This window comes from Peromyscus eremicus, unplaced genomic scaffold (assembly GCF_949786415.1).
Source record: "Peromyscus eremicus unplaced genomic scaffold, PerEre_H2_v1 PerEre#2#chrX_unloc_1, whole genome shotgun sequence".
NCBI lineage: Eukaryota > Metazoa > Chordata > Mammalia > Rodentia > Cricetidae > Peromyscus > Peromyscus eremicus.
Window position 1 is genome coordinate 3,228,543 of NW_026734288.1, and position 110,100 is coordinate 3,338,642.

General features: G+C 39.8%; 1 protein-coding gene and 1 non-coding gene across 2 annotated transcripts; both read right to left on the reverse strand.

Moving 5' to 3' along the window:
• Window positions 1-37,814: 37,814 nt before the first annotated feature.
• On the reverse strand, window positions 37,815-101,817 carry LOC131900915 (zinc finger protein 431-like; the record flags this gene model as incomplete). Its single annotated transcript, XM_059252234.1, has 5 exons — window positions 101,674-101,817; window positions 40,183-40,309; window positions 39,921-39,981; window positions 38,675-38,772; window positions 37,815-38,590 (listed from the first exon to the last, which is right to left on the reverse strand). Coding segments are annotated over exons 1-5 (1,206 nt in total), but the record flags the coding sequence as incomplete, so codon positions are not given.
• Window positions 93,655-93,729, reverse strand: Trnaa-agc (transfer RNA alanine (anticodon AGC)). The gene has a single exon. It is a non-coding gene; the product is annotated as a tRNA-Ala (tRNA).
• Window positions 101,818-110,100: the final 8,283 nt, after the last annotated feature.

Sequence of the window (110,100 nt, forward strand, 5' to 3'; positions counted from 1 at the left end):
TGTTCTATGTGTAAATTATTATTTCCTAAGCATTGGTAAATCCTTTATAACACCAATTATAATCTTCAAAGTTGGAGCTATTAAGTGGAGTGCTACCTAGTACATAAGATGTCATTTACAACTTCCTTAAATTAACTCCAAATGAATGTTACACCTACATGTCAAATGCAAAATGCAGAACTTTGAATGTACTTGAAATTAGGCCTTTCCAAGTTTGGCAACCTGCATAAGCTTTGAGAGGTTTCTCTAAGAACCTGATGTATAAAGCAAAAACATCTCCACCTCCAATACTAGGAATAGGCTTTGGAGACCTGGTAAAAGAAAGGTTTTCTTCAGATCCTCAGAACCCCACACTTTTCACACAAGAGGCTGTGGTTATCAGTCCCAACACCACTGTGGACTTTCTTTATAATGTTCTTGAGTTATGCTCTGTTCTTCATTTGCAACATTGTCTGATTAGCCTCCTTTTGACTTGATACACTTCATTTTAAATCTGAACCCATTAATTTTCATTAGCAAGAGACTGGCTGTTGAATTTGGCACAAATCTCAGGCAGCTGGGAAATGTCTGTCCTTAGATTGCAATGCTGGTCAGGGAACCACTGTGTTGTGTTCCTTCTGCTTACCTGGTCCTGTCACTCAGTCTTCACTAGCCAATCAGAGCCTCCAGTGGATCCATCAGTCACATGGGTGTGTTCTTTCTGGAGCCAGGCATCTGGTTCAGCTATTTTCCTTTGGAAATTGGAAGTAGTCACATGTGCTGTGTCTTGGGCTCCATCTTGGAGAGAGTGAGTCAGCTCAACAGCAGCACCATGGTGAGTGAGGAGTTGCTCTCCATGGATGTGGAGGAGCATTGGACCAATATGAGTGAGGGGCCACTGTCCCGAGGTGGGAAAGAGTGGCAAGCAAAGGTGAGTAAGAGGATGCTGTCCCCATGCAGGCAGGTGGATCAACCCACTGAGGCTCTGGAGCTGGTTTGGAGGGTCCTCCTCTGGCTGGGTGGGAGAAAGCTTCCAGAAATAGAGTTCAGCATGTTGTTGTCTGCGTCTGCCTGGTCCACCATGGCCCTATGTTGTCCTTGTAAGTCCCTGGGTGGGGCTGGCTGCTTCTGAATAACTTCACTCCCTGGGCTGTATCTGCACAGAGCATTGATAGCAGATCTCTGCTGAGAACTGTCCCTGTTGTTAATGCCACTGTTAAATTCTGGTGCCTGTAGTGCTTATATTGTCAAATGTGGAGAAATTTAACCAGATTTGCCAAACTTAGAGGATGCCATGCCTGGGAAGAGTAATAGGAAGTACTCTGGGAGATTGGTAGATTTTACTAAACTACCAAATCCCCAGATTAGGGTCCTGTCTGACCATAGTATGGAAGGACACACCTGAGGTTTTTGCTCTCTACATCATTTGATCTCTGCTCACCCAGTAGGGTAAATACTAATGTCCCGAAATACAACTGGGTAGTCCTAGCTAATGAGGGACTCAGGAAGATTCAGCAATCAGTAGCACCAGTAGGAGGTAGCTTACAGGTTCTTTCATTCTTTCCAGGATTCTCCTCTTGTTTTGTTGTAGGGACCTTTAAGGAAGCCCACAAGCCATGCTATGGTGTGTGTGAGGGTCACTGTCCCTAGACCAGCAAGAGCAGGTTGTTTGAGCTATCAGAGCAGCTTGGAATGGGATGGAACATGAGCCAGACTGAGGTCTGTTGCTCCTGTGATGACCTGAGTAGTGGTTTTTGTCCTCTGAGCTTTGTGGAGTGTGGATTCCCTGAGGATGGGAGGCTCTGCCATCCTGGCATGGGAGAACATGAGCTTGTATTACCACTGCATCCTGCTATGTAATTGAGAATTGCTTTGAACACCTAATCCTGCCTTTGCTGCCCAGTGCTAGGTACACAGTCCTGCAAATCCTATCAGTCTGGATAATAGAATGTGCACATAAATGACCCTGTGTTTTGGATGAGGAATATGGAGTGCTCTAGGAGAGTGGAAAATGTCTTCTAAAATACAAACTTTCTTGACTAGGCACTGTCTTCTGGACTGAAATGGCAAAGCTGGAAGCAGTGTGCTTTCTGAATTGTTTAATCTCGGAACACCCAGTAGGGGAGCTGTTAATATTCTGAGGCCCAGGAGGATAGCCTTAGCCAATGAGGGACTCTAGGAAGGCTTAGCAATGTGGAGTCCTGGTGTCAGGTAGCTTGTAGTTTAATTCCAGGATTCTCCTCTGCTTCTGCTGTAGGGAGGGGAGTTGTAAGGAAGACCAAAAGCTAAGCCATGGTGGGTATAGAGTGTTCAGAGCAGGTCTGTTGATCGGTCATTTGTGCTGGAATTCACATAGACCATGAAGCAGACTGTGCTTCTGTTGGTCCATATGGTGGCCTCGGCAGTTTTCTTTGTTCTCAGAACTTCCCTGTGGATGGATTTCCTTGGGAGGGGAGACTCTGTAGGCTTGGCATGAGAGGATATAATGCTTGTAGTATCACTGTTCAGTGTGCACACATGGACATACTTTTGGTGTGAAGTGAGAAGGCAGATTGGAAAACTGAAAGTCTGGTTTCTAGAAGTTCTGAACATTGCACTTCTCTTTCATGATTGTCTTATAAATGCTACAAATAATTTTGAAACTGATAGAAAAGTGGGGATGTGGACCATCTTTCAGTAATATGTGATTAGAACCTTCTAACTTTCTGCTACCACCAGGTACAAAAGTGTTTTTCAGTGAAATTTCATTCTAGGAAAAAAAATTTCTGAGCTGCAGAGGTTTATCAGGTGTGCATGGTGTTGGGTGGGTGGATAGGGCAGAATCAACTCTTGGGCCATAATTCATGTGACAGAAAGTATTCATAACTTATAGGAAGCCTTTGTTTCATAATTTGGGAGCTGATTGGTGGTTCAAAAGAAAGTCTGCTACATGCCCTCAATTACTGTCTCAAACTGGTTGCTTCATTTTTCTTATTTATATGTCTATGCACAGAAATAAATATGAGCTGCTGAGTCCATTTGGTATTTTTTCTATTTATATGATTTCAGTGCAGGCCACTTTGTTTTGTATAACCAACTAGGAGGCTCATCCCTGGGAAAAAGAATTCTCCCTCTTAATAGTCATTAGTTTCCTGTAGTACATTGTCTAGGAAGAGAGTCTCATTAGACTCTTCCCCTGAAAATTCTACATTAGTATGTGTACTGGCCATATTTTCTCCTTTACCTAAGATTTCTTGCAGGGCTCAGGATCTGTGTACCTTGCCAGCTGTGATTCTGGGTTCCCAGCTCCTGTATGATTCCAGTTCTGGAGGTCCAGGACTTTATCAGGGCCCTGTGGGTACACTGCATGGACTGTCCTGCTGTCTCCACTCACCTTGATCTTAGAGCAGCTTTTCAATTTACATGACAAGCACTCCTCATCGTGTATCTATCCTCAAAACTGAGGTTATCACAGGATCCTTAGGTCCTCTGAATAAGGCTAAAAGTATTTACCAGCAGGGTATTTCCAGGGAGGGGAAAATGACTGTGAAGCGTGTTTTGTGGGTTTGTCTCTGAGGGTCTTTCTTGCCTGGGGGTGCATCTGGAGATTGCTGTTCTTGTGAGGAGAGGACTGATATAATTTCTGTTGAGTTTGCCTCAGGGAGAAGTTAGGTTTAGTAGGTGATCTGCAGGTATGGCCCTGAGTGGAAGGAATGCAGGGCTGCAGAAGCTCACAGGCCCTGTGCATCAACCGAGTATTTGTCTTGCTTATCTCAAATGTCTGTGGAACTGAAGGGGGTGTTCATAGAGTGGCCCCAGCCCTGATCATTTGCAGTCCTGGAACTATTCCATGCAAAACTCTAGAACCTGAATCGAGCTGGAAAAGTTGTTAACAAGGCAGGTGATGAAATCCTGGGAGGTGGAGGTCTTAGTGCTGCTGCTGTGGATGTTTGGAGTGGCAGGATGCAGGAAATAACCCAGGAACAGCTAGCCATGTTCATATGGGTGAGAACCTGATGAATGCAAATTGAAGTAGATGTCCACCTACCATTTTAAAGGACCTTCCTACTACCAGGTTACCTTCTGATTCTTTAGCCTCTAATCCACTCTCCAGACCCTTCTTTGTATCCAAATTCTTTCCAAATACTTCCTGTTGCCCAGCTGCTTTACAGAGCTTTCCATGGGTCCCCAGTTTCTCTCAGATTTCAGGTATTGATATGTAACATAATGTTCCTTGGACTGCATGGGTGATCCTCATAGGTTAGGTAAAACTGGAAATGTTATAAAGTAATAAGCTCATAACTATTGCTTTGAGACATTTGCTATTTTGTATTTAAAACACTCATTACATTGTCTATTATGAGAATTATGGAGCTTGATATTATAAATTATTACTGTTTCTTTAGATTGTGGTTTTGGTCTGTTGGAAAGAGTTGTGGTAATTGCATTAAGAATGGTAAAGACCTGCCAAACAACTGACAACAAATGTTGAAGAAGAAGTAGGGTAAAAAAGTAATGTCATGAGCAAGAAAGATATATGTAGTTAGTGTGACAAAAGTTATATTTTATGATGCTGATGGTCACCACACCAAGTTCACACTCGCGATTACTAAGTTCCTAAAATTCCTTCCTCAAGGCTGCTCACCTGTTCTAAGTAGGTTTGCTGAAGGTCAGGTCCAGTCTCTAACATACATCTGTTTTGAGGATTAGGATCCTGGGAGTGCAGGCAGATGAGCCACAGAAGACCCAGCACCATGTACTCATGAGCCCTGACTACAAAACGTAGTGGTGGAACAGAAAAAGGCATCCTGGGAAAGGGAGTCAAACACATACTGATATTGAACTGTTGTACAGAAAGGCATGCTGGGAAATGACCTGAGGGGCATGATGGGAAATGTAGTTTGTAATACACTAATACTGAGAAAGGCATCCTGGGAAATGAATTGCAACACCTAGTGATGCTCTAATGTGAACTGGAGGTTTCCTCCCAACTCCAGAGCCAAGATGGGATATGCAGTTTATAGAACAATGACGATGTAGAGAGAAAAGCATGATGGGAGATGAAGTCCAGAACTGAGAGACACCTAACCCTTACCCTAACTTTGACCCTGCCCTTACCTCCTGATCCTGACTCTGACCCTAACACTAACCCTAACCCTAACACAAAACTTAACGTAACCCTAAGCATAACCTTAACCGTTAAACCTAACCCTGACACTGACCCCCCCCCCCCCCCCGACCCTAACCCAACCACCTTGATCCCATGACACTGATCCACACCCTCACACTCCTGAGGGCAAAACAAACCTGCAGAAAGTCATGTCCACGTGCTGAGGCCCAGGACACATGCTGAACAAAAGAGGAAACTCCTGAGGACACAGGACACCTGGGAAATGGAGTCCAAATGGCAGAGTGCTGTGGAGAAAGACATCCTGGGAAATGAAGTCCAAAGCATAGTGATAGTATAAAGAAGGAACACGAAGTTTCCTTCTGACCCAAGAGGCATTTTGGGAAATGTAGTTTCTAGAACCATTCTAATGTACTGAAAAGGAATCTAGGGAAATGAAGTCCAATCCATACTGATGGTGTCTTCGAAGGCATCCTGGAAGATGACCCGAGAGGCATGATGGGAAATGCAGTTTGGAACACACTGCTGATAGAAGGGAACCTGCAGAGGGACGATGAAATTGGGAAGGGCACAGGACAACAGCAGAGGGTCAGATACACCTCCTGAGAGTAAAGGACACGCCCATAAATGTAACCACAAACCATAACCACTAACCATAACACTAAATCTAAACTAACACTAACTCGAACCCAAACCCTAATCCTAATCCTAAATCTAACCACTAAATGTAACCACAAACTCCCCCTACCCTAACTCTAAAAACCCCTAACCCTAACCAGAAAACACTGTCCATAACCCTTGACACTAACCCTAACCCTAACCTGTAACACTAACCTAAACCTAACCTAACCCCCTGAATCTAATACAAAAATCCCATAACTCTTAACACTAATGCTAACCCCCTGAGCATAAACCCTGACCCTAACCCTAAAACCCCTAATCCTAACACTAACCATTAATATGAACCCTAACCCTAAACCTAATATAACTATAACCTTAACCCTAAGGCTAAACCCCTGACCCTGAACCACTGACCCTAACCCTAAAACCCCTAAACCTAACACTAACCATTCATATGAACCCTAACTCTAAACCTAACCTAACTATAACCTTAACCCTAAGGCTAACCCCCTGACCCTGTACCACTGACTCTGACCCCCACCCTCACACTGCTGAGGCACCACAACCCTGCAGAAGGTCACATTAAACTGTTGAGGGCACTGGACACCTGCTGAAGAAAAGGGGAATCTCCTGAGGATACAGGACACCTGGAAAATGGGGTCCAAAATGACATGGTGCTGTGGAGAAAGCAATCCTGGGAAATGGAGTCCAATATGTACTGATGCACTGGATTAAGCACCCAGCACTGAGCCCCCAAGACTCAACACCCAGAAATTGGGAATGAGTATCTGTGATTGAGCACCCATAAATTAAGACTGAGCATCTGGGAGTGAGCACTGAGCACCCAGAAAATGGGACTGAGCACCAAACACCCAAACTGAGCACCCAAAATTTGAATTTGAAAACCTGGGACTGAGCACCCAGAAACTTACCAGTTTCTGAGCCCCAGTACCCAGCCCTGGAAAGTGCAGGCAGATGAACCACAGAAGACCGAGTACTATGGACTCATGAGCCCTGATTCCAAAGAGTAGTGGTGGAACAGAGAAAGGCATCCTGGGAAATGGAGTTGAACACATATTAATGCTGTAAGGCAGGCATCCTAGAAAATAATCTGAGAGGCATGATGGGAAATGTAGTTTATAATGGACAGACAATACAGAGAAAGACATCCTGGGAAATGGAGTCCAAACCACACTGATGGTATAAAGAGGGAACAGAAAGTTTCCTTCTGACCAGAGAACAGAGGACACAGGGCACCTGCAGAGGGTGAGAGACACCTGCTGAGGGCTAAGGACATGCCTTAGTCAAAGCAGTAACACTAACACTAACAACTAACTATAACCATAACACTAACAATAACCATATTCCAAACCCTAAACACAAACTCCACTTACCCTAACCCTAAACTTGACCCTAACCCCAAAAACCTGTAACCCTTAATGCTAACCATTAACCCTAATCATAAAACAAACCTAAGCCTAACCCTGACTAACACTAAACTAACCCTGACCATAACCCTAACTCTGAGCCCCTGACCATGAACCATTGACCCTGACTCCATGACCCTGAGCACCATCCTCACACTGCGGAGGCACAACAACCCTACAGAAGGTCAAGTCACCTGCTGAGGCCCTACACCTGCTGAGGGCCCTGGAAATCTGCTGAAGAAAAGAGGAAACTCCTGAGGATACAGGACACCTGGGAAATGGAGTCCAAAATGTCAAGGTACTGTGTAAAAAGGCATACTGGGAAATGAAGTCTGTAATGTAATGGTGCTATGGAGAAGGGCATCCTGGAAAATAAAGTCCAACTGTAGTGATGCTATAGAGAAAGGCATCCTGGGAAAAATAGTCTAATATGTAGTGATGTTATGGAGAAAGACATCCTGGGAAATGTAGCCCCACATGTAGTGATGCTGTAGAGAACAGCATCCTAGGAAAAGAAGTCCAAATGTCCTGATGGTGTAGAGAAAGGCTTCCAGGGAAATGAAGTTTGAGGGAAATGAAGTTCGGAGCATAGAGACACCTAAAACTAACACTAACCCTAACCCAAACCCTAAACCTCAAACCTAACCATAACTTAAGGTTAACTCTAAACTAACCCTAACCTAACACAGAGCCTAACACAAAACCTAACTCTAACCATAAACTAACACTAACTCTAACCCTAAACCTACCCTAACCCTAACCTAACCCTAACTCTAAACATAACTCAAACCATAACGCTAACCATAACCTACAACCCTAAACTTAGCCCCCTGACCCCCGGACTCCCTGACATTGAACCCACCCTCACATGGCAGAGGCACAACAAACCTGCAGAAGGTCAGGGTCACCTGCTGATGCCCTAAAGCTGCTGAGGGCCCTGGACTCCTGCTGAAGAAAAGGGGAAACTTGTGAGTACACAGGACACCTGGGAAATGGAGTCCAAAATGTCATGGTTCTGTGGAGAAAGGCATCCCGGGGAAGAAATTAAGAAAACGAAGAAAAGAAGTCCAAATGTACTGATGGTATATAAAAAGGGAACAGGAAGTTTCCTTCTGAACCAAGAGACATGAATGGAAATGAAGTTTATAGCACAATTCTAATATACTGAAAAGAAATCCTGGGAAATGGAGTCCAATCTCTGCTGATGGTGTCATCAAAGGCATCCTGGCAAACGACCAGGTGCAAGATGGGAAATGCACTTTGAGCGCATTAGCAATGTAGAGAAAAGAATGCTGGGAAATGAAGTACAACACATAATGATGGTCTAGAGAGGAGACAGGAAGTTTTGAAGCAACTAAAGATCTATGACATGAATTGTACTTTGCAGTGCACAGTTAATGTTGAGAACAATGAATCCTGGGAGATGGATACAAAGTGAAGACAGACCTAACCCCAACCCTAACATAAACATAACCTAAACCTATCATTAGCCTTAACCCTAACACTAACCCTAAGCCTAACCTAACACTAACACTAACCTAACATTAAGCATAACATAACCTTAAGCCTAACACTAACACTAATCTAAACCTAACCCTAATCTAACCCTAACCCTAACCTAACACTAAGGAAACACTAATTATAACCTAAGCCTAACCTAACCCTGTCCCTAATGCTAACCCTAACCTGACCCTAACCCAAACCCTAACCTAACAATAACACTAACCTAACTCTAAATATAAGCTAACCCTAACCCTAACCCTAACCTGAACACTAAACCTGGAAAATGAGGTCCATTGTAAAGATGCTATAGAGAAAGACATCCTGGAAAAGGATTTTCAGAATCTACTGATGCTGCAGAGAAAGGCATCCTGGGAAATGAAGTTCAAAACGTGCTGATGCCATAGAGAAAGGCATCCAGGAAATCGAGTCCAAAACCTAGTGAAGCAGTAAAGAATGGCATTCTAGGAAATGTCCCGAGAGCCATGATGTGAAAGTACTTTGGAGCACACTAACAAGACACAGAAAGGCATCCTGGGAAGTGGAGTCCAAAGTATATTGACCCTATAAAGAGGAAACAGGAAGTTTCCTTCTGTCCCAAGAGGCATGATGGGAAACGTCGTTTGGAATAAATGGACAATACAGGGAAAGGCATCCTGGGAAATCAAGTCCAACACATATTCATTGTATAAAGAGGGAACAGGAAGTTTCTTTCTGACCCAAAAGCAGAGGACACAGGACACCAGATAAGGGTCAGAGACACATGCTGAGGTCAAAGGGCAACCAAAAATATAACCACTAACCCTACCACTAACCATAACTCTAACCATAAAGAAACACTAACCCTAAAGCTAAACAACCCTAACCACAAACTCCCCATACCCTCACTTAAAACCCTGTAACCAGAACCCAATGAGAGTAACCCCTGACCCTAATACAATTCCTTAACCCTACCCCCTTGACCCTAACAGTAACCCTAACTCTTAATGCTAACCCTAACAATCTAACCCTGACACCCTGACCCTGAGCCTCACCCTCACACTGCTAAGGCACCACAAAACTGCAAAAGGTAAGGATCACCTGCTGAGGCCCTACACTTGCAGAGGGCCCTGGACAATTGCTGAAGAAGAGGGAAAACTCCTGGAGACACAGGATACCTGGGAAATGGAGTCCAACATGTCATGGTGCTGTGGAGAAAGGCATCCAGGGAAATGAAGTCCAAATGTAGTGATGCTGAGAAGAAAGGCATGCTGGGAAATGAAGTCCATCTTTAATGAAAATATAGAGAAAGGCATCCTGGAAAAGGAATTCCAGAATGTGCTGATGTTACAGAGAAAGGCATTCTGGGAAATGATGTCCGTAATGTACTGATGCTGTAGAGAAAGGCATCCTAGGAAATGAAGTCCAGAATGGACAGATGCTATAGAGAACGACATCCTGGGAAATGAAGTTTCATATGTACTGATGTTCTACAGAAAGGCATTCTGGGAAATGCAGTTTAATATGTACTGATGCTGTAGAGAAAGGCATCGTGGGAAATGAGGTCCAGAATGCAGTGATAGTATAGAGAAAGTCATCCTGGGAAATGCAGTCCCACACGAAGTGATGCGGTACAGAAAGGCTTCATGGGAAATGAAGACACAAATGTATTGATGCTATACAGAAACGAATGCTAGGAATTGCAGTCCAACATGTAGTGACGCTCCATAAAAAGTCATCCTGGGAAATGTTGTTCATAATGTAGTGATACTGTAAAGAATGACATCCTGGGAAATGAAGTCGATATAAAGTGATACTATAGAGAAAGGCACCTGGGAAATGAAGTCCATGTGTAGTGGTGTTGTAAAGAAAGGCATCCTGGGAAATGAAATCCCACATTCAGTGATGCTAAAGAGAAAGATATTCTGGGAAATGATGTCCAAACCTAGGTAGAAGAGATGGAAATGCACTCGAAGAAAGGACCTGAAAGGCATGATCAGGAAAGTAGTATTTAATAGAGGACCATGATAGAAAAAGGCATCCTGGGAAATGGAGTCTGAAACATGAATGCTATAAAAGGGGAAAAGGAAGTTTCTTTCTGACCCAAGAGACATGAATGGAAATGAAGTTTATAACACAATTCTAATATACTGAAGAGGAATCCGGGGAAATGGAGTCCAATCTATGCTGATGTTGTCATCAAAGGCATCATGGCAAACAACCAGAGTTGCATGATGGGAAATGCACTTTGTAGCGCATTAGCAATGTAGAGAAAGGAATGCTGGGAAATGAAGTACAACACATAATGATGGTCTAAGGAGGAGACAGGAAGTTTTGAAGCAACTAAAGAGCTATGACAGGAATTGTACTTTGCAGTGCACAGTCAATGTTGAGAACAATGAATCCTGGGAGATGGGTACAGAGTGAAGAAAGACCTAAACATAACCCTAACATAAACATAACCTAAACCTTTCGTTAGCCCTAACACTAACCCTAACACTAAACCTAACCTAACACTAACACTAACCTAACACTAACCATAACATAACCTTAACACTAACACCAAACTAAACCTAACCCTAAACTAACAATAACCATAACCTAACACTAACGAAGCTCTATCTATAACCTAACCCTAACCTAACTCTAACGCTGTCCCTAACCCTAACCCTAACCTAACCCTAACCCTAACCCTAACACTAACCTAACACTAACACTAACCTAACACTAACCATAACTTAACCTTAACCCTAACCCTAACCCTAACCCTAACACTAACCTAACACTAACCATAACATAACCTTAAACCTAACACTAACCCTACACTAAATCTAACCCTAATCTAACACTAACCATAACCTAACACTAATAAAACTCTAATTATAACCTAACACTAACCTAACCCTGTCCCTAATGCTAACCCTAACATGACCCTAACCCAAACCCTAACCTAACACTAACACTAACCTAACTCTAAATATAAGCTAACCTTAACCCTAACCCTAACCTTAACCCTAAACATGGGAAATGAGGTCCATCTGTAAAGATGCTATAGAGAAAGGCATCCTGGAAAAGGATTTCCAGAATCTACTGATGCTGCAGAGAAAGGCATCCTGGGATATGAAGTTCAAAACATGCTTATGCCATAGAGAAAGGCATCCAGGAAATCGAGTCCAACACCTAGTGAAGCAGTAAAGAATGGGATTCTAGGAAATGTCCCAAGAGCCATGATGGGAAAGTACTTTGGAGCACACTAACATAATACAGAAAGGCATCCTGGGAAGTGGAGTCCAAAGTATACTGATCCTATAAAGAGGAAACAGGAAGTTTCCTTGTGTCCCAAGAGGTCTGATGCGAAAATGTAGATTGGAATAAATGGACAATACAGGGAAAAGCCTCCTAGGAAATAGATTCCAACACTTAGTGATGCCTTAAGGAAAGGCATCCTAGGATATGACCAGAGAGCCATGATGGGAAATGTAGTTTGGAATGGATGACCAACACAGGGAAATGCATCCTGGGAAATGAAGTTCAAAACCTGCTGATGCTGTATAGGAAGGCATCCTGGAAATTGAGTCCAACACCTAGTGAAGCAGTAAAGAATGGCATTCTAGGAAATGTCCAGAGAGCCATGATGGGAAAGTACTTTGGAGCACACTAACGAGACACAGAAAGGCATCCTGGGAAGTTGAGTCCAAAGTATATTGATCCTATAAGGAGGAAACAGGAAGTTTCCTTCTGTCCCAAGAGGCATGATGGGAAATGTAGTTTGGAATAAATGGACAATACAGGGAAAGGCATCCTGGGAAATCAAGTCCAACACATATTCATTGTATAAAGAGGGAACAGGAAGTTTCTTTCTGACCCAAAAGCAGAGGACACAGGACACCAGATAAGGGTCAGAGACACATCCTGAGGTCAAAGGGCAACCCAAAATATAACCACTAACCCTACCACTAACCATAACTCTAACCATAAAGAAACACTAAACCTAAAGCTAAACAACCCTAACCACAAACTCCCCATACCCTCACTTAAAACCCTGTAACCAGAACCCAATGAGAGTAACCCCTGACCCTAATACAAATCCTTAACCCTAACCCCCTGACCCTAACAGTAACCCTAACTCTTAATGCTAACCCTAACAATCTAACCCTGACACCCTGACCCTGAGCCTCACCCTCACACTGCTAAGGCACCACAAAACTGCAAAAGGTAAGGGTCACCTGCTGAGGCCCTACACTTGCAGAGGGCCCTGGACACTTGCTGAAGAAGAGGAAAAACTCCTGGAGACACAGGATACCTGGGAAATGGAGTCCAACATGTCATGGTGCTGTGGAGAAAGGCATCCAGGGAAATGAAGTCCAAATGTAGTGATGCTGAGAAGAAAGGCATGCTGGGAAATGAAGTCCATCTTTAATGAAAATATAGAGAAAGGCATCCTGGAAAAGGAAATCCAGACTGTACTGATGTTACAGGGAAAGGCATTCTGGGAAATGATGTCCATAATATACTGATGCTGTAGAGAAAGGCATCCTGGGAAATGAAGTCCAGAATGGACAGATGATATAGAGAACGACATCCTGGGAAGTGAAGTTTCATATGTACTGATGTTCCAGAGAAAGGCATTCTGGGAAATACAGTTTAATATGTACTGATGCTGTAGAGAAAGGCATCATGGGAAATGAGGTCCAGAATGCAGTGATAGTATAGAGGAAGTCATCCTGGTAAATGAAGCTCAAATGATGCGTTAGAGAAAGTCATCCTGGGAAATGCAGTCCCACATGAAGTGAGGCGGTACAGAAAGGCTTCATGGGAAATGAAGACAAAAATGTACTGATGCTACACAGAAACGAATGCTAGGAAGTGTAGTCCAACATGTAGTGATGCTCCATATAAAGACATCCTGGGAAATGTTGTTCATAATGTAGTGATACTGTAAAGAATGGCCTCCTGGGAAATGAAGTCGCTATAAAGTGATACTATAGAGAAAGACACCTGAGAAATGAAGTCCATGTGTAGTGGTGTTGTAAAGAAAGGCATCCTGGGAAACGAAATCCCACATTCAGTGACGCTAAAGAGAAAGACATTCAGGGAAATGACGTCCAACACCTAGGTATAAGAGTTGGAAATGCACCCGAGGAAAGGACCTGAAAGGCGTGATCAGGAAAGTAGTATTTAATAGAGGACCATGATAGAAAAAGGCATCCGGGGAAATGGAGTCTGAAACATGAATGCTATAAAAAGGGAACAGGAAGTTTCCTAAAGACCAAAGAGACATGAATGGAAATGAAGTTTAAAGCACATTTCTAATATAGTGAAAAGAAATCCTGGGAAATGGAGTCTAATCTATGCTGATGGTGTCATCAAAGGCATCGGGGCAAACGACCCACCCGAGATGCATGAAGGGAAATGCACATTGTAGCACACTACCAATGTACAGAAAGAAATGCTGGGATATAAAGTACAACACATAATGATGGTCTAGAGAGGAGACAGGAAGTTTTGAAGCAACTAAAGAGCTATGACAGGAATTGTACTTAGCAGTGCACAGTCAATGTTGAGAACAATGAATCCTGGGAGATGGATACAGAGTGAAGACAGACCTAACCCAAACCCTAACATAAAAATAACCTAAACTTATCATTAGCACTAACACTAACCCTAACACTAAACCTAACCTAACACTAACACTAACCTAACAGTAACCATAACATAACCTTAACCCTAACACTAACCCTAAACTAAACCTAAACCTAATCTAACACTAACCCTAACCTAACACTAACGAAACTCTAATTATAACCTTGCCCTAAACCTAACCCTAACCCTAACCCTAACCTAACCCTAACCCTAACCTAACCCTAACCCTAACCCTAACCTAACACTAACACTAACCTAACTCTAAATATAAGCTAAGCCTAACCCTAACCCTAACATTAACCTTAAACCTGGGAAATGAGGTCCATATGTAAAGACGCTATAGAAAAAGGATTCCTGGAAAAGGATTTCCAGAATCTACTTGTTATGCCCAGATTGGGACCCCAAAGATAACCACAACAGACCTTAGGTACAGAATGCAACAGCATGGTTTATTTCTGTTTGTTTACAAGCCACGGGCAGGGAAGCTCAATCCAAAGCACTCACTCATAGTCATTAGGCCAGGAGGAACTTGCTTTGTCTTTGTGTGGCTAGCTTTTTAAAGGCAAAATCCACAAGCCCTTCAGGGGAGTTGGGGGAGTTTTGCACGGGTGCAACTTGGATTGGTTTATTTTTATCTCTGTTCTCTTTTAATTGGGTGAGGGTATGTAACCTTTGAATTTACTGGTTGGTGGTTACAATTTATTACTTTGGGGGCAGTCCAGCACAAGTCCCAGGTTTTGTCCTTGAGCCACCATGGGGGCTGGCTGGCCAAGCATGTACTGCACATAACTCTAAGTTGGTGAGGGGCCCCAGAGAGAAAACATCTGGCTGAACTTTGAGCAGTCAGAGTGCGAGCAGAAAGGGAGCTACTGCAAGGACTATGTCTTTTGTTCAAGGCCCTCCCAGAAACTGCATGCTCAAGTCTCAGGAAACTGAAATTGAGGCCTTATCTCTGAGAGAAGACTGAGCAGCCTGTTATGGTATCTGCTTGGTCCTTTCATACTGATGCTGCAGAGAAAGGCATCCTGGAAAATGGAGTTCAAAACGTGCTGATGCCATAGAGAAAGGCATCCAGGAAATCAAGTCCAACACCTAGTGAAGCAGTAAAGAATGGGATTCTAGGAAATGTCCCGAGAGCCATGATGGGAAAATACTTGGAGTACACTAACAAGACACAGAAAGGCATCCTGGGAAGTGGAGTCCAAAGTATACTGATCCTATAAAGAGGAAACAGGAAGTTTCCTTCTGTCCCAAGAGGTGTAATGGGGAATTGTAGTTTGGAATAAATGGACAATACAGGGAAAAGCCTCCTGGGAATGGAGTCTAACACTTAGTGATGCTGAAAGGAAAGGCATCCTAGGATATGAGCAGAGAGGCATGATGGGAAATGTAGTTTGAATGGATGACCAACACAGGAAAAGGCATCTTGGGAAATGGAGTCTAACACATACTCATTCTATAAAGAGGGAATAGGAAGTTTCTTTCTGACCCAAAAGCAGAGGACACAGGACTTCTGACAAGGGTCAGAGACACATGCTGAGGTCAAAGGGCAACCAAAAATCTAAGCACTAACCCTAACCACTAACCATAACTCTAATCATAAGGAAACATTAACCCTAAAGCTAACCTTAACCCTAACCACAAACTCACCATACCTTCACTTAAAACCCTGTAACCAGAAGCCAATGAGAGTAACCCCTGACCCTAATACAAATCCTTAACCCTACCCCCTTGACCTTAACACTAACCCTAACTCTTAACACTAACCCTAACAATCTAACCCTGACACCCTGACCCTGAGCCTCACCTTCACACTGCTAAGACACCACAAAACTGCAAAAGGTAAGGGTCACCTGCTGAGGCCCTACACCTGCAGAGGGCCCTGGACACCTGCTGAAGAAGAGGGAAAACTCCTGGGGACACAGGATACCTGGGAAATGGAGTCCAACATGTCATGGTGCTGTGGAGAAAGGCATCCAGGGAAATGAAGTCCAAATGTAGTGATGCTGAGAAGAAAGGCATGCTGGGAAATGAAGTCCATCTTTAATGAAAATATAGAGAAAGGCATCCTGGAAAAGGAATTCCAGAATGTACTGATGTTACAGGGAAAGGAAATCTGGGAAATGATGTCCGTAATGTACTGATGCTGTAGAGAAAGGCATCCTGGGAAATGAAGTCCAGAATGGACAGATGCTATAGAGAACGACATCCTGGGAAATGAAGTTTCATATGTACTGATGTTCTACAGAAAGAAATTCTGGGAAATGTAGTTTAATATGTAATGATGCTGTAGAGAAAGGCATCATGGGAAATGAGGTCCAGAATGCAGTGATAGTATAGAGGAAGTGATCCAGGGAAATGAAGATCAAATGATGCTTTAGAGAAAGTCATCCTGGGAAATGCAGTCCCACATGAAGTGAGGCGGTACAGAAAGGCTTCATGGGAAATGAAGACGATAATGTATTGATGCTATACAGAAACGAATGCTAGGAATTGCAGTCCAACATGTAGTGATGTTCCATAAAAAGAAATCCTGGTAAATGTTGTTCATAATGTAGTGATACAGTAAAGAATGGCATCCTGGGAAATGAAGTCGATATGAAGTGATATTATAGAGAAAGGCACCTGGGAAATGAAGTCCATGAGTAGTGGTGTTGTAAAGAAAGGCATCCTGGGAAACGAAATCCCACATTCAGTGATGCTAAAGAGAAAGACATTCTAGGAAATGACATCCAACACCTAGGTAGAAGACATGGAAATGAACCCAAAGAAAGGACCTGAAATGCACGATCAGGAAAGTAGTATTTAATAGAGGACCATGGTAGAAAAAGGCATCCTGGGAAATGGAGTCTGAAACATGAATGCTATAAAAAGGGAACAGGAAGTTTCCTTCTGACCCAAGAGACATGAATGGAAATGAAGTTTATAGCACAATTCTAATATACTGAAGAGGAATCCTGGGAAATGGAGTCCAATCTATGCTGATGGTGTCATCAAAGACATCCTGACAAATGACCCACCCGAGATGCATGATAGGAAATGCACTTTGTAGCACACTACCAATGTAGAGAAAGGAATGCTGGGAAATGAAGTACAACACATAATGATGGTCTAGAGAGGAGAGAGGAAGTTTGGAAGCAACTAAAGAGCTATGACAGGAATTGTACTTGGCGGTGCACAGTCAGTGTTGAGAACAATGAATCCTGGGAGATGGGTACAGAGTGAAGACAGACCTAACCCTAACCCTAAAATAAACATAACCTAAACCTATGGAGAGCTCTAACCCTAACGCTAACACTAAACCTAACCTAACACTAACGCTAACCTAACACTAACCATAACATAACCTTAACACTAACACCAAACTAAACCTAACACTAAACTAACAATAACCATAACCTAACACTAACGAAGCTCTATCTATAACCTAACACTAACCTAGCTCTAACGCTGTCCCTAACCCTAACCCTAACCCTTCTGACCCAAGAGACATGAGTGGAAATGAAGTTTATAGCACAATTCTAATATACTGAAAAGGAATCCTGGGAAATGGAGTCCAATCTATGCTGATGGTGTCATCAAAGGCATCCTGGCAAACGACCCGAGATGTATGATGGGAAATGCACTTTGTAGCGCATTAGCAATGTAGAGAAAGGAATGCTGGGAAATGAAGTAGAACACATAATGATGGTCTAGAGAGGAGAGAGGAAGTTTTGAAGCAATTAAAGAGCTATGACAGGAATTGTACTTTGCAGTGCACAGTCAAGGTTGAGAACAATGAATCCTGGGAGATGGGTACAGAGTGAAGACAGACCTAGCCCTAACCCTAACATAAACATAACTTAAACCTATCATTAGCCCTAACCATAACCCTAACCCTAAACCTAACCTAACCCTAACACTAACCTAACACTAACCATTACATAACCTTAAACCTAACACTAACCCCAAACTAAACCTAACCCTAATCTAACACTAACCATAACCTAAGACTAATGAAACACTATCTATAACCAAACCCTAACCTAACTCTAATGCTGTCTCTAACCCTAACCCTAACCTAACCCTAACCCAAACCCTAACCTAACACTAACACTAACCAAACTCTAAATATAAGCTAACCCTAACCCTAATCCTAACCTTAACCCTAAACCTGGGAAATGAGGTCCATCTGTAAAGATGCTATAGAGAAAGGCATCCTGGAAAAGGATTTCCAGAAACTACTGATGCTGCAGAGAAAGGCATCCTGGGAAATAAAGTTCAAAACGTGCTGATGCCATAGAGAAAGGCATCCAGGAAATCGAGTCCAACACCTAATGAAGCAATAAAGAATGGCATTCTAGGAAATGTCCCGAGAGCCATGATGGGAAAGTACTTTGGAGTACACTAACAAGACACAGAAAGGCATCCTGGGAAGTGGAGTCCAAAGTATACTGATCCTATAAAGAGGAAATAGGAACTTTCCTTGTGTCCCAAGAGGTATGATGGGGAAATGTAGTTTGGAATAAATGGACAATACAGGGAAAAGCCTTCTGGGAAATGGAGTCCAACACTTAGTGACTCCAAAAGGAAAGGCATCCTAGGATATGAGCAGACAGGTATGATGGGAAATGTAGTTTAAAATGGATGACCAACACAGGGAAAGGCATCCTGGGAAATGGAGACCAACACCTAGTAATGCCTTAAGGAAAGGCATCCTAGGATATGACCAGAAAGGCATGATGGAAAATGTAGTTTGGAATAAATGGACAATACAGGGAAAGGCATCTTAGGAAATGGAGTCCAAAGCATACTCATGGTATAAAGAGGGAACAGGAAGTTCCTTTCTGACCCAAAAGCAGAGGACACAGGAAACCGGATGAGGGTCAGAGACACATGATGTAGTCAAAGGGCAACCCAAATATCTAACCACTAACCCTAATCCTAACCAAGAAACATAACCTATCCCTATCCACTAACCCTAACCCTCACCCTACCCCTAATTACAAAGTTCACGTTCCATAACCTTAGAAACCTGTAATACTTAAGCCTAATCGAAACCCCTGACTCTGACCCTAAAAACCCATAACCCTTAAACCTAACCCTAAGACTAAGTCTAACCCTAACCCTAACCTTAAACCTAACCCTAACCCTAACCCTAACCCTAACCGTAAAATTCCATAACCCTTAAACCTAACCCTAAGACTAAGTCTAACCCTAACACTAACTCTAACCCTAACCCTAACCCTAACCCTAACCCCTAATGTAACCAATGACTCTAACGCTAAGCATTAACCATAACCACTAACCCTAATCCTAACCCTAACCCATACCCTAACCCTGACAAGTCCAAAAATTCGTGATGGAATAGAGAAAGGCAACCTGGGAAATGAAGTCTAAAACACAGTCACATAATACAGAAAGGCATGCTGGGAAATAAAGTCTAAAACACATATGCTATAATGAAAGGCATCCTGTGAAATGACCCGAGTAGCATGGTGGGAAATGGGAAATGTAGTTTTCATAGATGAGCAATGTGGAAAAAGACATGCTGGGAAATGAAGTCGCACCCAAACGGATGCTCTAAAGAGAGAACAGGAAGCTTTATCACATGTCGAGAGCTGTGATGGGAAATGTAGTTTCTATGACAATGCTGATGTAGAGAGAAAGGCATCCTGGGAGATAAAGTCCAGAATATAGAAACAATTAACCCACACTCTAACACTAACGGCAAAGCTAACCCTAAGCCTGACAACATTCAATCTAACCAGTAACCCTAACCAAATACTCCACCTACTGAAATGCTAACCCAACTGATAACCCTATACCTAACTAACCCAAACCCAAAACCTAACGCTAACATGAACCCTAACAATGTTAACCGAACCCTGACAAAACTAAACATAACCACACAAGCGAACAATAACGCTAACCGGGAAACCCCTAACTCTAATGAAATTCCCTAACACTTAAACCTAATCCTAAATATAACCACAAATGCTATCCTTAACCTGTAACCCTAACTCTGATACCCATAAATCTAACCGCTAAACCCAACCAAATCCAAAGCCTGACCCTACCCTATCCCTAATCGTAAACCTAACCTACCACTAGCCAAAACCCTAACCCTAACCCTAACCCTAACCCAAACCCTAACCCTAAACCAAACCTAACCCTGACCTTAACCCTAAAGTAACCCTAACCTAACCCTAACGGTAACAATAATCTTATGATAACCTAACCCTAACCCTAACCCTAACTGTAACCATACCTGACCACTACAGAGAAAGGCATCCTGGGACATGTAGTCCAAAGCATACTGATGGTATAGAGAAGAAACAGGAAGTTTCTTTGAACCAAGAGGCATGATGAGAAATGTAGTTTGGAATACATTAACAATAGAGAGCACGGCATACAGGTAAATGTAGGTCAACACACACACACAGATGCTGTAAGAAAATACATGGGGGGAAATGATGGAAAACGTAGTTAATAATAGATGGACAAGGCACAGAAAGGAATCCTGGGAAATGAAGTGCAAAGCATACTGATGCTATAAAGAGGAAACAGGAAGTTTCTTTCTGACCCAAAACCGGAGGACACAGAACACCTGATGAGGGCAAAGGACAGCCGTAAGTCTAACCACTAAAAATAACCACTAACTCTAATCCTAACACTAACCCTAAACATAACCACTATCCCTAACCATAACCACGAACCCTAACATAACCCTAACAAAAAACTCCCCACAACATAACCCTAAAAAATGCAAACTATAACCCTAACACCAAACCCTAACCATTAAAACTAACAAGAACACCCTGACATTAACACTAACGCTAAGACTCTGACATCCTGACCCTAACCCTAATCATGAACCCTAATCCTAACCTTAAACTCCCATTACCCTAACCCTAACTCTTAAAAATATGCTATCCTAAGCCCCTGACCCTGACCCCCTGACCATAACCCTAACCCTAAACTAACCTTAACCCTTAACTCCTTGACCTTAACCCTAACTCTAAACCTAAACTAACCCTAACCTAACCTAACCGCAACCTTAACCCTAACCCTAACCATGATTAACACTAAGGTTAACCTCCTGAGCCTGACCCACTGAGCCTGACCCCCTGACCCCAACCCTCACACTGCTGAGGGCACCACAACCCTGCAGAAGGTCAGGTCCACCTTCTGAGGCCCTACACCTGCTGAGGGCCCTGGACACGTGCTGAAGAAAAGGGGAAACTCCTGGGGACACAGAACACCTGGGAAATAGAGTCCAAAATGTCATGGTTTTGTGGAGAAAGGCATCCCGGGAAAAAAAGTCCAAATGTACTGATGGTGTATAAAAAGGGAACAGGAAGTTTCCTTCTGACCTAAGAGACATGAGTGGAAATGAAGTTTATAGCACAATTCTAATATACTGAAAAGGAATACTGGGAAATGAAGTCCAATCTATGCTGATGGTGTCATCAAAGGCATCCTGGCAAACGACCCGAGAGGCATTATGGGAAATGCACTTTGTAGTGCATTAGCAATGTAGAGAAAGGAATGCTGGAAAATGAAGTACAACACATAATGATGGTCTAGAGAGGAGACAGGAAGTTTTGAAGCAACAAAAGAGCTATGACAGGAAATGTACTTTGCAATGCACAGTCAATGTTGAGAACAATGAATCCTGGAAGATGGGTACAGAGTGAAGACAGACCTAACCCTAACCCTAACTATCGTTAGCCCTAACCATAACCCTAACACTAAACCTAATCTAACACTAACACTAACCTAACACTAACCATACCATAACGTTAACCCTAACACTAACCCCAAATTAAACCTAACCCTAATCTAACACTAACCATAACCTAACACTAACAAAACTCTAATTATAACCTAACCCTAATCTAACTCTGTCCCTAACGCGAACCCTAACCCAAACCCTAACCTAACACTAACACTAACCTAACTCTAAATATAAGCTAACCCTAACCCTAAACATACCCCTAACCCTAACCCTAACCCTAACGCTAACCCTAACCCTAACCCTTAACCCTAACACTAACCCCAAACTAAACCTAACCCTAATCTAACACTAACCGTAACCTAACACTAATGAAACTAACTGTAACCTAACCCTAACCTAACCCTGTCCCTAATGATAACCCTAACCTAACCCTGACCCACACCCTAACCTAACACTAACACGAACCTAACTCTAATATAAGGTAACCCTAACCTTAAACCTAACCCTAACTCTAACCTTAACTCTAAACCTGGGAAATGAGGTCCATCTGTAAAGATGCTACAGAGAAAGTCATCCTGGAAAAGGATTTTCAGAATCTACTGATGCTGCAGAGAAAGGCTTCCTGGGAAATGAAGTTCAAAACGTGCTGATGCCATAGAGAAAGGCATCCAGGAAATCAAGTCCAGCACCTAGTGAAGCAGTAAAGAATGGCATTCTAGGAAGTGTCCTGAGAGCCATGATGGGAAAGTACTTTGGAGTACACTAACAAGACACAGAAAGGCATCCTGGGAAGTGGAGTCCAAAGTATACTGATTCTATAAAGAGGAAACAGGAAGCTTCCTTCTGTCCCAAGAGGTATGATGGGGAAATGTAGTTTGGAATAAATGGTGAATAGAGGGAAAAGCCTCCTGGGAAATGGAGACCAACACTTAGTGATGATGTAAGGAAAGGCTTCCTAGAATATGACCAGAGAGGCATGATGGGAAATGTAGTTTGAACGGATGACCAACACAGGGAAAGGCATCTTGGAAAATGGAGTCCAAAGCATACTCATGGTATAAAGAGGGAACAGGAAGTTTCTTTCTGACCCAAAAGCAGAGGACACAAGACACTGGATGAGGGTGAGAGATACATTATGTGGTCAAAGGACAACCCAAATATCTAACCACTAACCCTAACCCTAACCAAGAAACATAACCTAACCCTATCCACTAACCCTAACCCTCACCCTACCCCTAATTACAAAGTTCACGTTCCATAAATCTAGAAACCTGTAATACTTAACCCTAATCGAAACCCCTGACTCTGACCCTAAAAACCCATAACCCTTAAACCTAACCCTAAGACTAAGTCTAACCCTAAACCCCAATGTAACCAATGACTCTAATGCTAAGCATTAACCATAACCACCAACCCTAATCCTAACCCTAACCCATACCCTAACCCTGACAAGTCCAAAAATTCGTCATGGAAGAGAGAAAGGCATCCTGGGAAATGAAGTCTAAAACATAGTCACATAATACAGAAAGGCAAGCTGGGAAATAAAGTCTAAAACACATATGCTATAATGAAAGGCATCCTGGGAAATGACCCGAGTAGCATGGTGGGAAATGGGAAATGTAGTTTTCATAGATGAGCAATGTGGAAAAAGACATGCTGGGAAATGAAGTCGCCCCCAAACGGATGCTCTAAAGAGAGAACAGGAAGTTTTATCACATGTCGAGAGCTGTGATGGGAAATGTAGTTTCTATGACAATGCCGATGTAGACAGAAACGCATCCTGGGAGATGAAGTCCAGAATATAGAAACAATTAACCCACACTCTAACACTAAGGGCAAAGCTAACCCTAAGCCTGACACCATTCAATCTAACCAGTAACCCTAACCAAAAATTCCACCTACTTAAATCCTAACGCAACTGATAAGCCTGTACCGAACTAATCCAAACCCAAAATCGAACCCTAACATGAACACTAACAACGTTAACCAAACCCTGACAAAACTAAACATAACCACACAACCGAACACTAACCCTAACCGCAAAATACCTAACTCTAAAAAAATTCCCTAACACTTAAACCTAATCCTAAATATAACCACAAACGCTATCCTTAACCTGTAACCCTAACTCTGATACCCATAAATCTAACCACTAAACCCAACCAAACCTGAAGCCTGACCCTACCCTATCCCTAATAGCAAACCTAAACTAACACTAACCAAAAACCTAACCCTAAACCAAACCTAACCCTGACCCTAACCGTAAAGTAACACTAACCTAACCCTAACCGTAACAATAAACTTGTGATAACCTAACCCTAACCGAAAACCTAACACTAACCCAAACCCTAACCCTAAACCAAACCTAACACTGACCTAAACCTAAAGTAACCCTAACCTAACCCTAATGGTAACAGTAACCTTATGATAACCTAACACTAACTGTAACCCTAACACTAACACAAACCCTAACCCTAAACCAAACCTAACACTGACCTAACCCTAAAGTAACCCTAACTAAACCCTAATGGTAACAATAACCTTATGATAACCTAACGCTAACCCTAACCCTAACCCTAAACCAAACCTAACTCTGACCCTAACCCTAAAGTAACCCTAACCTAACCTAACCCTAACGGTAACAATAACCTTATGATAACCAAACCCTCACCCTAACTGTAACCCTAACATGAGCACTACAGAGAAAGGCATCCTGGGACATGGAGTCCAAAGCATACTGATGGTATAGAGAAGAAACAGGAAGTTCCTTTGAACCAAGAGGCATGATGGGAAATGTAGTTTGGAATACATTAACAATAGAGAGAATGGCATACAGGGAAATGTAGGTCAACACACACAGTGATGCTGTAAGAAAATACATTGTGGAAAATGACCTGAGAGGAATAATGGAAAATGTATTTAACAATAGATGGACAAGACACAGAAAGGAATCCTGGGAAATGGAGTCCAAAGCATACTGATGCTACAAAGAGGAAACAGAAAGTTTCCTTCTGACCCAAAAACGGAGGACACAGGACACCTGATGAGACCTGATGAGGGCCAGAGACACATGATGAAGGCAAAGAACAGCCTTAAGACCAACCACTAGAAATAACCACTAACTCTAATCCTAACATTAATCCTAAACACAACCACTATCCCTAACCATAACCACTAATCCTAACATAACCCTAACAAAAAATTCCCCATACCATAACCCTAAAAAGTGAAAACTATAACCCTAACACCAAACCCTAACCATTAAACCTAACAAGAACACACTGACATTAACACTAACGCTCTGACTCTGACATCCTGACCCTAACCCTAATCATGAACCCTAATCCTAACCATAAACTCCCATTACCCTAACCCTAACTCTTAAAAATATGCTATCCTAAGCCCCTGACCCTGACCCCCTGACCCTAACCCTAAACCTAAACTAACCTTAACCCTTAACTCCTTGACCCTAACCCTAACTCTAAAACTAAACTAACCCTAACCTAAACCTAACCCCAACCTTAACCCTAACCCTAACCATGATTAACACTAAGGTTAACCTCCAGAGCCTGACCCACTGATCCTTACCCCCTGACCCCAACCCTCACACCACTGAGGGCACCACAACCCTGCAGAAGGTCAGGTCCACCTGCTGAGGCCCTACACATGCTGAGAGCCCTGGACACCTGCTGAAGAAAAGGGGAAACTCCTGAGTACACAGGACACCTGGGAAATGGAGTCCAAATGTCATGGTGCTGTGGAGAAAGGTATCCTGGGAAATGAAGTCCAAATGTACTGACACCTATAGGGAAAGGTATTCTGGGAAATGAAGTCTGGATTGTGGTGATGCTGTAGAGAAAGGATTCCTGGAAAAAAGATGTCTATATGTTATGATGCTATAGAGAAAGGCATCTTGGGAAATGAAATACAGAATGTAGTGATATTTTCAAAAAAGTATTTTGTTAAACGAAGTCCATAATATAGTGATGCTATGGAGAAAAGCATCCTGGGAAATGGAGTTGAAAGCATATTTATGTTATAAAGTTGAAACTGTAAGTTTCCTTCTGACACAAAAGGCATGATGGGAAATGAAGTTTGAAATAGAATAACAATACAGGGAAAAATACAAAGAAATGGAGACCAAGACAGTGATGCTATAAGGAAATCATCATACAAGAATGATGGGAAATGTAGTTTTTAGTAGACAATCAATACACAGAAAGACATCCTGGGAAATGACGTCCAAACTGCAGTGATGATCTGGAGAAAAGGATCTTGGGAAATGAAGTCCATAATAGAATGATGATACAGAAAAATTCATCCTGGAGAACTCTAAACCTAACCCTAATTAAGAGGGCAAAGTATACCTCAAAATCTAACCACTAATTGTAACACTAACCATAACTGCTTACCCTAAACCTACCCCCTAACGCTAACCCTAAACCTAAAACTAAGCCTAACACTGAGACACATCCTGAGGGCAAAGGAAGCCCCTAAATCAAACCACTAAATGTAACCCTAACCCTAACTCACAAACTCCCTGAAACCTAACCCTAAATCTAAACACTAACCGTAAATCTAATGACTAATCATAAATCTAAACACTAATCATAAATTTAACCACTAACCGTAACTCTAACTCCAACCCTAAATCTAAACCGAAATCTAACCACGAACCCTAACCCTAATCTTAACCCTAACCCTAACTCACTAATCCCAAATCTAACCACTAACCCAATATCTAATGACTAACCAAAATCTAACCACTAACCATAAATCTAACCACTAACCCTAACCCTAACCACTAATTCTAAATCTAACCCTAACCCTAACCACAAACTCCCCATACCCTAATCTCAAAAACCTGTAACCCTTAACCCTAACCAGTAACCACTGACCGTAACCCGACACTAACCCTAACCTTAACCCAAAACCCTAACCTAACAGCCTAATCCTAACCCCTTGACCCTAATCAAATAACCAATAACCTTTAACACTAACACTAACCCCTGGCCCTAACCACTGACCTAACTCTAACCCTTAACCCTAACTCCCAACCCTAAAACACATAACCTTAACACTAACCCTTAACATTAACCCTAATCCTAACCTGACTATAACCTTAAAACTAAGGCCAACCCCCTGACCTAGAAACACTGACCCTGACCCCCAGACCCTGACCCCCACCCTCACACTGCTGAGGCACCACAAAACTGCAGAAGGTCAGGTCCACCTGCTGAGGCCCTACACCTGCTGAGGGCCCTGGATCCCTGCTGAAGAAAAGGGGAAACTCTGGGGAATACAGGAAACCTGGGAAATGGAGTCCAATATGACATGGTGCTGTGGAGAAAGGCATCCTGGGAAATGAAGTCCATAATATAGTGATGCTGAAGAGAAAGGCATCCTGGGAAATGAAGACCGGAATGTAGGGATGCTCTAGAGAAAGGCATCCTGAGAAATGATGTCTGAAATGTAGTGATGCTCCAGAGAAAGGCATCCTGGGAAATGAAGTCCAGAATGCAATGATGTAGAATAGGCATCCTGGAAAGTGAAGTCCAGAATGTTCTCATGCTCTAGCGAAAGGGATCCTGCAAAATGGATTTCAAGATGTAAGGATGCTCTAACATAAGGCATCCTTGGAAATGAAATCCTTATGTAGTGATGTTGTTGAGAATGGCATCCTGGGAAATGAAGTACAATATGTAGTGATGTTGTAGAGAAAGGCATCCTGGGAAATGGAATCCAGAATGTACTCATGTGTAGAGAAAGGCATCCTGAAAAATGAAGTCTGGAATGTACTGATGCCATACACAAAGGCATCCTGGGAAATGGAGTCCACAATGTAATGATGCGCTCGAGAAGGCATCCTGGGAAGTGAAGTCTGAAACGTAGTGATGCTCTAGAGAAAAGAATCCTGAGAAGTGAAGTCAAATGTAGTGATCCTCTAGAGAAAGGCATCCTGGGAATTGAAGTCCAGAATGTAGTTATATGGTAAAGAAAGGCATCCTGGGAAATGATATCCACATGTAGTAATGCTATAGAGAAAGATATCATGGAAAATGGAGTCGATATGTTATGATGCTATAGAGAAAGGCATCCTGGGAAATGAAGTCCAGAATGTACAGATTCTGTAGAGAAAGGCATCTTGGGAAAAGAAGCCCAGAATGTCAAGTGGCTCTAGAGAAAGTTATGCTGGGAATTGAAGTCCAGAATGTAATGATGCTATAAAGAAAGGGATCCTGGGAAATGAAGTCCCTCACATAGTGATGCTGTAGAGAAAGGCATCCTAAGAAATAAAGTAAAAAAATGTACTGAAACTATAGAGAAAGGCATCCTGGGAAATAATGTCCAAATGTCCTGATACTCTAGATAAAGGCGTCTTGGGAAATGAAGTCCAGAATGGAGTGATGCTGTAGAGAAAGGCATCCTGGGAAATGGAGTCTAGAATGTGATGATGCTGTGAAGGAAGGCATCCTGGGGAATGGTATTCTTATGTAGTAATGCTGTAGACAACAGCATCCTGGGAAAGGGAGTCCAGAATGTAATGATGCTGTAGAGAAAGGCATCTTGGGAAATGACATCCAACATGTACTGATGTAATAAAGAAAAGCATCCTGGGAAATGGAGTCTAACACACAGTGATGCTATAAGGAAAAGAAACCTAGGAAATCATCCAAGTCACATGATGGGAAATGTAGTTTCTAATAGACAACCAGTGTACAGAAAGGCAACCTGGGAAATGAAGTCCAAAACCTAGAGACACCTATCCCTAAACTAACCAGCACCCTAACCATAACCTTCTGACCCTGACTCACTGATCATGACCCCCACCTTCACACTGCTGAGAGCACAACAAACCTGCAAAAGGTCAGGGCCACATGGAGAGGTCAGTGGACACCTGATAAATAAAGAGGGAAACACCTGAGGACACAGGATACATGGGTAATGGAGTCCAAAATGTCATGGTGCTGTGGAGAACGGCATTCTGGGAATTGAAGTCTTAAATGTCATGGTGGTATAGAGAAAAGCATCCTGGGAAACAAAGTCCAAACCTAGTGATGCTTTAGAGAAAGTCATCATGGGAAATGATGTACAGAATGTAGTGATGTGGTAAAAAAAAAAAAAAAAAAACATCCTGGGATTTGAAGTTCAGAATGTTGGGATGCTCTAGAGAAAGACATCCTGTGAAATAAAGTGCAAATGTACTGATGCTGAAAAAAGGCATCCTGGAAAATGAACTCTAGAATGTACTGATGATGTAGAGAAAGGCATCCTGGGAAATGAAGTCCACAATGTAGTGACACTGTAGAGAAAGGCATCCTAGGAAATGAAGTCCTTATGTAGTGATTTGCTGTGGGATGGTCTGTATGTCAAATTGCTCTGATTGGTCAATAAATAAAACACTGATTAGCCAGTGGCTAGGCAGGAAGTATAGGTGGGACTAACAGAGAGGAGAAAAGAAAGAACAGGAAAGTGGAGGGAGACACTGCCAGCCGTTGCCATGACAAGCAGCATGTGAAGATGCTGGTAAGCCACGAGCCAAGCGGCAAGGTATAGATTTATGGAAATGGATTAATTTAAGCTGTAAGAAGAGTTAGCAAGAAGCTTGCCATGGCCATACAGTTTGTAAGCAATACAAGTCTCTGTGTTTACTTGGTTGGGTCTGTGTGGCTGTGGGACTGGTGAGTGACAGAGATTTGTCCTGACTGTGGGCAAGGCATAAAAACTCTAGCTACAGTGATTTGTTCAGGAAGGCATCCTGGGAAATAGTGTCTGACATGTAGTGATGCTGTAGAGAAAGGCATCCTGGGATAGGGGGTCCAGAATGTACTGATGTTGTAGAGAAAGTCATCCTGGGAAATGAAGACCAGAATGTATTGTCACTATAGAGAGAGGTATCCAGGGAAATGGAGTCCAGAATGCAATGATGGTCTACAGAAAAGCATTCTGGAAATGAAGACCAGAATGCACAGATGTTCTAGAGAACAGCTTCCTGGGAAATGAAGTCCCACAAGTAGTGATGCTGTAGATAAAGGCATCCTGGGAAATAAAGTACAAGTGTATGGATGCTATAGAGAAAGGCATCTTAGGAAATGGAGACCAGAATGTACAGATGCCGTAGAGAAAGGCATCCTGGAAAATGAAGTCCAACATATATTGAGCTGTAGAAAACATCATCCTGGGAAATGGAGTCCAGAATGTAAGGATGCTATAGAGAAAGTGATCTTTTAAAATGAAGTTCAGGCCGGGCAGAGGTGGCACACGCCTTTAATCCCAGCACTCGGGAGGCAGAGCCAGGCAGATCTCTGTGAGTTCGAGGCCAGCCTGGTCTACCTAGTGAGTTCCAGGAAAGGCGTAAAGCTACGTGGAGAAACCCTGTCTCGAAAAACCAAAAAAAAAAAAAAAAAGTTTAAAATGAAGTTCAGACTGTATTGAAGCTATACAGAAAGGTATCCTAGGAAATGAAGTCTAGAATGCACAGATGCTGTAGAGAAAGCCATTTTGGGAAGTGAAATCCAGAATGTTGTGATGCTCTCAAGAATGGCATCTTGGGATATCAAGTTCAGAATGTGCTGATGCTATAGTGAAAGGTATCCTGGGAAATAAAGTCCAAATGGACTGATGCTAAAAAGAAGGCATCCTGGAAAGTGGAGTCCAGAATGAACTCATGCTGTAGAGAAAGTCATACTGGGAAATGAAGTCTCACATGTAGTGATGCTGTAGAGAAAGGCATCCTGGGAAATGGAGTCCTGAATGTAGTGATGCTGTAGAGATGCTGTAGAGAAAGGCATCCTGGGAAATAAATTTGTAATATACTGATGCTGTAGAGTAAGGCATCATGAAAAATGAAGTCCTGAATGTATTGATGCTGTAGCGAAAGTCATCCTGGGAAATGGAGTCCAGAATGTAATGATGCTCTAGAGAAAGTCATCCTTGGAAATGAAGTCTGAAATGTACTGTTTCTCTAGAGACAGGTCCAGCAGGAAGTAGTAAGAGAAGCTACGCCCAAATTCCCAAATGATATGTAATTTTACTTTGTTAAGGTTAAAACATTCCTTTTTGAAAAAAAAGGGGGGGAAGTGCTGTGGGATGTATGGCAAATGTGTTGCTGATTAATCAATAAAACACTGATTGGCCGTTGGCTAGGCAGGAAGTGTAGGTGGGGCAAGGAGGAGAAAAAAGCTGGGAAGTGGAAGGCTGAGTCAGAGAGACACTGCCAGCCGCCACCATGACAAGCTGCATGTGAAGATCCTGGTAAGCCACGAGCCATGTGGCAAAGGATAGATTTATGGAAATGGATTAATTTAAGATATAAGAACAGTGAGCAAGAAGCCTGCCATGGCCACACAGTTTGTAAGCAATATAAGTCTCTGTGTTTACTTGGTCGGGTCTGAGTGGCTGTGGGACTGGCAGGTGAGAGAGATTTGCCCTGACTGTGGGAAAGGCAGGAAAACTCAAGCTACAGACAGGCATCTTAGGAAATGAAGTCCACAATGTAATAATCCTGTAGAGAAAGGGATCCTGGGAAATGAAGTCCCACCAGTGGTGATGCTGTAGAGATAGTCATCCTAGGAAATGAAGTCCAAATGTACTGATGCTATAAAGAAGGCATCAAGGAAAATGAAGTCCAGAATGGACTCATCCTATAGAGAAAGGCATCCTAGGAAATGGAGTCCAGAATTTAGTGATGTTGTAGAGAAAAACATCCTGGGAAATGAAGTTCAGAATGCAGTGATGCTGTAGAAAAAGGCATCCTGGGAAATAATTCGCAATATAATGATGCTGTGGAGAAAGGCATCCTGGGAAATGATGTCCAACATGTAGTGATGCTGTAGAGAAAGGCATCCTGGGAAATGAAGTCCAGAATGTAGTGATGCTTTAGAGAAAGGCATCCTGGGAAATGAAGTCCAGAATTTAATGATGCTATAGAGAACACCATTCTGGGAAATGAAGTCCATATATAGTGATGCTCTAGGGAAAGTCATCCTGAAAAATGAAGATTGTACAGAAAGACATCCTGGGAAATGAAGTACAAAATGTCGTGGTGCTGTTGAGCAAGGCATCCTGGGATATGAAGTCCATATATAATGACACTATACAAAAAGGTATCCTGAAAATGAAGTACAGAATGTTGTGATGCTGTAGAGAAAGGCATCCTGGGAAATGAAGTGAATATCTATTCATCCTATGTGAGTTCCAGAGATGAAAGGCAGGAAATCACTGGGTTGCCAGTTACCTCAATGGCACTTATTTGGGTTTTGAAATTATTTATATATGTGCTGGCATGTGAGTTTATATATGCCACACCAGAAATGTAGAAATAAGAGAAAGATTTGAAGGAGTGATATGGGTTCCTGGAGTATGAACTCAGGACACCAGGCCTAGCAACAACCACCTTTACTCACAGAGACTCCTCTCTGAAATTCATTTGTTGTTTGGAGAAAGTGTTATGAAAAATATGTCTGGTCCTAAGAATAAACTAAATCATTCAACATGAAGAAAAGACAAAAAAAGATATCAGTATATAATTTTTGTTCACAAATAGTATTTATTAGTCATTGTCTCCTATTTTCCATTATCTTTAAAAGAAAATGTTTTCAATCAGAAAAAAACAATATTTTACTGTTTTAATATTTTAACTAATCTTATTTCAGCATCAGTGAGACAGCTCTGTTAGAAATGTCTGTGTTGTACAAGGCTGTTACTTCATCTTGATCACCATATGAAGATAGACAAAAGTAGACGCCACAAAGTTGTCTTCTATTCTTCACATTTCTGTCATGGCCGAAAAACCCATAGTCACATCTCACAGATACACACACACACACACACACACACACACACACACACACACACACACATATACACACACACACCAGATTTTTTTAAGTAAATGTCACTGCTATTACATTATCTGTCGCCTCTATAATTCTCTTTGAAGGCAATACTTCAAGATATTATACCAAATGGATAACTGTTGAAAACATGAAGATGCATTGAACCTTAAATAACATATACATATACACAGTACATCAAGTTCTATTGTAAAATATTCAGTTGATTACTCATTAACTTAAATTATTAAATCTCTTTCAGATAAATGAAAATGTTCCTTTGGATACACACATAAGTATTTAATGTTTTTATATACTCTATTAACTATTTTAACATTAACATTGTTAAAATATTTTGAGAAAATAACAATTATTGGAAGTAAATCATCTACCCTTTGACTTGTACTCAGGAGACTGACACATAAAGATCATGAATTCATATGTATTCATGACTAATAACTGACATTCAAGATATTCTCTCACATTCATTTGTTGATCTGAAAAACTCTTATTAACAAATGTTTGGTCCTCAAAATAAATTAAATAAGTTCACATGCAATAAAAGGAAAAAAAAGAGGTAGCAATATATCATTTTCATTTGCAAATAGGATTTATCATTCAATTTCTCCTCCTTTGAATTATCTTTCAAGGAAAATATGTTTACAATCTGAAAAGATGGTATTTTACTGATTTAATATTACAACTAATTTTATTTGAGCATCAAGGAGACAGCTGTGGTGGAAATGTCTTTCTTGTGCATGTCTGTAATGTTATGTTGATCACCATATGAAGTTTGACAAAAGTAGACCCCACAAAATAAATCTCACTGCTATTACATTATCTGATATCTCTGGATAATTCCCTTAGAAGACAATACTTTGGGATGAAGTGCCAAATGCATAACAGATGAAGACATGAAGATGCATGGGACTTTAAATAATGTATACATATTCATAGCACATTAATTTTATTGTGAAATATACAGTTGATTACTGACTCCCTTAAATTATTACATCTCTTCCAGATAGATGAAAATGTTTTTTTGGATACATACATGAAGTATTTAATGATTTATTCTCTCTTAATTATTTTAAAATTAACATCATTAAAATGCATTTGTAAGTAAATAGGTTGCAACAACTCTGAGTTTGGTCCCAGATTTTGGCACGAAAACGTGAGTTCTGCAAATCTGAGGAAAAAGGTTTCTTGACTACCTGAGAGTCAGAAAACACTTTGAGCTGCTTAGCACAGCTCTGACAGCTGAAGCTGCAAAAAGACAGATCAGTCATAGAGGGCAAGGTATCCCAGACACCTCAAGCTGCTTAAAACAACAACTCTGCACTGAAGGTGTCTTGGACACTTGGAGCTTTTTAGCCCAACCCTGGAGGGAAGATTTTCTGACTTCTCAGGAAAGTCAGGCCTGGAAGTGTTTCAGCAGCAAAGGGTATCCTGACTCTTCGGAAAAGTCAGGCTATACCTAGTGTGATGGGTGATGGTCTCCTTGCAGGATATAGCAATCCTGCTCCTCTCCTGGAGACCCACTACAGCGGAGCTTTGCTCAGCGACCTCTTAAGGGGGCTTCCTAGCAAAGCCCTGCTTCTCTGGCCAAAGAAATTACAAAAATGTAGCAATCTCCTCTGGCTCAGGACAAAAGTGTTACTTTTCAGCTCTTTTGCTCTGTCTACTCAGCAAGGATCTTCTGCTCAGCTCCTCCTTGCTCAATCCACTTGAAACATCTCAGCAAGGTACTTTTGTTCAGCTTCTCCTTGTTGAATCCACTATGGTATATCTCAGTAAGGTTCTTCTGTTCAGCTCCCTCTTGCTCAAAACAACTTGAGATATCCCAATAAGGTTCTTCTGTGCACCAGTGAATGAAGGTCTTCACACCCAGAACAGTTTTGAGATTTTTATTTGGGAAGGAGGACTCCAGGAAAGTAGCTGCTTCTACCAGGGTAGAGAGTACAACTCTCAATTGACCAGGCAGGGCAGTTTATATAGGATGTTTTGGGGATGGAGTCAACCAATTAGTTTTTTTTCTGCCCAGTGTTTTGCCAGTTTTGTGGGCTAGGACAAAGATGGTCCTGATTTCTTGGCTTTTTGACACTACCTTTAAGGGAAGGGCATATTTATTTCACTGACTCTGATTCTAGGGACCAAGAGTGTTATTTTGGCACCAGTTTCAGAGTCAGGACATGTTTCCTTAGTTCATTTCTCTGGCTCAGGTCCAAAACATAAGTTGTGTTTCTTTCCCTGGTTCTGGGCCCTAGGGACAGGATTCTACTATCCTGTTCTCTGATTGGTTAGTTTCACAAGTTAGTTGGTCAGGGGCTGAGATGGCACTGATTTGAGCCAAACTGTGTTTTTTTTTTTTTAAACTGGCTTTCTCTGTGTCATCTTTCCCTAATTCTGGGCTCCAGGGTCATTGTGGGTTTCTTTACCCAGCCCCCTTTCCCTACACTTTTTACAAAACAACAATCATTGAAAGTACATCATCTACCCTTAGACTTGTTCTTAGGAGACTGACACACAAGAATCATGAATTCTAATGTATTCATGACTAATTATTGACATTCATACCAAGCAGATAACACACAACATTTCAAGGGAATTTATGAAAAAAATATTAAAAATAAAACCATGAACAAAAATCCACCACCCTTTCACAAACACCCTTACTTGAAAAGTGTGATCACATACTGCCTGAGAGTTAAATAAAAATGAACCACTTAGATGATAGCCATCCCATTCTATACAAGGCAGCAGATAAATACCTCTGAATAAGTGAAAGTGCCAAAGAAGGTGAACAAAAGCCACAGAATAAATATCAGGACCACAAAATAAACTTTACTAATTGAATTTGCCTTATATCCCACACATCAGTATCTTACTCAAATGTTACCAAATAGACGCTGCAATTGGATCTTCATATCAGTCTTCAGTGAACTTGGTTAATAATTTACTTACTTCAAATCTACAACAAAAAAGACTTAAACAAGGTTTTTTCCTTGAAACTGAAAACAACTGTGTTATTTAAAATCTTAACCAAACTGTTTACATAAATAGTTTTCTTTTATATGAGTACCAATCTATTTTCTTATATCAGGAGAATATAAAAAGCTTTAAAATATTGACAGGTATAGAGACATGACCAAGCCTTTAACACAATTTCATTACCTGGACCAAGATCAGGTTTTGGATGACTTCCAGTAATTCTTGCAAGAAGCTTCAAGGGTCTAACCTTCTTGGGAACCAGAATGCACATTCATATACCCAGAGGAAGACAAACAGACAGACAGACAGACACACACACACACACAAACACACACACACAAACATACACACACACACACACAGCATAATTAAAATAAAAACAAATCTTTAAACTAATTTTTAATCATGAATGTTTTTCTATTATAATTTTGGTAACATGGGTTTTGAGGCATCTAAATGATTACAGAGTTTTTCTCCATCATGAATTAGTCAATGTAACAGAAAGCAAGCATGTAGGCTTGAAGTCAGAGTACTCTATCATTTTCAGTCTGTGAAAATATTTGAGAAGATTTAGAAAATGGTACCCTGCTGGAAGAAATCAGTTTTGAGGGTTGGCCTGAGTATTTACATGTGCACACCAATTCCAATTTACACTTTCTGCTGCAGGACAAGAATGTGAATTCTTAGCTGCCTGCTTTGGCTGCCATGTCTGACACTTGTTTCCATGACACTTTTACAGGGTTCATGTATTGCTCTGGAACCAAGGGCCAAATTTAACCCTTTTCTCAGTTCACTTAGATATGATCCATTACAAAAGCAACAGAAAAGCAATGATACACATCTATGAAATTTTACACCAGAATCTATTATTTCATGTATTTGAAGAGAAGTGTTTTCTGGAAGTGTGTAGGTCAGTTAGCCTTCAAAAGCAGAAACTCAAAAAGATGGAAAGTGGTGGGCACGGTAGTGCACGCCTTTAATGCCAGTACTCAGGAGTCAGAGTCAAGTGAATCTCTTTCAGTTTGAGGCCAGCACAGCCTGCTCTACAAAGTGAGTTCCAGGACAGCCAGGGATGTGTAAAGACCCTGTCTCAGTTACCTTATCATTTAAATTTATAGGCCTTTTGTTCAAATTAGTTGACATGTGTAAACAAAATAAGAAGAGACATAACAATGCTTGAACAGATTGTTGACACAGTTTAGACTTTTTTTCCAAAATAATTAATTTTGTGTAATTGAATGTAAGTATGTGGCCTGAAATCATAACAATTCATATACATTCAGATTGCCTTTGGTATGAGTTTTTTTCAGATCCTCGAAGTGTAATGTTATATTCAAAGACTTTAAGAGACCAATTACACACTAAAAGTTTTACAGTTATAGGGTTGCTCTGTGTTGTGAGTTGGCATTACCACATTGATTACATTCTTAGGGTTTTTCTCCAGTATGTGTTATTTAATATACTTGAAGATGACTGGGCTGTGCTAAGGCTTTACCACACTGTTTACATTCATATGGTTTCTCTCAATTATGTGTTCTTTCATTAAATTGAAGAGCACTATGATGAACAAAGACTTTACCACAGTGATCACAATTGTATGCTTCACTCCAGTATGCGTTATATTATAATTTTTAGATGAGAGTGATGACCAAAGGATTGTAGAACACTGATTACGTTCATAGGGTTTCTTTCCAATAGGTGTAATTTCATGCCTTTGAAGATGACAGTGTTGTGCAAAGGCTTTTTCCCACTGATTACATTCATAAGGTTTCTCTCCAATACGTGTTTTTGTATGCCTTTGAAGTTCACTATTACATACAAGGGCTTTAACACATTGTTTACATTCATAGGGTTTTTCTCCCATGTGTACTTTCATGCAATTAAAGAGCATTGTGACAAACAAAGGCTTTACCACACTGATTACATTCATAGGGTTACTCTCCAGTAAGTGTTCTTTTATGTACATGAGTATAACTAGGCTGTGCAAAGGTTTTACTACATTGTTTACATTCATAGTATTTGTCTCCAGTATGTATTCTTTCATGGCTTTGAAGATGAGAGTGACAAGCAAAGGCTTTACCACACTGATTACATTTATAGGGTTTCTCTCCTGTATGTGTTCTTTTGTGTACTTGAAGATTATATGACTGTGTAAAGGCTTTACCACATTGATTACATTCATAGGGTTTCTCTCCAGTATGTGTTCTTTTATGCCTTTGAAGATCACTCTGTCGAGCAAAGGCTTTACCACACTGATTACATTTATAGGGTTTCTCTCCAGTATGTGTTCTTTCATGCTGTTGAAGAGCACTGTGTTGAGCAAAGGCTTTACCACACTGATAGCATTTATAGGGTTTCTCTCCTGTATGTGTTCTTTTGTGTACTTGAAGATTACATGGCTGTGTAAAGGCTTTACCACACTGATTACATTCATAGGGTTTCTCTCCCGTATGTGTTCTTTTATGTACTTGAAGATGACTGGAATGTACAAAAGCTTTACCACATTGTTTACATTCAAAGGATTTCTCTCCAGTATGTGTTCTTTTATGTACTTGAAGATGACTAGAATATACAAAAGCTTTACCACATTGTTTACATTTATAGGGTTTCTCTCTAGTATGTGTTCCTGCATGCAAATAAAGAGCACTGTGTTGAGCAAAGGCTTTACCACACTGATTACATTTATAGGGTTTCTCTCCTGTATGTATTCTTTTGTGTACTTGAAGAATATATGGCTGTGTAAAGGCTTTACCACATTGATTACATTCATAGGGGTTCTCTCCAGTATGTGTTCTTTTATGTACTTGAAGATGAGTGGAGTGTGCAAAGGCTTTACAATAATGATTATATTCATAGGGTTTCTCTCCAGTATGTGTTTTTTCATGCCTTTGAGGATGACTATGATATTCAAAGGATTTACCACACTCAATATATTCATATGATTTCTCTGTAGTATGACTTCTTTCATGCCTGCAAGAATAATTGAAACATTTAAAAGCTTTACTTCATTCATTACATTGTTGAATATTTATATCTTCATGAATTAATTTTACAATTTGGTCTAAGTATAAAGAGAACTGAGATCTTAAGGTTTTAACATGTTGTTTAGAGTCATGTTGTTCCCCTGCATTAAGGATGACTTTGCATATTTGAATATGCCTTGATGGTAAGAGCCTTTATTACCTGGCTAATATTTGTGGCATCATTGTTCTCTGTGGTTTTTAACATGTTTGAAGAGAACTGGGAGAATTTGAACATTGATCTCAGTTATTCCGTTGATAAAGTTTCCTATACTGTGAAACGTGCTACATTTTCAAAATTAACCAGCACACACAGAAGCATTTACACGGTACTAGAACTCATAAAGCTTTTCTGTGTTGTGTTTGTTGATCTATTCTGAATGAACCTGGAAAACCAATTGTTTGTAAACTTGAAACACATTCAACAAGTTTACTCAACATAGGACTACTATGAATCTTCTAATTGTTCTGAGATTGAGAGATGTACATTGCTTCTTTTCGTATCCTTATGTTCATATGACTGATATCCAGAGTGACATATGATAACTATTAAAGAAAGAATAACGACAAGAATATTTCCACATTTCATTTATAGTTGGACTTTCTGTTCCTCAACAACATGTGGTATAGGGAATAATGTTTCTCTACAACTCCCCCCCCCCCTTAACTCTTGACTCTAACTACCCATCAAACTAAAATTAGCAAAGACAAAACACTATATGAGTAACTATACTATGGATTATTTGCTTATTACAAGGTTGTGTATATATTCTTGTCACGTATTCAATGAGTATATCTTTTGTTATATAAATACTTTGAAACTAAATTGACTGTCATTTGTACAGCATTGCTTTGATGAAGCTACTATTCAAATGGTGATTTCTGCTAAGTCATTGTTTTTTTTGTCTTCTTTCTTAAAAGGATCACTTGAAAACATGATTCATTTACCTGCCCTTGAGGTATTTGTGTTTATGAGCATTTAATGATCATCAATGCATTTAAGCTGTGATTATTTACACTCCTTCATTTCTTTAAAACTTTCAGATATATTAAATATATTGAGAGGCCCATTTGTGTCACCTTGTACAAGAAAATTACCTTCCATGTTTTAGAGAACTTTGACAATGTTCTTCAACTTCAAAATCTTCCCAATTGTAACCTAAAATACTGAATGAGGAAATGTATGAAATATTACAGGAAAATGAAAAATTTACATTACTGTCTTCACTGATTCTTCAAACCAAGCCTGTTTGATTCATCTCATTCTTCCTCATTTTCAATCAGAATTGCAGAAGAGCATCAAAAACCAAGAAACAGTTGTCCTTTTATTTAAAATGTGAAGGAAAATTTATAGTATTACCTATAGCTGTGAGGTTCATATAGGTCTCCACCATCACATCTTTGTAGAGATTCCTCTGTGAAGGATCCATCAATTCCCACTCTTTCTGAGTGATGTCAACATGTACATCATTATAGGTCACTGCATTCTAAAATATGCCATACATAAATATGCCATCCATATGTATAAAACAAAAAGCATGATACAACATTGTAAATGTGTGCTTCTTTGACAATATAGCCATATAATTCTGGTGAGTGCTACTCATATTCAATAACTCAGACATTGCAATGAAATCATCAAGTTACTTCACAAAGAAACTGAATAGAAGATTTACCTCTATTATTTCTGAATGCTCTAAACAGGATATCACCTTGCAAGAGAAATGTCTATTAACAGAGATAGAGAGACAAGCAAACACTTCAACAGTACTGAGCATTCATCAGAGAAATTGTGTGAACAATTATTAACTACAAAGAAGATTTGTAAGCTGAGTATATCGGCTCATGCCTTTAATCCCAGAACTGAGAAGGTAGAAGCAGGTATATGTGCTTCTGAGGTGAAAGTTAGCCCTGTCTATGCTAACTGCATCTGCACTGAATCTTCCATTCAAAGAAACAAAAAAGATAAGATGAACTCAAAGATTTCTTTACTGAAGTTCCTACAAAGAGTTCGGCATTCACTCCAGTTCTGTGTTCATCTTCCAAAAACCTGAATTGCTCCAGTTTAAACTACTTTAATAAATCTTACAAATAAGAACTGTGCATTTAAAGAGTTACAAATAGAAAAAAAGATAACATTAGCAATATCAATGGTGATCATAAATAATCAACGCAGGGAATGAGAGATGGTTCAGAAGTAAAAGAGTTCTTACTGGTCTTACATATAAATGGGCTCAATTGTCAGAACTTATATGGGGGAATCACACAACTGTTCATTATTCCAAGATTGTGGGTTCTAAGACTCTCTTTTGACTACTGTGAGGACAGGTGTACATGTGGTGAATATCCATGTATATAGACAAAAGAATCATATTCATTAAAAAACATCAAAACAAACACAAAAAGCAAGAAAAATGTCACACAATTATAATCTAATGACTCAGAAGGCCCAGACACTACATCTAAGAAGAGAATAGTATCTTCTGCTGAATTTCAAAATTGAAACTGGGGGGTAAAGCTCAGCAAAACAACAAATGCTTGACATTTACAAAAACATATACTCTAGGACAATCACCCAATAATATATATTTTAAAAACCTGGAATGTTGAACAACGTTTAATCTCATCATGTGGGAACAAGAGTTAGGTGAATCTTTGAGTTGGAGGCCAACTTGATTTACAGAGCTACTTTTAGGAGACTCAGGGCTACTCAGTCAAAGCTTTTCTTCAGAAACAAAAATAAGAAAAAACAAAATTTTTAAAAATTCAGGCTAGCAAAGTGGCTTAGCATTGAATACTAATTCCATCAATTGTATTTTATGTGATTTCATGATACTATCTATACTGGTGGTGAAGTCATGGCAGCACAAGAAGGAAGCTGGCTCATTCATTTCAACCACAACATAGTAGAAACATAGAAAAGGAAATGGGTTGAGGCCATAGAAGCATATATCACCAGCCCCAATGAGATATTTTATCCAAAAAGGTTCCACAAGTACCACAAAGAAAGTCATCAAGGAGAGACACATGTTCAAATACCTCATCCATCTGGGAGCTTTTTATTCAATTAACTAGATTCTCACCCAGATCACTATAGGCTCAAGTGTTATCCATGAAGAAAATGCATTTAGTCACTTCAATGAATCTCATAGTCTGCAACAACTCTTACACTGTTGAAATGTTCAAAGTCTCTTTTGACACTCAAGACAAATTCTTTACTGTGGCATATTATAAAATCAGAAAACAATTTATATATTTCCAATATGTGAGTGGCACAGAAAATCTATTTCCATCCCAAAGGAAAGGAACTAAGACACAGTGAGGAAAGATTGGACCGAGGGAAGACTAAAACCCAGCAGGGCAACCTTTGAATATGGTAGCTAGCTCTGTGTCAGAGACATGAGGCTTCATTTTCAAAGGGCTTAGATGGCTCTCTCTCTCCACAACTTCCCATACATCTCTCTCTATGGTTACCTCCATACCCTATATGTAGCTAGCTCTCTATGTAAGATATTTCATAGCTTAATTATCTCAACATCTTATGGTCTCAAAATACAACTCAGGCTTCATCCTTATAGTATCATGCAATGAACTCAGACAGTCTTCTCACTGGAGTGCTTACCATACCAAACACAGATTCCTACAACAGAGCTGAACTGAAAATGCAGACTAAAAATGTATAAGCTTAAATTTTACATCATTCTGGTCTCCAGAACAATTTCAACTTCAATGATTCTCTCTAATTTGGTTTCTAAGTTGTGATGGCCTCTGTCATGCTTGGACCAGAGTTGCAGCAGGCTTTGAATAAAGTTGCTTCCTGGGAATGACAATCACTTTGCATAATCCCTCCATTAACTGAGAGCATGTAAGGATGGATTCTTACTGTTGGGACACTTTGTTAGGCTTCCAATATAGAACAAGGGCCTTCTTTTTAATGGTGATAATCTTCCTGAACATTCCTGACTCTGTTCAGCATTTGACTACCTTCTGCAAATTCAGTGTTCTTTTTCTCTACAACCAATAGACTTTTCATTTATTTATGTCCACTTCTTGATTTTTGTAATGTTGTGCTGAATGAACCATAAGCAATAGCTATCCAAGAAAGTCAATATTCCATCTAAGAAATCAGCCCCATTATTTTTTTTAAAGATTTATTTTTTTATTATGTAAACAGTGTTCTTTTTGCAAGTTTTCCACATGCCAGAAAGGGGCATCAGATCTCATTATAGATGGTTGTGAGCAACCATGTGGTTGCTGGGAATTGAACTCAGGACCTCTGGAAAAGCAGGCAGTTCTCTTAACCTATGAGCCATCTCTCCAGCCCCCATTATTATTTTTTAATTCTTCCTTACTCAATCAATTTCTTGAGGGCATGGGAAAATAAGAAAAGTTAGGTTCCAAAATATCACACAAATGATCTCTATTTTAATTCCCACTGAAATCCTTTGACCTCTACCTCCATTGTTTGCAATACTTTTAACAGTATTTTAGTCAAAGTATTACAAGAATGACCAATTGAGCCCGTAACAAGTTTTCTATGTCTTTTGCCATCTAAATTTTGATATGTTCAACATTCCCCCCAAAAGTAACCATTCCTACCACCTTTGAACAACAGAATCACTTTGGGTTTACCACATTCTATTACAACTTGTTTTTTCTTGCTCTGATTCAATTCTCTACACGAAAGTACCTTAGTTAACAAATGTGCTTATTTGGCTCATTCTGCCATATCACAATCCATCATTGTCAGTGTTTAGGATAGCTATTCAATCAAGCAACTGAAGGCAAAAACCATGAGGAATCGCTGTTTCCAGGCTTTCTCTCTAACATAGTCATTGTCTTTTATGCCAAGCTTGCTGTCTTATCTAGTGCAGGCCAACTTTCTTAGGGATATTGCACACTCAGTGGAAGGGATATCACCCATCCATCATCAATCAACAAAATCTGTCAAAAACTTAGCAACTAACTACTCTGATTGGGCACATCCTCAACAGATGTTCCCAAAGGTGACTGTGAGCTTGGAAATGTTGACATCTGAAAGTAGCTAGAAAACAGAGACAATAATATATGAGACTTTACAAACCAAAACCCAATGATTCAACTACATCAATAAATTAAAGAGAAAAAAAATGATGATGATAACAAGTAGTAATACAGATACACCAAAAAATGAAGAAATACAAGTTTCTAAGATCAAGAAGAAAAAAACTAAAATTGTTCCTCCACAGAAAGTCTGCAAATCAAAAACCTAAAGAACTCCCAACATAATATAGCAATTTTCCATAAAATAAAAATAAGTCAAGTTCTGTCATTTGTCAGAGAAACAATATAACTATATCATAACTAATAAAAAAACTCACACCATACAGATGGTAACACTGATAAAAGGGGACAAAAAGACAGACCTACAAATATAACATTGTCCCTTGAAAAAGAATTATAAGTTTCTAATGAAATCAAAATCAAAGAAATCACTGACCACCACTCACCTAGTGCACTCCAGTTCTCTCCTTCACCAATAATATAAAATGGGTTGGATAAGGAGACTGCTCCAACAAAATTGGAATCATTCACTTGAAGCCTGATATTTCTACATTGTAGAAAATAGTTTTGGCTACTAATACTAACTCATTCTCCTTTGATAAAGAAAAAGATGTCAGTTAGAAAATTTAGAAGTAATTTTGTTTCCTATGATTGAAGATTAGATATAAACCTGTATCAGAGTGAGGAAATGAATTGTTTTTTAAATAAATGAAAGACAATAGTTTTTTAAAAGATATTTATGATTTTATTATAACTTAAAGCAACCTGATTTCTCTAACTGCTTTATAAGCCATAAAAGCTTTTGAAAACAAGTCTAGACTCATTGTATGTGTATATTTGTATGTATGAGAAAGAATATTTTCCATGTGTGTATTGGTGACAGAATGAAGAGCATGTCAGATCCCCTGGATCTGGAATAGCAGTTGATTATAAGCCTCCAAACTTCGGTGCTCATATCTGAACTCCCCCAAGAATACTTGCTAACTGACATTTGTAGCCCAAATACTACTCGTTTTTTCCAATAACCTAAACGTCTTTCACAGATTAGCCACAACAGAAGCCAAAATGAGAAAATAAGTAAATAAATGATCCCTGGGAACCTAGTGAATCAGTATTAAGATGTTGGGTATGGGACCAGGAAGACTATCCACAGACATTTCTCACTGTCAGGGATCCAATACTCAGGGTTGCCCTGAGGGCTGAAACAGAACTCCAGCTGCAGCTTCTCCTCTCCCTTTTCATGTCTCCTGTGGATTTCAAAGTCCATCCCCACCTACCTTTCCCTACTCACCTCATATCTGAGTCCCATCACCCAACTTGGGTGGATACTCTCTGGTCATTTACTCACCACATCTTCCAGAAGACCAGTTATGATATATGCAGGTCTACCACATTGTCTCTTACACCACACCTAATTTAAAAAGTTGCTCCTATCAGTGGAGTAGAACATAAGAGGCAGCTTACTCTCTTCCATCTCCATGCCTCCAGTGCATCTGAAGATCATCTCTCCTGCATTCCTCTTCTCCTAGTTCCTAACATCATCAAGCATTCTCCCTTGAACACAGCAGCCAAGAAGGCCAGGAAAAAGGCAACACTCGTTCAACACACACTCTGAAACTTCAGAGAGCAAACACAAACTCAGGAACAAAACTACCATCCAACAAAGATGATGTTATAAACCAGCACCTAGACCTATTATCACCCTTAACCCTGAAGCCTAGCAGAGGAACATAATTAATAAAAGTCAGGGCACTATGTCACCACCAGAACCCAAGCATGCAACCATAGCAGGCCCTAAATACTCAAAAATAATTGAAATACAAGGAAAAAAACTTAAAACCAAATATATAGAGATGACAGAGGTCCTTAAAAATGAATAAATACTTTATATAAATTCATGAAAGCAGAAACAAACAAACAATGGGAGGAAATCAATGAACTCTTCCATGAAAGCTAGGAAAATGCAAAAAAATTGGAATAAAACAATAAACCTCTTAAATAAAGCCAGATAAAACAAAAAAAAATGTTAAAGGATATAAATACTACTGTTTAAGACCTGACAATTGAAATAAAAACAATGAAGAAAACAGAACCTGAGGGGATTCCAGAAATTAAAAATTTAGGATTACAAAGAGGAATTACAGAAGCAAGCTTTACCATTAGAATAGAGAAATGTTAAAAGTTAAACTCAGAACAAAACTGCTTTCCCCTCTGAGCAGGCTGGCTTAGCAGAAGGTCACAGCTGCTTGCATGCAAGACCAGCAGGAGTTCATTTGAATGAGCCCTGGTTTGTTTTCATGCTCAGGGCTGTGACATCATTGTAAATAATTTCATTCTTTCCTTTTTATAACTTTAAAAAAATATTTATGTAGTGCTTTGCCTATATGTGTATGTGTGTTGTGCCCACCAAGGCCAGAAAAAAGCAAGAGATGCCTGGGACTAGAGTTACACCAAATTGTTAGCAACCATGTGGGTTCTGGGAATGGAACATGGGTCCTCTTAAAACACCCAGTGCTCTTAATAGCTGAGCTGTCAATCTAGCTCCTTTTTTATTTAAAATTTATTTTCATGATTTTTTAAGTAAACGATATTACATCACTTTCCCCTTTTATCTCTTCATTCCATCCCTTCCCAAATCCTTTACAAATTTTCCCTTTTTAAGTGTGGGTGAATAAGTATGCTGAAATGCATTAATACAATCTCCTGAATCCATAATTATTGGCTTTATATATATGAATAATGGGCTGACCATGTTGTATTGGCTAAATAATTAGGGGGCCTCATCTTTGTCTGAGGTTAATTTTCTCAGGAGAATTCTACTTTTTAATCAGCATCTGGTATCTGACCCTGACTAGGCTACCTTGGATAGGAAACATAATCAAGAATAGAAAACTTAGGTTGGAAAATATCCTACCAGTTAAGAGCACTGAAGATTCTTTCAGAGCATCCAGCTTCCATTCCCAGTACATACTGAGACTCACTAATTTCTCTAACTCCAGTATCAGGAGTCCTGACACCATCTCCTCACTTCCCTGTCCACCATAAGAAGAGGAGACTTTGACCACATAAACTATTTTTCAAGTTGTGATTGGTAGTGCATTCTTTTACTGCCAGCAAACTGGGCACAGAGGCAGAAGATCATTGTGAGTTTTAAAGCCTGTGCCACAGTCTACACACACACACACACACACACACACACACACACACACACACACACACGGAATGAGAGAGAGAGAGAGAGAAAGAGAGAAAAAGAGAAAGAAAGAGAGAACTGAATTACATACAAGAAAAGGAGCATTGGAGAATGAGAACAACACAATACCTCTTAAAGTCATTTGAAGTGTCTGTCACTGGTACCCATAGAATCATTTTCAAAAATACATATGGCCAAGCATGAGAGCACATTCCATTAATTCCAGTCACTGGGAGAAACTGAACATTTGATAGTGGGCCACCCCCTTACCATGTGACCTGAAATGCCCATTGTCAGCTGGAGGTTATCCAACCCACCAAGTCATAAAGTGTGACATGCACAGCTGCTGTGGTATTGTCTTTCTGCATTCTGTGAATATGTGTTGCTTCCATTGGTTCATAAATAAGCTGCTATGGCCTTTGACAAGGCAGAACAGAATGAAGTGGGTAATCCAAGAGAGATACAGCAAGAAGAAAGGTGGAGTCGGAGCAGATGCTTTGAACCATAACAGCTGTGATCATGGTGAACACTTGTAATTGTAGCACTTTTTGAAACATAGAAGGAACAGAATTTCAAGGATTCAAATGAGGTCAAGGTCACTATGGGCTACCTGAGAGCCTGTTGCAAAAAAACTCAACTAAATACACAATAGCAATAAAGTCTAACAGAGACAAGATCAAACAGATTTCCTATAATGGGGGCAAAAACTGAGGGGACATAGCAAAGGCTTAGTAAGTAACAGCAGTGATTACTTTTAATGGGCATCTAGGGTTGATTTCTAGCATTGACATGGATGCTCATAGTCATCTTTTATTCCAGTTGCAGGGAATCTGACATCCACTTCTGGCTTTGATAGGTACCAGAAATACAAGTGGTACACAGACATACATGTAGGCAAAGTATAAACACAGGAAACCTTAAATTAAAACTGCCATCTTTTGTAAGAAATGTGCTAAGAAAAAAAGTGGGTCAGGAGTGGCTACATATGGTGTGAGTTATAAACATAAAAAGGCAATAGTGTAAAATCAAGCACCAGGATTGCATACACAATTTTAGTAGGCTGAAGTACAGACAAATAGCACTCTTGGATTCTGGCTATGCATAATTTCTTGTTCACCTTCTTCTTATATTTTGGTTGTGAGCCTAGCCTTTAATGGCTGAGCCATCTCTCCAGCCCTTGTTCACCTTCTTCTTAACCCAGGGCCCCTACATTCACAGAAAACACCAAACTGGTCCTTAAAGCCACACTGGATAAACAGGTTTATCACTGTGACAAAGCAAGGCACTGAGTTCCCCTACAAGGAGCATAACCTGTTCTCAGTGGTCTAGAAGAACATACTCTGGGAGTGTAGGATAACTTTATTCCTTAATTTGTATTTGTCTGGACCATTCTGGGACATTGTTTCAGTTATCAAAAAGTAATAATAGTATCACTTAAATAAATATAATGTCTCCAAACTACCATAGGACTAAAAACATATCCTGAATTTAAGTAATCTGAACTCAAAATTCCTAACTTCCGACTGAAGAATAAAAAAGAAATCTAGCCTAATGGTTATCTATTTGTAAGCAAGAGCTACATTTGTTAGCAGATTTCACATTTGCTGCAATACACAATCATTTAATTAGACATTTATGAGGGGAGAAAATACCTGGAAAATAAATGATAGTTTATTGGACACACAACTGTAATCCCAGCTTTTGGAACATAGTAGGATTACCTGAAGGATGAGACTAGCATGATCTATATAGATGAATTCCAGGAAAGCTACCCAACAAAACTAGCTCAGATATATTGAATAATTCATTAATTATAATTTTAAAAACTGGGCAGATATAATTTAGCTACAACATTTATTAGGCTTTATGACAAAATGAAAGACAATTCCTTACACAGTCTCAATATTATCCACAAGAAAAACATGAGTCTTTGCTCAAAGACAAGCTGTATGAAACAAAAAGCCTTAAAAACCAAGAAATGAAGTCATCTAATAGCACAATTTTCTACTATAAGTAAAGTAGAGGAAGTAAAATCTCATACAAAAGATTTATTAAGCAAAGAGGTTGATCTATTTACTGAGATCATAAAAAAAAATATGTTCAGACATCACACAAGTATTTCTAAGGAAGAAAGCAGCTCAGTGGTAGAGCAATGCCTAGCATGAGCCCTGCCTGGGTTTCACTCCAAGATGAAATTGTCTAGAATAATAAATCCAAGATATGCAAAAAATTGTAATTCTAAGAGCAAATAAGCTTTTAAAAGAAAACATGAGTAATGATGATTAATTTAGAACTAATTTGTGAAGACATGGTCCACAAAGGTCAAAGAGCAAACAGAAGTCAAGCAGATGTGAATGAAAAACAAGATTACTCTTCAACTCTGAACTAAAACCTGTGCAGTACGAAAAAAGGAGCAACATTTTCACAGTTTACATGTTTAAATCATAAGCTGGGCCGTGACTTGGGCTAAGAGCTACAAGAAAAGGCCATCCTCTCATGAATATGGAATTAAAAGCTACCTCAGCCTCCTAAAAACCAGGTCACAAAATAAGTAAGTCTGGCCCAAAATTTTTACCCCTCTTGATTTATTCTCCTTTTTCAAAGTACAACCTATATTGACATTTATTGGTCATATAAAGACTATCTCAGCCAGATGTGGCAGCGTAGACTTTAATCCCAGGACTCTGGAGTTCAAGACAAGCTTATTTTTGAGCTTGAAGCCAGCCTGCTCTAGTCAGCAATGCCAGACCCATCAAGGATACATGATGATACTGATTCAAAGAACCTAAATGAAGGCCAAGCATGCTGGTGTAAGCTTTCATTCTCAGCACTTGTGAGTCAGAGGCAGTGTAAGTTCCAGGCCAGCCTGGTATATATGAAAATTTCAAAACAGTAAGGGCTACAGAAACAGATTGTGTCAAAAATCAAACCAAGTCCAAACAAGGTCTATTTTCATTAGATCAAAACACAAAATCCTTTATTACTTAAGCTTCAAAAGACTTTAAATGTTCAGTGTCTCCAAGAGTAACAGCCATTTTTTAGGACTGATTTATTTTCAACATTTAAGTGTTTTTCCATCATACATAGCAACCACAGTTCACTCTCCCTCCCCTCAACCTACTTACCCCACCTTCCCCCACCCTGTCTCCATCCACTCCTCAGAGAGGGCAAGGCCTCCAATGCAGTTTTGACAAAGTCTGGCATATCAAGCTGAGGCAGGACCAAGCACCCAACCCCTCTGCATCGTGGCTGAGCAAGGTATCCCTCCATAGGCAAAGTGCTCCAAAATGTCTGTTCATGCAGTAGGGATAAATCTTGGTCCCACCTTCAGAGGTGCCACACACTACAGAATACTCACAACTGTCAGCCACATTCTGAGGATCTAAAATTTGGTCTTATTGAGGTCCTCCAGCTGTCAGTCCAGAGTCCTTGAGCTCCCACTTGCTCAGGTTAGCTGTATCTGTGGGTTTCCCCATCATGATCTTCTCATGTAATCCCTCCTCCCTCTCTTTGACTGGACTCCAGGAGCTCAGCCCATTGCTTAGCTATGAATCTCTACATCTGCTTCCATCATTCACAGTCACAGCCTCATGTGGTACTGATAAAGATTCAAAATCATTCTTCTAAACCACTAATTTTAAATGCAAAAATATTTTATGTAACTTCTTCTCATAGTAGCCAAAGTATTCCAAGTACCACACTTGGCAAATATTTATGTTATGGGTACCAGGAATGACTACTTTTATAGGGTAAGTCCTTGTCAGAACATGCTGTTATGTCATACAAACAAAAAATAACAAACCAAAGAAAAACATCCAGTTCTGTGTAAATTTATTCAACACATGTCTGAAGAGTTCTTTAAATACAAACTGTTTTTAAAAGTTTCTTTGTGGGTGTATGTGTGTATATGTGTCTGTGCATATCTCTTCATGTGAAGTGTGTGTATTTGTGCATGTGTTTGTGTGCATGGGTTTGTGTGGTGTGTGTGGTTTATGTGATCTTTGTCTCTGTTTATATTTGTGTGTCCTTATGTTTTTGCACGTATTTGTGTCTGTGTGTGTGTGTTTGTGTTTGTATGTATAGTTTATGTTTGAGTGCAGTGTGTTTATTTATGTGTGGTGTGCATGTTTATATGTATATTGTACATGTATTTATGTATGTGTATAAAAGAGAGGGGTGTGTGTAATGTGGGTATCTGTTTGATGTGTAGTACACATACATGCTAGACCCCATATACAGTGGCCAGGAACAACTTTGAGGACTTGGTTCTCTCTATCATGAGTTCCCAGGAATGAGCTTATTGCACTTGTATAGCAATGTGCTTTGACTTGATGAGTCATCTCAAGATCTCACTAATACATGTAAATAAACTTTATAAAATAATTGCTGGCACCTAAAGTCAGTGCAAATATACTGTCTGGTGTGATTGCTTTTGAACAAACAAGAACTAACTCAGGTTTACTACTTAAACATCTTAGGTGAATTTCATGATTGGGGAGATTTTAGTGATTAATATTATTTTACCTGAAGCAACAGTGGCTACAATTACCCAAGTTCTCTATATCCACGGGTCTACAAAGCTGTTAACACCACTTTGAAACTTCTCTAGTGCTAAACATTATATAGATACCTTTGTCAAAGGACAAAGTTGGCATCTGTAGATATACAAATTATAATACCATCCATTAGTATAGGCAGGTGACGGGGAAGTCCTTAAACTTTAAAATATATAGAATACACATACTAGCAAATAATCACTCTAGTGTGAAGATTCCACATGATGCTAACTTGAGATTTCCTACTTCTCTGAAACTCTCTAGGGCTGCAAATTGCAAATACCAACATTAAATAATTCTTATTTAAAATTCCATTTTCTAGGATCCATCTCCTAACTGGTATGAGTCAGTGTAACTTAGATGGTGTTGAGTAAGCTGGAGTCAGCTCTTACTGCAATCTGACAAGCAGGAAAACTTGGTTATCATTATCCTGAACTTGTTGAATATTTGTTTTTAAATCCCCCATATCATTTCCTCAAAGCATGAATGGCACAATGGATGTGAACAAATGCCCTCAGTCTCTGTGGACTCTCTTATATAGCTCTACTGGCTGAACCACTTTCCTTTCTAACCCTACAAGAAACAATAAACTCAGGCCTTCTGATTTAACACTAACCATTTTTTATTAAGAGAATCACATGATATATAACCCCAGCATTCAGAAGCTGGGAGGCCATGAATCAATGGCCTCCCTGAGCTAGAAAACAAAACAACAAAATATTTCAATTCAAGATAGTGAGGAGAGTCCTAACAATTTCAAGTCCTTTGCAGTCAAAAATATCATATTTTAGGTACCTTTATTTTTTTTTTATTCCAAAATTCTTCTCTGTTGGTGGGATTACATTCTCTAACCAAAACAACTCAGATAATTAACAAGTATTTTGGGGGATTTTTTTTGTTGTTTGTTTATTTATTTATTTATTTTTTTTGGTTAATACCCCTAGGCCACAGTCCCTCCTTGTGGGAGCTTACGATAGTAATTTAAGCTAATATATGAAGAGAAAATATAAGGAAGAACTGCTTTCAGGCTTTCTCTTTTGCTTTGTCACTATTCCATGCTAAGGAAACTCTCTTATCCAGCCCAGGCCCATTTTCTTAGAGATATAACCAACTCAGTGGAAGAGCCTTCCTACATCAATCAAAATCAGCTCAATCTCTCTCAGACTTAACCAGATATTTTGGTCTAGGAACACTCTCAACTGAGGTACCACGAGATGACTCTAGGTTATGTCATGCTTACAGCTGAAGCTAATTAGAAAAAAAAATAGTAAATGAGGAGGTTTTTAAAAATCCAATGCCAATGTATTAGTTGTATCAATCACTTAAGCTGCAAAAACAGAAACATGAAAATAGCAACAACCAGAAATCACACATATGTGGGGAAATGTGAAGAGACAAGCATCTAAGATCAAGAAGAGAAAACTAAAACTTTATCTCCACAAAAAAAATTCACAAACCAACCAATAAACAACAAACTCGTAACAAGAAATTTTCAGAATACAAAATTGTTGAAGGTCCATCATTTTCCAGAGAAACAACAATATAATTAGATGATAATAAAACTAACAACATAGATGTCACTGCAGAAAAAAATGAGATGAAAAAAGATAACTACAAATATACCATGGTCCCTTAAACAAGAACAAAAGATTCTAATTAAAATCAATCTACAAGAAATCACTGACCAGCACACATCCTGTACAGTAATTCTCTCTTTTGCCAATAATAGAAAATGTGTTGTGTGAGGAGGATCTGCCACCAAAATAGGAGAAATTCACTTCAAGTTTTCTGATGTTTTAATTTTATAGAAAATAGTTTGACTTCTAAGAGGATCTCATTCTTTTATGATAAAGAAAAGGAAGCCTGTTAAGAACATTTAGACACCATTTTCCCCCGATGATTGATGATTGCTTATAAACATGAGGCAAAGTGAAGAAATGAAAACTTTTTAAAACAAAATAAGTTGTATCAGTTCCTTGGTGGAATCTTTAGGGTCGCTCAAGTATACTATCATGTCATCTGCAAATAGGAAAAGCTTGACTTCTTCCTTTCCAATTTGTATCCCCTTAATCTCCTTATGTGGTCTTATTGCTCTGGCTAGAACTTCAAGTACTATATTGAATAAGTATGGGGAGAGCAGACAGCCTTGCCTCGTTCCTGATTTTAGTGGAATTGCTTTGAGTTTCTCTCCATTTAATTTGATGTTGGCTGTTGGCTTGCTGTAAATTGCCTTTATTATGTTTAGGTATGTTCCCTATATTCCTGATCGCTCCAAGACCTTTATCATGAAGGGGTGTTGGACTTTGTCAAATGCCTTTTCAGCATCTAGTGAGATGATCATGTGGTTTTTTTCTTTGAGTTTGTTTATATGGTGTATCACACTGACAGACTTTTGTCTGTTGAACCATCCTTGCATCCCTGGAATGAATCCTACTTGATCATGGTGGATAATTGTTTTGATGTGTTCTTGGAGTCTGTTTGCCAGTTTTTTATTGAGTATTTTTGCATCAATGTTCATGAGGGAGATCGGTCTGTAGTTCTCTTTCTTTGTTGTATCCTTGTTTGGTTTGGGAATCAGGGTAATTGTAGCCTCATAGAAGGAGTTTGGTAATGTTCCTTCTGTTTCTATTGTATGGAACAATTTAGAGAGTATTGGTATTAACTCTTCTTTGAAGATCTGGTAGAATTCTGCACTGAAACCATCTGGTCCTGGGCTTTTTTTGGTTGGGAGACTTTTAATGACTGTTTCTATTTCGTTAGGGGTTATTGGACTATTTAAATACTCACAACACCAGGCAGGCTACCTGGAAAACAGGACCCCAAGAAAGACACAGGGATCGCCCAATGACAGAGAAATAGAATGAGATCTACATGAACAGCCTGGACATGAGTGGGGGTAGTGAAGGGCGAGGGTCGAGGGAAAGAGAGCTTGGGTGAGTGGGAGATCCCAGCTGGATCAACAACAGAGAGGGAGAACAAGGAATAGGAGACCATGGTAAATGAAGACCACATGAGAATAGGAAGAAACAAAGTGCTAGAGAGGCCCACAGAAATCCACAAAGATACCCCCACAACAGACTGCTGGCAATGGTCGAGAGACAGTCCGAACTGACCTACTCTGGTGATGGGATGGCCAAACACCCTAATTGTTGTGCTAGAAACCTCATCCAACTACTGAGGGATCTGGATGCAGAGATCCATGACTAGGCCCCAGGTGGATCTCTGGGAGTCCAATTAGCGAGAATGAGGAGGGTTTATATGAGAGAGAATTGTTGAGACCAAAGTCGGATAAAGCACAGAGACAAATAGCCAAACAAACGGAAACACATGAAATATGAACCAATGGCTGAGGGGTCACCAACTGGATCAGGCCCTCTGAGTGGGTGAGACAGTTGATTGGCCTGATCTGTTTGGGAGGCATCCAGGCAGTGGCACCGGGTCCCGTGCTCACTGCATGAGTCGGCTGTTTAAAACCTGGGGCCTATGCAGGGTCCCTTGGCTCGGCCTGGGAGGAGGGGACTGGACCTACCTGGACTGACTCCACCATGTTGATCTCAGTCTGTGGGGAGGCTTTGCCCTGGAGGAGATTGGAATGGGGGGCAGGCTAGGGGGAAGGTGAGGGGGGAGGGAGGGGGGAGAACAAGGGAATCTGTGGCTGATATGTAGAACTTAATTGTATTGCAAAATAAAAATTAAAAAAAAAACAAAAAAACAAACAAAAAAACAAAATAAAAAACAATAGATTTTGAAAGTATCAGTGTACACTTAAAACAACTTGTTTTGCTCTAATTGCTTTATAAATCATAAGCATTTTGAAAACAAGTTTTTTTTGCAATTTTTGCATATGTTTGTACATGAGAAAGAATGTTTTCCATACATACACAGGATCTGGAATAGTAGACAATTATGATCCTCTCAACTTGAATGTTGGTATCAGAACTCAGGTCATTCTCAAAAAGAATATGTGTTGAGTCACCTGCCAAAACCATAACATGTTTCATCCAATAAACCAAAAGTCGTTCACATATAAACTCAACCTAAGTAAATACAGAAGCAAATAAATGATCCTTGTGACCATGGATGTATCAAAATGAAGTTTTTGCTTATGGTAAATTTGCAGAATAAAATGAACACAGTCCAATAACAATGTCCAACAATTTACAACACGATAACTGATTACAAAGCTATTTTCACAGTGAGAACACTCAAAGTGATCACTGGGATTATAAAAAAAATTGTACACAGGTTGACATAATATGATTTTTATACTTACTACTAAGCTACAGTGATCAAGAATGAGTGTAATATATGTGAAAAAATGAAGAGGATAGAGAGAAAGACAAAAACCAAAGGCAGAAAAATATAGTCAACAATAAATCAGAGACGAAAGGTAACCAGGAAAAGTGTGATCTTGAACAATGTTACCCATCTACTTATGATTCTGTGTATAGAAAGCAATTAAGCACAGACTTCACAACTACCACAAAATTAACTCAAAGTGATCCTTGAACAATTGATTTTTACCCTCAAACTACTGATATATCTTGCAAAAGCAGAAGCCCCATGCTCTAGACCTCTCTTTGCAAAAAGAGGTGATCTCTTGCTATGACTCTCTAGCCCCTTATGCCTCCTTGTGGTTTCAGGTAAGACCAGCCCCATTGTTATCCAATCCTAAAGCAACAGAGAAGAATAAATTATAATCTGCTTTATGTCACATGGATTATGGCACTAAATGTGAATTTTATTATATCTATCTACCTAACAACATGCACACCTAAAAAACCTCTGTAGCTCATAAACTCCTTTGTCCCCTAGAACTAAAATTTGCTGAATCACACTATTGCAGCTGGTGGTATCAGAAAGTGAGAAGTGTTCTGATAATGTACTGCTGAAACACAACCCACATCACCATCTTTCTACCAGTTTCTAAAATATTGAAAACATTTATAAGAGAAACCTGAAAGTGGAATGCAATATTCAGACCTTTTAGAAACCAGACATTAAGTGTTCTAATGTGTCTTCCAGTTGCACACCAAAAGCTTGCCTGTGGGTACTCACTGGACAGTGATATAACAAGAATCATATCCTCCCATGCCAGGACTGTAGTCTCCCCCTACCAAAGAAATCCTTTCACAGTGAAGCTCAAAGTACAAGGACCACTGCCCAGGTCACTACATAAACCAACAGAACCACAGTCTGGCTCATCATCCATCCAAATATCAACAGACATAAAAGCTCAACAGACCTGCTCTGAATACCCTATCCTTACCATGGCATAGCTGCTGATCTTCTCTACAACTATTTACAGCAGAAGCAGAACATAATCCTGGAATGAATCTGCAAGCTACCTGCGACTCTTATTACTCATTTAAAAGTATTCCATAAGTCTTTCATTGGCTAGGGCCACCCAGCAGTGCCTCAAAATATCAGCAGTTCTCCTACTGGGTGATCAGAGATCCAAGAACACAGAAAGCACAGTCCTTCCAGCTCTGCCCTTCCAGCCCAGGAGACAGGGTCCTAGTCTAGAAAGTTCCCATTTTTTGTGGACATTCTTCTACTTTCTTAGAGCATATCCTCTTCCTCATCCAAAGCACAGGTTCCTGTGTGAGAACATTTAATTATATACTCAATATTCAGTGCAGCCAACCCATTGCCTCATCATAGCTGGAAATTGTGTAGCCCAAAAAGGTCACATTCACACAGTAACTGTTGTTACTGCATAACTGTTGTTAAAGAAAAACAGGCCATGAATTAGAAAACAATGAGTGATCATGGTATGGCTTGGAGACAGGAAAGAGGATGTGGATATGATGTAGTTAAAATCTCAAAAATATATTTTGAAAAGTTGAAACACGTATAATGGCCATGTGCTCCAGAGTCTAGGGATTTGTATTAGAACACATGAAAGATTTCTCAAACTTTTACCTCTGGATGTATATCTAAAATCTGCAAAATAATAGTCCCATTAGGCACAGCCACATTTTACATATATACACACACACATATATGCATTTACATATATATGTAATATATATATATAATATATATACATATATATTTCTTTTTTGATTGAACTACTGTAACTATAGCAATTTGGTTTCATGATAATGACAGTCCTTTATTCAGATTCTTTTTTTTTTTTTTTTTTTTTTTTTTTTTTTTTTTTTTTTTTTTTTTGGTTTTTCGAGACAGGGTTTCTCTGTGTAGCTTTGCGCCTTTCCTGGAACTCACTTGGTAGTCCAGGCTGGCCTTGAACTCACAGAGATCCGCCTGGCTCTGCCTCCCGAGTGCTGGGATTAAAGGCGTGCGCCACCACCGCCCGGCTCTTTATTCAGATTCTTGATTGCCCTTGTCTGGGGACTCCAAGAAATGGCCAGTCAGGACATTTATGGAACATCTAATACTGATTACCTAATTCCACAAAGCTATTCTCAAGTACTCTTGAAGTAGGAAATGTGTCAACCCTCCACCTGCCTCTTCGTTTCTGCACTGTGACTCCACCAGCTTCAAAGCTGATCAATGAACTCAATTGTTGCACAGGTCCCTGTTCATTTAGATCTCTCCACTAAAAGCAAGAAAGATTGGGGGTCACTCATTAACTGGTATATATTTTTTTTCTTACTGACCAGTCAAGGCCTACAATGGAAGGAAATGGATTCTTTTTTTCCCAGCACTGGGCAGCAGAGGCAGGATTAGCTGTTCAATGCTATTCTCAATTACATAGAATGAGGAAAGCTTAAACTAAAGGAGACATTGCTCTACAGAAAAATCAACATCACTTGAGAGAAAAGGAATAAAACTACTGATTACCTAGAGACATTGGATAACAGAAACAGATAGAAGTAAGAGCAGTAATCCACTAAAAATAATACTAATAAGTAATCTTTAAAATGATAAATAATGTAACTTTAAGATAAAACATTTAGCTATATTGATTTTGAAAAAGAATAGGCCCTTTCCTAGTGGAGGGGCTGTCATTAATATGAGATAGATTGATCTTGCCCATTTGCATATGTTGGCTGCTGAGATCTATAACTTGGCACACAGAGTTATAGTCATTGACCTGTTTCTCAGACCTCTGAGCTAACATAACTGTGTCAAGCAGGATTTGACATATCTGCATAGGAGAATTGCCTAATAGCAAATTCAATATTCATTGGCTCAAGATAATTTTCAGAAACTCTATACTCACACAATCTGGTATGTGATCATTCATATCACATAAATTAAAACATGATGAGAAATTATAAAAAAAACCTCCTCTTACCACAATCAGGTCTTTTTTTATAATAGTGACTCCAGCAGGTGATTGTCTACCCTGCTTCCCCCTGAAGTGTGCACAAAACTGTTTCTGCTATTTGGTCTGGACTCAGAAGCAATGCAAAACCTTTTCTGGTGACTGCATTGGATAGTCAACTACATGACTCAAATGGATAATTTTAAAACTCTGAGGTGCTACAGTCATTTAATTTAAGAATTTCGAAGGTGTAATATAGAGAACAGTGAGATTATTGGCCTGGAGAGCAAAAGAATGGAATCAAGGACACCAGAGTCAACATAAAAGAGCTTGTCTCCAAAACATTTTTCTAACAGGATGGAAAATCTACAGTCCTAGAATTAATATTGATTTCCTAGGGGGAAATCACACTTAGGATATGAATAAAGAAAAATACCTTTAATGATAGTACGCATCCATCTCTGGCAAATGCTTAAATGGGAGACAGCCTTGACACATTTTGCATTCACCACGTGCACTCATTCTTGTGTCTTTTAGCTTCATTCTCCAGGTTCCATTTTGAACAATGTAAATAGAGACAGGCAACTTGTAGGTCTAGCGTTTGGGCAGATGGGTGAGTTAGATAGCAAAAATATCCCCAGAATTATTTCTTAAACATACCAGACACTTGAGACAGCAGTTCACTCTTTAGTGACATTGTGCCTGGCTAAAGCTGACAGGGGATGAGAATGATGGGAAAAGTGGAAGGTAGTAAAGATAAGAGCTGGGTTGGGGAGGTCTTGCACAAGCTATATTGTATGCCATGTAAGCTTTCTAAGGAAAATAGCATCCAGTATATTACTTCTAGGGGGGAAATGGAAGGAAAGAATGACTTCCATGAAGTCAGCAGAAACCATCATACAATGGGACAGACTCAGGTGGAGGCTAATCAAACATTGCCATAAAGGGGAGCACAGGGCATCTCAAGAACTTTACTAAGACCACCAGTGGTCTTGGGACTAATAACCACAGCTACATGTGGGGTCTGAAGCCACCCGACCATAAAAGGTCTGGTTCCAGAACATTAGCAGTTCACCCAAACATATTCCTGATTTTAGGGAAGGAGCTCTGTTTTATTGTTAATACATCAGGCTCTTAGGGTAAACTCCCAAGGCCTAGGCCCCAAGCTCTCCCAAGAATGTTTCACCACCTTAACAGAGGGCCACAAAGAAAGCCTTGCTTGATCAGGCCAGTCTTTAAAACAACAGTATTTTTCTTTTCAAATAAATGTCACCTGGTGTCATATTGCCCATGTGGCAGAAGTATGCTTTTCTCTAAAAAACTGGAACTTTATGGCATGCCAGGCTTTAAGGTTGTCTGTGACCCTATAATGCCTCAATAAGCAGCTTGTTATAATTTAATTCTTTGATACATTTGGTCCTAGTGGCTTATTATATATCTGTAGTGGCACCTTTGTGATATTTTGGAGCCAAATGTCTGGACAATCTTGGTGAACATAAGTATATTTTACCCTTCTAATCTCTAACTGGCCTGGGTAGCATGTGCTTATTTTTGGGGTGTATTAGAGGCAGTCCTCCCTCCTCAGAATTCTATTTTGTGAGAATTCCTATCTCCTAAGCATTAGTATATCCTTTAAGTCACCAATTCTATTCATCTACATCACAACTTAGTGGGGAGTGCTACCTAATGCATAGGATGACTTTTACAACCCCCCACAAAATTAACTATAAATGGATATTACATGTAAAAAATAAATGCAAAACACTGAACCTCTATATGTTGATAGTAGGTATTCTATAAATTTGGCATCCTGCTTTCCACGGGTTCACAGAAAGCATGTTGAAGTTCAAAGATTTTTGTTGTTGTTGTTGTTTTTTTTTTGGTTTTTTGAGACAGGGTTTCTCTGTGTAGCTTTGTGCCTTTCCTGAAACTCACTTGGCAGCCCAGGCTGGCCTTGAACTCACAGAGATCCGACTGGCTCTGCCTCCAAAATCCTAGGATTAAAGGCGTGCACCACCACCACCCAGTTATTTTTGGTTTTTTGAAATGGGATTTCTCTGTGTAGTTTTGGTGCCTGTCCTGGATCTCACTGTGTAGACCAGGTTAGCACCAAACTCACAGAGATTCACATGGCTCTGCCTCCCAAGTGCTGGCATTAAAGGCTCGTGCCACCACCACAGCCCAGCTTCAAAGATGTTTTTAAGCACAGCTCCCATACTTCCAAGTCTGTGAGCAGATAGTGCCCATAGAGCAGTGATTCAGAGGCCTGCCCCTGGGTCTAGGGAATTTTTAGTACCACGTGGGACCTCAGAGGACAGAGATTCTACAGGCAGGTTTCCACCAGGTCCTTGGAGGACTGACCACAGTGAATTTTATAGCTCACCATCTGCTTCAACCTATCTGGAGACAGAAGCAATTCACTCACCTTGTCATGGTTTCCTAGGTCAGCCATGCTCTCTGTTCAACTCCCTGTAGCAGGGCTCACAGCACAGCACACAAAGCCAATAGCACCAGCTCCTCTTGAAAGCCAAGTCTGAAACCCATGGCAGGAGGAAGGACCCTGCTCCACTTTTGACTGGCAGGTCTCCTGGAGGAATTGATTGGCTAATGAGACTTGAGTGACAAGAGCACATCCCATAGGGTTACAATGTGCTTAAAAACACAGCACAATGGTTCCTGTCCCTCCCTTCCATCACAGACAAAGACATTTTCTAGATCAGCAGAAATATGCTTTTCAATAGCTCTTGCCCCAGGCTGTAAAGCAGACCTGCTCTCTTCCTACTTTCAATAGGCATTTCCTCTTCCTCCTCCTGGACACAATGTGGCTAGTTAGCTTGTCCAGACCACTATACTATGTGGGGTGGAGTGATTCCCTGCTACACAGGTAGAAGGGTGCCCAAAATATTAAGAACTAAAGAGATATTTAAAGACACACAAGGAAAGTGTTTGTTGTGTGACTTAACACTGACATCAGGTGACCGAAGGTACTTTTTACCTGGTTGTCACAGGGACTGCAGACAAACAGCAAAGAAAAGCAGAAACTAGATCACAAGATAAAAGGTCTTTCTCCCATCAGAAAGCTGGGGGATGGCTCCATCCTCCTTAAGGAGTTTTATTCCTGAAATTCAGGGCAAAGTTTTGGCTCTGGGTTGGGGAGGTCTTGCACAAGCTATGTTGCATGCCGTGTAAGATTGTTAAGGAAAATAGCATCTTGTATACTACTTTTAGGGAGTGAAATGGAAGGGAACAGACGACTTCTATGAAGTCAGCAGAAACCATCATACAATGGGACAGACTCAGGAGGAGACTAATCAAACATTGCCATAAAGGGGAACACAGGGCACTCAAGAACATTACTGAGTAAGCCCACCAGTGATGCTGGTAATGTAAACCATAGCTCCATGTGGGATCTGAAGCCACCCCACCATAAAAGGTCTGGTTCCAGAGCATTAGCAGTTCACCCATATTCCTGATCTTAGGGAAGGAGCTCTGTTTTATTTTCAATACATCAGGCCCCTAGGGTAAGCTCCCATGGCCTAGGCCCCATGTTATTATTAGCTCTCCCAAGAATGTTCCTCCTCCTTGACTGAAGGCCTAAAAGAAAGCTTTGTGTGATCAGGCCAGTCCTTAACACAACACTATTTTTCTTTTCAAATAAATGTTACTTGGTGTCATATTGACCGTCTGGCAGAAGTATGCTTTTCTCAAAAAAACTGGAACTTTATAGCATGCCAGGATTTAAGGTTGTCTGTGACCCTATAATGCCTCAATAAGCAGCAGGTTAAAATTTAATTCTTGGATATGTTTTGGCCTAGTGACTTCTTATATATCTGTAGTGCCTCCTTTGTGATGCTTTGGAGCCAAATGTCTGGACAATCTTGGTGAACATAAGTATACTTTACCCTTCCAATCTCTAACCAGCCTGGGTAGCATGAACTTATTTTTGGGGTGCATTAGAGGAAGTCCTCCCTCCGCTAAACGCTATTTTGTGAGAATTACTATCTCCTAAGCATTAGTAAATCCTTTAAATTAACAATTCTATTCATCTGCATCACACCTTAGTAGGGAGTGCTACCCAATGTATGGGATGCCTTTTACAAACCCCACAAAATTAACTATAAATGGATATTACATGTAAAAAATAAATACGAAACACTGAACCTCTATATGGTAATAGAAGGTATTCTCCAAGTTTGGCATCATGCCTTCCATGCTTTCACCGAAAGCACGTTGAAGTTCAAAGATTTTTTTTTTTTTTTGGTTTTTTGAAACAGGGTTTCTCTGTGTAGTTTTGGTGCCTGTCCTGGATCTCACTGTGTAGACTAGGCTAGCATCAAACTCACAGAGATCCACCTGGCCCTGCCTACCAAGTGCTGGCATTAAAGGCTTGTACCACCACTGCCTGGCTCATGCACCACCATGGACCAGCTACAAAGATGTTTTTAAGCACAGCTCCCTACTTCCAGGTCTGTGAGCAGATGCAGCCCATACAGCAGTGATTCAGAGGGCTGCCCCTGGGTCTGGGGAGTTTCAAGTACCACATGGAACCTCAGAGGACAGAGATTCTGCAGACGAGTTCGCACCCATATCCTGGGAGGACTGACCACAGTGGATTCTACACCTCACCATCTGCATCAACCTATCTGGAGACAGAAGCAACTCACTCACCTTGTCATGGTTTCCTAGGTCAGCCATGCTCTCTGCTCAATGCCCTGCTGCAGGGCTCACAGCACAGCACACAAAGCCAATAGCACCAGCTCCTCTTGAAAGCCAAGTCTGGAACCTTTGGCAGCAGGAAGGACCCTGCTCCACTTTTGACTGGCAGGTCACCTGGAGGACCTGATTGGCTAATGAGACTTGAGTGACAAGAGCACATCCCATAGGGTTACAATGTGCTTAGAAACAAAGCACAACTGTTTCTGTTCCTTCCTTCCACCACAGACAAAGACATATTCTAGATCAGCAGAAATATGCATTTCAATAGCTCTTGCCCCAGGCTGCAAAGCAGACCTGCTCTCTTCCTGCTCTCAATAGGCACTTCCTCTTCCTCTTCCTGGACACAATGTGGCTAGCTAGCTTGTCCAGACCACTATACTTTGTGGGGTGGAGTGTATCCCTGCCACACAGGTAGAAGGGTGCCCATAATATTAACAACTAAAAAGATATTTAAAGACACACAAGGAGAGTGTTTGTTGTGTGACTTCACACTGACATCAGGTGAACTGAAGGTGCTTTTTTACCCGGTTGTCACAGGGACTGCAGACAAACAGCAAAGAAAAGAAGAAACTAGATCACAAACAAGATAAAAAATCTTTTTCCTATCAGAAAGCTGGAGGATGGCTCCATCCTCCTTAAGGAGTTTTATTCCTGAAATTCAGAGCAAAGTTTTGGCAAAATAAATAATAACAAAGAGTTGTCTTCATGGAAAGTTGAATACTTAGAGAACAATGAAGCTAGGAAGAATGCATGTATGAGCACCATTGTTAGCCAGCACATCTTTCTCCATAGACAGGTGAAGAAAAAAAAAACACACCACAACTCTATTATTCAAGCTTCTGTACATGATCAGGACTGATAAAATGAATCTCTCCATGTATGTAGAAAGTTGATTTCATAGGATGTCTTACAAGCATGCAGGATCAGGAGAAAAAGGATAAAAACCAGTAGCCATCTTGAGAGATGCTTCCCCCTCCCCTCTTCCAAAGGTTTTTGCTGACCAGTAGTTTTAGAAGTGACCAAAAGTTGAACTTTTAAGGCTGGGACAAGAAATGTATGTATCCTGGACTTGGCAAAACAAGATATAGGGAGTAATGGGCTCATTTGACCAGAAATTGAACTCAGGGGAGAGTAGGACAGGAACAATAAATCTGAATGTATGTATCCTGGGTTCAACAAAAGCAGGACATAGGGAGTAAAATTTATGTCTCTGTAATACTGTGAATCCTGTTAGACATCAGTAACCTCAAGGTTATAGTTCAGCTGGTAACTTCAAAGAACTACCTCACACCTAGCCCCTTCATTCAATCCCAAGCTGCATGTAAATGTTTCCTCTATAAACCCTTTAAAGTGAGTGCTCAGGGCCATTTTGCTCCACCCACTGTGTTGGATGATGAACGTGACCAAGCAAGCTTGCTTGTTTTATTCTTCAAAACTTCTGTGTGCTTGCATCAGCTAATGGCTCTGTGGTGGTCTTGCTTAGAGGTCTTTTGACCTGGGCAGAACAGAGATCATTTTAACTTGCCCTGGCTGCTGTCTGTCTCAGGGCTGTGACATCATTGCAGAGGATTCCATTTTTTAAGCTTTATTTTATTTTATATGTACAGATGTTTGCATCCAGGTATTTGTGCAGAGTACTTGCAAAGGCCAGAAGAGAGTTACAGGAGATGGCTAGTTAAAATGGAACCTGTGTCCTATGTAACAACAACTGGTGCTGCTTTTAATTGTTAAGGTATCTCCCTAGGCCACTTCTTTATTTAAAATTTATTTTCATATATTTTAATTTGTTGTGCCCAGATCATGACCCCCAGAGAGACCACCAAAGATGAGCGTGCCTGAATGCAAAAGCAAGGTTTAACTCTGGATATACAATACAAGCCTAGGCAGGGACTTAGTCTAATACATCCAACGCAGTGGAGACTGGAGGAAGTGCCCACCTACCTGCAAGCTCAGTTTTTAAAGGGAAAAATCACAAGGTTACGTCATTTAGGGGTGCTAGTATGGGTACAATTCTGATTGGCTCGCTTCTAAGGGCTTTCTAGAAATCATGGCTTAATCTTACTTCTAAGGGGGTGGTTGCCCGCCACCATTGCTCATTGGCTGCCCTCAGGTGGGGACATTTTTATGGTCAGTTACCCTGGAAACCAGAATTAGACCATTCTATTGTTCAGCAGTCATTACCTCGTGCCTACCTTGTGACTCTGTACTTTTAAACTTCCTGGTTTCTGGAATCTGGACTGACTTCTTTTAGTAACTATTGGCCTATTCCTTGAAGGAAAAATCTTAGGCCTTAGTTTTTGGGTGAAAGCATTTTGGTCTTATTTCTAAGATGGCTCATTTTGGTTTCACAAATTAATATGTAATAAATCATTTCCCCTCCTTCTTTTCCTGTCTCCATCCCTTCCCAAATTTTTCCCTTCCAATTTCTTCCTTGTTAAGCATGTGAGAATATGTATGCATAAATACATGAATAAAACCTGCTGAGTCCAATTCTGTTGGTTGTGTTTATAAAGATTCAAGGATGAACACATTATATTGGATAAGCAAATAGGGAGCTCATCCCTGCCCAAGACTAATTTGCCCACCTGCAGGAGAATGCCACTATTTAGTGAGCAACAAGAGTTTTATCCCCAAGTGATCTAGGTGCCTTGGACAAAAAACATTCTCAAGAATAGGAAAGCATTATAAGTAATAGTAAACTTGACATGGTAAATACCTCTGCTAACAATTGCTATTGCCTTGGCCTTAAATTTCTGGAGCTGCAGGGAAGACTGTGTACATTGTCCCCAGCCAATCAGTTTCCCTTGGTTCTATGGTCCTCCTGTCTTGCCCAGATCGCGACCCCCAGAGAGACCACCAAAGATGAGCATGCCAGAATGCAAAAAGCAAGGTTTGATTCTGGATATCCAAAAGCAATACAAGCCTAGGGAGGGACTTCATCCAATCCATCCAATGCAGTAGAGGCTGGAGGAAGTGCCCACCTATCTGCAAGCTCAGTTTTTAAAGGGAAAAATCACAAGGTTACATCATTTAGGGGTGCTAGTATGGGTACAATGCTGATTGGCTCGCTTCTAGGGACTTGTAGAAATTACTTCTAAGGGAATGGTTGCCAGCCACCTTTCTCATTGGCTGCCCTCAGGTGGGGGCATTTCTGTGGTCAGTTACCTGGAAACCAGGGAGAGGACAATCCATAACCGGTAGGCATTACCTCGTGACTATCTTGTAACTCTTTACTTTTACACTTCCTGGTTTCTGGAATCTGAACTGACTGGTTTCAGTATCTAATGGCCTATTCCCAAAAGGAGAAATCTTAGGCCTTAATTTTAGGGTGAAAGCATTTTGGTCTTATTTCTAAGATGGCTCATTTTAGTCTCATACTCCAACCACAACCCATTGACCATTCTCATTTTGGATGACATTGAAAACCTGAAATTCCTACCTTCACATTCTAAGTATCATGATTGCAGGCCTGAGCCACCATGTCTAGCCTAAGTGGCTTCAAATGTATTTCATGAGGCATTAGAATGATGGGGTGTGTTACATGAACAATTATACTTAACTATATTCAAAAAATACTTATCTCTGTGAGCCTGGTGTTCACTTTATGCAAAATAAGGACAGAACTCTTCCCAGGTCATTGATGAGTTATAACAGGCTCAATAATAAAGAAAAATAAAATTTCTTAGTGTTGGAAAAAAGGTAACAGTAAGGCAGGCAGGCTACAGTTGATGGGAACCTTTTTCTGTTATTGAAGGTAGGATCAGAACCTGTGTCCTGGCTACTCTAACTAGGCAGGCACAGCCACTCATCCTCAGTAAGCCAATTAAATGAACCAAGTTATCCAGTGAGCAACATGCCCACCTATAATGCAGGAATTCTGGAGGCAAGGTGAACAGTTCTCTCTGATGTCCTAGGATAGACTAGTCTGTAGTTGAGTTCCAGGCCAGCCAGGGAGTCATAGTAATACTATTCTTTACAAAATCAAAAGAGAAAAGGGAAAAAAGCTAATTATTAATGAAAATTTAAAACATGATATTTATTCAAATTGACTAACTTGGAACAATAAAGAAAATATAAGATAACTAATCCATCCTTGAGGTCCTTAGAGGTTTAGATAGAAGGCAAAAGATATACAAAACCAAGTAATCTAATGAAGCCATGTAATAATTTTTTCCCATCTTAAAACCATCCTGAATTATCATCTGGAGGGTTCAAGTCTTTTCCAGCAATAAGATGCCCAGTGAATTACAATTTCTTTCTTTCTTTCTTTTCTTTTTTCTTTTTTTTTCTTGGTTTTTTGAGACAGGGTTTCTCTTTTGTGCCTTTTTGGAAATCACTTTGTAGACCAGGCTGGCCTTGAACTCACAGAGATCTGCCTGCCTCCATTTCCTGAGTCCTGGATTTAAAGTCGTGTACCACCACCGCTTGGCGAAATTACAATTTCATGTGGTCCACTGTTCCAATAATTGTTAGCCAAAAAGAGAAGTGGAAATATCTTTTTAGAACATCCTTATTCCTTCCTACCAGGAATGTAGGTTACAGGGATTGACAGGTGCGGACTGGGGAGTTTTAAGGCCCAAATGTGGACCAGAAAGTGGGGACCTGAAGAAATTTGTCAGTGACCGCTACATGTAGTTGTCAAAACAAGAAAGAGGCCGGGCGGTGGTGGTGCACGCCTTTAATCCCAGCACTCAGGAGGCAGAGCCAGGCGGATCTCTGTTAGTTCGAGGGCACACTGGGCTACCAAGTGAGTTCCAGGAGAGGCGCAAAGCTACACAGAGAAACCCTGTCTCGTCGAAAAACCAAAAAAAAAAAAAAAAAACCAGGAAAGATTGAGCGACCTAGAATGCACTAATTCATCACACCAGAGTAAATACAGAGAGCACAGTAGGAGACAGCTTTTCTCAGGTACACCCTAAGGATTCCTCTCTGGTCATTTGATCATGGGCTTTCACACCCAAAACTGTCTCCTAACACTTCCTCCATACTCTATAGTTCTTTTTGAATGTCTCATTGCCACAGGTTTACAGAGACTTTTGTTTAAGTCTCAGGATCTCCTCACAAGCTGGATGTCATGTGGAGTCACCACAATTAGGAGCTCCAACAGAGAGTTTTACAGGCATCAAGGAAGCAGAATAGGATTCCATTCAGACAAGTCAGTCTTCATACCTGCTATTTTCTCTCCTCTCCTTACAGGAGGCATAAACTCCAGCAAGGGTACACCTGCTAATTGTCCTTGTGGGCTCACATTGCTGCTCATTTTTGGTATTGGAGATAAACTCATGTCTCGTGGATTTGGTCCAGCAGTCAGACACTTTTTAAGACTTATATTGTTGGGGGCTGGATACCATCTGAAATGAGATCTGGTGACCTCTTTTGGCATGCAGGCAGAACACTGCATATATAATAAAAATAAATAAATCTTTTAAAAAAAGACTTGTATTGCCAATTACACTTCTGATCATTTTTTGCACTCTTCCCTCATTTTGTAGAGATTTGGGCTTGGAAAAATCTTTAAGTACTATGTCTAAGTTAATTTTGGGTCCTTTCAATCTTGTGTTTCTTTTGGAAAATAAGGGCTGAGCTGAAGATGAAATCAGGATCATCCATCACACCTCACTGCTATAATGACATTTTCATGGGACTGAATAGAAGTTTCAACACCTGAGAGCACTGGCTGTTCATTCACAGGGCCTGACTTTGATTCCCAGCACCCAGAAGACAGTTCACTACTCTCTGTAACTACAGGCACCTGGGATCACACAATCTCTTTTGTCATACTCTGGTACTTGGCATGTTCTTGATATACACACTGACAAAACTTATACATATAAATTAAACTTCATTTCTTTTGAAAGTAACATATGCATGAAGAAAAACTTTTTCAAAAGTATCAAATCACACACATATCTGTCTTTTTGTCATTTGTATATCTGGAACCCGAGCAGGACTAAAGAATGCAACACACCTCCTGGACCTAGAAATACAGGTAGTTCTGGGTTATCTGGGTCTAGGAACCAAACTTGTGTACCCAAGAGGAGCATGAATATTCAGTAAACTTTCCAGCTCTCAAATCTGACATTAAAATGTAGGTGAAGATGCCAGATTACTTCTTCTGTCTCCTGTCACTTGAAGGTAATAAAAGTCCCCTTTAGATGGCAATCAAAGAGTTGGGCTTTTTAGCCCTCTTTGAATGGACTCTCTGCTTTGCTTCTTATTTTCATTATTAACACAATTCCCTTGATGTGAGCAAAGAAAACAAACCTGATTTGTTGAAACCAGAGAGTGTCCAGTCAGATTTTATAGAAAAAGTTCTGTAATTTGAGATATGGCATATATTTTAAGATTTTTTTTTCTTGGATTTTAAAGACAGGGTTTCTCTGTGGAGCTTTGTGTCTTTCCTGGAACTCCCTCTGTAGTCTAGGCTGGCCTCAAACTCACAGAGATCTGCCTCCCAAGTGCTTGGATTAAAGGCATGCACCATCACCGCCTGGCTATTTTAAGAATTTTTTGAGACGGGATACCTCTACATAGCCATGGCTATTGTGGAACTCACTATAAGAACCAACCTCACCTGAAACCTCAAACTCAGAGATATTGGCTTGTCACTGTCTCCCAAATGCTGGGATTACAGGCATGCACCTCTAAGGCCAGCTGAAATATGTTTTGAAATGTTCTATCTTTAAATCAGAGAATTAAATGATAACATAAAATTTTAAAAGAAATCATCAATGTTGCATTTAATACTAATACCTCTTGAATTTCTGTAATAATAATGTAAACTGGTAAATAATTTCATATATTCCCAACAACTGGGTTACTTGCTTTGTTAACTTTATCCATTTAAAAGTGTCTGAACTCTGTCTGTGCATGTATACCTATGCCATCATGTGCATATGGCAGTGAAAGGACAACTTCAAAGTGTCTAGTAACTACTTCTCCTATGTGAGTTCTAGGGATGAAACTAAGGAGTCTTCTGGCAGCAAGTGACCTCAATGACTTTTATTTGGGTTTAAAAATTATTTAGGTATGTGTCATTGAGGGAGTATGCATATGGCAAAGCGCTAATGTGACAATTAGGGAAAATTTTGTTGTTATTTGAGTCTTGCAGAGATTGAACTCAAGTCATTAGGTTTAACAGCAACCAACTTTACCATTGAGACAATTCTATGGCATTCATTTGTGGTTATGAAAAATGTAATGAACCAGAGCTTAATTCTCAGAGTAAACTAACATTCCAAAGAGAAAAAAAAAAGATAGGAGTATATAACTACCATTTGCAAGGATCTGTTACTCAAATTGTCCTGATTTCCTCCACCATTAGATGATAATACATTTACAATTTGAAAGGAAGACAATATTTTACTGATTAAATATCTCAACTACTTTTATTTGAGGAGCAGTGAGACAGCTAAGTAAGAAATATCTGTGCAAGGCTGGGGCCTGACTTTAATCACCATATGAAGAGGGCCAAAAGTAGACCCCACAAAGTTTTTTTCCTGTTCCTACATATCTGACATTATCAAAAAACCCATAATTACAGTAACACAAACATATCAAATAATTTTTTGTTTATTTTGTTTTGTTTTCAATAAATTTCATTTCTGTTGCATTATCTGGCATCTCTCAATAATCCCCTGGAAGGCAGCACTTCAAGATGAAGTGGCAAATATAAAATTAATGGGGAGATGAAGAAGGATGAAACTTCAAATATTATATACATACCCATCGCAAGTCAAGCTATGTTGTGAATACTGGTGTGGACCATTGATGCTTGACAAAGTTCCAGCATTTTGACTTTGCTGATGGACAACATTTCTGCAGTACCTTTTTGCTTTTATTGTTAATGATTCTCACTATTAATGCCTTTCTTTTTGGGAAAATTTGTGCAGGCTTTGGTAAATGATAAAAATGTGTACAACAGTAGACTCTTTTAACAAAATAATTATTGGAAACAAATCCCTCCCACCACTGAACCAAGAATTTCTTTGTGCCCTCTTAGTTGCACCAAGAACAGGAAAGTTAGAGATTTACTAGACACACCTGACCCCAAGGATGAGATGCATACTTTTCACATCCAGAGTTTGAGGTAATTAAAGGCAAGAGTTCAGTTAATAAATAAAGAAAATTAGAATAGAATGGTACAATGGAAAAAGAGTGAGACACCAGGATCTTCACTTTTGGGAGTGTTATGAGCGGAACAGGCCTGTACAGTAAATTTAAGAAATTGTAGTATAGTGTCTGTTCCCTGGAAGAAGTCCTTTTCCCAAGGTCAGGCATTTGGAAAAGGGTCCTCATTACTTCAGGGAATTGAGGAAAGTGACTGACTAGTAGCTAAAGCATTCATTCTCCTTATCTGTAGCAGGAGAATCTTGTGGTCCTTTCATTAACATATGGCTGGTGTCTATTATCAAGATCAAGGCTATCTTCCTCAACTCATAATTTCAAGCCACACACCAGCTCCTAAGCCTTCTTTTCACCTTTTTAATCCCACATGTAATTATAGAGTATAAACAATACCTTTTTCAATTGAATGCTGCTGGCAGCCATGTGGATTTACCTTCAGATCATGTTTGTCTTCTCCTTCTCTCTAACCACTGCAGACTCCACACATCTTAGGGACCAGAAACTCCTCCCCAAGCAGGTCTCCAGAAAAATATACAATTGAGTGCTTGTTATGTTACATTGTTACAGCTCTTGAAGACAGCTGAAAATGATGATTTGCAAATGCACAGGGTTTTTAGTGTGTCTTATGCTTTTTTCGATTAAGCATTTTAACACTAACATGATTGAAACATGTTGACAAAACAGCACTCATTGGGGTATATCATCTGCTCTTGTACTTGTACTCAGGAGGCTGACACATAAGGATCATTAGTTCAAATGTACTCCTGAATAATTACGGATTTCCCAGCCAAGCTGAATAACAAACAACATCTCAAGAGAATTTGTGAAATTATGAAAACCAAAACCAAGAACAAACTCTCAAACACATAGCAGTTTGTGGATATTATGAATAAAGCTGCTGTGTACATAGTTGAGCAAGTGACCTTGTGAAAGGATGGAGGAACATCTTCTGGATATATACCCATGAGAGGTATAACTGAGTCTCTAGATTGCTCAATTCCTAATTTTTGAAGTAATCACCGTATTAATTTAAAGCTGTACAAGTTTCCATTTCTCCCAGCAATAGAGGAATTTTCCCTTTCTTCCACATGCACGTCAGCATGTGTTGTTTATTGTGTTACTGATCTTAGCCATTTATGAAAGGTGTAAAATAAATCTTAAATTACATTTTAATAGCACATTCTTGTAGGCTAATTGTGGAAGATTCCTTTAAATGTTTCTCACCATTTTAGATTCCTATGTTGAGAATTCTGTGTTTAGATCTGTACTTCATATTTATTAGATTATTTGTTTTGTTCATGTCAAGTTTCCTGAGATTTTTATTATCCTAGGTGAGGCAACTGAGAACCACATAGACAAACATGATGTGTACTCACTTATAAGTGGGTATTAGCTCATAATTAAAGAATAATCACAGAACAATCCGGAAACCCAGAGAAGATAAGTAAAAAGGACAGCTGTGGGGAGGGATCACAGATCCCCCTAGAAAGAGGAAATAAATAGATTTTGTGGGTGGATGGGCAGCAGGAATAGGAATGATCAGATGACAAAGCAAAGGACAGAGGGAGAGAACACATGGAGAGAAGACTGGAATAAGGAAGATATTAGGGGGCAATGTGAAAGCCTAGTGCAGTGGAAATTTCCAGGAAGCTATGAGTGTGGCTGAAGTGAGGACTCCAAGTAATTGAGAATAGAGAACATGAACTGGCCAGCTTCTGTAGCCACACAAGGCTCCCAGTGGTGGGACTGATAACAATAGAGCAAAAAAGATATTTGAACCACACTTGTCCTGTGTCCACGATATGTTGGGGCAATAGCAGTTCAGAGCTTGTCTAATGTCCAACCAATGACTCATGTAATTTGAGGCACAGACCACAAGAGGGAGCCAATGCCCAACACTGCCTGGATGTACAAGAACTGGAAGTTGAATGGCTCAGAGAATTAAGGCAGGACCAAATATTTGACTGAAAAGAAAAAGTCAATGAAATGATTCCTAATTCTATTCTATTATAATCAGAGAATGGGGTCTGTTTCACCACTGGACTGCCATCTGAACCTACCTAGTGATTTTCTCTACAAAACACAAATTTTTAACTTCTTTGTTTCTTTTTCACTGAAGACCTGCATGAGTCATCAGTAGTAAACATGCAACAAAATCAACATTTTCTCTAAGAAATCAGCCTATTGCTTTTAATTTTGACTTACACAATTTCTCAGGGAAGGGAGAAAGTAAGAGATTTGGAGCCAAAATACCATAGAAATGATCTCTGGCTATATTTTTCCTGGAGTCCATTTCCCACGGAAAGCTATGACCTTGACTTCCACTGCATTACTCTCAATTCCCCCTTCTTAGCAGTCCTACAAGGTTAGCCACTTAAGCTCTGTATACAGCTCTCTATGGCTTTTCCTATCTAAACTCTTAATATCTTCAACAGTCCTAGGTCCTATACAGTAACAAAATTACTTTTATTGTCCCATGTTTTGTCCTAACTTGCATGTTTCTTGCTATGATTAAATTTTCCAATCAAAAGCATCTTAAGCAATTACTGGGTTCATTGGATGATATTACCATATCATATCACATCATTGTGGGAGCTTAGGATAGAAACTCAAGCTAGCACCTGAATGCAAAAATCCATGGGGAAACTCTGTTGACTTGCTTTCTCTCTTTTGTCTGGCTACTGTCTTGGGTCAGCTAGCGGTCATATCCAGGCCAGGCCCACTTGCTTATAGATATTGCCATGCTCATTGGAAGAACCTTCCCACATTAATCATCAATCAACACAATCTCTCTAACACATAGTAAGCAGCAATTCTGATCTGGGAACACTCTCAGGTGATGTTCCCACACATGACTCTAGGCCACTTCATGTTGACAGCAAAAGCTAATAAAGACAAACAGACAATGATACCTCAGAAAGTTTTAAAAACTCAATACCAATATATTAATTAAGCTTATCAATTTTTAAGTAGAAAAAATTAAATATGAAGACAGCAATTACTAGAAACACAGACATGTCTAGGAATGAGGCTAGACAAGCCTCTAAGATCAAGAAAACTAAAAGTGTCTCTGTACACAAAGTTCACAAATGAACAGAAAACCTCAAGGTAATTATAACATGACATAATAAATTTTCATGAATATAAAAATTGTTGATGGTTCATTATTTTTTAGGGAAACAATACAATTAGATGGCAATAAAACTAAAACATAGCTCCACTGAAAAAATAAAGACACACCTTCAAATATATATTATGGTCCTTTAACAATAACTACAAGATTATAATCTAAATCACACTAAAAGAAATCTCTGGTCACCTCTCATCCTGTGCATGCCAGTTCTCTCATTTGCTAATAATAAAAAATGAGTTGGGTGAGGAGAGTTTTTCCACCAAAATTAGAGAGATTCACTTGTAACCTTCTGGTATTTTAACTTTATAGAAAATAATTTTGACTATTAAAAGATCTCATTCTCTTATGATAAAGAAAATTATATTCGCCAGGAGACACCAATTTGTTTCTTATGCTTGATGACTATATGTGAGTCTGAATCAGTGAGGAATTAAAAACTTTTCCCAACCAAATACAAGATAACAGATTTTTAAATCAAAAGTATATGATTTATATTATACATCTAAAACAACTTATTTTGCACTAATTGTTTTATAAGTCACAAGATCTTTTGAATACAAGTTTATTCTCCTTTTTGTGTACATGTTATTATGTGAAAGAAAAAATATCTTCCAAGTATGTACAAGTGACACATGAGAGAAGAGCATGTCAGATCCCCTGGATCTGTAATAGCAGAGTCTTATGAACCTCCCATGTTGGGTGTTGGGATGTGAAAACAGATTGTTTCCAAACACATGTGTTGAGACATTGGCCAAGCCCCATAGTATATTCTATCCAATAAACTAAAAGTCTCTCACAGATTAACAACAGGAACAACAAAATGTAAATAAATGATTTATCAGGAATATGATGCATCAATATTAATATATTGAGTGTGGTAAATTTGTAGCATGAATTGAATACAATCCAAACAAAACTCCCAACAATTTATAAAAGGATACCTGATTCCAAAGGTAAATGCAAAGTGGTAACTCTCAGAAGTCTCATAGGATTATGAAAAAGTAGTACCCATATTGACACAGTGTGACTTCTATATTTACCACAAAGCTACAACCTTCAAGATTATGTACAATATTTGGGAATTAATAAATTAGATCGAGAGAAAAACCAAAAACAGAAGCAGAAAAAATAAAGTCAACTTTTATTCAAGAGATCAAAGGAAGCACACAGAGGAAATGTGGGATCATGACAAATATTATCCAACTACCTATAATTCTATGTGTATAAAAATTAAATAAACACAAATTTCACAACTCCAAAAAAATTAACTCAAAATGACCTTTAAATGCTGTTTCTGACACTGCAGCTATGGTTATATCTTCCAAACAGAGAGACCCCAAGCTCTAGAATTTTCTTGGCAATTGGAAAAATTTATGAAAAACTCTCATGCCATGTCTCTGTGAACTCTCATGTGCCCATGTGGTTTTTAGACCCCAGTCCCACTAATGCCCAATCATAAAACAGTTTAGAAAAATAATTTAATGTCTATTTCCTGCCATATGATCTACATTCTAGAATCTGCTCTTTCCATTTGCCTAACAACATGCACATATATTAGAGATAACACAGCCTCCCATAGGCAGGAAAGCAGAGCCTCCCACTCACCACTTAATCCACACTCAGAGTCTCAGAAAAGAAGGGCCATTTTCCAGATCACAGTATGGACCAACAAAACCACAGTCTGGCTCATGGACCTTCACAGTCACAGAAGCTTTGACAGCTCAGCAGAACTTCTCCACTTGGTCTGGGGTCAGTGGTCCCCACACTCACCATGGCATGGATTTTTGTCTCCCTCACAGCTCCTACAGCAGAGCAAGATGAGAATCCTGGAAAGAATCTGCAAGTTCTTTCCCACTGGTACTCCTAATTGCTAAGCCTTCCTGAGGTCCCACATTAGCTAAGGCCACCCAGCTCAGACTCAGGACAGAGGCAGCTCCCCCACTAGGTGATCAGAGATCAAATGACACACAGCACAGGCCTTCTCAGCTCTGGCCTTCCACCTTAGGAGCAGACAGGATGCTCATCTGAGAAAACTGTATTTTTAAAATTCTTCCAGTCTCTCAGAGCACTTCCTGTTCCCCTTCCCAAGCACACACTCCTTTGTGTACAAATGCACACTGATTGTCCAGTGCAGCCAAACCTTTGCTTCATATCTGGGACGTCCTGCAGCCAAACACAGGTCACATTCAAACAGTAACTGTTGCAACTATGTAAATGTTAAAGAAAAACAGGCCATGAATTAGAAAATAATTAGTGGTCAATGGTAGGGCTTGTAGGTAGGAAAGAAACTGTGCATATTATATAGTCATAATCTCAAAGAATTATTTAGAAAAGTTGGAATAGAATTTATGGTCATGTGTTTCAGATACCAGGAATTTGTTTGAGAGCAAACAAAAGATTACTCCCATGCATTTTTTTCCCTGAGGCTACATATTTTAAACAAGGAAAATAGCAGTCCTGTTAGGCAGGACCAAACTACTTTACCTAGATTGTCTATACTGGTTGAACCAATGTAACTACAGTAATTCTATTTCAATATAAGGTCAGTCCTTTATCCAGATTACTGAATGTGCTGCTCTATGGACCCCAAGAAACAGCCAGTCAGGACATTTGTGGATCATCTAAAATTGGTTACATCCCTCCACATCGCTCATCACAATTACTGTTGAAACAAGAAAGCTCTCACCCTCTGTCCTGTCCCTCCATTTCTGGCCTTTCAATACATCAGCTTCAAAGATGCTCAGTGTACTCAATTCTTACACAGGTCCCTCTTCATGTTTATGTCCCTCAAAAAAGTCAAGGAGATGGGGGGACAATAATTAAGTGCTCTATTTTTCCTTCTCACTGTGGCCAGCCTAGAAGAAGACTCAGGACTGTCTTTCCAGCACTGGGCACCAGTGGCAGGTTTAAGTGTTCAATGCAATTTTCTATTACATAGCATGAGGCAAGCCTGGGCCACAGGAGACACAGCTCTACAAAAAATTCAATAATGAACAGCTCTTGAGAAAAAAAAAATGAAACAATCAATGACCTAGACACGTTAGACAACAGGACCAAATAGATAAGAGCAGTAATGCTCTTAAAAATGTTAAACTTAATACCAATAAGTGGTATTTTAAAGTGATAAAATAATGTATTTTTCAAGATAAAAAACTTAGCTATGCCAGGTGGTGGTGGGACACACCTTTAATCCCAACACTCAGGAGATAGAGGCAGGCAGATCTCTGTGAGTTTGAGGCCAGCCTGGGCTACAGAGTAAGTTTCAGGAAAGAATCTAAACCTACACAGAAAGACCTTGTCACAAAAAAAAAAATAGAAAAGCAACAACAAAACTTAGCTATATTGACTTTAAAAAGTGGAACATTCTCTAGTAGAGAAAATATTATTCATAAGAGATAGGTTGATCTTCCGATATGCACATGTTGGCCACTGTGACCTGTAACCTGACATAGAGAGTTACAGTCAATGCCTGTTTGCTCAAACCTCTGTGCTGTCATAACTCTGTCAAGCAGGACTGAACATATGTGCATAGGAGAGTTACTTAATTGAAAATTCAATATTCTCGGGTTCAAGTTAACCTCCTGAAAGTATACACCAACCAGACTGGTCTGTCTTTATTTACAAGTTATCAATCAGTACATGCTGGGAAATTACAAAATTACTCCTCCTGCTACAGTCAGGTTTTTTTTTCCAATGGTGACTACAGTAGCTGACTGACTACTCTCCCCCAGCAGTGTACACAATAAACTATTTCTTCTATTCTGGTCTGAAGGTAGAAACCATGCTCCACATTCAAATTCAATTTCCTTTCAGTGCAATGGATATGAAACTGCATGACTCAGATGGATAATTTTGAAACTCTGAGCTGATACAATCATATAATTTAAGATTTTTAATTGTAATAAAGAGGACAGCAAGGTCATTGCCATAGAAAGCAACAGACTGGGACCAAGACCCCTTGTGTCAGCACAAGAGAGCTTGTTTCAGAAATATTTTTCTAACAGAATTGAAATGCAGCTATTCTAGAAGTAAAACGATTTCCAAGGGAGAAATCATGCAACGCAATTCAGAGATAAAGAAAAATCTCTTTAATGAAAGCACGCATCCATCTCCAGCTAATGCTAAAAGAGGAGTCAGCCTAGAAGAGACATTGCCTCCCACATATGCTAATCATCCTTGTGACACTTAGGTTCAGTCTTCAGGTTACACTTTCTGCAATTTACATAGGGACAAAACACGCCAAGTCTACTCTTGTAGACAGATGGGAGACTTACACAGTAAAGACATTTCCAAAATTACTTCTTAAGTACCCCAGTTATGTAAAATAGCAGGATTTTCTTCAGTGACAGCATCCTGAGGTGAAGGTCAAAGGGCATGGGAAAGAGAGGAGAAGTATAAGGTAGAAAGGATAAAAGCTGGGGTGGGGAGGAATTACACAAGCTATGTCTCATGTCACCTAAGTTTCTTAAGAAGATTAGCACCTTGGATACTACTTCTAGGGGTGAAATAAAGAGAAATGGGGAACTTCTAGAAAGCAGAAACTATCATACAATGGGGCAGACTCAAAGAGGAGCCTTTTCAAACAATGCTGCACAAGGGGAAACAGGGCATCTCAACAACATTACTAGGGGTTGGGGATTTAGCTCAGTGGTAGAGCACTTGCCTAGCAAGCACAAGGCCCTGGGTTTGATCCTCGACTACAAAAAAAAATGAACATTACTGACTAAGCCCACGTGATATGTGGACTGATAACTCACTTAAAACAGGGACCCAACAGCTTTTAGGAGTCAGCAAGTGCCAGTACTTGGCAATTTTGTTTTCAGGCTTTTATCTCTTCCCTGGCACACCTTAAATGCCACAGATGAATCTTTTGCCTGTGGGGTCAGGAGCCTTGCTCTCCAGATGCTTAAGTTTTAGTCAGGAAGGTCTGGGGAACAAGAGACAGATTTTATTACATGTCCTGAATTTTTTTTCCTGATCACTAATGAGTTAAGGACAGCTTTTGGAAGATCTGCCAATAGGCAGACTATAAACCGATCCCTTTGGAAGACTTGTCTGAGGCTATAAGCTGATTTTTGGCTTAAGAGCCATCCTGACTACTGTAAACTTATTTGTATTATACCAATACCACAATTCTCACAAAGATAGAGAACAGATATGCAGAAAGCATCATTAAAAAATCACTTAACAGCATTGTTTACTCTGCTGTTAGATGAATGGTTATGATGATCTTTATTAACCTTAGAATAAATCTACTTTCACCTCTGAGCAGGCTGGGTTGGCCAAGGGCCACAGCTGCTTCGGTGAAAGAAAATAAGGAGTTGATTTTAACTATTCCTGGCTACTGTCTGTCTGAGGGCTGTGAACTCATGGTAAAGAATTCCATTCTTTATTTTTTTCTAACTTAAAAAGTATTTATATGATGTTTTGTCTGTTTATACTATTCTGGCCTACAGAGGCCAGAAGAAGGTAGGAGGTGCCTGGAACCAGAGTGACAGCAAATGGTTTCCTACCTTGTGGGTTCTGTAAATGGAGCCTGGGTCCTCTGTCACAAAAGTCAGTGCATTCATTGCTCAGCCATCTACCTAGTCCCTTTTATTTAAAATGTTTTCCCATAAATTGTTAATTAATAGATATTACTTCTCTATACTTGAACACATTGGCACAGCAGATCACTTCCTAAATATAACACCATTAGCACAGACACTGAGTACAACAATTAATAAATGGGACCTCTTGAAACTGAGAAGCTTTTGTAGGGCAAAAGACATGGTCAATAAGACAAAAAGACAGCCAACAGAATGGGAAAAGACTTTCACCAACTCCACATCAGACAGAGGACTGATCTCCAATGTATATAAAGAAGTCAAATCCGGGTGGTGGTGGTGCATGTCTTCAATCCCAGCACTTGGGAAACAGTTCAAGGCCAGCCTGCGTTACACAGTGAGTTCCAGGACAGGCTCCAAAGCTATATAGAGAAACTCTGTCTTGAAAAACAAAACAAAACAAACAAACAACAAAAAAAAAAGCTTGCCTTTCTGGGTTGGGGATTTAGCTCAGTGGTAGAGCACTTGCCTAGCAAGCACAAGGCCCTGGGTATGATCCTCAGCTCCAAAAAAAACAGAACTCAAGAAATTAGACATCAAAATACTGAACCATCCAATTAAAAAATGTGCTGAAAAGCTAAATAAAGAATTCTTAAAAGAAGAATATCAAATGGCTGAAAGACATTAAAAGAAATGCTCAACATCCTTAATCATCTGAGAAATGCAAATTGAAACGACTCTGAGATACCACCTTACACCAGTCAGAAAGGCTATGATCAAAACAACTGAGGAGAGCCAATGTTGGAGAGGATGCGAAGCAAAGGGAACACTCCTCCACTGTTGGTGGGAATGTAAACTTTTACAACCACTGTGAAAATCACTATGACGGTTTCTCAGAAAATTGGGAATTAATCTACATTAAGACACAGCCATACCACTCTTGGGCATATTCCCAAAGAATGCTCAATCATACCACAAAGATACATGCTCAACTATGTTCATAGCAGCATTATTTGTAATAGCCAGAACCTGGAAACAATCTAGAAGCCTGTCAACTGAAGAAAGGATTAAGCAAATGTGGTACATATACACAATGGAGTACTACTCAGCAGAGAAAAACAATGACAGCATGAAATTTGCAGGCAAATGGATCAAACTAGAAAATATCATCCTGATTAAGGTAACTGAAACCCAGAAGGACAACATGGTATGTACTCACTCATAAGTGGATTCTAGATACAAAGCAGAGAACAATCAAACACCATCCCACAGAACCAGGGAGGCTACATAGCTGAGCGGGACCCTAGGATGACTGTGGTTTAATAAGATTTGGTTCTATTCAATTACTGGGCAAGCCTCAATGAAGCATTTCACTATTAGGATATTAATTGGTACTGTATCAAGCTGATAATAAAAAAATAAATAATTAATTAATATTAAAAAAAGATATTACTTCTCTTTCCCCTTTTATTTCTTTGTTCACTAATTTTCCAAATACCTTCTAAACTCTTCCTTGTTAAGTGTGGGTGAATCCGTATGCTGAAATATATAAATACAACCTGCTGCATCCATTTTTGTTGATTGTACAAACACGGATAATTGGCTGACCATGTTATATTGGACAAATCATTAGGGAGCTATTTCCTTCCTTGTTCTCTCAAATGGAGGAGAATTCTACTTTTTAATCAGCATGAGTTGTCTGACCCTGACTACTGCCTTGGACAGGAAACACAATCAAGAACAGAAAACTTAACGATAGAATATGCCTTCCCAGTTAAAAGCACTGAAGATTCTTTCAGAGCATCCAGCTTCCATTCCCAGTACATATAGAAGCTCACTAATATATATATTAGTATCAGAGATTCTGACACAATCTCCTGTTCTCTCTTGCAGCCTTAAGAACAGGAGACTTAGACCATAAAGATTATATTTCAAGGTGTGTGTAGTATTACATTCTTTTAGTATCAGCAATATGGACACAGAGGCAGGAAGATCACAGAAAGTTTTGAAGCCCATGCTACATAGTCTACACACACACACACAAACACACACACACACACACACAAACACACACACACACATACACACACTGGAAATGAACAAAACTGAACGACATAAAGTAAAAGGAGAACTGGAGAATAGGGACAATATAATACTGATTAAAGTCATTTCAAGTGTCTGCCACCTGTGCCCATGAAACCTTGTTCAAAACAAGTATGGCCAAGCATGAAAGCACATGCCATTAATCCCAACCACTGGAAGAAACTGAACATATTTGACAGTGTTTCAAAAACCTCACCCTGCAACCTAAACTGCCCACAACAATCTGAGTGTTATCAAACCAACCAAGTCATAAAAAAGGACATGCACAGCAACAATCTATTATCAAGTGAAATAAGTATGTAGCAGATGAGGTCCAGGAGCATCCTAAAGGCACAAAAAAGCCACATCAAGAATTTTCCAAAATGCCTATGGTTTCTACTTTTGTTACAATGCCTTCTGCTGCCAAGCATTCACCTATAGCCTCATGTGGTATTCTCTTTGATTGGCTGACTGAGTAGAAGAAGACTAGGGTGGGGTTTAATGATGTTTCTGTACATCATGCAGGCACCATCCAGAAATGGACAGTTGTAGCACTTCAACCTGATTCTGGGACAAGCCTGAAAGACACTGGTGAAGGGAAATCTACACAGTGGGCAGAAAGTCAGGCAGTACACTGGGTCATACAGTTTGTTTGAAAGGAGAAATGTCTAAATGTACAACTATTCTCTGAGTGGCAGACTGTAGACAAAGATTGACTAGATGTTCAGGAACTTGGAAAGAGCATGGTTGAGAAATTGGTGAGAAATACATCTGGGGAAGAAGTATGTGGCTAGACCTCTACAAATGGCCAAAGGGTGTGAAGACATCTATATCCCATGTACATGTTCAGCAAAAGGTGACAAGCTGAGGAGTTCAATAATCAGATAGAAAGAATGATTCTGTGGACAGTCAGCCTCTTTTTCCAGCCATTCATGTCATTGCCCAGTGGGCCCAAGAACAAAGTGGCCATGGCGGCAAAGATGGGATCGATGCATGTGCTCATCATGAAATTCCACTCACCACAGCTGATCTGGTTACTGTTGCTGCTGTGTGCCAGATCAGCCAACAACTGAGAACAACACTGAGCCCCAGGTATGGCCTGATAGAAGATGGAATTGATTTTGGTCTTTTGAATACAAGGTTACAGCACCCATTACATGGCAACATCTGGATGGCTGGGGAAAGGTTCTCCAGAAGGCAGTATATGCTCTGAATCAGCATCCAATATATGATACGTTCCTCCTATAACCAGCATCTGTGGATCCAGGAAGCAGGGTATGGGAAAGTGAATACTTCTACTCACTATCACTGCTAGTGACCAACTAGAAGAGTTTGTGCTTGCTATTTCTGCAACACTAAGTTTTGCTGGCCTAGAAGTTTTTGTTCAGAAGCCATTGTGTTCCTGCCAGGAGGCATAACACACTTTCCAATGAATTGGAAACTCAGACTGACGCTTGGTCATTTTGGTCTTCAAATACCCTTAAAACAACAGACTAAGAAAGGAATAAAACCATAAGGAGGAGTGATACATGAGGATTACTGTAAGAAAAATTGGACTCTCTCTACAATGGAGGTAAGAAAGATTATATCTGAAATGTAGGAGATCCTTTAGGGCATCTCTAGATGCTACTGTGCCCTGTGATTAAAGTTGTAGGGAAAGTACATTAATCTAACCCAAGAAAGATGACAAAGGGAACAGACCAATCAGGAATGAAGGTATAGGTCTCTTTTCCAGGAAAAGAACCATGTGCCTCTGATGTGCTTTTAGAGGGTAAAAGAAATACAGAATGCAAAGTACAGGAATGTAATTCTAAATACCATCTAAGGCCATGTGACCAGTTGAAGAAATGAGGATTATAACTGACATGAGAGCTTCTGTTATATTTTGTTAATGCATTTGTACAGACATTTGTAGGTGTTTTTCTTTTTCTTTTTTTTGTTTCCTTATAAAATGTTGCAACACCAATTAAGAGAAGATCATTAGATATCAGGTGTAAGTTTGAGTTACTAGAAAGATGTTCCTTAAGGGACATTGTTAGTATTCTAAATATATAATGGGTTTGTAATTTTATGTGGAACAGGTATGTTATCTTTAGGCATAAATATGACCTGATTACTGTATTTCATTTGGAAATTAATCATGACTTATGAAGATAAGATTGTGTGTCTAGTTGGCAAGATATGGATTGTGATGAATATTATTGGTTGTAAAGTTTATTATATCTGCAATGAATTATAATTCAAAATGGAGGGCACATTTGTGATCTGGACCTTGAGCCAAGAAGACGTGTCTTTGATCCAGATCCTTAGGTTGGATGACATGTGCCTTTAATCCAGACCTTAAGGGTGGAAGGCACACCTTTAATCTGGGTCACACCTTCTGGTCAAAGGACAATGGAAGGAGAAAGGTAGTGTGTAAGTTTTTTGTCTTCTTTCCTTCACCTTGTCAGCACATCCATTCCTTCATTGGCTTTGAAGTCTAGTTTTGTTTTTTAAGATTTATGTATGTATGTACGTATGTATGTATTTATGTATGTATGTATATAGTATTTTGCCTGCATGTATGCTTGCATGCCAGAAGAGGGAACTAGATCTCATTATAGATGGTTGGAAGCCACCATGTGGTTGCTGGAAATTGAACTCAGGACCTCTGGAAGAGCAGCCAATGCTCTTAACCTCTGAGCCTTCTACTCAGCCCCCAAGCCTACATTTCTGGGATTCCAGTACCTACAAAGAAATACCTGAGACACCCAAACCTGTGAGACTGATCAGCTAGTAGATTCCTGGACTTTCTCTTCATTCACAGGTAGCTTTTGTTGGACTGCAGCCTGTAAAGTATTCCAATACATTCTTAATATCCCATGTATGTGTTCAGCAAATGGTGACAAGGTGAGGAGTTCAATAATCAGAGAGTAAGGATGACTCTTTCTGTGGACAGCCAGCCATTTTTCCAGCCATTCATGTCATTGCCCAATGGGCCCAAGAACAAAGTGGCCATGGCAGCAAATGTGGGATCGATGCAAAAGCTCAAATGAAATTCCACTCACCACAGCTGATCTGGCTACTGTTGCTGCTGTGTGCCAGATCAGCCAACAACAGAGAACAACACTGAGAACCAGATATGGCCTGATAGAAGATGGAATTGACTTTGGTCTTTTGAAGACAAGGTTACAGCACCAATTAGGTGGCAACGTCTGGGGGGCTGGGAAAAGGATCTCCAGAAGGCAGTATATGCTCTGAATCATGTGTGTGTTTGTGTGTGTGCATATTGATAGATAGACAAATAGATAAGGAGAGAGGGGGAGAGAACGATTCATTCCATCAGTTCTGTGACTCTGGAGAACCCTGACTTATAAACTGGGATTACTAGTCAATTTCTATATTTTTAAGTTCTAATTTTTTGATTTATACTCTAACTCCACATCAGAAATACTCTTAGCAAATACTTCAGTACTAGTTTGTATACATTTGCAGAAAACACTTTTTCTATTGTATAAAGCTAAAGAACATGGAAAACAGTGAAGCATATAGTTGTGTGTTATTTCTAATGAAAACTTTATAATATAGTATGTGCTTTTAGATCCATGGCAAGAGTAGGTTAGTTGTACTGATAAGTTGATACGTACTCATTACTTAGTGGAAAGCTACTTTATTATTAATTTAATCAAGTAGGCATTCATTCTTTAATCTAACAAAATTCAAATATTAAGCTAATTCATGCTTAAAAGGGAAACATCAACATCAAAGCTCCAGTCACCAAGGAAGGAGAAAGTAAACTCTGTCTCCAGTTCTAAATGCATTATTTAAAAATGTAGTTAACTGAGTGAATGATGTCACTGGGGAGATATCTCCGTGGTTAAGAGCATTGACTGCTCTTCCAGAAAATCTGGATTCAATTCTCAACACCCACATGGTAGATCACAAGTGTCTGTAGCTCCAGCTCTAGGGGATCTGACACCCTCACACAGACATCTGGTGATCTTGATCTTATCTATTCTTATGTAATCGTTGGAGTGTTTGGAACATCAGGTACTTTCCATTAGTTACTGTTCTATCCTTGGGTGGATCTCTTACTGGTGTCAGTTTATGGATGCAGGTGTTGCCTGACAGTAAGCTTGTCATGGCAGCTATGTGGTCAATATGTTTTGGGTCCCCTACACCCTTCACCAATATCTTTCAGGCTTGTTCCAAAATGGGGTTGAAATGCTGCAGCTGTCCATTTGTGGGTGATTCATGCATGATGTACAGAACCACCAAGTGGCCCTAGTCTTCTGTTACTGGGTCAACCAAATATAGGAAATACCCCATGACCCCATGGATGCCTGCTTGGCAGCAGAAGGCATTATAACAGGAGTAGAAACCATAGGCATTTGGGCAATTTCTTCATGTATCTTACTTGTGCCTTCAGGACCTGCTTGGGCCTGATCTGTTATATACTACTTCAATTTGATAACATATTGCTGCTGTGCATGTATCACTATGATTTGGCAGGTCCCATAACACAGGTGAGGATGAGCAGTTCAGGTCACATGATAAGGCACTGGCAAACCTTCAAATGTTCAGTTTCTCTCATTGGCTGCAATTGTACTTGTAGACATAACTTTATTATATAACAATATCCTATCAAACCCCCCCTTCCCCCCACCTAAATTCTCATTCTTGACAAACTCCAAAAACAAGAAATACAATCCAGGTTTACTCCACCATTCTAGTATTTTACAAAACAAGACTCCAAACTCAGTATTAGAAAAATTTTCATACATACACTATTCATATTATTTTAATTAGCCAGTTCACCACTTCCTAAGTAGGACTGGCATAAATATAAAGCTTAGGTAGTTTATTAGTAAAGCAAAGCACTGAAAATGCTTAGATGGATAGTATTATCCCATAAACACAAAAGGCTTGGTCCTTGCCTTATAATTAGTTAGAGGTAAAATTACACATGCAAAAATCCGTAAACCAGTGTCAAATCCCCTAAAGCTTTACAATAAAACCTAGGGAGAGGGCATCAAGCACATACCTCATAGCTAAAAACGCCTTGCCAAGCCACGCCCCCACGGGATTCAGCAGTGATAAAAATTAAGCAATGAACGAAAGTTGGACTAAGTTATACCTCTCAAGGGTTGATAAATTTCGTGCCAGCCACCGCGGTCATACGATTAACCCAAATTAATTATTAAACGGCGTAAAACGTGTCCATAGGAAAAAACCAATGGAATAAAAAACCAACTAATATGTGAAAATTCATAGATGGGATTAAAATCAGTAACGAAAGTAATTCTAATTAACTTAATACACGATAGCTAAGATCCAAACTGGGATTAGATACCCTACTATGCTTAGTCCTAAACTTTAACGATTACATAACAAAATCATTTGCCTGAGAACTACTGGCCACTGCTTAAAACTCAAAGGACTTGGCGATACTTTATATCCGTCTAGAGGAGCCTGTTCTATAATTGATAAACCCTGTTATACCTCACCATCCCTTGCTAATTCAGCCTATATACCGCCATCTTCAGCAAACCTTAAAAAGGAATAAAAGTAAGCAAAAGAATTACCATAAAAACGTTAGGTCAAGGTGTAGCTTATGAGATGGGAAGCAGTGGGCTACATTTTCTTAAAAAGAATATTACGATATCCTTATTGAAACATAAGGACTAAGGAGGATTTAGTAGTAAATTAAGAATAGAGAGCTTAATTGAATAGCGCAATGAAGTACGTACTTTCTTTTTTGAGCTGAGGATCGAACCCAGGGCCTTCCACTTGCTAGGCAAGCACTCTACCACTGAGCTACATCCCCAATCTTTTTGTTTGTTTGTTTGTTTGTTTGTTGGTTTTGTTCTTTTTTTGAGACAGGGTTTCTCTGTGTAGCTTTGGAGGCTGTCTTGGAACTCACTCTGTAGCCCAGGTTGGCCCCGAACTCACAGAGATCCACCTGGCTCTGCCTCCCGAGTGCTGGAATTAAAGGCATGCACCACCACTACCTGGTGGCCATACTTATTTTTGAAAATGTTTTTATGGGAAGCAGTGTCAGACACTTGAAATGACTTTAATAGATATTATATTCCAATTCTCCAATGCTCCTATATTTGTATTTTATTACATTTTGTTCTTTTACTGTGTATGTGTGTGTGTTTGTGTGTGTGTGTGTGTGTGTGTGTGAGTGTGTTTTTGTGTGTATGTGCATACACTAGGTAGCACAGGCTTCACAATTTACTTCCTGCCTCTAAGCCCAGATTGCTGGTACTAAAAGAATGCACTACCACACACAGCTTGAAATATAATCTTAATGGTCAACGTCTCCTCTTCTTATGGTGGCCAGGGAGACCAGGAGATTGTATCAGAATCCCTGATACTGGAGTTATATATAGTAGTTAGCTTCTATATGTACTGGGAATGGAAGCTGGATGCTCTGAAAGAATCTTCAGTGTTCTTAACTGGTAAGGCATTTTCTACCCTAAGTTTTCTGTTCTTAATTATGCTTCCTGTACAAGGCAGTCTAGTCAGGGTCAGACACATGATACTGATTAAAAAGTAGAATTCTCCTTTATTTTCAAGAATAAGGCAGGGATGAGCTCCCTAATTATCTGTCCAATACAACATGGTCACCCAAATATCCATATTTGTATGACCAACAATGAATGCAGAAGTTTGTTTTCATGTATTTCATCATACTTATTCACCCACACTTACCAAGGAACACTTTAGAAGAAATTTGTGTAGGGAATAAATGAAGACATAAAAGGAAGACGCAATGTACTATGTTTTAATTATTAATTGATGGAAATTATTTGCAGATATTTAAATATTTGAAACTAATATAAAAGCACTATGGAAGTCAGTATGGTATTTTCTCAGAAAATTGGGAATTGATCTACCTCAAGACATATCCATACCACTCTTGGCCTTATACCCAAGGAATGCTAAATCATATCACTAAGATACCTGCTTATCTATGTTCATAGCAACATTATTCGTAATCGTCAGAAACTGGAAACAACCAAGATGTCTGTCAACTGAAGAATGGATGAGGAAAATGTGGGACATATACACAATGGAGTACTACTCAGCAGAGAAAAACAATGACAGCATAAAATTGCAGGCAAATGGATGGAACTAGAAAATATCATCCTGAGTGAGGTAATCCAGACTCAGAAGGACAACAAACATGCTATGTACTCACTCACAAGTGGATACTAGATCTAAAGCAAAGGACAATCATACTGCAACCCACAAAATCAGAGAGGCTACCTACCAGGGGGGACCCTAGGATGATTTTGGCTTGTAATAAGTTACAAGCTATAGTGAAATTTTTCCCTATTAGGATAACAATTTTTACTGTACCAAAGTGAAAAAATAGAAACAAAATTTAAAAATTAAAAAAATAAAATAAATAAAACAAAACAAAAAACAAGGAAGACCTTAGAAGGTATTTGAAAAGGGGCTAAGACCTTGTGGTACAAGCTGAACATCCCAGAGGCATATCTTTCCATCATTTTTATAATTTATATATGGCTCCACATGATTTTTATGTATAAATTCCTCAAAGTTTCTTCACTGTTACACTGTGATCATGTTTAGAAATGGATTGGTTAACCTAGACTGCTTAGGAATATGGAGAACTCTATACAACCAAGTCCAGATTCCCTGTGTACAATCTACACACTTCCTTTGCTTAGAAAAAGCATTGGAAAAGCATTCCATACTCTACCATCCTCCTGCATGTAGGAAAATTTTCTCCTTTCTTCCATCTTGGATATTGTGATGGCTATTCTTGGTAGTCAAACTGACTACCTCTGCAATTAACTAAAACCAAAATAGTTGGGTACACCTGTGAGGGATTTTTGAAAGGTTTTGAAATTAAAGACTCATCTTTAATCTAGATGATTTGAGGTGATATCCACCTCCAGCTGCTTGGTGTCTGTGCACCCTTTTAAGCGCAGCAGTGAGGAGGCAGAATCACTTGAGGTTTCTGACTTTGAGCCCATTCTGGTCTACAGAATGAGTTCCAAGGCTGCACAGATAAATCAAGTCTCAAAAACATTAAAAAAAAATCAAACAAAGTATAAGCTTCACCTTTAATTTTAATCATACCTTCTGGTGGCAGCCTACATATATAAAGGACACTGGAGGAGAAAGCTTTCCCTTTGTCTGATTGCCCTATCTCTGGCTACCAATTTTATTCCTTTACCAGCATTAGAGCCTACTTCCTTAGACATCTGGTGTATACTGAAGACCAGTGGAGACAGACAGCCTCATGAACTAAACAGCTACTGAATTCTTCAAATTTCCATTGGCAGCTGCCATTGATGCACTACCTGAACCACAGTTTGTGAGACATTCTAATAAATCCACTTCTTTTACATAGAGAGATTTGTTCTATCATTATCAGGTAGAGAACCTTGAGTAATGCAGTTGTTTTTTTCCTTCACCTGCCCACTGAGAAAGATGTGCTGGCTAACAATAGTGTTCATAAACACATTCTTCTTAGCTCAATTATTCTCTAAGTATTAAATTATCCATGAAGACTATTCTTTGTTATTATTAATTTGCCAAGAGTTTGCTCTGAATTTCTGGAATAAAACTCCTAAAGCAATGGACCTATTTTTTTTTGGTTTTGATCCAGTTTCTGCTTTTCTTTGCTGGTTGTCTGAATTCCCTATGACAGCCAGGTAAAAAGTACCTTCAATTCACCTGATGTCAGCATTAAGTCACATAATAAACACTCTCCTTGTGTGTCTTTAAATCTCTCTTTAGTTGTTAATATTTCTGACATTCTTTTTCCTATGTAACAGGAAATCACTCCACTCCACATAGTTTAGTGGTCTGTGCAAGCTAGCTAGCCACTTTATGTCTATGAGGAAGAAGGGGAAGTTCCTATGGAGTGCAGCAAGATAGCAGGGTTAGATATTGGAGCCACTGCAAGTGCTATTATTATGCAATATCTGCTCATTTAGAAAAAATCTTTTTCTAGGGAGAAAGGCATGGTCAGGAACCATTGTATGTGTCTTTAAGCCACTCTAATCCTATGGGAGGTGCTCTTGTCACTCAAGTCTCACTAGCCAATCAGGCACTCCAGGTGACCTGCCAGTCAAAAGTGGTGCAGGGTCCTTCTGGCCACTGGCTTCAGACTTGGCTTTGAAGAAGAGCTCCTTCCAGCAGTTTTCTGTGGTGTGCTCTGAGTCCTGCTGCAGGGAGCTGAGCAGAGAGCATGGCCGAAATGAGAAATCATGACATGGTAAGTGAGGGGCTGCTATCTCCAGATGGAGTGGGGAAGGTGGTGAGGTGGAAGATCTGGTGTGATGTGTCCTCCTTGGATCTGGGTGGGAACCTGCCTGCAGAATCTTTGTGCTATGAGGTCTCATGTGGTACTTAAATCTTGGACCCTTGGGCAGACCTCTGAATAACTTTGCTCTGTGGGCTGAATCTTCACAGAATTTGCTGCAGGGAGCTGTGTAGAAACATCTTTGTGCTGCATGAGGGTGGCCCATGCATTTAATCCCAGCACTGGGGAACAGAGTCAGGCAGATCTGTGTGAGTTCAAGGCCAGCCTGCTCTACAAAGTGAGATCCAGGTCAGGCATCAAAACTACACAGAGAAGCCTTGTCTCAAAAAAACAAACAAAACAAAAACAAAAAAAAGAAACATTTTTGTAGTGAGCTTTGACATGCTTTTGGTGCACTCATAGAAAGCAGGTTGTCAAACATGGAGAGTTCCTTCCAATAACTTTTAGAGGTTCAGCACTTTGCATTTCACTTTCATGTGTAAGATCCATTCATAGTTAATTTTGTGGAGGTTGTAAAATGCATCTCATGTGTTGGATAGCATGTCACTATTAACATGTGATGTAGAAGAGTAGACTTGGTGATGTAGAAGATTTACTAATTCTTTGAAGATAGTAAGTCTCACAAAATAGGAGTTAGCTGAGAGAGTACTGCCTCAAAAGACAAAAACAAACAAACAAACAAACAAAAATCCTTAAGGTAAGTATATTGTAGTCAGGCCTGTTAGAGTTTAGGACAGAAGGAAACACATTTGTTTTTCTCCAAACTATTGCAAAGGAACCACTGCTTAATTAAAATGAACCACTAGGCCTAACACTGAATCAAAGAATGGGACTCTAACAAGCTGCTCATTCAGGCATTACAGGGTCACAAACAACCTTATATCCTGGCATGCCATGAAATTTCAGTTTTTCTTCTTGAGAAAAGCATAGTTTTGCAAGATGGACTGCTGTGGGATGGTCTGTATGTCAAATGTGTTGCTGATTGGTCAATAAATAAATCACTGATTGGTCAGTGGCCAGGCAGGAAGTATAGGCGGGACTAACAGAGAGGAGAATGGAGAGAACAGGAAGCTGGGTGGGGGAGACACTGCCAGCCACCGCCATGACAAGCCGCATGTGAAGATCCCGGTAAGCCACGAGCCATGTGGCAAGGTATAGATTTATGGAAATGGATTAATTTAAGCTGTAAGAACAGTTAGCAAGAAGCCTGGCACGGCCACACAGTTTGTAACTAATATAAGTCTCTGTGTTTACTTGGTTGGGTCTGAGTGGCTGTGGGACTGGCAGGTGAGAGAGATTTGCCAAGACTGTGGTCCAGGCAGGAAAATTCTAGCTACAATGGACAATATGACAAATATGTCAACTTATTTGAAAAGTAAAACACTACTTGGGTGGTGGTGGTGCACACCTATTTTCCCTGCACTGACCCAGGCGGAAGACGCAGGTTGATCTCTGTGAGTTTGAGAACAGCCTGGTCTACAGAGCAAGTTCCAGGAGAGCTACACAGTAAAAAATCTGTCTTGAAAATACAAAAAAAAAAGAAAGAAAAGAAAGGAAATAAGAATAATAGAAAAGTAAAACACTAATGTGTTAAGGAACTGCCTGATCAAGCAAGGCTTGCATTTAGGTCCTCAGGCATAGACTATGCAAATTCTTGTGTGAGTTAGTAATAACCTTAGACCTAGGGCTAGGATGCTTTCCCTAAGGGCCTAGTGTACTGATAATAAAACCGAGCTCCTTCCCAAAAACCTAGGCATATTCCTAGGAGAACTAGCAATGGTCTGGAACCAGGATATTTGTGGTAGGGTTACTTTAGATCCTGAGAAACCAAGTCTTTCCCCCACATTTCGGTATAGTTATCAGTCCACAGATCATGTGGGCTTAGTCAGTAATGTTTTTTTTTTTTTTTTTGGAGCTGAGGATCAAACCCAGGGCCTTGTGCTTGCTAGGCAAGTGCTCTACCACTGAGCTAAATCCCCAAACCCTAGTAATGTTCTTGAGATACCCTGTTTTCCCTTGTGCAGCATTGTTTGAATAGGCTCCTCTTTGAGTCTGCCCCATTGTACGATACTTTCTGCTGACTTCCAAGAAGGGTCCCATATCCTTTCATTTCACCCCTGGAAGTAGTATCCAAGGTGCTATTCTTCTTAAAAAGCTTAGTTGACATGAGACATAGCTTGTGTAAGACCTCCACACCACAGCTTTCATCTTTTCTACCTTATACTTCTCTCTTTCTAATCCCCTGTAACCTTCACCTCAAGACCCAGTCACTGAAGAAGACCCTGCTTTTTCACATCACTGGGGTACTTAAGAAATAACTTTGGAAATGTCTTTGTTGTGTAAGTTTCCCCTCTGTCTAAGTGAGTAGACTTGAAGTCTTCTGTCCCTATTTAAATTGCTGAAAGTGTAACCTGATGACTGAACCTAAATGTCACAAGGATGATTAGCATATGTGGAGTGCAATGTCTATTCTAGGCTGGCTCTTCCTTTAGCATTAGCTGGAGATGGATGCACGCTATCATTAAAGATATTTTTCTTTATCTCTGAAGTGTGTTGAGTGATTTCTACCTTGGAAAGCATTTTAATTCTAGAACAACTGCATTTCAATCCTGTTAGAAAAATGTTTCTGAAACAAGCTCTCTTGTATTGACACCAGTGGCCTCGGTCCCAATCCTTGGCAATGACTTTCCTGTCCTCTACATTACACATTAAAAATCTTAAATTAAATGACTGTATCACCTCAGAGTTTCAAAACTATCCATTTGAGTCATGCAGTTGCATATCCTTTGCAGCGAAAGGAAAAGGATTTGATATGGAGCATGATTTCAACCTTCTGACCAGAATAGAAGGAATAGTTTATTGTGTACACTGCTGGGGGAAACAGGGTAGGCAATCAGCTGCTGGAGTCATCATTATGAAAACACACCTCATCATAGCATGGGAAAGGATTTTGTAATTTCCCAGCATGTACTGACTGATGTCTTGTGAATGAAGACAGACCAGACTGGTGGGTGTACAATTTGGGAAGATCAACTTGCACCATAGGATATTGAATTTGTAATTATACAAGTCTCCTATTCAGTCCTCCTTGGCAAAGTCATGTTATTTCAGAGGATTGAGAAAAAGGCCATTGACTGTAACTCTTTGTGTCCCATTACAGATCACAGCAGCCAATAAGTGCATATGGGAAGATCAACCTATTTCTTTTTTTTTTTTTCTTTTTCTTTTGGTTTTTCGAGACAAGGTTTCTCTGTGTAGCTTTGCGCCTTTCCTAGCTCTTGCTCTGTAGATCAGGCTGGCCTCGAACTCACAAAGATCCACCTGCCTCTGCCTCCCAAGTGCTAGGATTAAAGGCGTGCGCCACCACCGCCCGGCTCAACCTATTTCTTATTAATGATATTCCCTCTACTAGAGAAGGTCCCACTCTTTTTGCAATTCAATGTAGCTAAGTATTTTATCTTAAAAAATACATTACTTTATCACTTTAAATTACTATCTATTGTTTTTAGTTTTAACATTTTTAAGTGCATTACTGCTCTCACCTATTTGTTTCTGTTCTCTATTGTGTCTTGGTTATTAACTGTTTCATTTCTTTTCTCTCAAGAGCTGTTGATTATTGATTTCTGTGTAGAGAAATGTCTCCTGTAGCCCAGGCTTGACGCATGCTGTGTATTTGAGAATTGCTTTGAACACCTAAACCTGCCTCTGCTGCCCAGTGCTGGGAAGACAGTTCTGCAACTTGTTCCAGGCTGACTCCAGTGAGAAGGAAACATGGACCATTTAATTGTTTTCCACCAGTCTCTCTGGCTTTTGGGTTGACATACAAATGAACAGGAACAGTGTAAGATTGATTCGGCTGATGTAGTGAGAGTACAGAAAGGTGGGAGCAGGAAGGAGGGTGAGGTCTTACCTGCTTCAACAGTAGTCGGGATTAGCATCTGTGGAGTCATGTAATCAATTTTAGATTCTCTGTAAATGGCCTGACTGCCCATTTCTTGGGGTCCACAAATCATATCATTCAGTAATCTGGATAAAGGACTGACATTGTAGTGTGACAAAATTACTGTAGTTACACTGGTTCAATGAATATAGAAGGTCTGAGTAAAACAGTGCAGCCCTGCCTAATAGACTGTTATTTTCCTTGCTTAAGATGTATAACTTCAGAAAAAAAAAACATATACGCAATCCATGGTTTGTTATCATACTAATCCCTACTCCCTGGAACACATGGCCATCAATTGTGTGTGAACTTTTCAAAGTAATTCTTTGAGATTATGACTACATCATGCCACAGTCTCTTTTCTTCCTAAGAGCCCTACCATTGACAACTCACTGTTTTCTAATTCCTGACCTGTTTTTCTTTAACAACAGTTACACAGTAATCACAGTTACTGTTTGAAAGTGACCTGTGTTTTACCTCCCAGCTGCGAGTCATAGGTTTGGCACCACTTGACAATCAGTGTGTATTGGATTTGTACACAAAGGAGTGTGTGCCTTTGAAGGGGAACAGGAAGTACTCTGAGATGCTGGAAGAATTTCTACTAAAATACAAATATCTCAGATTAGGGTCCAGCCTACTCCTTGGGTGGAAGGGCAGAGCTGGAAGGGCCTGTGCAGTCTGTGTTATTTGATCTCTGATTCCCCAGAGGGGGAGCTACTGCTGTCCTGAGTCCCAGCTGGGAGGCCTTTGCTAATGTGGGACCCTGGAAAGGCTTAGCAATTAGGAGCACCAGTGGGAAGTAGCTTGCAGGTTCTTTCCAAGATTATCTTCTGGCTCTGTTGTAGGGAGCTGTGAGGGAGAACACAAGCCATGTCATGGTGAATGTGGGGACCACTGACTGCAGAACAAAAGGAGCAGTTCTGCTGAGCTGTCAGAGCTTCTGTGACTTGGATGGACCATGAGGCAGACTTTTGTTCTGTTGGTCCATGTGGTTATTTGGCAGTGACCCTTCTCTGAGGCTCCCTGAATGCAGATTTTGTGAAATGGAGAAGGCTATGCCAACCTGGCTATAGAAAGTTGTTATTCTTGTAATATATGTGTCCAGTGTGCACAAATAGGCTTTGCTTATAGTGAGCAGTGGGAAGACAAATTAAAAAATTGAAGATCTTGTTTCTAGACATTCTGATCATTGCAGTTCACTTTCAAGTTTGTCTTACAAATGTCACAAACAGTTTAGCAACTGGAAGAAAGAAGTGTTGGGGATTCTCCTTCAGCAATACATGATTAGAATGTTTTAAAACTTTTGATACCAGTCTCAATCTGATTCAGGGAAGTCCAGTTCCAGGGGAGTAAAGACATTTCTGTGCACAAGATATATTTCAGGTTTGCATGTTGTTGGGCAAGTGCATAAGGAAGATTTGATATCATGTGCCAAAATCCATGTGGGAGAAAATAGACATTAAATTGTTCTTCTACACTGTTTTGTGATTTAGCATCAGTGGGTCTGGGTTTGCCTGAAACCACAAGGGGACATGAGAGTTTGCAGAGCCATTGCAGTAGATTACCTCCATTTGCCAAGAGAGCTCTAGAGTTTGGGGCCTGTCTGTTCAGAAGAAATATCAGTAGCTGGATAGTCAGAAACATAACAGTTTAAGGGTCACTTGGAATTAATTTTTTGGGAGTTGTGAAGTCTGTGTTAATATCTATACACATAGAGTTATAGGTAGTTGTTTAACATTGGTCAAGATTACACGTTTCCTAGCTGAGATTCCTATTGTCTTTTGATTAAAAGTTTACTATATTTTTCTGCCTTTGTTCTTGGGTTTTTCTGTCTCCTTTATTCTTTTACAAATGTTTTACTTTTTTATTATTGTAGCTTTGTGGTAAATATAGAAATCACATAGTATCACTATGTGTATTATTTTTCATAATCCTATTGAGCATTCTTTTGTTTCCACTTTGCATGTAGCATTGGAATCAGGAATTCTGTTATAAATTATTGTGAAATTTCTAGGACTTCAGTCAATTCATGCTGCAAATTTACCAAACACAGCCTCTTAATATTGATGCATCATGTTCCTATGTATCATTTATTTACTTTCTTCCTTATTTTGGTTACGTTTTGTTGTTAATTAGTGAAAGAGTTTTATTTTATTAGGTAAAAGGTACTATAGGTCTGGTCAGGTGGCACAGAATGTATTCTTCTTGGGGATGATCTGAATTCACATTCCAATATCCAAGTTGTGAGGCTCATAATCAGTTGCTACTCCAAATCTAGTTGATCTGATGCCCTCTTTCTTTGTATATCACCTGTATGCACATGAAAGGCATCCTCTGTCACACAAAAAACATACAAAATCTGGGAATAAACTTTTCTTTCAAAGTTCTTGTGACTCATAAAGCAATTAGAGGAAAACAATCTGCTTTAAGTGTATAAAACAAATCATACACTGTTTCTTTAAAATCTGTTATCTTGCATTTGTTTTGGAAAAGTTTCCATTTTCTCACATGTTGTAGAATATTATTTTGAGGTGTTCGAATTTTGTGTATGCTGTGGAATATTTGTTTAATGATGCAAATTTGTGTTGCATTCTTTTATGTTGCATTTTTTAAACCTGTGAAGCTTTGTTACTTTGTCTGTCTAAAACATGTTATTGTCTAATAACAAGCTGATCAGCTAATAGTGAGGCAGGAGAAAGGATAGGCAGGCCTGGCAGGCAGAGAGAATAAATAGAAGAAAAATTTTGGGAGCAAAAGAGGAAAGAGATAGGAGCATGCTAGAGATCAGGCACCTTGTCTCACATCGGCCATGCAGTAAAAGTGGAAGTAAAATTTACAGAAGTAAATGAAAGGTGAAAGCCCAGAGGCAGATGGTAGACAGGATAAGTTAAGAAAAGCTGGCAAGAATCAAGCCAAGCTAAGGCCAGATATTTATACTTAAGAATAAGCCTCTGTGTGTGATTTATTTGGGAGCTGGGTGGTGGGCCCCGCAAAGAGCAAAAACAACCAACAACACTTGCTCTGATTCAGACTTACAGGCAATCGTCAGCCATAGCAAACAAAATGGTGCCTAGGTGGTGATCCTAACCAATATTATTTTCTTTATTATAGGAGAATAATTTCATTTTTATACTCAAAAATATTTTCAAAAAGTTAAAACATCAGAAAGCTTGAAGCAAATATCTCCAGTTTTGGTGAAACAGCTCTCTTCTCCCAATCCATTTTCTATTATTGGCTACGGACAGAACTGGAGTGCACAGAATTAGTGTTGGCCAGGGATTTCTTGTCCTTTAATTTTATTTAGAATCTTGTTGTTTTTGTTAAAATGGGCCACTGTATATATTTGTAGGTGTCTTTTTTGTTCAGTGGTTCCATCTATGTTGTTGATTTTATTAGTTGTCACGTAAATTTATTGTGGTATATCTTGAAATTGATACATATTCACCATTTTTTTTTCAGAAAATTTACTATATTTCATATGAGTTTTTTGAGTTTGTGTTGGCTTGTGAAATTTCTGAGAAGAGACCATTTTACATTCCTTTTCTTAATCTTAGAGGCTCACTTCTCCTCATTTCTTTTTTTTTCCTAGAGAGGGTTTGTCTGTGTAGTTTTGGAGCCTGTCCTGGATCTCGCTCTGTACACCAGGCTGGCCTCAAACACAGAGATCTGCCTGCCTCTGCCTCTGCCTCCCATGTGCTGGGACTAAAGGATGTGGTACCACCACCCGTCCCTCAATTTTTAACATATTTGTGTTTTACACTTGATTCTATCTTCATGTTTGGGTTTTTGCTGCTTAAGGGATTAATGTGGTTAATATGTTGGTTTGGGTTTTTTAAATTATCTCATATATTATTGTCTCTGTCTTAATTAGCTTTAGCTGTTAACATGATGTAGCCTAGTGTCATCTGAAGCATCATCAATAGATTCTTTGCCCAGATCAGAAGCACTAGGAATTAAGTTTGTGAGAAAGTGTGTTGATTGATGTGGGAAGGCTCTTCCACTGAGGTTTCAATACCTTAAGGAAGGGGGCCTCATATGGTTGAGAGATCTAGCTTAGAACAGGACAGTGACCCAGCAAGAGAGAATGCCAGTAAACAAAGTTTTCCAGTGGTTCTTGCCTTCAGTTCCAAGTTTCTATCCAAAGCTCCCATAATTATGGTTTGTGATATCACAATATCAGCCATATAATCCCATGCTTTTGGTTTGAGAATGTAATCACAGGAAGATTAATGCAAGTTACATCAAACTGAAATACACCAAAAGTGATTTTGTTGCTGAGTAGAATGTGGGAATGTTGTCTTTTGCAGGAATGTTGAAGATATTAGGAATTTTGATGGCAAACGCCATAGAGAGAAAAAAAAGCCATAGAGACCTATACACACAGCTTAATTAGCTATTCTTGGAGGACTAGGGATATGAGAATATTGAAAGTAATGCAGACAGTGGAACTTGAGGTCATAGCATTACAGTGGGAAATAGACAGCAGGAAAAAGTTAGCTCGAGGTCATTTGTATAATATTTTGTCCCCAAATCATTCCAATTTTCTCTATTCTCTGAGAAATTAAGTAAGGTAGAATTAAAAAGTAATTGGCTGATTTTTTGGACAAACTATTGATTCTGTTGGGTGTTTATTACTGATGACTGAATCCAGTTGACAGTGGAAAAGAAAGAAGTGGTGCAGAAACAAATGAAATGTCAGTGCCCACATCCCTGTCTTCTTTCTATTTAAAATTTATTCTTCTCTTATACAACACACAGAGAAAAACAGCATGAGGTAGTTTCAAATAGCAGTTATGTCATGAATCAGGGGCAGGAAATGTCAAGAAGTTTAGCACTATTAAAGAGAAGGCCCTTCTCAGCATTTGAAGCCTAAGAAGGTACCCTAAGGGTGAGACTCCATCCATCTATGCCTTCAGTTGATGGAAGGCATGGGCAACTTGATTCCTAATCTGAAGAAACAACTTCACACAGAACCAGTTGTAAGTCTGGTCCAAGCATGGTAGCATCCATCACAACTTGGATGCCAAATTTGGGGGTATAACCCATGATGTGCTGGTTCTGTAAACAAAGATACAAACTTATAGGCTGCACAAGCTCGCTAGCCAGAGTGTGTCCCAGAGGAGAAAGTGACTTTTCCTTGGAGTTTTCTGTATTTGTGTTCTCTATCTTTTATATCTGTGAGAATGGAATTTGTACAGTTAGATTGAATATCAATATTGACATGTTACAATATTTTTTTACTCTATCATTTACTGCTTCTCAGGTAATACTTTGTGCTACAAGATGAACATGCCAGAGGCATTTCTTTCCTTCATTTTTTATCATTTATATATGTTTCTGCATGACATTGCAGTAACAATATCCCTAAATATCTCTGCTTTTATATTGTGAACATGTTCAGAAGTGGATTTGTTTACTTGCCTGTTTAGTAATAGGGAGAATTCTACATGAACATGTGAAGACTTCTTAAGTAAAATCCAGATATTCCTTTGTTAAGAAAAGCATGCTTTTCCTACCTCTTGCAGGTGAGAAATTTCTGTCATTTCCTCTTTCTTGGCTGTTGTGATGGCTACTCTTGGTAGTCACACTGACTACTTCTGGAATTAGCAAAAACTCAAAGAGTTGGATATACTTGTGAGGGATCTTTTTATGTTTTGAAATTAAATGTACATCTTTAATCTTGATCATTTGAGGTGAAATCAACCTTCACCTGCTTGCTAATTGTGTACACCTTTAACTCAAGCACTCAGGAAGCAGAAAAAGTTGGATTTTCCTGAGTTTGAGGACATCCTAGTCTACAGAACGAGTTCCTGGGGCTCACAGATAAAACCTGACTTGAAAACTACAAATAAATAAATATATATATAAATAAGTAAATAAGCTATGTTTAGGATCCACCTTTAATCTGGACTGAACCACTCGTGAGAAACTATATATATAAAGGATATTGAAGGAGGAAGCTCTCTCTTTCTCTTTGCTTCCTTGCCATAGCACAGGCTACCAAGTTCATTCCTTTAGCAGCATTAGAGGCTACTTCCTGGTATTTTGGTGTATACTGAAGACCAGCTGAAATATCTAGCTTCATATACTGAACTGCTGGACTCTCCATGTTGGCATTGGTAGGAGCCATTGTTGGATGACCTGGAACACAGCTTGTGAAATATTCTATTAAATCGACTTTCTACATACATGGAGAGATTCATTCTACTAGTCTTGTTCATGTAGAGAACCTTGAATAACATAGTTGTGTTTTTTTTCACCTGTCCACTGAGGAAGATATGATATGCTCATAATTGCATTCTTTCTAGTTCAGTTATTCTCTAAGTATTAAGCTTTCAATGCAGACTACTCTTTAGCATTATTTAATTTTCCAACATTTTTTTCTGAATTTCAAGAGTAAAACTCCTCAAGAAATAGAGCCATCATCCAGCTTTCTGATTGGAGAAAGACCTATTATTTTGTTCGTGGTATGGTTCCTGCTTTTCTTTCCTGGTTGTCTGAAGCCCCTGTGACAAGTAGATAAAAAGCACATTCAACTGACCTGACCTCAGTGTGAAGCCATGTAGCAAACATCTCCTATTGTGTGATTATATCTCTCTTTAGTTGTTAATATTCCCGGTATCCATCCACATGTGTGACAGGGAATCCCTCCACCCCACATAATATAGTGGGCTGTACATGCTAGCTAGCCACATTGTGTCCAGGAGGATGAAGGGGAAGTGCCTATGGAGGGCTGGAAGAAAGCAGGGTCCCCTATTTAGGGCCTGGGGCAGGTGCTATTGAAATACAAATCACAGCTGATTCAGAAAAGCTCTGGGTCTGGGGTGGAAAGCAGGATCAGGTACCGGTGTGCTGTGCCTTTAAGCACAGTTTAAACCTATGGGAGGTGCTCCTGTCACTCACGCCTCACTAGCCAATCAGGCGCTCCTGCCAGTCAAAAGTTGTCCAGGGTCCTTCCTGTCGTGGGCTTCAGGCTTGGCTTGAGGATCTGGTGCCAGTGGTTTTGTGTGCTGTGCTATGAGTTCTGCTGCAGGGAGCTGAGCAGAGAACATGGGATATCTGGAAAACCATGCTATGGTGAGCTAGTGGCTGCTGTCCCTAGACTGGGAGGAGAGGCCAATTGAGCCCCGAGAGCCAGTGTGGTGGGTCTTCTCCTGGCTGGGTGGGAGCCAGTGTCTGGATGGAGAGTTCCACATGTTCTTGCCAGGTCCTGCATGGTCCTGCTCTGTCTACATGCTCCACGCTGGTTTTTCATGGTCCTGTGTGGTCTTTTCAGGTTTGAGTCATGGTCTCTGAGGTTGCTTGAGGTGGAATTGAACCCTGTCTGTAGCCCCACAAGGCATTGCCCTTGTTATCCTTGTGATTAACCACCCTAAATCTTGGATTATTCATCTGCAGCACCACAGAGTTCTAAAATTACCAGTTTGAGTCACATTGTGGACTGTCCATTGCAGACAAGTGAAAGGATTTGTGTGTGGACCATGGCTTCTCCCTTCAGACTGGAAGAAGAGGAACAGTGTACTATTTATACACTGCAAGGGGAAACAGACTAGACAATAGCTTGATCACAGACTGAGGTTGAAGGCAGTGAGCTGCAGGCGTCTCCATTACAAAGAAGGACTGAGAGGGCATGGTGATTGACTTTCTCTATAATTTTCCTTCATGTATTAATTTCTTCCATAGGAATGAAGACAGATGGAATAGGTGGGTGTACAGTTTGGGGAAGATATCTTGAACTAGTAAGTTTTCTGTTTCAAATTAGAGAACACTCCTATGTAGATATGTGCAATCCTGGTTGACACAGTTAAGTTAACACAGAGGTTTGAGACACAGGACGTTGGCTGTAACTCCATGTGTTACTTAAACAATCAGTGGCTAACACTTTACAGGGGACAAAGTCATACAATGTCTTATTAATGGTATTCTCTCTATCAAAGTATTACCTATTCCATTTCAATGTCAGTATACCTAAGTGTCCTTCTAATTATTTTTAATCATTATAAACATAAATTATTGGTATCATTTTTAAAGTTCATTTTTAAAAAATGTATTACTGTAATTTTTTACTATTTAACAATATTTTCCATTTTCAGAATCTCATTCTATTTTTTCAGTGCTATTTATTTATTCATCTATGCATTTATATCACTTTAAAACAGTGATTCTCCACATGGGGGATCATTGCTCCCTCTGGGACATCAAATGGCCCTATCACAGGACTGGCCTAATACCATCAAAAAGCACAGACAGATATTTTTATTATAATTCCTAACAGTATCAAAAATGTAGATATGAACTAGCAGTGAAAATAATTATATAGTTGTGGAGTCACTACATCATGAGGAACTGTATTAAATGGTTACAGCCTTAGGTAGGTTGAGAACCACAGGTTTAGGTGGCTGTATCTTCTAGCTCAGGTCTGCATCACACTATGTCATTGAGAATTGCTTTGGACACATTATCTTGCCTCTGCTGCCCAGTGCTGGAAAGACAGTCCTGAAACTTCTTCTAGGCTGGACCTTGACTGATCTGTGGGAAGGAAAAATAGACCAGTGAATGATTATCCTCCAAGTTTTTTAGATTTTATTGTGAGTTTACAAATAAAGTGGGAATTGTGTGAGATTTTAATTCACTGACCAAGTGAAAAACAAGTGTAGTCAAAGCAGAGAAAGGGATGGGCAAGGAAGATCATGAAAGCTTTCCTGCTGTGACAGTAGTTGACATTAGCAATGAGTAGGTAATCCATTTTAGATGATCAATAAATATTCTTCTGACTGGCCATTTCTTCAGTCAACAGACCAGGGTATCTAGAATCTGGATAAAGAACTGAGTTTTAATGAAACCAAATTACTCTAATTATACTGTTTCAACCTAAGTAGTAGAACTGTATAAAGTGGTGTCACCCTGCCTAATATGATTGTGTTTTCCAGGTTTACAATGTACACTCAGAGAGAAATAATGTGAGTAGTACTTGATGTGCTCTAATAAAAATCCCTAGTCTTTGGAGCACATCGCCATAAAGCCTGATTCATCTTTTTAATAGATTTTTTTTAATTATAAGTACATTATTTGCACTGTATTATTTGCTGCCTTCAACACCTTCTATAGTCTCTTGTGTTTTAATCCATGGCCTCTTTTTGTTTAACAACAGATACAGTTTGAATGTTACCTGTGTTTGGTTGCACAACCTTCCAGTTATGAAGTACAGGGCTATCTACACTGCACATTGACTGTGTTATGGAATGTGCACCTACAGGACCCTGTGCCTTGGAAGAGAAATAGGAAGAGTTCTGGGAGAATATAAGATTTTACTGAACTACAAATATTCCAGTTTAGGCTCCTGTCTGGTCGGCCAATTATGGAAGGACCATCCTAGGAGGGTTTTTGCTCTCTGAGTCTTTTGATCTCTGCTAATGTCCTGAAGCCCAGCTGGGTGGTCTTAGCTAATGAGCAACTCTGGGAAGGCATAGCAATATGGAATACTAGTAGGAAGTAGCTTACATGTTCTTTCCAGGATTCTCTTCTTGTTCTGATGTAGGGAGCTGTAAGAATAACAACAAACCATGTCATAGTGGGTGTGGGGCCATGTCCCTAGACTAGAAAGAGCAGGTTGGCTGATCTGTCAATGCTTCTTGGGCTTTGATGGACCATGAGCCAGACTGAGATTGTGTTGGTCCCTGTGGTGACCTGGGTAGTAGCCCTTGGCCTATGAGTTTTGCTGAGTGTGGATTCCCTAGGGAGGGGGAGGCCATGCCATCCTGGCATGGGAGACTATGAGCTTGTAATATTACTGCCTCATGTTATATAATTGAGAATTACTTTGAACACCTAATCTTGACTTTGCTGCCCACTTTTAGGAAGACAGTCCCACAATTCCTTCCATTCTGGGCCTTGACTGGTCAGTGAGAAGGAAAAATAGACCAGTTAATAAGTGATCTCCAATGTCTCTGACTTTTAGTGGGGACTTGAAAATGAAGAGGGACCTGTACAATTGTTAAGTTCACAGACTAACTTTGAAGCTGGTAGAGTCACAGTGCAGAAAGGCAGAGGCAGGATGGAGGTTGAGATCTTTCCTACTTCAACAGTAGTCAAGATTAGAAATGCGTCATTTGGTAATCACTTTCAGATGCTCCATGAATGCCCTGATTGTTCATTATTGGGATTCATAGACCAGGGCAGTCATGAATCTGGGTAAAAGACTGACCTTATCTTGAACCCAAATTTCTGTAGTTACAGTAGTTCAACTGAAATAGATCTGTGTATAATGTTGTGGCTGTGCCTAACAGGGTTGGTATTTTTCTGGTTTTAGATGGTAACCCTGATATAAAAGTTTTGAGAAATCTTTGACATGCTGTAATATAAATTCCTAGTCTCTGGAACCCATGGACATAAAGCTTGTTTCAACCGTTCAATATAAATTTTTGAGATTATAATTACATCATATCCACATTCTCTTTTCTGTTGCCAAGCCCTGCTATAATCCCTCATTGTTTTCTAATTCACAGTCTATTTTTCTTTAACAAAAGTTAAATAGTATCAACAGTTAAACAATAGCAATAGTTGCTGCGTGGATATGACCTATGACCTGTGACCTATGTAGTTGTCCCAGCTACAAGGCAATGGGTTGGTGGCAATACACATTTAGTGTGTAATAGAATGTGAATAAAAAGGATCCTGTGTTTTGGATAATGATCATGATGTGCTTTAGGAGAGTGGAAGAATGTCTACTAAAATAAAAACTTTATGGACTAGAGCATGTATGCAGAAATGGAAGGGCAGAGGTGAAAGGACTGTGCTTTCTGAATCATTTGATCTCTGATCACCCAGTAGGGAAGCTGTTAGTATTCTGAGGCCTAGATGGGTGGCCTTAGACAATGAGGGACTCTGGAAAATCTTAGCAAATATGAGTACTAGTTAGTAGAAGATAGCTTTCAGGTTCTGTGCAGAATTCTCCTCTGCTTTTGCTGTAGTGAATTGTAAAGAGACCACAAAATATGCCATGGTGAGGGTAGGGTGTTCAAAGCAGGACTGTTGAGTTGTCATTTCTGTTGGAATTTGCATTAACCATGAGCCAAACTGTGTTTCTGTTGGTTCATGTGATGACCCGGGCAGGGCCCCTGTTCTCTGAGCCTCACTGTGTGTGGATTTATAAGGGAGGGGAGATACTCTGCAATCCTTGCATGGGAGAATATGATCTTTGTAGTGTCACTGTCGAGTGTGCACACATAGGCATGCTTTTGGTGTATAGTGGGAAGACAGATTTTCAGCAGTGTATGATTAGAATGCTTCTAAGGTTCTGCCACCACCAGACACAATGGTGTGATTCTGTAAAGTTTAGTTCCAGGGGACAAAAGGAGTTTCTGATCTTCAGTGGTTTCTCAGGTGTGCATGATGTTGGGTGGGTGGAAAGGGCAGAATCCACATCTGCTGTAATCTATGTCCAGGAAGCATTCATAACTAATAAGAAGTCTCTGTGTCATAATTTTGGAGCTGGTTCATGCCACAAAAGGAAACCCGCTACATGCCCCCACTTACTTTATTTCAAATTGGTTGTTTCTCTTTTGTTATTTATATGTCTATGCTCATGAATAAATATGAGCTACTGAGTCCATTATTTCTTCTAATTATTTTTTTCTATTTATAAGTCTTAAGGGGAGAACTCTTTGTTTTGAATAACCAAATAAGATGCTGACATCTGGGAAAAACAATTTTCCCTCTCAATAGTCATTAGTCTCCTATAGTACTTCTTCTAGAAAGAGGGTCTCATTAGATCTCCCTAAACTTTCTATGTTAGTATGTGTACTGGCCACATTTGCTTCTCTACCTGAAATCTTCTTGCAGATCTTAGGATTTGTCTTCCATGCTAGCTGTGACTTTGGCTTCTCAGCTTCCTGCTCTGGAGGTCCAGGTCTCCTCCTCCAGGGCCCTGTGGTTTGCAGTGGATGTGCTGCCTTGCTGTATCCACTGTCCTTGATCTTAGAGGAGGTCTCGAGTTTAGCTGCCAAGCACTCCACATTCTGCCTCTTTCCTCAAAACTGAAGTCACCACAGGATTCCCATTTCTTCATAGTCAGGCTGAGAATAATGTCTGGAAGGGCATTTCCAAGGAAGAGGAATGTCTGTGAACATGTTCTATGTGTGTGTCTGTGAGGGACATGTCTGGGGGTGCATCTGGAGATTGCTGTGCTTGTGAGGAGAGAAGTGGAGAAATTTCTGTTCCGTTTGCCTCAGGGAGAGGGTATGCATAGTAGGTGATTTGTGGGCTTGGCCAGGGAGGCAGGAAGTTGGGGCTGCAAAAGCTCACAGACCCTGTGCACCAACCCAGCTCTATTCTTTCCTATCTCAATTATCTGTAGAGATGAAGGAGATGTTCATGGAGTGTCACATGGCTTGATCATTTGGAGCCCTTGAACTAGTCCCGGGAATCCCTCAGGACCTGGATCTAGGTGGACAAGGAGTCAACAAAGGCTGATGATGAAACCCAGAGATGTGGAGGTTGTAGTGCTGCTGCTGTAGTTGTTAGGAGTAGCAGGATGCTGGAACAGTGCAGGAACAGCTTGCCATGGTCATAGAGGTGAGAATTTGATGCAGGAAAAGTGATCCAGGAATCCCCCTACCCTTTTTAAGGATCTTCCTGCCACCAGGCTGCCTTCTGTTTCTTTAGTCTCTAAGATACTCTCCAGACCCTTCTTTGAGTGCAAATGCTTTCCAAATACTTACTGGTAACAAGCTGCTTTACTGAGTGTTCCAGGGGGTCACCATTGCATTCTGAGACTTCAGATACTGCTAGAGACTTGGATGTTCCTGAGACAGCATGGGTGATCCTCATATGTAAAACTGGTAATGTTATAAGGCAAATAAACTCATAACTGTTGTTTTGAGGCATTTCTATTTTGTATTTAAAAATCTAGTTATATTGGTTATTATCAGAATTAGGGAGCTGGTTGAAATTATAAATTGTTGCTGTTCCTATAGATGTTGGTTAGCCAAGTCAGGATTAGATAATTGTTTGGAAGCACTCTCTTGTATAGAAAAAAAACTGTTATATTTTGAATAATAAACAAATGGTATAAAATGAAATGTTTACTGGAATTGGTTTTATATGTTCAATTTAAATTAGTTTATTTTTTTATTTATTCCATATATTCAACATATATTATTCATTAAACTATACAGTATGAGTTTGAGGCTTGCTGGAGCTTTGTAATCTTGTGTCAAACAACAGAGCAAAATTATATTTAACTATATTTGTGTGTGTGTATGTGTGTGTGTGTGTGTGTGTGTGTGTGTGTGTGTGTGTGTGTATTATTGATAGAGGTCTTTGTCTCATATTCACTATGAAGACCAAATTCAAGGAGATCTGCCTGGCTCTGCTATCATACTTGGTCTATTCATTTCTGAGAATAATTTGACATGGACAAGTGGCTGACAGCAAAAGTGACTTTAAGAGATACTGTCCTGAACCTGAGTATCTCTGCAGAGCTTAAGCTGAGATGCTTCAGTGCATTTTGGAAAATGATTTCAGATGAGTCAATACAAATCATATTTGGGCTGGGTGGTTATGGCACATGCCTTAAATCCCAGCACTTGGGAGGCAGAACCATACAAATCTCTGTGAGTTCGTGTCCAGCCTGGTCTACAGAGTGAGTTCCAGGACAGGCACCAAAACTACATGGAGAAATCCTTTCTTGGAAAACCAACAACAAAAATTATCCAGTTTTATCTACATTTGGGATTACCAATATGCAATCAGTGAATCAGGTATAGGTGATCTATAATTGTCCAAATTGACCATTTCTTGGGCTCCAGAGACCAGGATCCTTGACGTGGAGATTGACATGTCTTCATTGAAATATTAGGCCTGTGACAGGACAGAAATTCTATTTTTTTAACCAAGGACATTTTTCTGTTAACAGGTCTTCTTTACTGCATTTAACTTTGCCCCTTCTTGGACCCTAGTATCACTTATCATCAGAGATCAGAACTCTCAAACACTTGATACTGCTAAGAGTCTCAGAGACACTTCTGGCTTTTAGTCAAGAAACAACTAGTTACACTACTTTGGGTTTTTATTTTATTTTATTTTATTTTACAATATAATTTAATTCTACATATCAGCCACAGATTCCCTTGTTCTCCCCCCCCCCGCCTTCCCCCCAGCTCACCCCCAATTCCCATCTCCTCCAGGGCAAAGACTCCCCTGAGGATTGAGATCAACCTGGTAGACTCAGTCCAGGCAAGTCCAGTCCCCTCTTCCCAGGCTGAGCCAAGCGTCCCTACATAAGCCCCAGGTTTCAAACAGCCAACTCATGCACTGAGCACAGGACCTGATCGCACTGCCTGTTTATATGAGCAAGAATTGTTGAGACCAAGGTTGGATAAAGCACAGGGACAAATAGCCAAATGAATGGAAA